Source organism: Cygnus atratus, chromosome 5, assembly GCF_013377495.2.
Source record: "Cygnus atratus isolate AKBS03 ecotype Queensland, Australia chromosome 5, CAtr_DNAZoo_HiC_assembly, whole genome shotgun sequence".
Lineage (NCBI taxonomy): Eukaryota > Metazoa > Chordata > Aves > Anseriformes > Anatidae > Cygnus > Cygnus atratus.
Window position 1 is genome coordinate 9,853,289 of NC_066366.1, and position 144,179 is coordinate 9,997,467.

General features: G+C 38.9%; 3 protein-coding genes across 7 annotated transcripts; 2 read left to right on the top strand and 1 right to left on the bottom strand.

The window, feature by feature from the left end:
• Window positions 1–7,157: 7,157 nt before the first annotated feature.
• Window positions 7,158–14,536, top strand: SVIP (small VCP interacting protein). Its single transcript, XM_035550230.2, has 5 exons — window positions 7,158–7,254; window positions 9,297–9,703; window positions 10,455–10,505; window positions 12,136–12,249; window positions 13,048–14,536. Exons 1-5 carry the CDS (start codon window positions 7,158–7,160, stop codon window positions 13,060–13,062), a joined length of 684 nt encoding a protein of 227 aa, XP_035406123.2. The 3' UTR covers window positions 13,063–14,536.
• Window positions 14,537–19,510: 4,974 nt separating this feature from the next.
• On the bottom strand, window positions 19,511–119,120 carry GAS2 (growth arrest specific 2). 5 transcript variants are annotated; one of them, XM_035550228.2, is made up of 8 exons: window positions 119,058–119,120; window positions 102,151–102,312; window positions 94,301–94,425; window positions 76,850–76,991; window positions 66,479–66,542; window positions 61,827–61,971; window positions 57,770–57,877; window positions 19,511–20,347 (listed from the first exon to the last, which is right to left on the bottom strand). In XM_035550228.2, exons 2-8 carry the CDS (start codon window positions 102,290–102,292, stop codon window positions 20,129–20,131), a joined length of 945 nt encoding a protein of 314 aa, XP_035406121.1. In that variant the 5' UTR covers window positions 102,293–102,312; window positions 119,058–119,120; the 3' UTR covers window positions 19,511–20,128. The 5 variants fall into 5 exon arrangements, with proteins under 5 accessions (XP_035406121.1, XP_035406118.1, XP_035406120.1 ...); XM_035550225.2 differs by lacking the exon at window positions 119,058–119,120 and adding an exon at window positions 111,979–112,102; XM_035550227.2 differs by lacking the exon at window positions 119,058–119,120 and adding an exon at window positions 111,484–111,593.
• A 16,541-nt stretch (window positions 119,121–135,661) lies between these two features.
• Window positions 135,662–137,007, top strand: FANCF (FA complementation group F). The gene has a single exon (XM_035550162.2). It carries the CDS (start codon window positions 135,706–135,708, stop codon window positions 136,723–136,725), a length of 1,020 nt encoding a protein of 339 aa, XP_035406055.1. The 5' UTR covers window positions 135,662–135,705; the 3' UTR covers window positions 136,726–137,007.
• The last annotated feature ends 7,172 nt before the right edge of the window (window positions 137,008–144,179 follow it).

Genomic DNA, 144,179 nt, shown 5'->3' on the forward strand with positions numbered 1-144,179 from the left:
CATGGGGCTTTGGAAGACCACAAATGACAAAAGCAGCTGCAAAATCACAAGATAGGGAGCAGCTGAGGGGAAAGAACGTGGAAGTTGAAATACTAGCTAGACACGAAACACGTGGGTGTATAAGTGCAGAGATGTCACAGGATGGAGGAATGAGGCTATTAAGCACTATTGTGTCAGCTTCCTCTGACAAGGCGTACCCAGGCCTCTTCCGTGGCCAGCATTTTAAAGCAGTGGACTCCTCGTTCAGGTAATGAACAGCTACAAGGTGTCCTTTCCAAAGCAAATTAACAGTGCTACTGTCAGCCTGCTTCAACCCAGCAAGCTTCTTATCTAGAAGACAGAGGAAATTACTAAAGCGATTCTATAGCAATGAAAAATCCCCTTGTTATTCTTTAAGCAAACTTTTTACTGTTGTGACCCTTAAATATTTCTGTGTTCACGCACGCATGCAAATTTCTGCTATGTTTGAGTTTTTCCTGTTTCCCTGGAAAGGCCTACTTGGCTCCTGGCCTGCTTGTTTGCTCTTTATCTGGTAATTAGCAAGAATGTGATTGATTCACCATGAATGCAAATCAGGGCACTGTAAAGGAATAGAATAGCCTCTTCCCACCGCCATTCTCTTCAGCATGGGATTAAAACATTAACAGTCTCAGGAATCAAATGTGTACTGAAAACTATGGCATCTATTTCCGTAAATGCCAGCGAATAATGACAAATTACTGCAATGAGATTTGTTGGTGACAATATACCCAGGTGAAATCTGGGAGTTTACCGTGACTTGTTCGTTTCCTGAATTTCACTTGGGCTATCAGGATGGCACCTCCACAGTCTGCTCAAGGACTTCTGCTCCTAAAGGCTTTATTATATGTACTCAGCCACACTGAAAGCAGAAGTTTACATAATTTTCTAAGATTTTTTATATAATATTTCCTACAAAATACACTATAGGAATGGAATATATATGGAATAAGGAAGCATTGCAGTTTAGGTGTCTGTTTGTTTTTTCCCCTCTTCAAGCGGCATACTGGAATTACATACATTTATTCTACAGTTTTAGTGAATATTCTTGTTTTTCATATGGCTCTGAGAAGTTTAGTTATTAGAACTTCCTAGAAACTTCTTAGAACTCCATTGCACTGCTGATTTCTATTTATTAGGCTATCATTCACATTACACTGTAAATGTACTAAGTCAAAAAATCATTTCTAAGGAATTTATCAGTAGATATTGTCCACATGTCTAGGTAAAGCTCAGGTATGCTCTTCTCTTGGTCCAAGGAGATCATTAAGGCAAAAAAAAAAAAAAAAAAACAAACTCCTATATTCATGGAATTGTACAAGCAGGTTGCAGAACGATTGAAAAGACCATGAAACATTAACATTGCAAATATATGCCAGAACATGCACCCATGGGTTTTGGGGGACAGAATAATTTACATATCACTACAAGTTTTATCCCTAGGAATAGTCTGATGCACTGCTCAAAAAGGAAAAAAAAAAAAAAAAGTAGCTTTCTGCCAAGTACACTGTCAGACACTCCAGCATCTGCTGACTGCAAACATCAGGTTTTAAATTTTTGTTTTGGTACATAGAAATGTGCATTGCTTTCTTCTTAATATAAAGGTGTAACTGCAGTCACATTTCCAGGATAACGGGAAATAAATAAACGAAATGCATGCCTGTGCCCTTCCCCTTTTGTTTTATTTTTAGCCCTGCAATGCTGATTTTAAATGTGTAACTGAATACAAATGTTCCCCACTGAGTGGCTGCAAGAGGTTTAAAAAACAAAAACAAAACAAAGCCAAAACATGTGTGCATGCACAAAAACAGGGCAGGTTTTGTGTAAGGCAGAACTTACACATGATATTTTACGATAACGTTTGTAGACAAGTCTGTAACATACCCGTGCTCTCAGTGTTCTGCTGCTCTTATGCCCCACACTTGGCATGGACCTATGAATGTCTCACCTCTGAGGAGATATCAGCTGTATGATGTGACCCACACTAGTGAGCAGTGAACCAGTAAAAGGTGCAAACAGGAAAGCGCTGAGAGTACCTGCACGGAGACAATTTTGAGAAGGATGGAATTTCAGTCAGAACATCCCTCTCAGTAAGATATGTTAAAGTCACACCAGTCCTCGGGAACACGGGCACTATGGCAGGGAGTAGACTGTGAGCCCCCCTCAGATCTGCAGGGGTTATTACACGTGCACAAGCCAGCTGTGTGGGAGCTGAACCTCACGCTGCACTGAAGATAAGAAACCGGTGCCTGAGGCAGCAGTGTACAGTATCAGGTGCATGCAGAAACCAAGCAGAATATACAAAAGCCAAAAATCATCTGCTCCTCTTCTTATCCAATTGCAGGAAAACAGTCTGCTTATTGTTTTAGAAGTTATTTTCTGCCCAATAACTCAATGTTTCTCTCTGATAACATGCTAGAGGGAGAAAGCATACGCAGTGCTGTATGTCATGTAAATGAGTTTATTGCATAGCGATGTTTCAAACTGTGCAGCTGTACAAAGGCAGAGTGCAAATTGACCTTAAAGAGCAGCAAAGTCTTCCTTCTCAGTTTTAATTGCCCTTGTACTCAGGCACAAGCTATTTCACGATGCAAATTTTTCATTATAAGTGGCAACTGTAAACAGAAGGTTTTTTGGCAGCCCCTAATTGCTGTCTAACAAAGGCATTCCAGACTGGTAAGTGCATCGTGCCAACGTGCTCAGCGCAGGACCTTTGTACATGTGAAGGAGATTCACCAGGATTCCACAGAAGATTTATTCCTATGTGCTGGACAGTCAATCAAGAAGGACTTCCAGGTGTTTACAGGTTTTATTCGAGAAAATGCTGCCATTGATTTTTACATCGAGTTTCCCAGAGATGTCAATGTATGGGATTTTGCTCAGAAGAAAAACGTATAGAAGGAAGTTTGTATGCAGCGTGCAAGTTTTAGTCACCCACTAGTGACATCCATACACCTCCCTTGCTTCCAGAGAGCAGATTGTGACAATCCATTAGGAAAGATGGGAAACCAATGGCAAGGGATTCACTGCTAATGAAGCAAAATCACTGAGATTAACTGAAAGTTTATGAAGTTAAACATGGCTTTGAAAAGGTCAGCTTTCCTGGACCTCAGCAGAAGTTGTACTTTCAAAATAGAGAGTTTCCAGAGCGTGGACAGCAGTCTGACATTTTCAATAATCCCTAAGCTAAAATATAAAAAGAAATTTGCAGAAAATAATGAAGTGATCACTGAGTATCTGCATCTGTATTCTATAGTCAAGCACTACACCATATTCATCCTCCTCTGGTTAGTCATAAACAATTTTTCACAAAATCTGCCTCGCCACATTCTTGAAAAAAAACTCAAATTTTTGAATGTACTAGTTCTCAATATCATTGAAACTGTCATCAAGTATTTTCATTAAAATGCTCCTTACATATGGTTCCCTATGTTTTGTGAAGACATACATACAAGTATAGTGAATACTTAAAGGTCATTACTATTTTACTGCTAATATTCTACAATACGTGTACATAAAATGTTTTGTTTCATGTTAAGCTAGTGATTTCACAGCTAGTTAGTTTTCTGAACTGTCCCAAACCAGGCGATAGCTAGAAGTTTTCCTGTCTTTGGTTTCAAGACAGGCATAAACCTAGAGTTATTATCTGAAGTAACTCTTGAGATACAGTCCTATAAAAACAGGCAAAATACTAAGTCACTGAACCATGTTCATTCTATGCAACTGTCTTTTTTCTCTTGCCCCACAGTCAAATATTATAATTAAGACTTTGGTCTGGCAACAGTAAGAACAGATCCTTATTTATTAAAACACCAAGGACTTTGGTGGAATTACCAACAGAGTTGAGAATGAAGTTGGTGTCTTAAAGTTTCATGATCTCTGTGGTTGGAATCACTGTCTACATAGAGAAGAAAAATGTTATGAGTGAAAAACCACACGATTTGCAGGCCCTGAGCACTGGTGTAATAAATTAACAAACAGTGCATCTCTGGCATGCATTGGACCATTGCACATGGCTGTCCTTGAACCAGCCGAGAATGAAAGAGACAGAACAAAGCAGCTGAGGATCTAAACCAGCACCACTGCCAACTTGAATATATCCAGTGTGCCTAAGGTATAGCGGAGCCCACCTGGTTCTTGCAGCTAGTCTGCTTACTGGCTGGATTATACGGATTTTACAGACCCATTACATAGGCCTGAACAGGGAAGAATGGCTGGGGGAATGGTCCTGTTTAGCCTCACTTGTTGCTCACTAACAGGGCTGCATAGGTTTTCCTATATTTGTAGGAATAGGTCACTCCTATATTGGGGGTGGCACTTACACAGGGAGAACTATTCTGCAACCAGAAATTCATTTCCCCCTTCCCTTTACTACTCAGAGCATGGCAGTATGCAACAATAGAGCCAGAGAAGAGACACCACAAGCACGACCAACCTGGTGGAGCTGCTGTGGAGGCCATCAGACCTGGAGCCCCACGGCCATCTGTGCAACATCATGGCCCTGGCAGGATGCTCTCAGAAATCAGGGAGAGCCTTTGTATTGATTAGCTTCAGTCCTTTCCAAGTGTCATTTAAACTGATGGCTAATTTCTACGGAGTAACGTATCATGGCCATAAAGGCTTATATAAATGTCCACAGAGGCTGCAATTACTTTTCCAGTAGACAGTGTGGCACTAAGCTGACCCATGCCTTTCCCGTAAGGGGCTATGCTTCCGTTGTTGTAAAAACATTGCATGGTGAAAGCAAGTACTGCCGATGCACCAATCAGAGTTATGATCGAGTCACAGCTACTCTTACAGCCTTTTGCATTTTTCTTGAGGAAAGATTCAAGAAGTTTAAAAAAGTCAAATAAGTATTGTTATCAGCTGGAAGAGAGGTACGATAACTAACTAGGCACTCCAGAGATTATTCCCAATAACTAGAATTTGGTCTCTAATAAGTTTTCTTTCCTTTTTTTTTTTTTTTTTTTAATAAAATGATCACAACAGCTTGTTAAACTCTCAGTCAGAAAGGGGTTCTCTCTGGATTTACACACAATAGTAACACCATTATTTCTCCATTATCAGTGAATTCCCACATTAAAAGATCAGCACTACAATTACTGTGGCAGTTAACATCTCTTCAAGAGGTGTTCTTCTGTAGAGAAAGAGGCATTTATGGGGTAGACTAACTACCCCATAATTTTCACCCTGTAAGTGTACATTATCGACCTTCAAATCATTTGGCCAGGGTTCTTAAAGCCACTTCCCTTGTATCTGCCCTATATTGCATACACAATAGTGGAGGATAAAAAATGCCTCTGGTTGTTTTTCTTCTTTTTGCATACGTTGTTGGGACTCACTCTTATTTTCCTTTTTTTTTTTTTTTTCTCTTCTCCAAAAAAAACTTTCTGACACTTCCAGAAATCTAATGGGTAGTATTGTACAGTCCTCATTCCCATTCAAAGCCACACAGCCTGCAATATCAAAGCACAACAACAAATCGAAGGTGCGCATATAGATTTGGGAAATTCAGGAAATGTTTGTGTCAATTGTACCACCTGCTGGATTTAAAGACAAAGAATTTGAGCCTTAATTGCATCTTAATCTGACTTTTATCAATGTCATTCTTGCACAAACACCATCGTAATTATTATAAATGAACACGTAACGAACTGCCAGATCTTCTAATGACCCACAAAAAGACCGGCAGAAAGGTCAAAGACATTTGTCGTACGTATTTTTTGATAAATCAAAACACTCAAAACACTACACACTATTCATCACATTAACAAAAAAAAAAAGTTCAAATTGATCAGTCTAGCAAGCCCCTGCAGGAAACATGCTACTCCTGTTAATGTCACCGTTAAAAGTATGTGGTTTGTTTGCTCGTTTGAAGGTGACTGCATAACAAATGTGTTATGCAATAACACATAGCACTACCATTTGGCAGGGTGGGGAAAGGGGACAAAAAAAATAACTAAAACAAACCAAACCCTCCCCTGTTTTCTGTTACTGTTGAGCTACCAGGCATTAATATTACTGATCTTGCACTGCCAATAAATCCTCAATGTGCAATTAATCGAAGAGCTTTGCCATCTGTAATCAAGAAGAGCACTCTTCACTCTGTCGAGCAATCCCTGCTGTGCTGTTTACAGACAATGAGCGTCACCCCTTTTCCAGGCAAGGAGCAGAGCAATGCTCTGCACTGCTCACTCCCAGCACAGGGGAAAGTTTCCCAGAGAATGAAAAGAATCTGTTTAGGCTGAAAAGACTAAAGAGAAGGATTAAGAGGGATGGGAAAGATGGCTGATCACCACTGCTTGTTTTCAGAAACGCTTCCAAAGGCAATGCAGACGAGTTCAGCCTGCTGCCAGCTCTGTGTTTCAGTCGTACCGTCGTGTTGTGCCCCTGGCTGGGGGAACCAGCTGCCCCGGTGCTTCAAGCCAGGGAGCTCTGCATCTGCCCCGTGCTGAAGCTAACTCCTCCCCTGAATAATGCCCTTATTTCCCAAAATTTCAATGTGTATGTCATTTTCAAGCATCAGTGCATCCAAACACACAAAGATCCTGTTGCTTTCATGTTAAGCTATACATACTCAGGGTTTCTTTAAGCTTATTCCAGGAAGCCTCAAGAAGAAATCAGTTCTTAAAGGACCTCAGACTAGGCAAATTCACTGAAAGGTTATTCCTTAAACTTCAGCAATTTCCTTAAATTCTTTGTTAGAGAACAAGTTGGTACTATATTTCCTACTAATTCTCAATAACCAGCACTCTGTGCCTTATGCACACAATTTTAAAGAAGTGCAGTTTAGGTTAGACCATTCACTTTTCAGTTATATATCTTATCAGTTCATACTACCAGGAAGCTGCGCTCTCTCTCTCTGCAGAGAAGTCTTATTCAATGGTGTTTATATCTTCCTCTAAACCTGGTAGGCAAGACAGACACCTTTTTGCTGTATTCAGGGGTTATCATGATACTGATGGAGTATACAGGGGACTGCAGCAACCATGAACCCCTGGGGTCTAACCTGAAGCTTGACAAGCCCTCATCACTTAATTGCTTAATCCATACGACTATAAAACCATAGCACCTTGAAAGCTCAGAAATGATAACAATAACATTACAAAGCACCAAGTTAAATCATAACACCCCAGAACATGCCACAGCTTGTGGAGCACCACAGGCTGGCCACGCTGCTGCAGCTTTGTGCCCTCCTGCAGACAGCCTCCGCCCGCAAAGGAGGGAGGGAGGCAGGTGAGCCTCCTGCTCCCTCCCTCCAGCCTGACCAGTCTCCCAGGAAAACAGCCACACTTCTGATGCTCACTTCAGAAAGCCCAGGGCCATGCTGTGACTTGCTCAGAGTATTTCATTTAGCGACACAATAATCCTCTCTGATGGCTAATTAGAGCTGCAGGGAACAGACACAAGAACTAGAATTACAGTAACACATGACATCGTGTACTCATGGAATAAATGGCAGGACAAGAACATGGACACAAAAATAAGTACTTGGTTCAATAGCACTGAGACAGGAAAGAAACTGCACAGATGTGGCATTGTTTGTGAAGAGTACTTCTAACACTCTTCACATAACCCCTGGTAAGGGATGTATAGACAAATGCAAGTTCAGGAAATGTTGTTGAACAGAGTAATGCCATAGCTACCATAAATAACTAGGACAAAAGAGAAGGTAGGAACATTTTAAGAAAAAGGAATAGAAAGAATATACAGGAAAGAGGAAAAGACTTTAGGAAAATTCAGTATCAGGAAACACAGGGAAACAAGGCCAGCACGGAAGAAAGAGGTTTGCATGGCAGTTCCTGAAGCAAAGCACAGCAAACCATTTCAAAAGGGACAAAAGGCTGAATCCAACATAAAGTGCTAATTCACCTACAACTAGGAGCTTTCTAAAGGATGTGAGCATTTAAAAATATTAAAATAGGAAAATGCACCTCAAGATGAACATAAATGATAAACAAAGAAAAGTGAATAATCTTTTCTGCAGCTCTACATGCAAGTCAAAAAGGGCTGAAAGCTGCACGATGAGATAGCCATAGATCTTGCCTCAGCACAAGAAGGGGGCTGTGAGACTCAGTACCATCCCCATCCTGCACTGCCGCTCCTGGTGTACCTTCCACATGTGTGAGTGTGCTATGTTCTTTAGCAAAACGCCACGCACGAAAGCACTTGCTGTGCTCACTGATGAGATCGCTGCAAGCTAAGATTGTGCCAGAGCATTTAAGGGTTTAGCAACAGGCATGTCACCATCAGCTTTCAACAGGACCTCTGAGACACCCCACCAACATCGTATTGGAGCATGAAGTGAAAGCAATCTTTAGACCGCACTAAATCTGGTGTAAGCTTTAGTTATTCTGACACTTCTAGAAATCTAGCAGATGCTGGCGTCTTGCTTCCATCCCATTTAGCAGTTTATGCTAATTTCTCAGAAATTACATCAGAAATCTCTCAGAAATTGCTTCACCTGGGAGTGCCAACCAAGCCAGTTGGGAGGAATAGGGAGAAGTGCTACGGACAGCAGAAACCAGAGACTTTCAAGTTCTCATTTCACAATAGCACGCGTGACAGCACCAAAGGGCTGCCAAGCATTGGAACATACAGCTGGGCCAAGCCAATATATTCAGACAGAACTGGCACTGTGCATTAGCTAAAGATCACCAAGTATTACTACTTCTCATATGCGTATGACTCCTGATAATGTGGCTCAATGCTTCAATCTGAATTTTGCTTTATCACTGACAGCTAAATACAATTTTGTCTGGTCAGAGGGAAGTTGTCTCAGGTTTGTGAATTAGGACCTCAGGAGCTTTCTACTGATCCCAGGAAGCCCCCTGCTGACATACAGTATCAATATCATCAACACCTTCTTGCCAAAAATACACGTTCCCAGTGTGGAAGCAGCCTGTCCCTGCTCAAGGCCAGTGGATGGCAGCCTAACACCAGGAAATGAAATGCTACTTCTCATTTAAGCATACTTTCAGTAAACTCCAAATCCTGTATAAGGTTTAGCAGAGCGATCTGGAAATTAATTAGACTACTGTCCCTCTTGCCCTAATACAATGAAGGTAATGTAGTTTACTTTTTGAAGGATTTATTTTTTGTGTCCTTAAGTGAATAGGGATTGACGTTAATGTCATGAACAAATTGGAACTGGAATACTCTGTTATCCTTTGAAGAGGGATGACTACAAGCCTGCCAGCACCGGTTGGACATTAGCTACACGGAGACAGTTCCTTCCTCAGGTGGTGTCACCGATTGTGATTTCAACACCTCTTCAGTTCACCCTGTCAGTGACCCAACAAAGCAGCCAGGGACCGCAGCAGCTCCGGGTGCTGCCGCTGCCCAGGACGGAGGCCCCGCAGCAGAAGCTGGTAGAGCTCGCAGGGCCGGCTCCCAGGGCCAGGGAGAGAAAGCCACGGGTAGAGGCAGCGCACGCCGGCCCCAGCCGCACCCCGGCCCCGCCGCCCGGCCATGCCCGCCCCCGGCCGCCCCGCACGGCCTCGAGGCGGGGCGGGCCCTGCCCGAGCGCGGCGTCGGGCGGAGGCCGCAGGCGGGGCCGCCGCCACCTCCTCCTCCTCTTCCTCCCTGGCCGCCGCCAGCCGTGCCGGCGGTGGGCCCCGCCATGGGGCTCTGCCTGCCCTGCCTGGGGGGCGCAGTCAAGGACGTGGTAGAGACGCCCGACCCGGTGAGTACGGCCCGGCCGCTTCCCCCCCGGCCCGGCCCGGCCGCCTGCGAGCGCGGTGAGGCCCAGCGGCCGCGGGCCTGGGCCCGCCGGGAAGCGGCCCGAGGGCTCCTCTGTAACATGGAGGCCGCGCCCGGCGCTGCCCCCGCGGGGCAGGAAGGGCCTGGGCCGCCCGGACCCGGCCCCACACTGGAGGCCGCGCCGCCTGTGTCCGCCCCCCGTGCTGGGCGGCCCCGGGGCCGCGGCTCCTTTTCCCCCGCCAAGGGAAGAAACGCAGCGGGTGCCCTGAACACAGGGCTGGGGGCTCCCCCCCAGCCTCACGGGGTCAGGGTTAGGCTGTAGTGACTGGAGCTGCTGCAGGAATGGTTACCCCTGTCCTCCCTCTTCCACTCCCCACCTGAGGCTTTTAGCCAGGAAGAGTACGACAACCCCTTCTTTACCTTCCCCAAGGACGTTTATCACTGTCTTCTCCTTACAGCCTTGTTTTTCGGGGAGTGAAAGCCCCATAGAGGTTTCTAGGGGGGGAGGGTTGGACTGCAGCTCTGTCAGCAGCTGCTCCTGTAGCCTATTAGTCACTAAAAACATTTTGTTCTCCCACATTTGCAGTGGAGGTAAGAACAATGCTAATTGACATAAGGTTGGCATTTTGTGACAGTTTGCAGTACAGATTTGAGTCATTTAAAAATTCAGACTTTTAAAAGAAGGTACAGACTGTATTGGAATAGAATTTCACTGTCTTTCACATTTTATTTAGGAAATAAAAAGAAGACAGCTAGCAGAAGCTGCTGAGAAGAGGCAGATGGAGGTAACGCCTGATTAAATGCTATTTATTCAGAATATATTTGGGTAGCTGGTTTACAGGGAAAGTAGCTAGGGCTTCTGCAGGAACACCAGATATCGTGTTGGATTGTGGGCACTGTCATGAAGTTTTCACAGTACTGATAATATTTTACCTCCATACTTAAATATATACACACACTTACACTAGATTGTGCAGCTAGGTAAGTACTCAAAGACCACTGCAAGGTAACTGAGCTTGTTTGGATGGAAAAAGTTCTTTAAGAGTTTGAAAACCATTAAGCAATTGAAGAGTAAGTTCACCGTTACTTTTTCACACATTATAAGACTTGAAAGCAAGAGACAGAAATACTGAGAACTAGAGTTGTCATACAACTGCTGCAATGGCAATTTCAAGTTACAGTACGTTTTACATCTCTTAAACAACCAAATGTATTTCTTAGCTTAAATTCTATCAGGGTAAAAGTATGTACTTAGTCTTCCATCTTTTTAAGGCTGCTAGGTTTTAACAGTTTCAATATACTTAAAGCTTCAAGAGGTAGAATGTCATTGATCTAACAGAGTGGCTAGAACCAGCTAGCCCATCTTCCTATCCTTACTTTTCAAGAAAGTTGCTAGAAGATGAACCATACAAAATTGACAGTAAGGAAAAAGTATATCCTGAAGACACAGCTGATCTATGAAGAGAGAGTCACGTGTTACTTCTGTGTTACTGAAATTATATATCAAATTAAGAATTGACTATTATTGGTGGCGACCACATTGACCTGGTCTTGAGGGAGTTTCATAAGTAATTGAAGCAACAGCAGTGACACTTCAGAGCCTTTCTGTAGAAATTGTTACTTTTCATTTTTGTCTCAGACTACGTATTAAAAGCAATCCACATGTAGTCTCAAACGCTTTCATGTGTTTTTTTTTGTTTTTGAGGATAGCTGCTTAAAATATACTTTTGAGAAGTGTATAAGAGAAGGAAGTCCTCATCTAGCTCTTAAATGGCTAAAATGGTTTCCTGGGAGGAAGGAGAAACGAAGCAACTTGGGTTGCAGATAGCTTTGAAGTTCTGTGGTAGCTATTAGGCTATTAAAGAAAATACAAGTATCACTCAGTTACTCTCTCTTTAAAAAAAAAAAAAAAAAGATAAACTTTTACCAGGGTGTTTGGTAGCATCTCCATTTGACAAGAAGATTTGAAAAACATGAATGGATGATTAAACAGCTGAAGTTCTTAGAAGTTCTACCTGTCAAAATTGTCTCTTCCCACTTAAGTCTGTTCATGAGGGCAAGAAGAGGCCCTGACACTGCAAAAAACTACAAACCAAAAGCCCAGGGCTTTTTTTTTGGGCAAGTGAAGTTCTGTCTTTGTGTCTTAAGGGATGCAAACTGGGTACACTTAATTGCATTCAAGTATGTTCACCGGGATATATTAATATCAAACTAGAACTCCCTCACATAGCTGCAAGAACAAGAGCACTTAATATAAAGAAGTACCCTAGAAAGTCTGGTTTGACATCATGGTAGCATTACTTACTGTTTCCATCTTTACATGCAGACCAGAGTTCACAAGGTACTGTTGCCAAGACTCGCAGTTTGGCTTCTATCCATAAAAATAACTGATGTTATGCAAATATTTTCTCGCAGGCTTCCTCTCGAGGTATTAAGAGCACTTATTCCTTAGAGCAAAAGAAAAAGAAACAGGAAGAAATAGAAAAAAGAATTGCAGCTTCAGGTTCTGGAGGAGAAGGAGGACTGAGAGTAAGTTTAAAGATGAAACAGTATAATGCAACTGTCTTGATATTCACTGTCGAAAATCCAATTTTGTTCTATTGTTGTCTACAAGATTGAATAATGCAAGAAAAAAAAAAGAGAAAGGGAAATGGAATAGAAATCGAAGCATGTGTCGTGTATTCTCAAGCAGATTTCATTTCTGGGATGCAAGGATGGCAGAGAGCTTTATTTTTCTGTCTTTCTCCCAGTTTCTGCACCAATGATCTGCTTCTCTTCAGTTTTATGGTACTCTCAGCATTGGGGAACCTCCTCCCTGACCTCAGTGTCCCTTTTCAGTACCTCTTGAGACTCGCTCTCTTGGCTCAGAGTTTACAGAATATCATTCAACTAAGTACAGTAATTGCTTGGGGTTTCAACTCTCTTTTTCTCTTCCTAAAAAATGTAAAATGCTGCCATATTTACTGATAAACTTGGTTGCTGCTATTGCTACCACTTTTCTAAATAAACTCTCAGAAAACCAGGTGGAAACTTAATGCAGGAGCTCTCCAGGGCAATAGGTGGATCCATTTCTTGAAACACAAGCTTTGTAAGTAATTATCTCTTCCCCCTATTGCTGGATATGAGGGCATTCATAGCAGTGAAACTGTGGGTGGGAGTTCACATATGCCACCACTGGCGAGCTTTGTGTCGACCACTCACTGGATATAAACTGCATTAGACAAGGGAGTTGGTCTTAATACAACCTTGTGGTGTGGGTATTTCCCCCCCCCCCCCCCCCCAAGCTTCATGCAAACCTGTGGTGCATTTTGTTGTTTTTTTCTTTAGTGGCAGGTTGGATAAAGAAGTATGACTTCTGGAGAGAAGATCGATGTTTACTGCCAGTAACTTGCCAGTTTCTGCAGCCGAGTGGCACTTACTCATCATGTGGCTTTTGCTGTTTGCATATGAAGACTCAGCAGTACTTTGCCATTGCAGGAGGGCAGTTGTGGAATTGTGTACTAAGAAAGTTAAGAGCTCAAGCCTCTGAACACTAGATTTTGGCCAACTTTTGTTTGTGTGCATGTTTTATTGGTTCCCTGTCAAGGGAGTGAGATGGGTTTTCTCACGTAGAAGTGATGTCTTGACCCTGTAGTCAGTCTGTGTGTATGTTGTCTGGTCAGTTGGTACATCTATGTTTATGGCCAGCTTAGGCAGAGTTCACATGCCCACGTGACGTTCAACACTTACTTTGAGCTCTACAATTAAACTTTTCTCCAACTCCTTATATAAAATGGAGTTCATAAATATGTATTTGGATATGTAGCTTACCATATTTCTTTTCAGTTTTCTAATAACTTGTGAACTGCTTAAGGATTTAGTGCCTTTAAAAACAAACAAACAAACAACTAAAGCAGACTCAATGATAGGCCCTTACAGACTGAAGCCTTTTGACACTGCATAAAATACCTTTATAAACCCTGTATACTTACAGCAAGAAAGCTGTTCTATTGTGAGTCTAATAATCGTTCTCCTCACTTTCAGATGTGAATTTCTCTTAAACATAAGTATTTATAAGGAATACTGGAACAAAAACAAAATTAAAAACAGTTAATTCATTGTTTTGTTGTTTTTTTCCTTTTAAACACAAGAGGGCAGTGCTGCACTTCAGGTGACTGAAAAAAAGCAAGAGACCCATTATGTCATCTGTTGGCTGGTTCATTTGCTGAAATTTCTGTACTATCTGGGTGGGTTTGTTACACTGCACTAACATTGGCCAAACGCCTGAAGCTCTGTTGCTTTTCTTCTGTATTCAGGAATGTCTGTAATTCTCTTCCCAAATGTGAAGCTGCCTTGGATTATTTAGAGCTACCTAAACTATGGTATAACTAGTGACCTCAAGCCCCTGTTTTCACAGACAAGGAAAGCTTGTTGCAGCATGATCAACGTTAAGAAGCTGGCTCCTCTTTTTCCTGAAAAGCATTAAGTTTGGCTCAGCATGTCATTGACCCCATTTTGACCTATGTTGGCTTTTCATCTTCCCTGAACTAGATACTTGTTTTACTTCCCAAATTGTGTCTCACATCATCTTAGGAGCTCAGTCCTGACACAGGGAATTTCCTGGCTTAACCTTCATAATTGAGTCAAGAATATAGTCCTTACAATGTTAATATGATATTGTTAGGGTTAAGAAGTTGTGTCCTTGGCAGATGATGAATACATGTATTTTCCTTTGATTGTTTGCACTTGTTCTCTTCACTGCATTTAAAAAACATTACTATGACCAATTAATTCTAATGAAAATGCATTGAGATGTAATAAAGGATATAAAAAAAGGTTTGCAATGTGAATTTCAATCCAACATCTGTCCCATTTGATGTCCTATAGAGATATATAGGTGATACTTAGCACTGGGGCTTGTCATTTGGGATATTTCTAACACATTTTACTTCTCACTCTCCATCTTATTGCTCCCCTAAAACCATAAGGGAAGATCAGCAAGCTGACCTAACAGAGAGTCTGTACTTGAATTGTGATCACGAAGATTTTCATGGAAACCAACATAATAACCTCATCAAGTAAGTTATGATTCCTGGACACCTGCTGAAGTTTCTTCTTTGTCAAAACAAGAGGTATTTGCAGTGTGAAGTTGTCATGCTAGTGTGCTGCGACGTGCTAGCCACACTTGCTATAGATAGGTCAAGGTAAGCCTATTCTGCTCCAGGTACTGTCATCTGGACCAGCAAAAGTGCTCTACATTTATTTTAAAGATAACCAAGCTGGCTGAACATCCACACCACTTGTCATTGATTCATGGTCCAGCCAAAACAACTGGCTTACTTGTGGCACTTGGCCTGGCAATGTTTCTGGAAGATGGGAATAAACAAAAATTAGATCACCTCTGATTGAGCGGACCTTGTGTTTAAAGGAGATTTTGCAACCCAGAATTACCACGGAAGCAAGTCTTGCTTCTTTGTCCATCCCTTCACTAAATAGGAGATATGTCCATGCTTCTTAAGTGACCTGGTTTTGAACATGAAATTCATTCCTACAGCAAAGAAAAACTTGAGAGGATTTGGGGCGCTGTTATTCTGTATTACAAGTCACCAAGTGATAAAACTGTTTTTAAAAAAAGCTTTCTGCACCATACTGACTTGATTGTTTGGGTGATCGCAGCCTGAACCTAAGCTGGGAAATGATTTGGGTGAATAAAAACACTTCTTGTTTTCCTAAGTTTTCTGATAACATTAATGCCAGATCAGAATGAAAGCAAGACGTACTACAGTTCAGTAGCATACAATTTATAGTTACCTACAGAGTGCTATTAAGTGGTAAAGCCAAAAGCTACACAGATTCAGGCTGCTCTCTACTTGGAGAAAACAGATACTGCCCCTCTTTGTTACCACTTTGTGCTGCACTAAGTAGCTATTAAACTCAATAGGAATTGGGTCCTTATTTCCTCCATTCCTATCAATTCACTTCCCTTCAGAAACCGTTCAAAAACATTCAGATGAGTTAGGTGGTTGATATCTTGTTTGATTTACAGCACTATGAGTACACCTCTTCCACCTACCTTCTGAAAGCATTTTTAGTTTCTTGCAAAAACACTTGGAAAAAAATAAATCCTGGCACTCAGAAAACAATGCTCCTGAACTGACATCAAAGGGCTCAAACTGAGTGATAGGATAGTCGTTGCAGCAATAGTTACAGAATGAAACCATCTGCTACTGTGTATTGTACAGATACACTGATTCCAGGCAGAGAACGTTTGGGGCAGGACTTGCTGAGGTTTGCAAGGACACGGAAGCTGTGGCTCCCCATGGGTAGGCAGGTAGCACCACTGGGAGCCCTTAGCCAAACAGATGGCTTCAGCATGTGGTTTGGGCACCCTGACAGATTCAATCATGGAGACAAAGCTCATCAGGTACGAGTGGTGCCAGCAGCTGGACTGGGATGGAAAAACCTCTCCAGCCCCATAAAAGTTTGCATGATCCTAAAGGTCTGTTTCACCTTACTTTAGACCCCAGTATACCCACAGGCTAAGAAAGTAGGAGACAAGCAAAGCAAAGGCACTTGGCTTCCTTCCCAGTCAGCAGCCAACACGGCAGTACACAATATAAGCCCCAGAAGAACCAAACCCTCGTAAGCATCTCTAGCAGATGCTGCTGTAACACCGTGCTGTGGCAAACAGCTCATCTCACTGATCTGAAATGAACACATATAATGAATTCAGTGTTGCGTCTTCAGTTATAAGAAGCTTGCTATACCTTCCCACACATATATTCACACCTCACTCTTTCACTCATCCCCACCAAGAGCCCTTGAGCTGGTTACCATAGAATTTTTATCTCTTAAGTTGCTGTTGGGAGAGGGGGAAAAAAGAAAAGTTGGTAATGCAAATGAAGGCTCAATTATCACTACAATAAGGTACTGTCCCCACTCAATTATATAAATAAATCTGCTTGGGAAAAAAAAAAGACAAATAGAATATGAACAGCAAGGTAACATAAGGTACATTCTGCAATAAACATTAACAGGTGTTACAATTAACATTTCAAAGCTATTTCTGAATTGTTCCCAGAATTATGATGTTTATTTGACATTATATGATAATAGTTTTTTAAAAGCCATCTTATGCTGATTATCATCTTGAGTTCTACCACCATTATTTATTCACAGCTAAAAAGTGTTTCCGTGTTGTCTTCTACATGACCCAACTCACACTTCAGGAAGAGGCTCTGGTCCAGCTGAGAGTAGCTCAGCTTCGTAAGACTTTCAGCCTCCCTGACATTCACACTCTGCAGAGTTACATGATGATAAGTTGAGCTAAAGTCACTACATGGTCCTCTTCCTTACTGTCAACCTCCATTGATGTGTCAACACTTCAGCTTTTTGCTACTTACTGTTGTAACAAGGAACTATTTCAGAGTCTCAACAGGCCTTGCTCAGGATACAAAAGAACGTTTGCACATCTGATACGCTGCAGGTCAGAGTATCTGGTGGTACACTGATATTCAGTTCAGTCTCCTAGGAATCTATGCAAGATACCTTACTAGCCACACACCACGCCACAGAAAGTTTAAGTATCATCCAGAATAACTAACGACCAACTTTGTTTCCCCTCTACAGATAACATTCTTCAAGAAACCTGTTCTGTTCCCATGCTAGCAAACAATAAGCGCTGTAACTCCTTCAGCAAGATGTGGGTGCTCAGCTTCAACTTTGTAACGTGAATTTCAGACTCCTAACTCCTCTGAACAAAGAAAACCACAAAAAAACTCAACAACTTCAACATTGCTTCAGAGCCTAGTACAATAATAAAACACCACTTACCTAATGAACTACACTTATCTTCTAAATAAGATACCTCCAGCCCCTCTTTCCAAAAGCAGTTACATTACTGCAGGATTTTATTGATTCTCCTGCTTTAACTTCCTTCTCCTTGCTCCACACCCATCCCAGGTGCATCAAATGACAGAAGCCCCACCTGAAAACCTTTTACTCCAGTTAGGTAGTAGCAGGCAGTACTTTAAAAAAAAATCCTTTATAGGGCTCCTATTATGCCACCAATTAGGTTGAAGTTTTAGGTCAAGTAGTGCTTTAATGTGATTTTAGGATGCTTGAGTACCCTAAATGAAAAAAGACTGGTAGCTACAGTCCAAATGCATACCTTAGTTTATTATTTATTTATTTTTTTTTAATTTAAAATCTCGGTTTGGATTTACTGGGATTATTTGTTGATGCTTAACGTTAAAATAAATCTAAGTATAGCATATATATATAAAATTGTAAATGTCTGTTCTTAATCTATTAACATGTACGTATCTTCCAATACGTTATAGAAAATATAGTAATGTAAACTTAAATATGGATGATGGAAACACAACAACTATTTATGTTTAAAAGAGTAACCATGACTACAAAGTAAACATCTGACACTTTTTCCAGTTTTTTTTTTTTTCTTCTCTGTTCATTTAAAACAGATCTCTCTGCATATATTAGGAACTTTTTTCTTTTTTTAGCTGTGCTTCCTTGTTTTCTTTTTTGAAAACAAAACAAAACAAAAATTAGTGCTGCTTATGGTCTGTTCCCTACTGCTTTTAGGGCTACATATATTGTTTCTATGAGATTTGTGTCTTCCTATGGCCTTTTGAAGGACTTACTGCTCAAGTATATGTTTACTTTTCCTAGAAAATAGCTTAAAATAAGAATAAAAGTCTACGAGTTTTCTTTCCAGCAACATGTTTAGAGTTATGTACTGCTATTTAGTACTGTGCACCAAGCAACTGTGTATTGCTAGTATTTAGCAGGTATTTATAGGTAGTAAGGTAGGATGGTTGTACTGATGTGTGATAAGAAGTGCTGGTTTTAGTAAGGCATTGAGCATGAAGGAACAAGGTCTTGAGCCTGTCTTGCTGTAGCCAATAGAAATCTTGCCTTTAATTTTTAAGACCACAGGAGCAGATTATAAAGGTATTTATTAAAATTAAAAAGTACAGAAAAATAACAGTTGATACTTAAAACAAAACAAAACAAAACAAAAACACTTCAGGAACACTTTTGATTCTGTTCTTTCCCTGCAAAGGAAAATTAATTCTAAACAAAATCCAAGTATTTTCTGTGCTATCTGTCGTAAGTAAATGTTTGCACCACCATTTGCTGTTTACCTTATTATTAGGTTAGCAAGCAGTTCTACGTTATAGGCATCTACTCAGTAGCAGCAAAGTGCAGGAATACAGGTTACAAATACCAAACAAGACTTTGAAAACATATGAGTATTTTAAAAAAGTTTATTTGTAATGAAACAACTGAGTTCTGCTCAAATTTATACAGTCAGTGAAATAATCCTATAAAATGATTTTTTGTAGGAAGTTATAAGGCACATAAATTACCAAATATAAACAAAGAAAAGTAGCCAAAATTATGAACTAAGCCCCAATATGTCTTTAGCTATTTTAGAGGTGTGTGAATGATTTCCAAGAATGTGAATCACTCTACTGACAGGATAATGAATATTTTGTATTTGGCATGACCAATAGAATGAAAAATAAGGGGAAGGAAAAGCTCACATTCAAGAAGAGGATAATGTTTTGTGATGGAGGAGGGACTAGTCTCTTCTGAAGCCCCTCCTTGGGTAGAAGGGCCATGCATCTTTTACTGCTTCCCTTCACAGCTTGCAAAACACCACCCTGCTAGTACAGCTGGCCACCTCTGTTGTCTGACAGGGGAAGGGGCAACCTCTCAGCTTCGTTCTGCTTCTACATTGGGCAACTCTGTCAGAAAGAGGAAGGATCTACGTGCGGATCTAGCACTCGGTATTGCCTTTTGTTTTAAAGAGTAGAAGGGTTGTGGGTCTTTCTTCTTGGGCTATTTTATGTTTTTTTTTAAGTAATCACTTTGGGAAATTGTTTGGCATGCAACAAGTCTCTATATTCTATTGCTTAAGAAAATCTTGCAACCCATAATAATAGTCAATTCTGATTTCATTTCAAGAGGCATTACCAAATAATTTCCACAAATACTAATTTTCCACCTGCATATATATATTTCAACTAGTCTAACAGTCACGGATTCAATGTCATAAGATTTTCATACAAATATACTGTATTATGTATTTTCTTCCTTTAACAGGATCCACTCCTTTATGTAACTCTAAGTATACATTCACGTATTAAAGAGTAATAATTTGGCTAAAAATATATGTCTATTTCTTATCTGATTGTAGTAATTAGCCTAGCAAGGGTAATTTGCTATAAAAGATACAGTACTAGAAATAAATATTTCTACAATTCAAAGATCTTCAAAATGGGTTGCCATTTCCAGTCTGAAAGTTTCTGAAGTCCTTTTAAAGCATAAACTAACTTTGCTACACTTGAGAAAATAATTTGGACCTACATAGATAGAGTCCCAATCACATGAGAAGCTTATTTCACTTAATCTCCTTCTTGGTTTTGTAATGGGCAGAAACAACCAGATAATTGTCTGGATTCATGTCCCTGAGGGTTGGAGACTTGCTCTGAATTGGAGAAGTTTTCCCATCCACTCGAGAGATCTGCAGCATTCGGCACGGGTCATGCTTCAGTAAGTAACCTGCAAAAGTCTCCCATCCTCCTCCAACACGGACCATCACATGTTTGTTGTGCAGCATCTGAAATTACATATAAAGGAAAAAAAAACCTTCAAGGTGAACCATTCACTGGGCTTTCATTCTTCCTGCTGGAAAAAGCTCTGCTTACTTTAATTAAAAGTCGCAGACATATATTAGTAATCTGCTTTACAATAAAAGGAAAAGAAACAAAACCGTAGAATGTTTTTAATTTGAATTCAATAACTATGAATATTAAAAAAAAAAACTTAATAAAATGAAATAGTATTTAAAACTAAAAAATTTCATACTTTCTGTAAACATTACTACTTTTTTTCCTAGTCTGATGCCACTGAGTGATCCTGTTCTTCACGTAGTTAGTATAACATGGTAGGGGACATGGACGATTTTTTTGAAAATACATTAGTAAAGATACCATCATATATGTTTTGAGACTGGTTTTTGTTTACATGAGAGGGAACTATATAAATGAAGTAGTGAGGGAAAAAAAAACAAACTCCTTTATCTCCTAAAATATATTAAAAAAAGTTATTTAAGAAAATGAAGAAATGAAGTACCGTTTAGTTTTGAAGTACAATTTAGTATTGCTGACATATATTGTAAATAAAATGCTATAAGGAGGGACATCAAAACTGCTATATCTGTAGCTGTTTTGAGATACCTCAATTTATGCTGAGTTGTAAAAGAAAATACAAGAAAAGTCCCTAGGGTCATCCTAGGAGAAGATCTCAGTAATGCTTATGCTTGCTGTCTTTATTCCAGCAACACTGGTGCTTGACTTACAAAGAAATTTTAGGTTGAGACAGAGGTATCCAACTGTCCAGTTAGGTACCTATCTCTGTCGTAGAGTGTGGACCTCAAGGTCCACGCTTATTTTCTGCCTAAACTCAAATAAGGCTTTTTACCAATTACAAAAGTAACTTCTCTGCACCTAGTCAAGTCATAATTCATGCATTGAAACATGCTTTGATTAAATGCGTCTCATGAATTGCAAAACATCATTTAGCCATAGCACATGAAATTAAACATTTGCTTTGTGAAAGTTCCACCTCCAGGCCACCATCCTCAGACAGCTCTACATTGTCCTACACGTCCACAACTCCCTTGAGGGCTTACAGTATTTGCACTTCTGAGAGTTATGTGGCACACAGACCTTTTGTAACATAGCCCAGTGGTGCACAATCACTACACAGAGTACAGACAGCAAAGCAAATAAATACATGAATAAAAATCCCCAACCAAACAAAATCCTGGATAATAAAAGGCAAAAATATTAGGGGAAAAAAAAAAAGAAAACAAAAAGAAAACATAAAACACCACCACACCAACAATAAAAACAAGCATAAGAACACCCCAACTTAGCCTAAAAAGATACAGTTTCACTCCTGTTACAACTGACAGATCCATTTGGAGGGGAGAAAACATGAAAATGAGTACCTGTAAAACTTTCTGAAGTTTGAAAATGGGGTAAATTTATTAGGAATCAAGCTCTTTATTTGGACAAGCAGCTGCAGATAAAATCTTGTCTGAAAGTTTTCATTTAAAACTTTTTAGTGCGAGGAAAATAATTGTTCCTGTGTCAGCATTTTGTTTTTTATGTGAAACTCGTTGGGAAGTCAATTCAGCTTTATAGACGCTGAAAAATACAGTTACTTCTGGTCTATCATAAATAAATGAGAGCAAATTGCAGTATTCCTAGTTTAATTAGGATCTCTCTGACACTGAGACTGTGTGCTGTTGGTCTGTATTGCAGGGAAGTTAGCCCCTGTGCAACAGGGAGATTTTCGCTAAATACACATGGGTATGAAAGCAGAATCAGACTCACATCTTCATCAGCCACGCTTTTTGTCTTTCCTCTCCAGCTTTGTTCAATAGTTTCAAGCCTTTGTTTTGAACTTACAATGTATGATCAGCCTTCAGTGGCATGAGATTTAAATCACGTCTTTAGTCTGGACAATGTATCATGAAAGAAACAAATGGTTTTTACATCAAATTGAAAACTGCAGTTCAGTGACAGTGCCTTACGACAACAGTATACATACTTTTATTTAGCTGCTTTCTCCTGTTTGAATGCTTTAAAAAAAAAAAAAACATTTTGAGAAATGTCCCCAGAACTTGTAAAGTAAAAGCATGTTAAACCCTCCATCAGTCCACCACAATATGTGATGCTGCTGTGGGAATGAGTTAAGTGTTGCTGAATTTCAGCTTCCACATATTGTCAGAGGGGCTTCACGTTCCAAAAGAAGTTAGTATCTGGACTTCTGATTAAGAGTTAGGAATGGAAAGTTAGTAAAAAATATATTTGGTTCAATTCCCCTTAGGGACTGCTGCACAGACAAATAAAACCTACAGCTGGTATGCTATTTCCCAATGCTCAGGTTAAATATACATCTTCTGTCTTTCTTCTCCTTTTTGAATATATTATTATTATATTATAAAATGCATTGAATGCTTGCTCTCTATAGAGATGGGGTTTTCCTGCATCCTAAATATGGTCATTGTTTATGCTGTGCTGTGCCACAAAACAACAATTTTATTCCTATGGCCATATTTTGATTTCAGGAACACCAGCACGAATCCAGAATAAATCTGCTAGCTTCAAAATTGCTCCGGACTCACAGAAGTATAAAGGATTTCTCCTGCATCTATAAATAATTGCTCTAATTTCTAACTGAAAAAGCCATTTCCACTGCAACACCCTTCAGCTGAAGATGAAACTTTTGGTTGAGATTTTATAATCCCCTCAATTCAGCTTTTCCATTGCATGAGAACTCTGAGAAAAAAGTTGGATATCACAGTAATAAATTTAATTAGTCAGTTATCAAGGTCGATAAATTCATAACATTAATGTATTTTGATGCTGCTATCCAGCCAATTAAAGCTGAGAAAACCCATCCAAATGACCAAATTACCAGACAATACCATCGCAGAATAAACTATAGATTGTTTTGGTATGCATTAAGGCTATATGAAGGGATAACAGGCAAAATAATTGATAGAAGTTCAAAGTAAGCTGTCACTATATAGGACTTTGACATCAAAGCGAAACATGGTTTAAACTGTTTTGGTTTTCGCATAAAGGAATTGAGGGAACTTTGTGGACTATTGGAGAGATATTAGGCTGTACGTGAAGATATTAAGCTCATGTAAATAAGCATAGCTCCACTGACTTGAAAAAATCCATTCGGTTTTATAGGAACTGAAAATCTGGCCCCAAACTGTTATTCTTCAGATTATATTACAACTTTCTTTAAGGATATTTCAGGGAGGGGAAGGGAAGCAGGGGGAGGAATTACACATGATGGATCTCATCCAAATCCTGCAAAAGCCAACGGAAAGAATCCTACTGACTTTAATGGCACTGGGCTGGGCTCTGGAAGCCAAACTCAGCAACCTAAAGCACATCGCAGTCTGGAGTCAGTCAGCATGATTTTAGGCCAACTTCTGAAATGATGTAGGCTACATACTGAGAGTATATTGACTATAAAATCCAAAGGTGTTTGGCAAAATAACACAGCACATCACACCAGAGGCTGCACAGAGAAAATTTTGCACTCCAAAAGTATGAAGTTAATGAGATTGGGAAAGATAAGAGCTGAATGTATTTTAATTAAATTTTCCTGAATATGAGCCATTTAGATTTATTGTCATCAGAAGATAAAACTCTTGTTTCTTGTATCTTAGCATTTAGGGGACCTTTTCTGACGGGTGTTCAGAACCACATAATTAAATGGGCTTCTAGATGAATATATTTTCACAGTGGCCCCAGAGATATTGCAGGCGACAAAAAAAAAAAAAAAAAAAAAAAAAAAAGAGGGGGGGGGGGGAGAGAGAGAGAGAGAGAGAGAGAGATCCCAGTGTTTGTAAGACTTACGCACGCTGCTTTGTCAGCACAGTACCTGCAGCAAGCTGGAACACCTCCCTGCCAGGCTTCGAGGCCAGTGCTGTCACACCAGCAGTCACAGCAGCACCAGCACACCTGTATCTTGCACTCAGTCATGGCACTTCAACCACTTTAACTTTTTTTTTTTTTTTTTCCTTCTGGAAATGCAGCTGAAGCTCTTTAGCAATCGTTTTGCTCTGCAACTTGTCTGTACCATTTACATTGGTGATCTACCCTCCTGTCTATGCCAAAAAATGGCTTTCTCAAGTCTCAATATTAGTCACTAAGCATTTTTCATGACAGGCTTGGCTGTTACCTATGTCCTCTTGAAGCTTGCCACTGAAAATTATCACATCTGTCACTTCACATGAAGCCCAGCCTGGTAGGGCCCAAAGAAAGACTCCAAGAAATACTGGCAATATACAGAGAAGCCTGTCCAGCTGTATGCCTTCATGGACGCTCCAAAAGAAACTGTGACAATATCAGTCCAACATCTCTGACGGTCACCGAGAAGTACAGAGAGCTCTATGCCAACACGTAATGCTAATACTCTGTTCAAACAGGTGATGACTGGGGGCTGGCCGAGATGACGACGTTGAGGAGAGCTGAGTGGGCACCGGCCAGTGGTCAGAGAAAGGTCTGAAAATTGAAAACAGTTTTGATAAAAAAAGAAATGGGGAGAAACTACATAGAGGTGCAGGTCATGCTGATAGTGGCCGGTTGCTATCTGCCCCAAACTGCGGATTTAGATTTAGGGATGGGGCAAGCCAGCAGCAGTTTGGGTCCAGATTCCTACTTCTTCCGTGGAGTTTTTGAGAAGTTCTGATGTAAGCCAGTCCAAGGGCACTGGACAAAAGAAAAAGAGCTGCAGTACTGCCCTGTGGCCTGTGGATTAGCAGTACTTAATGGTGATGTTTAGTAACATCGTATTTCCATGATCATTAGTATTATCACTCTGACAGCGTATTAGTTTCCAGTACATGCCTGTACAGTAAATGCAGTCACATAGGTATTTGCACCAAGTCTTCTAGATACTTTCAAATGGGGAAGTGAATTTTCAGAAATATGCAGGTAATTGTTGCTCTGTGGAGTTTTGCTACTTCCCTGAGGATTCAGTGACCTGAAAATGCCATTGAGAATATGTGATAGTCTCCTGATAAATTGCAGCAAGCCACATAATTACAGACTTGAAAATTACCTTGTTAGCAGAGATTATGAAACTTCATCTCTAGAGTTCATCATAAAATTTATAGCAAAATTCTGCAATACCATCAGATTTAAGCACCAGTCAGGTTAGATTTAGATACATTTCTATTTTTAAAAGTTTCCAGCCACTCCAACATGCATTTATATGAGGTATTATTGCTCTGCATACATAGAGTTCACCCTTATGGACAAAAGGAATCATGGGCATGATCCCCAAGAGTATATGGAAGGAAAACAGCTCCCCCGCAACTATTATTTTTCTTGGCTCTCGTTCTCCTTTTGTCATTGAATTTGTGGGTGTTAATGTCTTCTCAGAGAAAAGCAGGAGTCTGACAAAACATAAGGCTGATTTTAAATGTTTAAGAACTCATTTGTGTGCCTAAGTGTACATCTAAGGAATTCAAATTGAACCTCAGCTCTGCAAATCTGGAAAAGTGCAAATTATGTAGTCAATTCCAGATATTAATTATTCATCCCCACTGAAGTAATCTTCTTAGAGTATATTAATGTGCATTTTGGCAGACAAGAGTATATTAGTCCCTTCCAACCTGAATTATACTATGATCTGATTATATAAAGAAAAAAGATGTTTCCCCACGTGAAAAAACAGAACTCTCTGTTTTTCTTTGTCATCCCTCATTAAGTCATGTTTTGTCTAACCACCTCTTAATATAGGATTATACAAAACTGGTTTGGATTATGTTTGCTACTTTTAAAAGTTTCAAATAATGCAACTTATATCGCTCCCATCATTACATACGGATTTGTTTAGGGACCTCCTCTGAGTTTTTGTGTCATAGTTATGAAGCCCCAATAAGGGAGCTCGCGCTTCCCCTCTCTGCAGAAACCACACTAATGACATGGAAAATAGGCAGCTCACTGGATTAACATTTCCCTCTCATTTTCAGGGATTTATGTGTAGTAAATCACACTACATCAATCTCACTTAGATGGAAAAAGCATTATAAAAAAGCTCAACTTGAAAAAAAGTTGTCAAGTGCTCACGATAATTGCTTGTCTCAATATTTCTAACTGTGCTGGAGTTGGGTTTTAAAACTACCACTCCTGAATTATAAAGAATTGTATTTTCATGTTATATCGTGGGCGATATCAAACACGTTGACAGGTATTCACTCTGTTAAGTGAAGCGATCTCTTATGCTATGTTGTATACATAAAGACCGCAGTGGAACGATACTTTACAAATGAGTTAGAAGCCTCACTGGTTTAAGTCTATATTCTCTAAACAAATCAAATGCAAACATTCCTGATTTTTTTTTTTTCCTGGTGGAAAATAAACCAGCACTGAGGCATTCTTCAAAATCCTTAAGTCTCCAGTTTGGGGCAGACTAACATTTATTGTTTTACATCAAGCGATACTTCTCACTGAGCAAGGAGCTCAGTTTTCATGTAGAACCTAATAAAGTTCCCAACCACTTCAGCAACACCCACACTTCTCCATGGCTATTGACTGACATACAGGGGCAGGGAATGAAAGAAGCATTGACTTAAATAGGTGATACAAAAATTGTATCAGTGTAGTTCCAGATGGAATGATTTTCAGTGGCTGCTGATACACTGAAGCCTGATAGATTTTCCAGGTGAGGCAGCCATAGAGGCTCACACCGATGGAGCCTTCTAACCATTTAATTGCAGTACATATAGACCAGGCCTTACAATGACAGATCAGAAGCCTCCTGTAATTCACTGAGTCATTTGTACAAAGTTTGTTTCAGATCAAAAGATCAAGCAAAGTTTGTATACAGAAGGCATCTAAATAATCATTTGCATGTGCAAATACCCAAAAGTCAACCTAAAGGTGAGTAGCATGAAACAGAAAATGTTTCATAAAATGTTTCAGTAGTATAAACCAGAAAATGCACAAGCATCTGCTCTTCTTCTTCTCAAAATTTGGCTCTAACATCACTCAGCCAAAATTTATCAGAGAAGACTACAGACTTTTCTCTCTGAAGACAGGACCTTAATTCAGGAGGTCACCCAAAGTCAAGACAGTGATTTTAAGCTTATCCTTACCTCTTTAGAAGTTATAATCTACTAAGTGAATCTTTCTCCAAAACTGAGCTGAGTACTAATTTCCATACATTCTCCTAGCCAAGAACTGTTTTTATATCAGAGTGCTGAAGACAGAAGAAGGAATGCTAGCGGTTCAGTGTTAGTGAGATGTTCAGGAACATTTTTAAGACAAGCACTATCTTTCACTATATATACTGCAGGATTGTCCAGTATCACATAACAAATAAGAATTTAGGGCACAGTGACATATTTTGGTACCGTTTACTATATTTAACTCCAAACTGCTTCAGATATACATATCAGATTCACGTTAGTAGCATGTTATTTATTCTTCAGCAATAAGAATGAGATAATAGTGTTAATTAATAATGTCCTCTGTCACAGACAGCATTGCAGCTTGAAAGAATTATTATTATTTTACACTTTTTATTTACATTTAAATCTATTAACAGATTCTATGATAAAGTAGAAAAGGAAATGTTTAAATGTACAAAAAAATAAAGATCGACTCTCCACATTTTGAAAGCTGGCTCAATAACAGATATAGTCTTGTCTCCTATTCCGTCTCAAGATTAGTGCAGCTTTGTATCTTTTTCCATTTGTCATTGAAAAAATTAGCCATTTATTATTATTTTTAGAAAGGATTGAACCGGGAATTAATAAAGTGAAAATTTGTCACAGAATGCAATGAATCTGGGTGAGCAGTACTTGGAGATTTTCTTACTTACACTTCGCTTTTCCAGAACTGACCTGAAACATGTAGCTCTTCACAGGTTTCGTAAAATGGCTGATGGTGTCAATGCTAAGAGCCAATGCCTAATTGTAAATCACCTGTTTTCTTTTTGGTGCTTAGAGAAAAGATCAGAGCTTGGCTAGCCTGAACAATGATTTACGCTCACTCCTCAAAATGATCCTGCCAATTTGGCCTTTTTCAGTCTGACTGAGGAAGTTTTGGAAGGCAGAGCTCTATCAGATTTTTTCAATATTGTGTAGAAAAGGGGGGTATTAAATTATTTAACGATCTTCTTTATGTACCCTCCCTTGCTCACAGGGTTTTCTGGGATCACAGAAGTTGAATTCTTAAGATTGTTCCACCTCTACCTGAAAATGCCAATCTGCAAGTAGAAAAAGAAAAGGTGTTTGAAATATTATGCCACAAAGCCAGAAGGCTCATGAACAATACTTAAAGCATAATGCTTGCAAGCTTCAAAATACTTAAGCACTGATATTAAAATGATCCATGTGAGATACCTAAGTAAACTCCTGGTCTCCTATCAGATTAACTAACATATGCACCAAAAGGTCTCAAGGGAAACATAGCGAAGTCTAATAAAACCGAATAAGACCAGTTACACAACGTTTTCATTAAGTGACTGATCCAGTTCCTACTGAACACAATGGGAATTTAGCCAACTTCTCAAAATGTCTTTTGGGTTGTGTTCTTCTGAAATCTAAACCTGAACCTTTTGCTAATATGAGTGATTTTTTTCTTTTCTGAAAAGCCCTAAGGATAAGGGCTTTAAAACTGTATGCACTATGTCCTTCGTTAATTAAATCCACTCTCTTAAAAAGGAGCCCTCTCATTCTCCTTTTAATCTCACAGATATTTGTATGAAGAGATGCATAATAGCATCAACTTTCTTACTACACTAAATCACATTGCAGAGATTTCTCTTCTTTTAAAATACAAACTGAATCGCTTTCACCTAACTCGTCCTTACTTAATTGATCAGACAGTCATTTTGCTTTTGTGGTGATTTCTCATTTTTCTAGACTGACATTATTGTTCATTTATCAACTGTCCATTTGGCTAATGCTTCCATCTGCCAAAAAACCACCTCCTTTCTGTAAAAATAAATAAATAAAATAAATAAAAAATTTAAAAAAAAATAAGCAAAAGAAGCACAACTAAAGGTGACCTGAAACAAGAACACCTTTTCCGCAAGGGACTCAGTTCCTTTTCAAAACCTTTTTAATTTCATTTGCAAGTTCCTGCTGGAGGATCTGTGGACCTCACTTGAGATTTCCACCTCACCACTTTTCAATTGATTTTTCCAATACTTATACACCTTGTTAAACTAACTTATCAGTCAAAACTGTTTCTTTATAGGACTTATGAAACACTGTTATAAGATGTCACATTTTCAGCACAGGGCTGATGATTCAGATGGGAACTGAACACATCTGCATCCTGCTATGACAGAAACTGCTAAGACAGAAATAAGTGTCTAGTGATTCAACTCAAATCAGACTGCAGTAGCTCAAATACAAAGTCTTCGCATATTAACATAACTTGTAGGTGTGACCTATATTATCTGGTCACCTGCTCAAGAAAGTTAAAACATTCTAACACTGCTTAAGTAACACAAAATTCATACACGACTGTAAATTCTTTATCCTAGCTGCTTAAGGGGAAGGCAAATGACATATGTATAACCCTTTAAAAATTTGAGGACAGTGCTAACCACTATCTCAATTCCTTGCCTTTTGCCCTCACATAGAGCTAAATGTTGCTCCTTTGTTATAGTTTATGCAGAAGGCAAATCCTCCTCACCAAGCACCACAGCAACATGAAATGAAAACAATCATTTACATGTGGTCACAGCTCAGCAAGCTGGAGTGTAGTAGGGATAGAAACCCAATACCAAAGGGAAAGATTTAATACACTGTCTGTTTCTAGAGCTTTTCCCTAGTGGAGGTACATGTGGAAAAGTTGAAGTAGCTTCTTAGTTACAAACTGGTTTTACAATATGCATTTGCTGAAAGCGGACACTGTGTAAAGACTTTAAACAATCCAGGAAACATATATTTGAGCACAAATATGTAGGGTGTCTAAGAAGACAGAATTAATAGGATGCTACATGACTAAAGCTTCATACAGTCTGAGGGGAACAGCTAGGACTGTGACCTCCACTTAAAGAAGAGAATGGCAAATGACAGCCTCGTGACAGCACGGGAGGGCAGGAAGCCCAGGACACAAGGATGACTGAGCCAATAACAAACAGGTGACCTAGAAACACACAGTGTAACACTACAGACAGTAATATGTAAGAGCCAGGGGAAGCAAAGGTTATTTTTAAGAGGCATCTAACAGTAAGCAAGAATCCAAGAATCAAGCAGCACAATGAAGCCCTGTACTGATGTTAGATATGGAATATTAAAAGACAGAAAGAGAGACTTAGGGGTAACTAAAATTAATTATTGAAATTATTGAACAACAACGTAATGACTCGGAGGACAAACTAGAAATGTGACTGACAATGCTGTACCAATAATTACAGGATCTAGCAAAAAGATTATTTTTAGTTAACGTCATGATTTGAAAAGAAATCAGAGACTGAAACTATGGAGCAAGATCAAGGGAATTCCACATGACACCTGGCATCAGAACCTGAGGCACCCACACAGACATATATGGAAGGTGGTGTCAGAGGGACAGGGAATTTTATCGGAATGGGGTAGGGAAGAAGAAGGGTCCACTTGCATGGTGAAATGAACGGAAAGATCTCATTAGGCCTGAGGCACTGAGGAACAAACAGTTGATTATTGAAGAGGTCCAGTCTTGACAGAGTAGCATTTCCCCAGCCATTCTATTATAAAAGATACTTGGAATCCATGAAATGGCATCTCAGCTTCTGCAAAAGAAATAATCGAGTGAGAAAACTGGTATTTTTCCTCTTTCACATTGTGGAAATGCAGCCTTCCCCTTCTATTTATTCTTGGCAAGGAGTTAAGCCGATACGGTCAGTATAATGGCACAAAACACTACTGCATGTGGCTGGAAACTAATGAAGCAAATTGCTCGTTCCACTGGTTCAGCTCTGGACTGAATATACACACAGGGAGCCAGTCTTGTTTGCAAAGCTCTAGGTTGTAACAGAACAAGAGTTTAGCCAATTTTCATATACCTGAAAAGGCCAGGAATTGGTTCAGAAGTTGAAACCACAACCATGGAAATCTTGAATGGCATAGACAGCTACAGTTGCATGGCCTCCAATGAGCTCTGGAGGTTAAGGAAAAGGCAAAGTTGCATAAAACATTTTTACAAAAAAAAAAAAAAAAAAGTGGAAAATTTCGATGACTCTGGTGGAGGTCAAATTAAAGTATTGTCTGTAGAACAAACGTTGCACTTAATGAAGCATATTTCTGTTTTCAAAGTATAAGAGACTTACTCCAAGTATGCCTGACTAACTGAAACCAAGATACATTTTTGGATGTGCACTGATACAAGTAACATGAGGGTTTGGACATTTGGGATTCTCATTCTTCATTAAACTTTCCCTCAAACTTTACTTTTTATTTCTGTCTGACACAATTTTATAGAATTTGGGAATAGTATGCTTATGGTGTCTAATTAACACTAGACCTTGGCTGCTGTTTGAAAAAGTATCCTGTGTAGGCGAGCACTTTGTGTGTGAGAAATGACTCAGATGCAGATAGAAGTAAACACACTTGTTTATTCATTAAAAGACAAGTGAATTTCTGACAAGTGGAAGCTTTTCTTTCTTGGACAAGGAGCAATAACATTGTGGAGAATTAATTAGTTGCGGTAGTCATGTTCAGAATGGCATTTGGAGGTGAAGGGACTGTGCACTTCCAAGCCCCTGCACCTGCTTGATTATGAAGGCAATGATGTCAACAGTTTCTTACTGCTTCCCCTCCAGACTTTTATGTGGGGGCCAACCACAAAGCAGACCTATTTCCTATCAACTGAAATGTGGGACGTTTAAAAGAAATCTAGCTGCTTCCAGCTAAAGAACTGACTCATAACAACTATTTTATGCAATGTTCAGGAGAAGAGACGATATGGCAAACATTAAATATGGAAAAAGAAATCAGGCAGAGTTTATGAGAAGTGAAAAAAAAAAAGTACAAACTGGCAAATGCTGTCTCTGGATGGAGACATGGAAAACCAGATGCGCTAAGATCAAACAAGGGGGGAGTGGAAGACTGTCAGAAAAACATTTCAAAAACATAAGCATGATGCTGCCAAAATAAATCTATGAGTGACTGATTAAAAAGAAGAAAAAGTCTACTTTTACCTTTGAATCAAAAATACTTTTGATTCCTCTTAATTGTAGATAGTTGATGTTTCTGTTCTGTAGATGCAGATAGCTACGCATTTTGAGTCTTGCAAAGTCTCTCTTGAAAACAAATAGCTAAGGGGACAATTTGTTTTCACTTCCTCAATCTAAGTAAGTTCTTACCCCTCAAGGAATACCACTGTAATCACATATTGGAGCAGCGAGATACTACTCGGAATGAGTTTCTAATAAGAAATAAAAATATGAGCTAGGCTCATAAGCAGTGCACGAATTTAAAACAGAAACCTCTGTAAATACAAAAGGAATCAATTTTACCCAGACTATTAAGATTCTCCAATTTTACATTCCATTCAGTATATTAAGTCATTTACACAGTGTGAATACACATTCATGCACAGAGTGATTATCAGTTTAGATTTTGCCACTGAATTTAGTGAATCTAGGATTACACCATGCAAATGTGTGTGGGTAGCTTGTGAACACACTCGTGTTACAGCATTGCAGAAGTACGTGAAAATGTTCTTTTGAACCCTAAAGCGCCATCTGTTTTCTAGCTATTTTCTCAAGACTCATTTTGTCTCTCCTAATTTCTGAATAACAGCCTCAAAAAAGCCAAATAAAATAATTCCTGCAAGCTGATAATAATGACAATTAAAAAGCTTCTTCTACAGACTTCTCAATGCCTGCCCATGGAAGTGATGCGCATATGATAAGTGACACAGACACGTTACAAGTCTAGAAGATTGATTTGATTTATCATGTACATCCAACTGCAGCAACCTTTACAGTACTCTAACTCTGCTTGGAACGTTTAACATTTCAAATTGCTTCAAACAGCTACTTTGCTGTACTTTATGCAAGATTAATGCAGAAGCTGGAGGTAAAATGTTTGATTTGATTCCTTCATTGGGCATCCCTATCCTCAGAGATAACAATACAGCACACCCAGCAATAACTTTCCCGTAGCTGTGACCTTTGTAACATTTGTCATGGAAGTGACCGTAGGCTATTTTTCCCAAAGCACTGCTTTCCTCAGTGGACAAGACAAGATTCACAGTCAGAAACCCAGTCTTCTACAGTTAGTAAGCCTATAAGGATCCTTTCAGAAGCAATATTGCAGCAGGAGCACGTGCTAAGCACTGAAAAACACCCAAGTGGAAGGTGGTTTCTCGAGGTGTGGAGGAAACAGAAGGAAAATTTCATTATAAATCATTTGCTCCACAAAGGCATATGACAATCAGATTTGTTGTGGAGACTGGAAATTCCTTGAGCAGACAACATCTGAGTAAAGTATCTGAACATTTTTATTTTTGCTGAAAGAAAGCTTTCAGTATCTGTAATTCTATTTTGCCTATCACACAGAACTACTGATATAAAGTGTTCATGAACACTAACAGCTCAGAGCCAGGGGGTGAAATCTGTTATCTTAATTCAATCAATGTTAGGTTGAGTTGCATTTCAAATGGACTTCGATTTGCTAGAGACTATTTTCAACCACCAGCATCTAGAAGAAGTCCATACAACTCCCCATAACTTGGGTCCCCTAATTCCCTTCCTGTTTGAATGTCTGGATTTTCTTCCAGTTGAAACCATCCAGTGTTGAAAAATAATATGCTCATCTTTCACTTCCTCTTGAAAACAAGATGCTGCCAGCTTCCTTAGTGGTAAGAATCATGACCCATAAGTGTTAAAATTCTGTTTAAGGTATTACCCAGCATTCAATAATAATTTCAATTGAGATAGGTATGCCGATGTTCTCAAGTTGACTGTTAGTATTTCAGTTTAATGTGTTAAGCCTGAAGTCATAATATTTTGGAAGGAAAAACCCAAACCACAAACCCCAACATGAAAACAAAATCCCAGTACCTGGTGATTTTAAACATCTCTTCTCGGTGACTTTCTGAGCTGCTACAGACCTCATATGCAAACAGTTCAGTAAGCCAGTAAGGATCAAGGACTGGGTACGTGACTGGCCATTTTTCAGGTTTATATGACTGACCTTCTCCACAACCTTGAGAAATTAAGTCCATTAACACATGCTTTTTTCTCTTACTACACATCCATTTACTTCATCCAATCTGATCATCTGAAAATCTGAACAGAATCAGCTTTTAGTATGAGTTTTTATGGTGCCAGCAGTTTTTACAGTGGCTAGCATGACAGACCTGATTTTTGCCCTGCAGACTCCACTGCAGAATAAAATGAGAACACATAATGTTAATGAAATTAGGAAACAGAACTGTCCCATTTTCTTATATTGCAAACAGAAGTTTTGTAAGAATATCACCACTCCTTCCTAACATTTAAACAAGCAGATGTATAACCACAATTTATTCAGAATTCTCAAATTTTATTTCTAAGTTATATCTGAGTCTAACCTTTTTATCCTCTTTTCTTTTATAATGGAAGAGCTACTTTTCAGAGCTGTACATCCCGTGCTACAAAAATAACATGACTTATAATAGAAACTGTTGTTGTCTGGAGGAGCAAAAAGCCATGCACAAGATGAAGTCACTTTCAGGATAGCATCTTAGTCACAAGATTTAAAACCTAGTCAGCAACAGGAAGGTATGATAGCATTAGCTATCGCTTACACAAAGAAAAAACATGATGACTAACTACAGGATCACACTCATCTGTTCATTAATGAGTCTCTCAAAGGCATCACTCTTATGTGTTTCTGAGTAATAAACTAAAAATGAGATTCCTAGAGTCAATTGTTCTCAGTTGTTTAGCATGGCCTATTAAAAGAAAAATACCTACACATCAGGTTTGCAATTATAAAGAAAATCACAAGGAGGCAGACAAATACCATAATTAAGTTCAGAACCAGTGAGGATCTCACAAAGGATACTTAAAACTTCTTCACTTGCTTGCATAATGAAAGTAAAGGAAAACAAAATTTCCAGACACTTTGAAATATTCAAAGAAACTGAATGCCATGTATTTTATGTTAGCAGACCGATCTTTGGAAAGAACTTAAAAATATTTGACACAGTAGCAGTCTTCTGCACTGATCAGCATAACAGGCTCCTTGGCTTTAGATAATTTTCATCAGCCTATGAGCCCACTTGGTATTAGTAGCCTCCTTGTTTGGCATGACACTATGAAGTAAGCTAAAGGAAAGACAACAGCCAGAGGTGTTTTGATAGACTCAAGAAAGGAGGTGGTGGCAACATGCCCTCTATCTTAGCTCTGAGATAGAGACCACAAAGACTGTATACTTCCAGGATGGAAAAGAGGATAGCATTTCTGTCTCGTGACTGGAAACACAGGAAAACCTAGTCTCTGGATTTAAACCAGAATACAGACCTATTGTTTCCAGTACAGGCATCTGAAAGGATATTCATGTCCCTATTTTCAGTTTCCATTCAAGTTTACCTCGAAGAAATTTTTGAAAAAAAAAAAGAAAAAAAGATTACTTCTCTCTTCCTATATCCACAATCTGAATTCTCTCACAAGTGCCAATCACCACAGCAGAACCGTTGTACTAGAACATGAAGCAGATGCCAACAGCTCCTGCTGTGTATCTGGCTTCATCCACCATGAGAAGCTCGCTGCTGTACCAAGGGATGTTCTCACAACCTCAATGTCTGCTTCTGCCTCTAGCAACATCTCTGCATCACCTCCAGTCTTGAGGTATTGAGGTGACATTGCCTTAGAAATGTACATAGGAAGTTATTTCATTATATCATTTCCTAGGAAAGCAGCGATAACACTCAAAAACAGCCAACCAAACAAATAAAAAATCTACAAAGCACTCTGCAGTGAGGGCCCCAGAAAAAGAATACCAATAAGATACGCATTTTTTCCTGGAAATTCACAGAATATACATGGTCAGACATGGAAATTTCCTTTTTTTTTTTTTAATGAAAAATTCAATAATACTTTTATTACTCAGACTTCTTAACTCTTCATGGCATTACCTTCAGGGATGGTAGAGGCATGGGGTATCTGACACAACTCATAGCAATAAGTAATATACAACAGCTATGATACCATTTCACTTCCTCAAATTTATGTGAGAGATCTAGGTTTTATTATAAGTTCTCATACACATCTCTTGCATGACCTTTAGCAAGTAAATATACTTGAATTCTATGCTTCGAGTTCCTAGGCTGAGCGTAACAACTTATTTCTTCTGTGTACTAAATTGCAAGTGATTCAAAGATATGGCATCTGAATATATACAGATAAAATGTCTCTGTCAGAAACTGGAGTTTCTAATAACTGCTGTAAACCAGTCAACACAGGGGAGCTATAACAGAAACCAAAAACAGTTTCAACATTTGTAGGTAACACATGCATTATTATAGAATAATATAAGGGCTTGGGTTGGGAGGAACACTTAAGGATCAATTAATTCCAACCCCCTGCCATGGACAGGGACACCTCCCACCAGACCAGGTTGCTCAGAGCCCCATCCAACCTGGCCTTGAACACCTCCAGGGATGGGGCATCCACAGCTTCTCTGGGAAGCCTGTATCAGTGCCTCACCGACCTCATAGGAAAGAGTGGCTCCTTACTGATAGTTTTCAGATGAAACTGGACTGTGCTTATAGATATCTAGTTGCCCACGTCTCCAAAGATGCAGCAACTATAGAGTACGATTTCAATATTGTTGTGGTTTGATCAGCGCTCTTCTCATCCTAATCCAAAACATAGCACCCTGCCAGCTACTAGGAGGAAAATTAACTCTGTCCTACCTGAAACCAGGACAGATATACACTCAGACCCTGTCTCTCTGTGACAGCTACTTATAATTAAAAAAATCACACAAACAAAAACCCCACAAAACTGTAACAACAACAACAAAAAATAGCCTCAAAACAACAACAAAACACAATGCTTTGCAGTGATGATGGTTCTGAAGTTTACTAAAGCAAGAGGTCTAAAACGGGGGAAGCCTCAGCCATGTCACTACACTGGCCTGGGGATATCGTGTCAAAAAACAGAAGTGATTCAAGAAGAGCTGTAATATGCTTACAATCCATTTATTCCTGTGCCAAAGAACTAATGTTCATTTAAAAAGCTTTTAAAAGCAATACAATATGCCATGCAGATATAAAGCCATTTGTCCTTGGTTGCTTAGTGATCCTAGAAGAGAGATGTAAAGAAATTCATGGGGCCTTTATTCTGACTAATTCAAAAGGTTACATGTAATTGTCTGGTCCTATCATTAAATACACTTAACAATATGCTCTGTTAGAAGGATACTATTCCTTTATACTCCTCTCTATGAAAAAAGACTCATTAAAGTGTAGCTACATTGAAGATATTGCTTTCAAAATCTCTTCTAATGGCAACAAGAATTAGTAAACACCACCAGATACTTGCATCACATTTAAGAGTGGGTTACATTGCAATTATTTAACCCATCCATTTTTCCTCCATCTTTCCTCTATAGGGTGCTTTTTTTCTTCACTTTCCATAACCTATAGCTTTAGGGAATTCTGTTCTCTGCATTACAGGCAAGAAAATTTGAAAGCTGCCAAATAATGGAAGTGCAGAGGAACAAGTACAGAAATGGATAAGGGTGCAAGCCTTCTCTTTATGAGCGCCCCTGGCAATCCAGTACTCCAAAAGGACAAGGAGAAGAACACAGGGAATAGTTCTTGTCACAGTCTCTTCTCACTGTGATGCCAGAATATTCCTCATATAGGTGCAATATCATTTTATTACCAGTGCAGCAGGGACAATTGCTTAACATTTACCCTAAGGTGAAAGCCTGTGTGTGAACACTCATGGAGTAGCTGACATGCAGCTAACTCACACCCTAAAAGTACTAGGTTAAAGGTTGGACTCGATGAGCTTAGAAGTCTTTTCCAACCCAAATGATTCTATGATTTGTGCAAAAGTCTCAGTGGCACAATCTCGCTCTATAGACATGTAAATAATTCCTAATATACTGAAAAAGATCTATTCTGACACTCTTCCAAGAAGTTCTGATTCACAAAGAGAAGCCTTGGCCTCCGATTGCTTCCCCCCACGGTGTAGCGTAGCAGGAGCTGTAATCCCATCTCCTCCCACTCACGCTCTCTCTCATGGGAACATTTCCACCACCTCCTTCCTTCGATGAGTGGCAGGAACGCACCACATTGCATTAAGCACCCTACACTCAATAATTATCACAAGGAAACTTTGCATAATTACTCTGGGCTCCAGACCGATAACGTTCTTGCCTCATCCAGTCTATGTCATGCATATAAAGAAGGGTACATGAACAGAAGAACAAAGAATGGACAGAACACTTAAGAAGATGACTCTTTTCTTCAAATTTGTACAGCTCCCCCTCTACAGCTCCATTCAACCAGGCATCCTTTTCCTCTTTTGAAAACATTCCTTCCAAGATTGATAAACCTGCTAGGCAGAGTATGGTTAAATAAAGAACATGTGCTGACCAACATTTAAGATTAAAGGTCATGACAGGCAGATATCTGTATTCTGTATTTCCTCTATTATTTGTCATGTTGCAAGTGATCAGATAGTAGTTAACAACTGATATTTAACAGTACTTAATTATACTGAATATCAGGGTAATTTACGCTTATTTTAGCAGCTGTTAAATTAATTTCAGTCCTTTTTTTTTTTTTTTTTTTTTTTTTTACATATCACGGAATCACAGAATTGTGGGGGTTGGAAGGGACCTCGAGAGATCATCGGGTCCAACCCCCCTGCCAAAGCAGGTTCCTTAGAGCAGGCTGCCCAGGTAGGCGTCCAGACGGGCCTTGAATATCTCCAGAGAAGAAGACTCCACAACCTCCCTGGGCAGCCTGTTCCTGTGCTCCATCACCCTCACTGTGAAGAAGTTCTTTCATATGTTGGTGCGGAACTTCCTGTGCTCCATCTTGTGGCCATTACCCCTTGTCCTGTCCCCACAAACCACAGAAAAGAGGTTGGACAAATCCCTCTGTCTCCCACACTTCAGGTATTTATAAACATTGATGAGATCCCCTCTCAGTCTTCTTTTCTCCAGGCTGAACAGACCCAGGTCTCTCAGCCTTTCCTCGTAGGGAAGATGCTCCAGGCCCCGTATCATCTTTGTGGCCCTCCGCTGGACTCTTTCCAGGAGATTCCTGTCTTTTTTGTACCGGGGAGCCCAGAACTGGACACAGTACTGCAGGTGAGGCCTGACCAGGGCAGAGTAGAGGGGGAGGATCACCTCCCTTGACCTGCTGTCCACACTCCTTTTAATGCATGCCAGGATCCCATTGGCCCTCTTGGCCACCAGGGCACACTGCTGGCTCATGGTCAACCTGTCGTCCACCAGGACCCCCAGGTCCTTCTCCTCAGAACTCCTCTCCAGCAGGTCGCACCCCAGTCTGTACTGATACGTGCGGTTGTTCCTTCCCAGGTGCAGGACCCTACACTTGCTCTTGTTAAACCTCATTTGGTTTCTTCCTGCCCATCTCTCCAGCCTGTCCAGATCTCGCTGAATGGCAGCACGGCCTTCTGCTGTGTCAGCCATTCCTCCCAGCTTTGCGTCATCGGCGTACTTGCTGAGGGCGGATGCTATTCCCTCGTCAAGGTCGTCGATGAAGATGTTGAACAGGACCGGAACCAGCACCAACCCCTGGGGAACACCACTAGTCACAGGTGTGACTATATATGCAGCAATTATCTTAGAAAAATACACTATTTGTATTTCTTCCACTTTTTTTCCACACTATTTATGCTTCTTAGTCCTGAGTGCCAGAGGATCTCTGCACTATAATTGTCAGATGTACCTCATCCTAATGCCAATTCATAAAAATGGATCCTTATCTCATTTAGTAACACAGTGTTCTCACTGTTTTCAAATTCCAGCCCAATTTCTTTTCAGATTGCAATAGGCCTTTACTTATGTGGTACAGTCAAAATACAAACATTTTCTAGTTATATGTATGTTGGAATTAAATAACACAACAAGAGAATAACATTACCTAGAGGAGAGAAAGCTAAGATTCCCAGTGGTAAGTACACTGCCAACTCTATTCTGCCGTCTAATTGTTTACATTGACCTATCACTGGAAGTGTCACAACTATAGCTATTGTGGGAAAATTATCTCAAAGAACGATTTTTTGGTTACTGGCACCTATAACTGAGACAAGAGGCTTACAATTAAAATATGTGCAAGCTGACAATATTAAGATAACATTCCAACAATCGTCACTGGCTGATTTTATTTAGAAGAACCATCACGACTCTGTAAGATGCTCAAGAAAACCAGTGCAAGGCCCAAGGAGCCAAGATACTGGTTGGCCGCCTATAGAGTACCTCAGATTCCTTCTGTTTTATGATTTTTAGTCATGCTAGAAATCTTAGTCCATGTGCTATTAGATAAGATCCAACAGACAAAGAACACAAAAGTTTCAAGATTTCTTTTCCATCTTTATATAGAACAGTTAAGGGCAACACCAAAAGTATGCAACCAGTCACAGATGTGACCAAGTAAAATGCAGAGATGTGGAAACTGCCTCCCACTTCCATTCCTGTTTTTTAAATCAATACAACTGCATGCACAATCAAGAAAATTACATTTGGAAAGTATCTAGAAACAGATTAGTTTATCAGATCTTTCTTGAATTAAATCTAGAGATTATTCTTTTAAACGAACAGGCCTGAAATAAATTTGTTTAACTCCATGGGTTTCACTAAAGCACCTTCTAATTTACAACTGGGGCAAATGAGGGGAAAACCAGTGTATCCTAAGTTCGATAATGTTTATATTTAGGCTTAATTTCCTTTAAATAGTACAAAGCATCCTCTCAAAGTTTTCAAAATGATGTCAGTGTGAATCTATGGGGTATGATGTTACAATGTTGGAATGAAATTATGTCAGTTCAAATCTATGAAACCAACATTGTAAGTAACGAACTGAAGCTATAATAACGTGTAAAAAATTGTTAAATCAGTTTGAATGGAATACGTAACTCAGAATAAAATTAAGATATTATGGACCAGAAATTAATAATCTGGGACCGCAATCATCAGTCTTGACTGTAGACACTGAAGATTTGGTCAAGTGCAATCTGTAGTATAATATCTAAATTCAAGTCCACCATAGTTCAAGTGATTCCAGCTTGCATTGGAAGTCTTTGGTCCAAATTTAGTGGGACCATAAGTAACCCTGGAAAATTATGTACTGTGTACAACAAACTAGAGAACAGTACAAATGGTTGGAGAATGTTAGCTTGAATGTTATGTGGAAAAAATCTCCTGATACCAGGTGAAAGCAGGAAACCCACATCTAGTTACTCTCTCATCTTTAAAAAACAGTCATCCAAATGCAAGTCAGGGGTAATTTAGTTGCATTGGTGAGCACAAGTTAACATACAGCAACATGGCTGAATTATTTTTTGCTGGTACCAACTTTTCTTGCTCTTTTTTCTTTTCTTTCTAGGATCAGATTAGCACTTGCACTCATGTTGATTCCAAGTTCCAAAGCATTTGATCTGAGAATGGGTTTTCCATGCTGCAGAGAAATGAAGGATCTGCATTTCAACTTACAAAAGGTATTGATTTTACATACGGAGGCTGACTATTTCATTTCACACACAACTATTTTGTCAATCATTATGTCCATTTTTGGACCTGCTTACCACCACCCTGTACATAATGTTACACTATCACTCCAGCACTACAGAACATAAATGAACATACAAAGTACAATGATTTCAGTTTTCAGGGACCTGAACAAATCGTTCTCATGTTCTAACCTGTACAAGTCTGAATCAGAGTTTCTGTCTTTCAACCAGGCATAATTTTTCAGCTGACTGTCTAACTACAAGTCAAACTGAGCTGAAATCAGTCTCATCTAGTTTGATGTATAACATTTTTTTTAAATTGTTTTGACACAAGATAATACAGTTTATGTGGATATGAAACTGGCAAGGTTTGGTAAATTTGGGTGATAAAAGAGAAAATTCTGATGTTTCTGTTCTCTTCATGCCTGCTTTGCAAATCTGATATTAACTTTGTGCCTAACCCTCACTTTTCCATGGGAAGGATCCAGGAAAAATCATGGTAATACTATCACTTTTGTTCCGCAGAATTCCAACTTTATCTTTGGAATGCGTTCTAAGACAGTTTACTGTACAATGTTTTTGTTGCACTCGTGAGTGGCTGACTAGGGGCCAAGCCTGATATCCATTTAAGTGCTGAAAGTGCTACCAAAAAAAAAGCCACTTCCTTGGTGTAGAAGTAAAGATAAAGAACTAATGGGGTCAAGGGGAGAAGCAATCAGACAAACGGCATACACATTTTTCATGCACTATTCTTTGGAATATTTAACGATTTTAGGACTCCGATAACTCTCTTGACACAGGAATGAATTATCTAAATTTAGCATTAGTAATATAATTTAGCTTAGTTTTGATAGACGCCAGCTGTAACCTGACGGGACTTATATTTAGTCACATGGAAATCCCCTGTTGTATATATTCTAGCATGTTGGATCTCTTTGCACTCATCGGTTTTATATCTTTCCGCAAATACCAGAAGAAAGATCTTTTTAGGTTCTGGCAAAGATCTTGGAATGGGAAAATGTACTAGTTGCCAAAAAGGTACTGATTATTGTAACAGAGTAGCCTGGAGTTTCTATCCTTTTAATATATAAACTTGATTCTGATTTAGAGCTGACTCTCCTGACAGAGGTGTTTTCCTCTGTGCTAATTTGTGCACAGCTTGACTTTGAGTAACTCCATTGTCTTACAGTACATAAGGTCCTTTTCAGGTACTCAGAAGCACAAACAATTTTTTTTTTCATCATTTACTCCTGTGTTGCAGGAGATAGAGTGGGCAAACAGAGGGAGAAAGAAACAGCATTCTATTGCATGCATGCTTTTTAACCATGATTTCTCTGGGTAGCAACATATCTTCCTACCAAACAAAATAAATACCTTCAGACAAATCTAGTATGCCCTTATTTCCTTGCATACTTGATCCTGACATTCCATTTCCTTCAGGTAAGTACTTTTTGTTTAATAGATCAGCATAATTGTTTTTTTTTTTTTTTTGTTTTTTTGTTTTTTCTTCACATTATTATGTGAATTATTATTATACATTTCACAAATTATTTCACAGTCTAAACATAGGTAAGGCTAACTACAAATTGCATAACTGCAACTACTGTTCTGGAGGTCTGAAAAATCTTAGTTCAGTCTATAGGTCTGCTAAATTTCGGAAGTCTTACTGTATCTTAGTATGGCCCACTAGTCCACTCAGAAAACAAATTAGTATAAAACTGTGTATAATCTAAGCATCAAGCATGACTGTTCTTGACTTCTTGAAAGCATGTACTGAAATTCTACAAATATAACTTGTTAAAATTAAACATTGCAAGTGAATTAGTGCTTCCTTTCAAATGAAATATTATAAGCCAAAGTCTTCATGTCCAGATTCCTGAAAGAAATACATTGCAACTGCGTGACAATTTAGATGGTGACTAAGACCATTCCATGTGTACTGTGGAATTTGATGCATCCATGTAGTAGCAATGAACTCATATCATTCAAGCTCTATCTCATATCTGCTTGAAAACACATCACATTGGCATCTTACAAAAAAAAAAAAAAAAATCAGGTCATATTTCAAGGGTGCTATTTGTGAGAAGTCAGTTTCCAAACTGGCACTGGGCAGATGAATTTCTACCGAATTCTTGTGTACAGATCTTTGTTTTCACAGAGTCCCTCACACGTACTATTTTAATTGATTTTTTTCACGATAATGTATACGTTCTGCAAAACAGTTTGACTAGATTTGGAAATAGCACATAGCCAATAAGTATTTGCAATTCAGTGCCAAAACCCAGAATAATTAATCAACTTCCCTTTTTACATTTGCAACATCTAAAAGGCACAGCTATCCCTTTTAATTCTCCCTGGGCGTCTAACAAAGACTTAGATAATATACACCCCAAAATGGTATGAAAAGCAGACTGAATATCACTAACTTGAATAGTTTAAAAATATCTAAAAATATCTCCATTACCAAAGTGATAGAGAAGAATAATAATCAAAATATGAGATTTCATAGATTGCTGTTCAAGGTGGGGATTTGGCAGCGTGGGCTGCCATACTCAGATCAGTCAATATATTTAATTTATCGTTGGGGTTCAACTCCAAAGAAGATGCTAACCACCCTAGGTGGAGTAGTAAAAGCTGGACTCAACTTACTTGAAGCCACAGACATTCTGTGGACCAGTTAGGGCAGTAAGTATGCCTTTGGGATGGGTAAAGAGCATTTCTCAGAATGGAAATATCTATCAACTTGGCAGATTGGGGATTGACTAATAAATAAATAAATAAATAAATAAATAAATTTACAGTAAACATTGGAAAAGGACTGATGAATCTGAAGCATCAAGAAAAATCAGGGGAGTACTTCTAGATTTGAACTTGTCTTCTTTACCTTACAAAGTTCAAAACTGAACCTGTAGGCCTACAGACTTCGCCACCACCAAAGCACAGCATGGAATGGAAACATATGATCACCCAGCTGACACAGGAATTAAACCTGGAAGAACATATAAGCATGCACATTGTAAATGAAGCTGCAGTCTAACATGCAATTCCGGCTCAGTGTCTGCCTTATACTTTGATCTGAACTGCAGTAATTGCTCAGTTTGTTATTAGGTTAACCTTGAAAATATAAAGTAATTGTTAGGATAAGACTGTTAGTTTTAATTTCTATATGGTGATAAATAACCCCAAACAGAAAACTTAGATAGAGACTAAGTTACAGCGGTCTTTCCATTAGACTAGCACCCATAATGCTAAGCATCAGTTCTGAGAAATTCTTCCCACATCATTTGCAGCACAAAACAGCTTCCAGGCAGGTAGTATGAAGTTTTAACAGCTAAGAAACATGAATGAGCTCCTCTTATGAAAATGATAGTGTAAAAATTAAGGATTTCTATTATTTCAAACCAACATCATCTCTCATCATCAGTATAGTCTTATTTCTATATTGGATTTTTTACTTCATTACTAGCAAAATGGGGATATTATGTAACAATTCCTGAAGTATGAAATGTCAATATATTAATCTTCACTAGAATCTGCAAAAAATTACTTGATGGCTTTAAGCCAAATAGAGCCAGACTCTTGGCTTCACAGAAGAATTCACTGACAAACATCTTATGCAGATATAACTACATTGCCAGACCTGGATCAAATACTTGATCTCCACATTTCCTACAGCAAATATTTCATGCCACTGACACCCTATTACACAGTATAAAGCTTTGAGCTTGAAGGTATCTCATCTGGCTTAACCCTCAGGCCAGCTTTTTGGACAAAATTGAAACCACAGTAGAGAAAAGACAGAGTTGAAGAATCATATTCAAGCCTAGTCAGTACGTTATGGACATTTTGCAATGCTTTTCACTAACTGAAACAAGGGACATTGAATGAAAGGTCTTTCCCCTATTATTCTACACATACTCAAGTGCTCTTAACCTACCAGCAAGTTTACTCATCGTTTCTAGCCTTCCTATACTGATAAGATTTTTTCAACCTCTGAGAACCAACCTAACTCTACAGAGAGAATTTTTTTTTCAAAACACTGTTTGCAAGGGAAATACCTAAGTCATGACTAAATAATTAAATTACATCAGATCAAGAACAAAACAAAATCAAATGGACACCTAAGCCCACTTTTCTGTTACTTTTTCTTAATTGGAAAATGTGTTCTACAGTTAGGCCAGTAACACGGTATCCCTATATAAGGTATCTACACTACACCTGAATCTTTAAGGTAATAAAACACAAATATCAATACATGCAGACCAAGCTTTCATTGACTCCTTCACAAATAAGGGCTTATACTCAGAATTGTCTGATGTAGGACTTTCTACAGGATATTTTTAAAATACTATATTTGATCTAAAGAAAAACAAACAAACAAAATAAAAACCACACAAAACAAAAACACTACCACCAGGAACAGACCAAGGAGCAAAAGAAGGGAGACTCAAGAACAATGTACACTTTCACTACGAAAATGCCATGATATCATTCTTTGGCTTGCTAATATATATACTTGGAGAGACTGAGGGGGCTGGGGGGGGAGGGGGCAGGAACAGAAACAGGGTTCTTTGTGTCTTTATGAAATGCCAAATGACTCCTTCTCCCTCTTGCCCCTCAGTAAATCATAGGGAAGCAGTTAAGTAACATGAACCAAGAAATTAGCACAAACAGCGTAGTCATTTCTGAAAAACTGGCTTCACTAAAATGCCAGGCTGTCATTTTACCTGATTTATGTGACTTTGGTTAGAAGAATTCTAAACACCACTGTAATTTTAAACCTTAGACACACCAGCATATTGATGATATTTAAAATAAACACTTTTTGCAAAGAAGGCTTTTTAGGCCAGCATTCTCCTTACACTCTTTGTAATAGACTTCTGTGTTTTAACACATATACAGAGAAGAAATCATAATAGTAACTATTGCTTGACACTACAGGTGGGATTTCTGGTTTGGAGTTTATTTTCAGGCATTAATTTTACTTCCCATGTGCAGATCTTACTGGCCTCCATCTTGTCAAAAGAGAAATACCAGTTAGGTTGACTTCCAATGTCTTCCACTGAAAGCAGTATGCTACAGCAGGACAGTAACAGCATGATAAAAATGTGTGTCTAAAAAAATATATTTTAAACAGAAATTTTTACTAGGTCATCTTCTAGTACAACATGTAAAATAACGTGAATGGAAGGGGGATAAGGCAACTGCCTGTTACTAAGAGAAAAGGCCTCAGCCACACTCCGGCCTGCTTGCAGAGGCAAATGGTAGGCCTCGGTGGCACATCTGAGCCACTTGCACCACACACATCTACTTAAAAATATTGCTGCTCTAATGGAAAGTTTCCAAACCATGTCTGGGATCAAGGCTGAAATTCAGATGTGTAGAGATCAATGCCTCTGCTTGGGATCACCTCTGGTACCTCTGTTAGACCAAAAAAAAAATAAAAATCAGGGAAAGGGAAGGTTTCAGACTGGGGCCTGTTAGGGTTGAACACAGATGAGGTAGAAAATAGTTCCATTACGCAGGCAGTTGAACAAAAAAAGTTACTTCCTTTATATTTAGAAAGTCTTTGAGATTGTTAAATCTTCCTTTAAATGAGATAGCAATTTGTTATGGCTATACATTTGACAAATAGTTATAAACAAGTCTCTTTATAGGGAAATACTTGCTCTCAAGTTCACATGAATGTTTTTATATTTAAGATGATCACATGTTTAAGATTATATGAGAAAAGCCAGACTGTCAAAGGCTTTGTGTAGTAAATACATCAGAGGAAGCAGCCCCCCCCACACCTTTTTTTTCTTATACTGTAATGTGATATAATTTATAATAAGATCTGCATGCAAATTGAAAATAAATAAATAAATAAATATACACATATATAAAAGGACAATGTTTAGGACAATATCTCTGGCTCTCAACTTTCTAAGAAGTACAAATAGGGTTTCATCTAGTTGTGTACACAAAAGGCCTACTTTTGACAGCAAACGGGATCTAGACAGACTGAAGCACTGGCCAGTAGGCAAAGGCATGACATTCAACAAAGGAATCGCATGTGTTTATCTAAATGGAGTGTTCGTAAAGTCTAAGTAAAAATTTCAGCATCTGTTGCCATGACTGAATTACTAACTTGATCAAATACTACAATTTTAATGATTTTTTTTTTAATTGTAAGTTAAATCACAGAATCACTTAAGTTGGAAAACACCTTCAAGATCATAAAGTCCAACCTTCAAACTCATTTCTGGCTTATTGAAAACAAGACATGCTATCACACCTCAAAGCAGTCAATCAAACGATGCTGATTTATGACTTGACTTGAGGAACAGTCTTCAGATACAGTTGTATCTTTTTTTCTTTTTTTTTTTTATATGAGATCTACAGAGTTTACTAATCTTAGCCAAAGAAAACATTTACTGTATTTAATACAGCACCAGATGCCTCTTGTTTTGCTGCCTTTCAAAAATTAATGACAAAAAAAAAAAAAAACAAATAGAAGAGATGATCCCAAATTTCCATTAAAGAGTTAACAACCTTTTTTTTTAAAAAAAAAAAAATCTTTTAGATAATTTTTACACAGACTAGGTCTCAATGAGACCACAAAACAAGATGAAGTTGAAAAAAAAAAAAAAAGGTTATTAGTTAAAGAAATTTGTGTGTTTGCCTCTTCACCCCCCAGTCATAACATATTGGAAAACTTGTTTTCATATGCATATATAACTCAATAATATTGCTCATTTTTACAAGCCAGTCAGGAAAAAGCACTTCTGGATCTATGTAAAAAAAATATAAAAAAAAAAAGTTGTTTTCAGGAAAGGTGAAATAATGGCACTGGGTACATATTTTAATATCCAAATAATCCATATCCAAATTTAGCTCCAAATTCCACCTTTGCAGAAGTGAGAATTTTTATCCTTTGGCTTCTGTGGGCTGTGACTGACTTCAGTGTTTGTCTACCAGCTTATGTCTGTCTCCTTAAGTTGTCACTTAGTTTTGTAGCATTGGCAATAATTAATAAAGATTTCATAACGATGAAAGGGCAGTAATTATAGTATCTTTAATGTTCCATTGCTAAAAGAGTAAAGCTATTTAGAAAATAACTTCAGTGAGAATTTGTTAATTGATGTACAAAGTATACAAATGGATTTTGAGTCAAAAATGCTACTTCTAGTATCAAGAAAAAAAATATCAAAAACACAGAAAATAAAGTTAGGCTCAAATGTTGGCCATGGTTAAGCACTTCCAGTTTCTCTTGATTTGAACAGGAGCCACAGAAGCATAATTTCGGTCCCTTGTGAACTGGGGTAGCCATTTGCTGCAACTATTTCCATTTCTGGCATAAAAAGAGGTTGCACATTCAAGCAGAGAGAGTAAGACATAAGATTTAGAATCATAGAATATCCCGAGTTGGAAGGGACCCATAAGGATCATCAAGTCCAACTCCTGGCACCGCACAGGTCTGTCCAAAAGTTTAGACCATGTGACTAAGTGCACAGTCCGAACACTTCTTAAATTCAGACAGGCTTGGTGCAGTGACTACTTCACTGGGGAGCCTGTTCCAGTGTGCGACCACCCTCTCTCAGTGAAGAACCTCTTCCTGATGTCCAGCCTAAACTTCCCCTGCCTCAGCCTAACACCATTCCCACGGGTCCTGTCACTGGTGTTTACGGAGAATAGGTCTCCTGCCCCTCTACTCCCACTCGCGAGGAAGTTGTAGACTGCGATGAGGTCCCCCCTCAGCCTCCTCTTCTCCAGGCTGAACAGGCCCAGTGACCTCAGCCGCTCCTCATATGTCTTCCCCTCTAGGCCCTTCACCATCTTCGTTGCCTTTCTCTGGACACTCTCCAACAGTTTAATGTCCTTTTTGTACTGTGGTGCCCAGAACTGCACACAGTACTCGAGGTGAGGCCGCACCAGCACAGAGTAGAGCGGGACAATCACTTCCCTTGACCAACTAGCTATGCCGTGCTTGATGCACCCCAGGATACGGTTGGCCCTCTTGGCTGCCAGGGCACACTGCTGGCTCATATTCATCTTGCTGTCAACCACAACCCCCAGATCCCTCTCTGCAGGGCTGCTCTCCAGCGTCTCGTCGCCCAGTCTGTACGTATAGCCTGGGTTGTCCCATCCCAGGTGCAGGACCCGGCACTTGCTCTTATTAAACTTCATGGGGTTTGTTAAACTTCATGTGGTTAGTCCAGTGTCTGTCAGTTACCCAGGGAGAACTAAGACCTACATTTTAATATGTTAATGTATTTTGATCATAAACTTTATGCTTAGCACAAACAGCTTGAATAGGAAATTTGTCATCATATAAGAACAAATATTGTATATTTATAATCATATAATTATATTTATATTTATAATCAAATTTGCATGCATATGCCCTCAGTCTCTTTCCTTAATTTCCTTTTACTGTAAGCAAGATTTACCACAGTTTTTTGAAATATTAAATTAACTTTATTAAGTTAATTAGTAAATATTAATACTGTTCTAAACTACTAACTGCAAATTACATTTCAAATGAAAATATTAATTTTTAATGACATAAAATCTAAAAATCTGTTCTTAAGGAGAATTGTTCATTCTATGCAAACAGTATTATTACAATTGCATATATAAAATAGACATACTATATTTATCATGAGACTTTCATAGCCTTTGGCTTCTAGATAGGTTAATAAATAATTCAAGGACGTGACTATTATGGGTAAACGAACGGCACCACAAAGGTTTATTCTTGATAAATACTTTTTTTGGCTTTTGAAAAAAGAATCAATTCCTATTGATCCATGCATTTGCAGCTCAAGTTGTTTTAAGTGTTTGAACATAACATCTTCAGACAGAATCTTAGGAAACAGCATCGTTAAAAACAAAAAACTTCCCCCAAAATTTAAACTAAAAGAAAAATGTGAAATGGACAATGTATTTTTAAAAATTTTAGTCCAAGAAACATGTAATATAAAAAGCCATGTAATTCTGTAAATTGATTTACAATCCAGTTAATAAATGTAATAGAAATAGAGAAGTACTGTGTGTTCCTCACCATTAGAAAAAATGCTGTAGTCATCAAACCTAGGTGACATGAATACAGCACTCAGATTCTAAAAACAATATTCACTTTTGAAGAGGGGGAGGTAAAAAAAAAAGAAGAAAAAAAAAAGAAAACCAACACTCAGCATAGCCCCATGGTCATCATAGTCTCTTTAGTGGACATCTCACAACTTCTGCCAAAGCAAAAAAAATAATACATCCATATGGAATACTGGTAGAAAAACTAATTGGTATACAAGCCATATTCTCATTAAAATACAACATTTTATATTTCACTGTGGTGAAGAGCATTTGGACAAATATCATTTTCTACTTTTCTATTGGTCAGAATTAGAAGCAGCATAGAGGACAAATCCATTGAACACAGGGGACAAAATACTGCTGCCCATATGGTAAAAACTACTTGACATGTATCTTGCATGTTGCCACTGAGGTGTGACAGAACTTAACTTTAAACTAAAATTATAAATTTCATAAGGATTTGGCATTTATAAAACACAGTAAATACAAACCGTTTTTAGCAAGCAAGACAGGCTTTACCTACATTTGCAGTAAAATATGTGAACTCTATTTTTTCCAGTAGAATTATTAGCATTTATACTCTGGATACCTGAGTCTGTTCCCATGATCTTGATTTAAAATTCTGACATGGCTCTAGTCCTATCTGATAAGAGATAGAACAATTCAGATTGGACAGGAGCTCAGGAAGTCACGTAGTCTAACCCTCTGCTTAAAGCAGGGTCAGCTATAAGGTCAGATCAGGTAGCTTAGGGCTTTAACTAGTTGGCTTATAGAAAACACCATAGATGGTGACTGCACAACTCCTTTGGTCAACTTGTTTCCTGGCTTGACTATCCTCATGGGGGAAAAGTTTTTACTTAAATCAGAAGAAATTGATTGCAATGCAATAAGCTTTTGTAATCAATAGCATTTCCTGTGTGAGTAAAACTTTGTCATTAAATGAATAATTTAAGCTGCACACAAAGTGATACTGGATGCGACAGGAGGAAAAAACATTCATTTCACACTGATAAGAGAATGGCAAAGTGAAAGAAATAAAAGGCCTTTTAAAATACAATTTAAAATTTTCATGTTATTTCAGGAATGGAAAGGCCAAACCACGTTGTATTAAATATTTAAAAGCCTACGTAACATTTTTGTTAAACCATGGCCAGTACAATTCGATTTAAAACCATCATCCCTACTCAATATATAAAGGCTAGGTGGAAATCCCCATGAAAGCTTCAAGTTCCTTAAGAACATTACCCTAAAGCTAAAGAATACTGCAAGAGATAAAAAATGCACTTTTATGTCTGAATCCTACATGTTAAATGAGAATTTCTAATGAACTGTGCAGAAACTTTGGTTTACTGACACCACATAAGCCTCACTTATTTTCATTTCTCTAAATGGTAGCATAAGTTACGTTACAATATGCTGTAAAAGCATACTGTACACAATAGATACCTTAAAGATTCAGTTAATTTTTTAATTAGCATTGTCTACTACTTGTCTAACGCTATAGTGAAGAATATTAACTCTCACTCAGCTTGTAAATCATTGCAGCATAGTCTTATAAAAGATAGATGTGCTTGCATTGACTGCATTAAATAGTGTTCACATTACAGTAATACAAGATCCCTTTTACTTCAGCAAGGGAAGGCGAAAGGTTTATACAAGAGCATAGAAAACTCGGTGCTAACCTCGTTAAAGAGTAACGCTACAAATAGCTGCATCTCCAGTTCCAATACATCAGGATTACTAGCTTCCAGCTGTGAACACTAACTGCTGTCTCATCATTAATGTAAAATGTATTAACAGCTGTAAAGTTCAAAATGGAATCTTACAAAAAGATTAATCTATGAAGCAGAAGCACAAGAAGTAAATAACTGAACAAAAAGGAAATACTTCCCCCTATTGCTTTCAATATAAACCTATGGATCCCAACCTGTAATTCTTAACAAAGAATTATAAAGAGTTTTTCATGTTGCAAAGTAATATTTGCCTGTAAACTCAGTGGCTGAGTTGATTAGCAGTCTATCTGTGCACTCAGATATGCAGATGGTGATCCAGTACCTTTTATATAAAAGGACAGTTGAGTCAGCAGAACATCTTCCCAAAAAGGGAAGGAAAATAGGAGAGGATTTATGTAATTTGCTCTATTTTTATATACTCAGCATTCTAGGGAGGAAAAAAAAACTGAAACAATGAGATCTATAACACTTCACATATTTATCTAGCTCAGTTACCCAGCTTTATTGAAAGTATTGAGAATTTTCTTATATAATTATTTGGTAACTAATTACTAATTAACAACTGAGAAGGTTGAAAGAATTCAGTGTTCACTTGCAAGAATAAGGATGAAACACAACAAATACTCAGGGAGGCTCAAGCTGTGGCATAGGAACTGGCACATGGTTTAAAAAAAAAAAAAGTCCACCCATCCACTGCGAGAACATCTCCAAACAAAACAGAAAAACAATACAAAACAAAACACAAACAAACAAAACAACTTACACCTGGGTATAAATTAGGGCTGGATTTCAGACGTGACTTTCACAGCATCTCAAGCAGTTAACCTTGAGTTGACAATTAGTATGTTTGTCTAATAGCAGTAGAGGACTCGGATTCAAAGCTCAAAGAAGAGGTGAATGACTGTCACTGTCCTTGAAGTCCAGTGATCCTGATGAAGTCCTGATCCGCCAATGCTTTTGACATCTTAAACACCACTGAAAGTTATCTGATATGGATAAAGCTCTAGGGAAGGAATTACTGTGCTAGAAAGATAAACTGTTGTGAAGATTAGAAGTGAGAGGGCCTTGGCAAAGCAGAAAATCTATTATAATCCTTCAAATAAGCAAGACAAAAGAGCCAAGTGCTGAAGAAATACCCAAACCCAAAAAGCACAGTTAGAGCTATGAATTTGAATTACTTATTTGGTCTGGAAAAGCAGAAGGTGACTGAGTCTTGACAACTGTATAATCCATCTGCTTTCCATTTTTCCATACTTAAGTGGTGTATCATCTCTACCTGGATGTTTTGGAGTCAAGTGTGCTTACATGAGTGCGTTTTCTCACTAAAAATGGGCAGAACACTGCCATGCTGTTTGCAGCCACTGGTGATCTTATATGTATTCACACATATTGATAGTGAGTCCCAGAAGAAAGCTTCTACATCGGTGCTATAGCAGGAAAATAATGCCTTTCATTTACTGGGATTTAGATTCAGATAGAACTAGTATCAAATTAAATGTTTCATTATTATCACAAGAAAATAACTGATACTAATGATTAAAAGAACAAGGTCAAAAAGTAAAAGAGCAATCACAAGTCAGGGAACATGACAGACTTGAAAGTGAGGACCCATTATACCACCTAATCTGACTCCAGTTGCAGAGAAACAGTTTTTCATTCTGCAGAACCCAATGTTTTCAATTTTATTATGGGTGTGGATCAACAGTATACATCTTTGTGAGAGAAGCTTGCTAGTTTGCAGAAATCATACATCTTTATCCTTATACCACAAGATAGCTTGAAATACTTGCCACTGAAAGTCATAGTTAAAAAATAACCTTTTTTTATGACCTGACTGATATTTCTTAATATAAAATTATGTATTCATGTAAATAACTCCTTTGCTGCCTTCTGCAAGAAATAAACAGTTGAAAATCTGTGACTCAGTTTTCCAAGTTAAAAAACATGCCTTTGTGCAATTGAAGTTTTCATGTCTTGTTATTCTTTATTTTTACAAACAGGCTTATTAATTCAATACTACTTTGTAAGATTAAGACTTGTACCCCAAACCACTTCATGGCATAATGGTAGGATCAAAGATTGAACAGACAAATAATTGACTGTGAAGCTTAGATACCATTTCCAAAGAGATGGGTATCAACAGCAATGAATACAAGAACATAGTTACAAAGTACAGAAGTGTCCCATAAAAGGGAAAATGGACCTTTGCAACATAGATACTTAGCATCTTATTTTTGAGAACAATTACAACTTGAGCAAATTTTACACTAGTAGTTGAAACAATTGATGAAAAGCAGGATTTAGGACAAGGTTGGGCAGATAGTCATTTAAGAAATTCTTTCTGTAATTTTAGGCACCTGCAATAAGATGATCACGGTAACTACAACAGTGAGACTCAAGTCTTCATACCAGTAAAGCATATTACTTGGATTTCAGCTGCTAAAACCAAGGAAACCACGAACTTACTGTGGCTGCAGATATGGCAGTTGCTTAAAATGTGCTTGGTGATCAACCATACTAGAAAAAGGTACTTCCATACTACAAAAGCCTGGAATGAAAACCACAGGTTGAAAGTCTCCATGAAAGAAAGAGCGCTTGACTTTTCTCTGGGCTCTGTCAGATCACAGAAACTCTGAACAATCCAGCACTAGAATAAGCCTCTATAGAAACCTGCTCTGTCAAAATCATATTGGTTATAAAGAACACTGCAGTTCTGCCTGAAGCTGACTAGCTGCACCATTCAGAAGTGATCGTGTTCATCAGTTGGTACAGAATGATCTACAGAAGTTAGGAAAAACTGTCTCAGTTCAACTGTAACACTGGATTATAAACAAGTGGTGTCTATCTGTTTGTGTCACACTCTATACAGAACACAGAATGTAGGAGGTAGGAGGAACTATCTCAGCAGCACCAGAACAAGGTGCCAAATATCAACAAAATTAGAAGTCAGCTATGCATCTCTAACGTGTTTTCTCATAAGGAAATGTCCAAAGGATTCCAAAGAGATACTAATAAATCTACTCATGTACACAATAAAAATACATAGAATGAAGAGTCAAAACTTACTGCGATCCAGTGCAGCGTTCCAAAGAGAGATCCAAACTAACCAAAACCCAGGACAAATGGGTCCTTCCAAAATCTACTAATATAAGCTTGTTCCCACTGAACTTCCTGGCAAGTTTCCACTGATATCAATGTTATAGGAATGATCCTTAATACTGTATTTCAATGTCTAATCTATATTACTGTTATTTTTTGGCACAATTCTACTTTGGAATGTGGTAGCGTGATATGAAAAGGGTGTTTTGTTTGCAAACTTGGAACAAAATCTGAGTTGGACTAGATTACACAATGAAGAAGCCAGCGAAAGGGAATTTGACGCTCACCATTCTGGCAGAAAAAAAAAAATGAGTTTATCAAAACTAGAAGATTTAAAATACTTTGATATTGTTATTTGAAATGAAAATTGAAAGGGAGAAAACAGAGGTGTTAAACTCTTCCAGATTACAGATTAGTTTGTTAATGAAACTACCTTCTTCAAAGTCATGTAAAGCCAGTACCCTAAAATACTGCAGAATTAAAAAGAAGTCTCAGTGGCTATGAAACAGAAAAGCTATTAATCCTTTATGCTAGCATGTTAAATCTCAAACTATCTGTGACAAATCCTGTATTTCTTCTTCATTCTTAGCTATTACTGAATTAAATGGGAGTTTCCATTTTCAGCACAGTATTTAAACATGTTCTCAACTTTATACACATGGGACAACCTAAACCCTTATCTAATTTTGACTTCAATGTAAATTAAGCATACATTTATGACATAGCAAGCACTCTGGTGTTTTGTTGAATTGGGAACTTGACTTCTACAGATGGGAAAGAGTCCTTCTGACTTTTGTTCTCAGAAGTACTAAATCCTCAGTTTTATCAGGTTGTAGTTTCACGTCTTTAGCAAAATAGGGATAACAGTTCTTTGACAGCAAGAGGTATTATTTGAACCAGTCTTTACCAAGGACAGCACGTGTGAACAGAAAGATGGAAAGAAGCATAATATGAATCGGATTCTTTCCTCACTATCACAAAATCATATGATGAGTATTTTCACATTATTAGCGTGAGCATGCATACAGAAGATAAAGAGGATCAAAATTAAGTTTGACTAACATATTTGTGCTAAATTCAGCCAAACATTAATGCTAGGAAATATTTACATTTACAATTACATTCTGGGATTGGAGTTAATATACTACATATGAAGTCTGAAATACAACACTGGGTTTGGAAATACCTGCTCATCACATGAAGTAATATGGACATTAATGTTTTGCTCCCCCTACTTTAGCAATGTCTTAGTTGTGACTTGTTAATTCAAGGATCATGAAGTCTTTGATCCTTTTCTGGACCCATCAAATACTATCAGTCAATACAAAGTGGGGGAAAGGCTGTGATGATGAAGTAGGTGTTCTTTCAGACAGAAGTGGGAGGAAGTCATCTTCTCTGTAAGACTTCTGGTTGCCATTGATCAAAGACAGAGCAAATTCAATGACCTAGAATTAGAAGGACCTACCAAATGCTAATAATTCCATGAGTCAGTTAACCCACTGTATTTCTTTATTCAGTATCATAAAACTGAGTTGATGTTGGTTAAAAAGAAAATATTTCCAAAGGGGAAGGTAGAAGTTGCTTGTTTCACAGAATCGTCTAGGTTGGAAGAGACCTCCAAGATCATCTAGTCCAACCTCTGTCCTAACACTAACAAGACCTCCACTAAACCATATCACTAAGGACTACATCTAAACGTCTTTTAAAGACCTCCAGGGATGGCGACTCAACCACTTCCCTGGGCAGTCCATTCCAATGCCTAACAACCCTTTCAGTAAAGAAGTTCTTCCTAATATCCAACCTAAACCTCCCCTGGCGCAACTTTAGCCCATAAGAAGACACTATAACTTGCTATAAAATAAAAAAAGAAATAAAACTTTTACCCTAATGAAGAGGATCTTTTCTCCAACTCTGTATCTTCCTTGTGAAAGGCGCTCCACACAGAATTTATTAGGGCATTTACAAGGTGGATCTTCAGAAATGTGTTTAACCTGATAAAAAAAAAAAAAAAAGTTATTAACAAAACCTGTTTAAAATAGCATCTGTGGCAAAACATTCAAGAGGACATTTACCATGACATGATAGCATTAATCTAAGTCTTCATTGCTGGTATTTTCCTCATTTTTCTTCATTTCGTTTTCACCTTTTCTTTTTTTTTTTTTCTTTTTTTAATAGTTTGGTCTTGATTTTATTTATTTGTTTTTGAGAAATACTATTTCACGTACCACTTCTTTAAAGGGAGCATTGTAAACCCTTCACTCAGATCTAAATTCTATTGAAGTTATTGAGAATTTCACATGAATTATGAATGAAAAAATCCTGAATGAGAATTCAGGATTAGGCTCTTCTTGCACTGATGTGAATGCCACTGTAATATTGTTTAAAAGATTCAGAACCTAAAAAGGGTTGCTTACTTCTTTGGAAACTGAGGAAAAATATCTGTGAATACTTCCCTGTCTTTTCAGATCACTCACTGACCAAAAAGATCTAGAGTAACTTCTGAATACACTCAGCCTTAGGATGGCTATAGAAAGCGCTGCATAGATTCCTGTGCACATTTAGATTGCGCGTGTATGTCTTTCAGGAGCTGCACCAAATTTAGCCAGACTCAAGAATCAGGAATCAGTCGCACGTTAGCCTTGAAATATAAGCTATGTGAAATCAATTAAATAAAATGTTAACATTATATATACACATGCATGCACGGTTCCTTATCAGCCTTATATATTAAAACAGATCTTGAATGTTGATTTTTAAAATTATTTCCATAATCCCAGACTGTGGTGCTTCCAATGTCAAGGAGGATTTTACAGCTGTGAAGGGGTAAAAATAGAGACAAGTGTCATAGTTCAACATAAAATTTGTAGTGTTTATTTGAAGTCTACAAACACTTCGACAATTTGAGTTTAGCATCAAAATTTTGTAGATACATACTCAGTATTTTATGGTGAATCAGCTCAACTGTCAAAGTACTAGTACAGTTGACAGACAAAACAAAGGTGTCATAATAATGCATTTTGCCTTCTAAATAAATACAATAAATATAGAAGCATTTTGGCTTCTGGATAAAAGTTATCCGATACTTCCACTTTGCACTTTCAAATAGTGCACTTGTACCTTAATTAAAGGTGAGCAGAGAATATTCTGACATAGTCATGCCAAGATGCTCTTCAATATTGCTAACTACCCTTTGATGATCGCCAAGTTAGGGCATTATTGCAATCAAGGGTAATTTTAAGGGGCCTCAAAGCTGCTCTACTTCATCAATGCCAAACATGACTACATAGCCCCAGCAATAAGAGCTGAGAAAAGACAGATGAAAACAACCTTCCTGCTTTTTGTCAGCTACATCTGCTTGACTTCAGCCTCTTGTGAAAATGTGGCCCTGCATATGCTACCAGAAACATTAATATTTAGTGAAAGTTTATTTTGCACTCTTCAATGATCTGAAAGTAGCACAGTCATCAATGCTAAAAGAGATGCGGTTGAGAAACTTATTTGGCATTCCAATTGTACACAGGAACATCATTTTCATACACTGCAGTTTTCTTTGATGGAAGCTGACCTAGTATGTGGGTGTCAAACAATGCAAAATGCTGAAGGAACTTCCTAGAGGTTTTCTCCACGTCAAATAATACTACAAAGACCTTTTGAAATCCAGATTGTCTATCAAGGCCTTGTAAAAGCAGTCTGAAGACTGGGAAATAATCTGCTCAGAACAGCTAAGAAATGAACATCTTAAACTTTTTTAAGAAAAAAAAAAAAACGGGTAAAGCTATGGCAATATAAGAGGTATTTTGGTTATCTTGAATAAATTAAAAAAATACTTGTGAAGTAAAACCAAAGTTTTTCAAATATGCTTTTAAGAGAAAGTCATAGAATGTTAAACAAACTGGAAAGAAATTAAACATTAACCAAAATTATTCTTTCTATACTGGACCGGTGAACAAAAATGCTTTTGAAACCAGCCCTCATTACCAACATGAAGGCCATCTAATTATGTCTGAAGTTCTTCAGTCTTGTTATCTCAATAACTTCATTACCTTGCAGAATAGTTTTACTAAGTACTTTTTTGTTTGTTTGTTTGCCTTTAAAAATAGGGCATTATATTTTTGTGAAAAATATTGCATTTAAAAATTTCACTTAGGAAAGGGATTCTGTGTATTTGACACAAAAAGTGTTCCTTAACTATTAGATGTTTTGTCCTCAGTTTCAATGTACAATCACTGCATTATTTTAAGACCAGTTATTCCAGTGATTCTTATGAACAAATGCTGAGTGTTAGCCTCCATTTTCTAGAGAATCAAATTATTTAGATGGTCAGCTGCGATAGGAATAATATCAGTGAAGCAAGGATCCAATGACTTAAATCCAGGGTAGGTTTCTGAGGGTGCAAAAGGTGCATTCCTATATCTCTTGAAATGTAGTAGCGTCCTCTAAACACTATCCCTATCCTTTTGACAACGGCCCTCTGAATGCTGCTTGATAATCAGGGATTCCTGACATAATATCCTATCACAGTTATCACCTCTGAGGATGGTCTTGAAATTTCCATCTGAAAATGGGTAAGGTGAAATATGCCTTAATTACTACATCTACCAGGGATAATCTATGCAAGCAAAAATACAGCATAGTTGGACCTAACAGGTTCAAGGCTGTTTTGACCTGTGTAAGCAAAATAGAGCCCTATTAGAGCTGTGAAGAATGAAAGCCAACAGATTTATACCAGTAAAACAGCAGATAATGAGACCTTCGTTGCTGATCCTCCTATTGAGGCTTCCATTACCTTACAATCCCAAAGGATACAGCAGTATTATTGAGTGGAATTTGGAAATCAAATAAGGAAGCAGAGGGAAGAATTATATCCTATTTTATTTTGTGTCTGGACTCTACAAGCACTGCTGCTATTTTATGGTGCAAGTGTCTGGGGCAGTGAGGGTCAAGAATCTAGCTGGAGGAATTCCATTATGTTTCTATCCCTACTGCTTTCTAAATTAAAGGAGGTGGTTGGAGACAACCTTCATACTCTCTCTTCTGTTCCTACAAGATATGCAGTCACCACACTCCTACGCATAATTGTTCTTTCTCAATTCTGTTGAAATATACATGAGTGCTTTTGCAAAGTTGTGGAAGAAATACAAAAAAAAAAAAGTTTAATTATTTGCACTAAATAGTACAAAGTATTTCAATAAAATGAACAAACATCATATTCCATCTGCTCCTTCTAACAAAAAAGTGGCACATGGATTTTTCAAGAAGTGCTTTTTAACTCCCAGGTGGCACATCTACCTTGTAATATAACAGTTACTATAGTAACAGCTTCTTTTTATAGAATATATTTGTACTTTTCAAGTTTAACCTCTTCCTGCTCTCAAAATGTGTCCTTTTCATCTGATTCCAGTAGTTTCAAATGAACCCCTCTAGAGACTGCAACAGAGATATGAACACTACAGTATAATGCAGAGTTTAATAAAATTCAAAGCAAGATGCTTTCTAACAATGAAGAAAAAATCTTCCCCCACCACCACCATGTGAGAAACATGCAGAACAGCAGAATAAAAATTAGGCTGAGATAACTTCAAAGCGTTTGTTAACTGTCTGTACAAGTCAGTATGGGCCAAATCTCATAGTCCTGACTCAGTCCTTTCTCAGACAAAACATCAAGTGGGAGTTGATGAATAAGAAGTGAACAGAAAAACACAGAATAATAAGAAGGGAACTTGGCCTTAAACACTAAGCTAGGCTAAACTGCATATCTCCTACACAATGCTACATTTTTTCCAAACTTCTGGCAGAAATAATTGCGGTCAAAAATAAATTAACTCTATCAGTCTGCAGATCTCTAAAGTACAGTGAGATGTAAAAATGAAGCTTCTGTGTGTTTTGCAAGTAAGTGCATACAAGAATGGACCAGATGGGAAGCTTTTCCCCACAACTTACAGCATCATCCAACAGCTTCCCTGTGCTCTTTTTCCCTGGAGACTTTGTTGGTGAGGGTGAAGGAGATGGGAGGGGTGCTGAAAGCGTTTCCTCTTGTTCGATCTCTTTTTCCAACTTTATTAATCCAGGAGGCTCCACCCCAAACCTTTTAGAAACACACAAACAAATTACTTGTCCTTATGTATTTAATGTTTTACAACAAAATGGTGGAGAGTATTTATACTTCCTATATCGCACTACTGTGCAATAATAGATTGCTACATACTTTAGTAAACAAGTACAAAATATATCAATCATTGATGCCATCATTCCAAATCAATACAAAGAATGAAATTAAGCTATATCTTTCAGTTAATTAAATGTACAGCCAGTGTAGTTCTTCAGCTTCTCTGTCTGATAACGTATGATAGTGACTGAGTAATTTATGAATGACAGTAGGCCTTAAAAATTGCTCTACTGTGTAGGACTGGTTCAAGTTCAGCACATTAGCAGTTTTTGTTGCTGTTGCTTGGGGGGGGAGGAGGGAAGGGTCTGTGTTTTGTTTTTTTTTTTTTTTTTCTTCTTCAAATCACTTGACATCTTTGATTTTCTGTTAGCATTTTTCATAGAACTCCAGCTGAAAAGGAATTAAAGATTATCCTGGGTTCTAGTATTGCACTGAATTTACAGGCATATAAATGGACACACAGCCAGTATTTTCCAGAATCAGCTAGTGCTTTTCTTTTAACCTATTTTTCACAGCCAATCTTCAGACCTCTGCTTACAGTGGCAAAATACTTGCAGCTCCAACCAAAACAAATACAAGCAGCTTTGGCATGGAGCATCTCAAGCACAGAACTTGGAGAGCAAAGCTCTTTAAAACAATGCCTGCTTTTGAAAGTTTTATGGCAAATGATTAAGTCAGTATCTCACAGCAAGCAACAGAACTTGGACAGATGTCAGGAGTCCAAAGGCCCATCCTATTTTCCTAATCACTGATAATTCCCCTCTGCTTTTTTCTTTGCCAACACTGAAGAACAACAAGAAAAACAAGGAAAAAAAAAGATTTCCTTTTTTGGAGTAGGGCTTCAACTTGATAAAGTTATCATGCCATGTAGATTTCTCATAGCAAGCAAACTACTTGCATAAATGAAACCGTATTTTCTTCTGTAGAGAAGTCCGTAGACCAGATGCAGAACTATGCTGACTTATCTAGGTAAAGATCTGGACACTGAAATATTGAGTGGAAACAAACACATTATTACCATTTAATCTAAATACTCCACAATAATGTTAAATACAGAGGAAGGGCATAAACACATATACTGTCTCTTTTTTTTTTAAATAAATTTTAATTTAATCACACTACTGCCTAGTAAATTAATATAAAGAAATCTAAGAACCAAATCTGTGCTTGTATTGGCTTATAACTGGTGCAGTTTGCCTAATGAAAAGTCAGCCAACATTGAAGCAAGCACTTATATACAATCCATTTACTTCCTGTCTGTCTGCAGATGCCGACAGGCTGTAAATCATTAAATTCCCGCTGGGCCCTAAGCCTACACCTGCATGCAACCTTACTCATCAAATAAAACTCTTCCACTCTTCTAAGCAATGCTGCTTCTTAACTTCTGCTGCTTTCCATGATCTCCAATTTTTTATCATTGCAACAGACTTTTAAAGTTCCCCGTGCTTGTTGTGTTCTAAATTCCTCTGGTGCTGAGTTGAAAAACAAACAAACAAACAAAAAAACAAAAATACATGCATTTTTTTTTCCACACGTGGAATCAACCTGTATTGATACTGAATGGATCAACCTGCTGGGAAGCTGAAATGGTAAAAACACATCTTTCTGAGAGGGCTCTGTCATGCAGTAGAGGTGCAAATTCTGTTCTGGAAGGTATGCTGAGAATTTCCTTTTCTGCTCTTTTCTAGCCTGCTTTCTCATAACGACAAATGAAGCAGCGTTGGACTGTAACATGATCTCCAACAGACTTCTTAGAGGTCCACTTCCCATTTTTACCAAGGAAAAATTGAATACAATACCAGAAATCTTAAAATTGCTCAACAGTAATTTCAAGAGATCTATGGGGGTTGTCTAGCCCCCCGAGTTTAATAGTTACATAAGAACTTCATTCCTTTTGCTGCATTTCCAGTCAGAATTTCTCTTGCTGCCTCTCATCATTTCAGAGCATAGCCCTAAAGGAGTTGGCTTTACCAGACACCTCCATCACACCCCCATTGGGTAGTACAAGACAGCAACTGCATCCACCAAGTCTTCTTCTACAGTCTGAAGAAATCCATGTCCATCAGCCTTTCCTCACACAGAACATGTTCCAACTAACAAGCACTTCGCTCAAGCTGCTTGTTTTGCTCTTACTAATGCAGCCCAACACACATTTGTCATCTTCATTGCCACACGGGTATCCTGATGACTCCGGGCCACTTCTTGTCAGTCTCTCAGGCCGTTTCTTGCATTGCTGCTGCTGAGATGGTCTGTTCCTAACCTGTACATAAGCATTCTACTCCTGGTGCATGCTTTTGCACTTGCCTTTTTTTTTTTTTCCCAACTCCAGAATTTTTCTGTCATTCTATTTTTTCAACATGTCAAGGTCCCTCTGGACAACTTTGCTCTCCAGTGTGCAGACTTGTTCCCACAATATCCTGTTCATCTATTAATGTGCTGAGGCTGCCTTCCATCACACCATCTAGACCATTAATGAAAACGTTCAAGCAATTGTGTCACCAGTATAAATCGCTGATAAATGCCATTAGTAACCAGTGGGGCTGACACTCTGAGCTAAGCAGTCACTACAGTTTTCCACTTGCCTTGTAGTCCATCCGTCTAGTTCATCTCTCTCTAATTTGGTTAAAAGGACACAATGAGAGATGTGTTGTTAAAGTTGTTAAAATGCTGTTAAAGCATAGGTAAATTAGCAACCGTCTACCCTCATCCACAGAGAACCTGTTGAATGACTTCAAGTTGAGCAAAACAGAGCTCAATTCTGTCTCTACCTTGAATGATGCCCATTCTCTTTCATTTGTGCATCAAACCCAAGAAGACCCTGAAGACTAACGGTAATCTAGCTGGACATTAGTGTGCTCGAAGCTGACTCCTTGTGACGAATAGGCCGCTTTGAACATATCTTTGTGCTTTTAGAACAGAGAAAGAAGAGGAAAGTAAAAAGTTATTCAGTGTCTCATTCTTCTCATTATGTAGAAGCACACAGAGGCACCTTTTCAAAAATCCCTGTGATAACTCTTCGGGAAAGGAGACCCCAAAAGACTGTTAAAAGACCTAGTTTGCTTTACAAAGCAAGCATACAACTGGCCTCATTCCCATTTAAAGCAGCACAACGTTTTCTTTCCTATACTTAGTGGAGGGAACTGTCCATTTTCTTTTTCGATAGTAGTTTTAGTTTACCACAGATCAATCAAAATTGCCATCAAATAAGTACTTCTCCTTTATATCAACCTATCAACCATCAATTATATTCCCCTTGAAGAGTTTTTGTGCCCTTCATAAACTTAAGAGATTATAAATATTTTTACTTGCTTTCAAGGAAGAAATATTGGAGCAGAAACAAGTATAGAGACATATGTTATTTGACCTCTAAGCTGTAAATAAAAAGTGAATACAGTAACATAAATATAATCTGTAAAACATAATAATGATGTATAATAATTCCTGCCATGTAGAAGTCAGGTTGTTTTCTTACCACCATTGCTATGCCAACTTCCACTGGCAACAAAGGCTTTTTTGAAACTTCACCAAGAGACAAGTTGAGTTAAGCAGCTTCCCAAGTGAGTTGCATTCATAAAATACGAATGCCTATAATAAAATTTTGCCATGAAAATACTAGTTCTTTTACTAGGAATAAGTGGAGGCCTCCTTCATACTGATTGTAAACACACACAAAAAAAGGCATTTTACTGAAATTAATGAAACTATTTAAATAAGGCAATCCACTGCAATAGACAGGGCTTCGTATAATTGCCGTTACATGTATGACTGGGCAGCACTACTGCTGTTCAGATATTTTGTTGAAAATCTTATGCACTGCTCTGGTTATTTCTGCATCTGCAAAAACAGAAAAATTGCATTCTAATTACCGTCATTTTGATTGTCTAGAAAAAGTCACTGGTGTCTTGCAGGCAAAAATAATGCTAAAGGGTATTGAGGGTCCCGCCTGACTAGGAGCATCTGACAGAGATGGAACGCAGACTGTTAATTCTTGTCTTGATTCTGTTGGTGAGAATCAGAGCTAAGTTTATTTAAATAAATGAGGTAAGAGTCAGTGTCGTTTAGATCAGATTTAAGATATTTGAAGACTGATTTATTATCAGCAAAGCTAATGAAATCTCAATTGTTTATAGACAGACATGACTATTAGAAAAAGAAACAGATCAAAGTTTTATTTAGAAATAATTCTCAACCGTTTCCCCTCCTAATATAAGGACAGCCAAGAAATACGCTCACTGAGGTGAAGGTATAGATATTTTATTGTATGTGTTTATAACTGCCTAAAAGATATTCCTGAGTGACATCAGGTTCTCCTTGAACCTAATGAGCATAAAAGTTAGCTTGGGATGTGCTGATTTAGTAAGTCTCTCAATAGTCAGTGCTGTCAAGAATGTAAATATTTCTTCATTCTTTAAATATTTCCACCTACCTTGCTGCAATCCTTCCAAGTTCCAGCAAACAAAGGCACACTTCTCTTGGCTGCTTGTGGAGAACTGGAAAAGAAAAATGAAGATGGAAAACATATAAATAAGAGCTATTTTAGAGATCTTTGTGATGAACAGAACTGAATCATCAACATCTATAACTCTCAATGCAGATAAAACTTGCTTTTTTCTTTAGCTAACTGGAATTTTACTTACTGGAACAAAAAGGATGGGATCAAGGACTGTTTCTCAGAGTGCAGATGATTTAGGAAGTTCCCATTTAGTTATCATTTAATTCTTTTGAACATAAAATTCTAAATCATTGGAAAATTATTTGGTAACCTACAATCAGTTTGTAAAATCCTAAAAATAATAAAGAGCTCTGGCAGAACACTAAGAGTAGAAGAAGATCAAAAATAAATGAGCAACATTTAAATGAAGTTTGTTTGTTGTTTTCTTTAACCCTATAAACTAAAAGAATTCATATCCTTTACATCACTGTTTTTCTTAGCCAACTTAAATCAGAAAAACTACAAGACTTCATTAATATACCTCACTGTTAGTTTGGTCCTGAATTTCTCATACATTTCTTCTCAAAGGAAATAAAAATGTGAGTAATTTAGGAATTAAGCTCATCATAAGAAAACTGAACCAAAAACTTGCTTCCTGTAATATATATATACACACACACGTGCAAATATGCAAGTTTTTATGCTTGAATTCCTCATGACCTGCAATTTTTAAGCTTCAGAAGAAGCTGTAACACACTATGAATCTATGTACTTCTCATTCAGAAATATCACCATTATCTGAGAAGATTCTCTCTCTTTTTTTTTTTTTTAAACCTCAGATAGGTTGTTTTGCTGAGAAGTCCAGTAAAATATATAAACAAAAAACAAAATCAGGATATAAGGAAAGCCCATGACTCCTTGGAGAATCAACTCCCACAAAATCCTCAAAGAAATACAAGAAAAGAGAAGAAAAACAAAACAAAATAAACAAACAAAAAAAACAACAACAACAAAAACAAACAAAAAACCCAGATGAACCATGAGAATTATGAGTACGTTGTCATCATTTCTCCAGTAGTACCTCTTGCAGCATTACCCTCACATTTTGGATAAACTTCAGCTTTTAGAAATTCCCATGCTAACTGAAAGATATGTACCTTATACTTCCAATTGAACTGACACCAAAAAAATAATTGTGTGAATATCTGTACCAATCAGAAGGAAAAAAAAAGAAAAGGGCAACAAAGTTTATGTGTTTTCAATGAGTTCAAGCTGAGACATCTGTGGTATAAATGTTTTGGTTGTCTAATGACTCACCTAACTGAAATGCATGAGGAAAAAAATAATATATATATATATATGTACACACACACATATACACCTGAAAAACATATTTCAATGTCTAGTTAAAACTCAAAGTCGTTGCTTTGTCCTATAACGTATGCATGAGACCCGGACTTGGAATCCAGAGTTAAACACCTCTAAATAACTAATGCCTACTGGGGCCAATCTTCAATTTCTGCAACTTCAACTTCTCGCTCCACTGACTTGAATAAATCTGTGGTAAATTACATGAATTGAATGCTCGCCCTTAAGTCTTTTACTAGCGTATATGTAGCAATTCAAGATGTATGCATTCTTCCCCTCTAATCTCATCCAAATATATTTCCAGAAGTAAAACTGCAGAGCATGAAAACTAAAATGGCAATATACTAGGAAAAGTATTTTTATCCTTCAGACATCTGTTATTAAGAATATAAAAGACGCAGACTTGGACATCCAGCTATTCTCAATATTCTTCCTTGCCACAACACAGTAATTTTATGAAATATTTAACCTTCACTAGCAATCAATATTTTTCAAGTGTTATATTCATGGCTCTCAAAAGATATTCTGCTGCTTTCATTCTAAAAGCAGTTAGGACTACTCCAAAATAAAACTTGATTTTAAAGAACTAAGACATCTCAGACTACGAGTAGAATAAACCATTTTTGGAATAGTCAAAGGGAGTTTCTGAATTGCAATTCACACATATACACATCTGAATAACTTTTGGAAGGGAGAAGGAAAAGAGTGCCTCAAGTAATATTACTTCCAAAAGGATTCATAGATATTACTCAACAAAGACTTGAATAAGAAAAGTATAATATTTTTATGTCAATGCTTAAAGCTCTTCTACCCAAACGAAACCCAAAGTTCTTTCACAAATCTGACTCAAAATAGTCTAGACACATTTCATGCATTTCACACTGAGCAATGTGAAACAGTGAAATCATTGTTAGAGGATGAAAAGCTGTGCAGGCAATAACCAAGCATAAAAACAAACATCTGGTCACGCGATAAGAACAGGGTGACACAGTGCTTCTCACAAGGCAATGTTAGCATTCCTGAGGACTATACCAGCATATGTATTTGAGTACTTGAGAGACAAACAAGTGTTTCTTTGTATACTGCAATACACACTGGAAATAATTTAAGATTCTCAAAACAAAATTTTTGGTATTTTCCAAAAGCACAGCTGTATAATGGGCTACCACCTCACTAGTGAATGTTCAGGAGTTAGAGCGAATGCCACAGATATAAAAGACTGCATTTCTATACCTATCCTGGTCGTGATGTTCAGTAACTTTGACAAAGCAAACAAGACGACTGCCTTTTGGAACAAGTAGCACTTCCAAGTGTCTCAATTTCTGAGTATACTCATCTTGAGTATAACTCACGTCTTGAGCTATTCCACAGTAACTGAAAACTTGATATTTAAAGTCACTTTCTAAAGGCTGCCTCCTCAGCTTTATGTGGAAAAAGCTACCTTTACATTTTTTTTCCATCTACAGAATGCAACGAGCAACATTTCTTTCTCTTGCTGTTTTAGTTTTACATATGGAAGTTGCAAATTCGTTGATATTTTTAAAGCAGTCTGAGACATCTGATAGAAGAGGTGGCAAAAACTATTTCAAAGACACTACACAGCATGGAATTCACTTTTTGTATTATTTGGAATCAGTATGGCACTAACAATAAAATCTGTAAGATTCCTTGTACTTCATATTAAGTTCTTACAGTAATTGTACTGCAGTTCATGGACAACTGTATACTCACATGTACACAGTTGTCTTAACATATATTCGTACAGACATATATATTGCCAATATCATTTGTGGACAACAGGCAATTCTTTCCGAGGTGATTAGTTACAAGCACAGGTTGAAATGCAACAACTGTGCATATGGTTTTCTGTTATATATCCTGTGGGAAAGGCATCCATCTTTTTCTGAATTACTTGAACCTACATTAGTATTTGCTTTTTGGAAATGGGCACCACATCTACTTTTGAGCATGACCAGTTACTCAATCCCAGATATTTTACATGGCAAACATACATTTACTATGTTTTTTTTTTGTTGTTTTTTTGTGTTTTTTTTTTTTTTGAAACTGAAGCAATTTATATGCAGTTAGACATGGTAAGCACTGAAAGCTGAAAATGATGTTTTGAAACCATCTGCATTGTACGTATAGCCACATACATCATTCACTGCACATCATTTGAAGTCTACAGCATGACTCATTTCCACACCAGTGCTACTGTATGGTGTGAAGAACTGAAGAAAAAAACAACTGTGGAGATCTCTCTAACATTCCTGTGAGGCAAGTATAATTATCTCCATCTGATACACGGAATTAATGTACATGCATTAGAAATAAAAATGCACACTAATTTAAGTGTTATTTAAAGAGACATACTGCCTGATCTACAGGGTACTTTCATGTTTCCTAGCATTACATTTTTTATGAAAGCAAAGCCAACACATCACAGTGATCCCATTACAAGGTCTGGTATGGTTCATACCGCTGCCATAGTCACTTGTCAAATGCTATTCAGTAGCAACATCCAAAAGCTGTCTTTCAACATCTTATATTATTCTCCAAACATCAGCATCTTCAGATTTTTGCAACAAGTGAGGCATGTGAGGAGAAGAACTACTAGTAACAGTTTCCTTCACTTCCTGAACCAATCACTACCAATACATGGCCGGAGCAAGGTCCATTCCAAAGGGAGCACAGCTCTTGTAGGGAAAAGATAGACCATGACCACATGAAGAGTTGATAGATATATCAAACAGTTAAAATAATTAAAGTGGTAGAGCCAGCCTTAATTATAGCTTAAGTACTTCACTTTGCATCAACACAATTTTTGTATGCCATTTTGTATGCCATACATTTTGTATGCCTGCAAATAGGAAATGTAAATGTAGAGGCCACACATGCTACATAGATCTACTGCAGAAGAAGGGAAATAGCTGCCTTGCCAGAGAATCTTCCTGTTATTTGCTTGACAAGAAAGCAGTGTGAAGATTTACCAATAGTGCATTAAGTCCACCTTATTTTAGATGTCCTGACAATTACAAGGCCTTTTGCTTTCCATCTCATTTATTTCAAATCCTTATCTGTTGTCATTGCCTGCATCTTTTCCAGCTATTGCCAGCCATTTTTTTGCTCAACAATGCTTTCTTTTCAGCTCCTAACAAACTTCTATCCCTGCCACTCTCTAGTTCTATCTTCTTTCTCCACACTGCCCCCATTTTTTTGCTGCCCATGTCTCCTATTACAGGCTCTCCTCTTCCATTCACTCACTCCTTTTTCTCTTTCCTTATGTTTCATTTCCTTCCTACCTGCTTTTCACCACATTTCTACATCTCCCACCTCTCCCTTCCCCAGTGCCCAGACCCTAGCAGGAAAAGCCAGAGAGCAGAGGAGGAACAGCCACTGCTTTGAAGTGCTGGTCACCCCTGGGGCTGTGAGATGACAGCATGCACCCTACACATGGACAGCACATGGCTGCTGAGCACACTTAAACTAAGAGTGTTCAGAATAAGAAACATGAGATATGATTACTTATTTTTAATTAAAATTTGCAGAATGTACATCCATGATACAGGAACAAAGCCTTGGCTCCTAACATTTTAAAAGCCATTTTTAGCAGAGTCAGGGTGGTGTTATTTTTTTTTTTTTCATATATAATATATATGCACATATATATAGCTATATATTTTATATCTCAGACAGCTGAATAAAAAAAAAAAAAAAAAGTATGTGATTTATTCTTCTAAAGCATTTCCTAGCTCACTAGACATGAAGAGATAGAGGTTTAATATTAGTCATCATACCCTTCCAATTACCATCATAATTCACACAAGCCTAGGGAAGATTTTTGAGAAGGTTCATCCTTCTTTGTATTGTCTTCCACTTCTTCCTTAAACACTTTTTTTTCCTTCAGATTCTACAGTAGTTTGTTTTGTGTTTTAATGTTGCTTAGACAACACCTCATCTGTTGAACTGATCCCAATATATCCTTTCTTGTGCATCAAAAAGAAGTACGCTATGACATACTTAATCAAGGATTTGGGTTCTCTGAATGGAACTATATAGCAGAAGTATAGAATAGCTTGCATTGGAAGGGACTTAAAAGATCATCTAGTCCCAAACCCGTGGATGCCACCCACTAGATCAGGTTGCCCAGGGCCTCATCCAGCCTGGCCTTGAACACCTCCAAGGACAGGGTATCCACAGCTTCTCTGGGCAACCTGTTCCAGGGTCTCACCACCCTGAGTGAACAATTTCCTCTTAACATTACATCTAAATCTCTCCTCTTTTAGCTTAAAACCATTCCCCCTTGTCCTATCATTACCTGCCCGAGTAAAAATTTCCTCTTCATCTTTTTTATAAGCCTCCTTTAAAGTTCTGAAAGGCTACAATGAGGTCTGCCTGAAGCCTTCCATCCTTCTTTCAGTTACAGAAGTCTCAAAACAATTAAAGTTGCACACAATAGATCTATAAATAGTACAGAACTAATCTAGAATCAATCTAGATATCATCTAAACTGTAACAATTTACTAGAATTATGATGATAATCCAATGGTAATAACACTGCCTGGATGCTTCTATAGTCCTCAAAACAGAACATATTCAACAATAGAATGAGTTGTTTAGTAAAATGCTGTGAAAGATGGGACGTAGCCTTATTCTGATGCAACTACACATAAAATTCCATGTGCTACTGTAAGATGGCAATATGTCACTCAAAGAATGGTCAAAATATGCTTCCCTTTTTCAATAGAAAGATTAAATTAGAGTAAATCAATCAAAAAAAGGAAACCATTTGCCACTACGCATTAAATATTTTTAAGCAGTTATTTCAGTATTATGTGTTTCTGTTTTTTGTTTTGTTTTTAATTGGAAAAGCAGTATTAGAATAGAGGTCAGAGGTGTTTGTGTCTCTGTCTATTATTTCCACTAAAGCACTATATGCTTTTGTTTATGGAACCTGTTAAGTAAACTCTAATCAATAAATTGCATCAAAACAAGTCCATGTCACACACTGTGTACACACACACACACACAGAGTAACAGAATATACAAGCATAAAACATTACTACAACAATATCCAACAATTCCCAAAATGAACAACACACAGCATGCTGGCACACTCAGTAGCAAACCGTTTTCTTGCTGGGTAGACTCTTTATCACAGAAGAGACGCAGAATATTCATTGGTTCCAAATCCTATAATCATCCAACAACACTACATTACCAACGATGAGTTCATAACTTCATCTTTAAGTTCAGTTAACTGAAGCAATCGTAGAAAATCTTACCATTCTTACTATTTGGCCAAGAGTTTTTCTTCGAGTATTACACTCTTCAGGCTTGAGCACCATAATTACAAGAATCTCCATCAAGAATGCTTCCATAAACTGAAATATCATAGCTGTGTGGATCTGCTGCCCTAAAAACCTACAAAGGGGAACTTACAAAATATACATGACACATGGAAACAGAGGAGTTACAGACGGTATTACATTTCTTAGACTGCAAAGAGTGCATTGTGTTCCAAGTTCTAGATAAAGGATAAATTTTGACCTGTGATATAACTGAGAACCCCATTCGAAGACGATCATCATCTGATCAAATTGTGAGATGCAAAGTTTGACTTCAGATAATCATTTGCCCTACCAATAAAGCTAATTCCTTCTTTAAATACACTAACAACAACAACAACAAAATAATAATTGTTAAAAACAGTTTTAATTAATCAACGAATGCAGGGAGCATGCAAAATTTCCCTCTATCTTGCAGCATTTAAGAATATCCCTACATACAGTGTTGCTACATTTGTTAAAGATGATAATTTTTTGAGTGGCTCATAGAAGCAGGCACACCATCCATGTTTTCTTGTCAGAGCCATCAACTCTGGTACTTTTCTGCCATGTCTCTCCATGAAGTGCAAAGGGCAAAACATGTATAGATTGCTACCATTCAGCTCTGGTAGCATTATAAGTAATTACAGAAAAGCTACATTTTGAATTTGATGTTTGTTTTTATCTATCATATTACTGACTACTAACTTAGTATGAACTTTGTAAAAACAAACCATTATAAAAGCAGGATATGTTTAAGGCCTCATTTTTGGGAGTTAATTATTTTCCTGACAGGGTATTTATCAGAATTGATCTATTTATCACCACTTATTATTAGAATCCTATCACAAAGATTTTGAATACCAAAATCCTAACTTCAATGCAAACACAGAAAAATGTAATTAAGTAAATCACCATTATCTACCAGAGATATCCATGTATCCATGTATATCAGAGTATACCTACAAAATCCAAACTACCACCAATTTATTCTTATCTGAATAAGACACCATTTTCTACTGGCTTCCAAAGTCAGCGCTGGTAGTGCCCAGGCAGAAGGGAAATCTGTGCACTTGTCCACAAATAATGGACAAAGACACAAAGTGACACGGGTAGGTTTACTCACCTGCTTGTCTGGATCCACCCTAGAATTTTAAAACATTGCAGAGCCTAGACTCTAGGAACACTCAAGATTCCCATCAACATCTCTTGCCTGCAAGCTTTAGAGGTATGGGCTGCACCTATTTGCTATACCACCTGTTTCCCACTGTTCTAACTCCATATGAAGGAACACCTTTGTATAACCTTCATCTAAGCACCAAAAACATGGCAGTGTTGGATGCATGCGTGTGTGGTTAGTCTTGCGTGATTTCAAAGATCTTGGGAATATTTTCTGTGATACATAAAGAAAAAAACATTATGTGCATCTAGAAGCATTTGCATACCATAAGGCAGGCCGAACAGAGTGAAAAAGGAGAATAAAAATCAAGGCAAGCAAGAACATTAAAACAGTAAGGTTCCTCAATATAGGCAGAAAATATTTGCTTTATTACACAGGCTTTCATGTTTCAGTACAGTTTATTAGCCATGGGGGGGAGGGAGAAAACAAAAATTAGTTACCTTTGTAAACACCATTTCACCAGGGTTATTTATTTTCAGGAACATAGCAAACTTTTGTGAGGCAATGCGAACACTTACACATCAATCTCACACATTCCTCACCGCTTTGAATAGAACCTTTTATGCTACTTACCTGTGCTGAATTTTTATTTTCTGTGCAAGAGAAAATGTGATTTGAGTGACAGAGAAACATAAATCCTTTCGATTGGTAACTGTTATGAATCATCATTATTTCTAATGTAGTAGTACTGAAAGACCTCAAACAAAATCAAAACTTTTCCTAGTTCCACCTCAAGCTGAGGGACAATAGTAGCTTCTATTTTTATCTTGTTTGGAAACAGCACGGTCACCATTACCCTGTCAATTTTAGAAAAATAGGTCAAGTTCTTATTATCAAGTTCTAAACCTATTTACAGCACTATAAGTCTTTTCAACATATACTTTGCATACACAGTAACACTCAGAGAACAGAACCTGATTTTCAATCAGTGAGTGAAGTCAGCCAGTAATCAAACAAACCTAATAGAGCCACATCTGGCTTATGTATTTGAGTACAGTTCACTTCAGTTTTCTGAAAGCAGAAGTCATCTTTAACACCAAATTTCCAGCTGTGTTTGCACTCCATATTATACTGTGGCTAGCAAAGCACTGTATATGTCTAAAAGTATATGTAAGAATTAATTTATACAGGGAATGATGTTATCTCAGCTATGCTGATTTCACCTCTAAATAAGATCTCATTTCTTAACAAGGCAGGAGGAAACTGTAGACACACTTTCAACTACACAGTTAACCTGTTATTGGAACAATGTCAGACTGCTGAGTTCATCATCGCAGAAGAAAGTCTATATTCATTTAGGTATTGGCTTAACCAGAGGCGGCTCTGCTAATCTCAAGCCATTGAAGGTCTGTGTTTCCTTTCTTCTGGAGTTTGCAATTTTCTTTGTTCTAGGAAATGTCCAACTTCTCCACCATTTCAAAACTTTGAAAATATGGTTATTGTTCATCTTATACTCGATTTACTGTGTGCAAGAAAAAATTCATCCTGAGGATTTATCTAACAAAATAGAGACAATATATATATCTTAGTACTGTTTGTCAACTTTATGATACTAATTTCTTCTCTACCAAGCAACTTCATTTCATTTAATAACTCTCACATGATAAAAGGACGAATGAAAAAAAATGTTTCAGAAATAGTTGTGCTAGAAGACCAAGACTGTAAAAGAAGGGGAATAGATCAATTGCAACACAGGTAAGAACTCCAGACAAAGCTTCTTGTTACAGTAAAGTGTGTTCATTTATCCTCCACAGAAATTGAGTTGTCTATCATCACAACTGCTTTATAATTTTATCTGAGTTCAGACAATAAGCACAGATTTGACTCTCTATTTCATGATACGTGTCTGAAACAAAACATTGAGGTAACTATGCCCTGAGTTTCCCTTTGAAGAGAGGAGTTAAAATCATGAAGAATATATAAAGAATATATACTGATACAACAGTGGTTTTCTAAATGGTCCAATTCTTTTGATAGAGCACCCTGAAGCACTGATAATTCTTTTCCAGAGCTGCCCAAGTGAATCAGGTGAAAAAAGATCCAGTATAGGACATGAAGAACAAAATCATATTTTCTTGCATCCTGAACAACACGCTGAATCTGCACTAACAGGTAAATATCAGAAACAAAAACTGAGAATGCACTCATATCCTACTCTCCCAGAACAGAACAGGACTATCCTATTCGCTGAACTAAGCAACAACATTCCACGAACAGAAAAGCAAGTGTGTATCATGAAAAATCATTTGCGTGCAAGAAATCATTTTAAGATTTTTGTCTTATACAAGCTCCTCTCAAAATTGACTTAAATGAATTTTAAGTTATGTGTACTTCATTTGTTTATGCTTCAGATAAGGGGCAGAATCTACGCAGATAGAGGTCAGTTTCAGAGTCAGGATCTATTAAAAGAGCCATTCTCTCAAGGCAAAAAAAAAAAAAAAAAAAAAGAGTGCTTTATAGTTACCAACTATTATGTAAATAAATACATACCCAAACCTTCCGATTCAAACAGGCAGGTATCATCCACCCCTACATCTCTGCACCAGGATAAGAAATTTGCTGTGTTGTCTCGTGCAAAAAAAGACCCTGAAGCAGCATTGGCTTTGCATGGAATCTTCCGTACTGGTAAGGTCTGAAAAACACAAGTTCTCCATTTAGATAATTAATACCTGCCACCTAATATAATACCCAAATATTCTGAAATCAATATGCCACCAACATTTTCCTCTGTCCATTTCATTCTTTGTTGGGAATTTAATAGCACAAAGTGGTCAACCACAGAGACTCTTCAAAAGCATAGTAATTGGACATGTGACGTGAAGTTCAGATCAGAATCAGTATTAACAACTTCTTTCAAAAAAAAAAGTTATTATTAGCAACTACAGCTTTGAGATTTAATGTTTGGTCCAGTTCACTCAATTAAAAAAGAAGAAAACCAAAATTTTGTAAAGAGAGATTTTATACTGAGAACTTTCCCAACTTTCCCAAAATTAAGGGCAACTTTAGGTCTAGTTTCAAATCTCCATGTTAGAAGAGTTTTTAAGATTTCCCCATAGCTTGGTAATGAGCGTAAAATTGTAGGTCTTGAGGACTGAAGACTGCAAATAAGTAAGAAATGCTACTGTTCCCAACACCACGCTAGCCCCCTGTGCGCAACCCAGAAATCTAGCCTAGCAGTTACAAGATTAAGGTCTAACAGGGCCAGACTCTCATTGTACCAGAGCAGGTCTATCTACATAACTTTGCAGCAGAGGAGCCACTACTGGTATAGCATATCAATACCTGAACCCAACAGTAATTATTACAGCAAACTTCTTGCTCACGTTGGTAATTTTACTGAGATGCATACAAAGAATACTTCAGCATTTAGTTCTCATTTAAGGTTTCTTTTCCAAAAAATGAAAAATAGATGTCATCCACAGGGAAACAAAGAAAGAATGATATATTAATACTACATAGCTTTAGAAATCATCAAACCATGGAGCAATTCAGACTCCATGCTGATTTTAATGTGCTGCTTTTCTATTACGCTGATTTATGAAATACTTTCTTCTGTTCTGGAGTCAGTAGTTACAAAATGGCAAGCGAGCAAAGAGGTAACAAACTGAAAATGGTTTATCTGCTAGTTCCTGTATCTATATCCAAATCTTAGTTTGAATGGTCCCAAGTAATTCTTGGAAACGTAGAGAGGGAAGACGGACACGGGAGCAGGCTACCTTTGTCAAGAGCTGCTGGTAGCATACTTATGTCAGTATCTAAAGAGTATTTAGAACGAATTGATACATGATTTTCAGTTTGAGGTCTGATTGCAGCAGTGTAATTACAGAATACATACGCAGACACAGAACTAGTCATCTCCATGTACGTGATAACCAAGTAAAGTACAAATAGAATGGCTACCAGAATAAACAGCATTCCAATTAACTTATCATTATGTCAGTGTGAGCTTAGAAGTTGCCCTAAACATATACACATGCTTTATAAATATTTAGGCCTATTGCTTAGTTAGCTCTGCATCTAGCCCTCAGCTCCTGAAGATTCTTATTCCAACTGCATCTTTTTACGTTTATCTACTTGCTCCACAACAATGATTATGTTTCAAAATATTTATAAAGAGATATTAATACCTTTCTACATGGTATTATCAAAACCACTGACCAGTTTTACACAAAATTTTAAAGAAAAACCCAAGCTACACCATTAATATCAAACAATTAAACTCTTTTACCACAATACCTCCACTTGGACCACAGCATCTTTATGATGCAATACACAGACATTAAATCAACTGAGCGAACAGGTCAATGTAAAGATACCAAGCAGATTATATCCAACAAATCTATGTTGGTCGGACTTTTTGAATGACTACATCCAACTTAAAGCACAAATCCTGGATGACCTTGTAACAGATTCATAGCACTGTAACAGGAACAAGATGACAGAAGCCAGTTCCAGTGTTCCTGGCACTTGCAGACTTAGGTATAAGCTACTCGAAGAGAGCATGGAAAGGAGATAAAGCTACACCTAATTTTCCTCTGAAAATATCCTTGCATTGTGAAACCCTGTCATTTCTCAGTTCACACCTCAGTTCTCATGGCTGGCTTTTCCACAGAACATCTAAGTTACTTTGTTCTCTGACTCTCCTTTGCAGCTAGTCTAGCTAGTCTTCAAGTCAAAAACTGCTCATAAGCCCTGGAACAGCTCTGAACAATGTTAGGGGTGAAATCATAAAGGGTTTCCTTCCACTCAGTTCTCCATCACCAACCCAACCAATTCCTTGCCTTTAGTGCCTTCACCCTCTCACATCCCCTAAAAAGTAACCTATATTCTTTTATGTCATGCTAACAGTATTAAATACTGTTCTGCAAGCCTGTCTTAAAGCCCTCATATTATTTCTGGAAATTTCAACTAGGAAGAAGAGAAAAAAACAAAACTATTGTGCTATATAGCTGGTGGGTGCCAGCTGGCAATCAGAGGACACCTGGGCCCTACCAACTCACTCTGCTCAGCCCAGAGCACACAGGACATGAGTCCACCTGCAGCATTGGCCCCAGAGACCAGGCTGCTCCCTGGGACAGATGCCCTCAGCAGAACAAAAGCAGCTGGAGCCAAGGAGACTGCCAGGAGAGCTGACACTGCTGCTCTTATAAGGGGCTTTTGGGGAAGGCATTGCTATACCTGACATGAGAGACAAAAAAACAGAGTTTTCTCCAGGTCTGCTGCTGCTCCCCAGTATTAACAGCATATTAAGAAATTTGCTTCTAAATGTTTTGTATCTGTTGATTTAGATAGATGACAAGACTATCTAAAGAAATGCTTTCAAGAAAAGCACTTCAGAACAGATGGTTTATGCATCAGAAATCTATGCAGTTATAGTCAGTAAATAAACCACCTAAAACCTCATTTACATAATGGGCTAACCATCAATAACACATCCATACCTTGACAACTAGGACAGACCTTTAAGTATATCAATCAACCTAACTTCACTGTGAAACATAGACATTCCTGGAACTAACAACACTCACTTTATAATTATCAAGGTTCCAGTGTCTTCTAGACACTACTTTGTTGTAGTTATTGCTACTGACAGTGAATAATAAGGGTCCAGGCACAGATCTATCATACCTAACAAAATCGGGATATTCTTTAGTTTCATAGTAACAGATAAATGTCTGATTAACAGGTGCTCTAAACAGCTCAGAAGTGAAAAATGCCCAAATGCAAAAACAAAACATGTACTGGTACTGACTACAGAAGGGAAAAACCTACATTATTGAAGGGGAAAAATGCACAAACAAACAAAAAAACACACGCACACAACTAGCAGTCATTTCTGGAATAAATACTACACAGACAAATATCCCTGGCATTGCATGATCTCACTACCATATAGCATTCTATATTTCATCCCTTTTCCCACAGCATTAGGGTCCTGATGAATAGAACAGCAAAAACCTCCTCTGTATTCAACAACAGCACAATCAGGTTGATCATAGAAATCATAGGGAAATACTCATATTTTCTTATCACCTAATAAATTTGCCTACCACCTTTTAAATAGAAGTCTACTTTTTCAATATTTCCAAAACTCTCACTGTAACATTCAACCTATAGCATGTGAAAGCTCTTATTTAGGAAAGGTTTCATGCACAAGTATTCTTTGCCGATTTGTATAAATGGCCTGAATATCTCAGAAGTGCTTTCTAGCAGATCATTCTGAAGTAATTAGCTTTCCATATGGCAAAAGTGACTTTTGTTGACATAGTATAGTATAACCACAGTTGCTTTGAAACAGCAGTGGCTGCAATTACTCCTATCGAATATCATGAAAACAGTTCCCCAGTTACACTCCTTTTACAATCTTGTCTTGTTGATGTGCATGCATGTGGTTTAATGCAGGATGTGAAAGTGTGAGTGAAACATATGACGCAATCCTGGAAAAATGCTGTCAGGTTCACTTCTAAACCCAAAAGGGACTCTGTACACTGATGCTCTGGAACCACATGGAAAAAAATATATTTTTAAACTGTTTTTCCAAAATGAGAGTCCACAAATACATGTTAAAAAACAACAACAACATTTTTAATAGCAGATTTGTGTCACATTTTGAAGACTCAAAATCATACCTCCTCTTTGAATAAGGGATTTCACAACTTTTTGAAGTGTCACTCTCCCTTGGGTACAAGGAAGAAGATAAGCAATTTTGTTTGTTATGGAAGACAGTTACAGTTAGCGAGGCACTCACAGGAAAAAATTACTGTTATCACCTGGTGAACCATAGTAACCAAAATGGGGGGAATACACTATGGAGAATGCAGTACCTGACTGTAGCGGCGTATCTCAGGTAACCATATAGTGTTACACACGAATAAATTCCTAGAGAAATTCTAGTATATCTCAACACAGATCTGTTTCATAACTTTTTACAAATTTGCCTTTAACCCTGCTACTGGCCACAGAGATATTCTTTTCCTTTTTAAATTCTTCCTTAATTCTGCTTTGTTAGTCTTAGAAATGCCCATCTGCCCCTTAAACTCTGAAATAGCTCTTAGACTAGGGAATACAAAAACAGAAGTTTTGCCACAGCCTGCTTTGTTAATATGATTTGCTTTTCCCCTTGTCCTTTATTAAATTGTTGAACATAAGTGAACTAAAGCTCATGCTACAAGAACTTACTCTTGTTGAGCTACTACAATTCACCTCATTATAATATATCTAGCTGCCTGTCATTTATTCAGTTGCTATTCTTAGTTCTTCAGAAACTCGAACCTAAAAGATTTCAGATCCCATTATAATTCACAATATTGGCATCCCAGACTTTCACTTCAGAAATGAAAGTTTACCTTAGACTGCTTTACAGTGCCAAGATTCAGATCTAGTGAATAGCAATGAAGTATACGCAAGTATGAACTGAATGATGAATAAACTAAAGTAATTCCTGCAACCTTAAGTAACTTTTCAGCTGGACCCTTTGTGTGTATTTTTTTCTTCCCCTTCTTACTTCATTTACTCTGGTAGAAACCATCTTCAAAGTATAACTATTGGAACAACAAATGAAAATAACTTACTAAATCCACAAATTGGATACAAATAACTCTGAATATGGAAATACATACCTGAAATTAGAAAATGAAACCTCTCCCATGTCAAAAACAAAGAAAAAAAAATTTACAACATCCTCCAGCCCTTCCAAATATACAAGATAAAGTCAAAATACAGGAAAATTTTACAAATAAAAACTTAACATAGAAATTTTCAAGACTTAGGAGTTTAAAGAGTTGACAGTTTAAATATTATATGTTAACCAGATCCTTACCCTATGTAAGCAATGTAGAGGTCATCAAATTCCAAAAAACACACCTTATCCACATCCTAGATTTTAAGAAAACATTTGGGATTGCTTTGGAATACCCAACCAATTTATGATACGACAACAGAAATAATTAACATTACTAGGGCTTTATATAAAGGTACAGAGTACAGCATTAAAATAAATTCAAACCTAAGTTTAGCCATGGTGTTAGTCAAACATATTCTCTCATTTCTTCCATGTAGCATTAGCTTTAACTTCTTAAGAAGAAAGTGTAGATGAAGAATAAACATTCTAACAACAATATAGTTTTAAAAGCTAAGACTTTGTTTATGGCTTTGTTATTCCAAGAGCTCTGTCCAAGATACAGCTCACTGTTCATGTAGCAAGAGATGAGAACACTGATTCACATCCAAAAAAGATGGGGTTAAAAAAAAAGTTATGAAAATCTAATCTAACAAATGCACAGCAACTCCTACTTCTAGCAGTGCCTTAGAAAACCAAAGAATAAAAGAGATTACTAAACCCACACATAACGCACCAGTTAACTCGGATACCCAGATGTAAATAATATCAAAAAGTAGTATGACAGAAGCTTCATTCACCAGTTAAAGTTAGTTAAATAATTAGATGTGATTAAAGTTTAGTCAAGGGGTATTTCCTTTTTAACATATGGAGGCAAAATCATGACGTGCCAGAAAAAGCACTATCTAATTGAAAGCAAAAGCCTCAGTAAAATATGACATGGAATTAAGTGTCTGTTAAAATTCAAGAGCTATTCAGCAACTGAATTATCTGGGAAAAAAAAATGGAAACAGAAACCAAAGGAGGAAATAAGTAGCCTTCTCCCAGCATGTCCCGTACACGGCATGGTTATTGGGTGGCTGGATAACACACTGCGACCAACAGCCTGAACCCTTCCCTTGAAGAGCAGGTGAGACCACCCTTATGAAAACCAACAACAAAAAGCCCACATAAACAGATGTCAGACCCTGCTCCTGCCTGCTCAATTTGTGTAATTGAGGCAGGGATTAAGTCACCGGAGTCCAATGGCTTGGGGAGGTCTATAAATTGTCTTTCAAAGTTTCCTGACATCTAACCGTATAATGTACCTAAGCCTACTGACAAGTTCACTTTTCTCAATTATCTCTCAGAGATCATTTAGAATTAACTGACAAACTTCAAAGATACACACACCACAAATTAAAAAACGTGACTTCTATTTATGCTCTGAAAATGCCAACAGGCCAGAAGCAAAAACCGAAGGGGAGGTATTGTTTGGTTTTATTATGCTATAAAATAATTCCTAAGAAACTGCAACCTAAATAGGAAAAAAAAAAAATTAGTAACATTTTATAAAAAAATTAAGACAGAGACTAAGGTATGTCATGGCAAAGCCTTGGCTTTATGAGTTCATCGCCATTCAATAAGTATTGTGAAAACTGCCTTTAGACCTTAGGTTTCCAGAATTCATGTTTTGACTGGCGTTTTTTCAAATTGGCATTTCATAATAGGCTTCTTAGGTATCTGATGAGAACAAAAAGGGGCAATTCTCACACTCGCCCTTCCAGAAGATATCTACAGCTAATGTTTGATAGACTATTTGAAACTTTTTTCCCCACTGCAATTGCGAAAGCCAGAGCTGAATTAACATACAGTTAGTTGACCAAGTTAAACTATCCCAGCTTCTAAATTTCCCTCATTTATATGTAATTTAATGGGAACCATAGGAGGACTACATTTGTGTAAGCTGTTTGTGGTTATTTCATTATCATGCAACAGGGCCTGTGAATGAACTGCAACTGCATGTATAAGCTGATTTTTTTCCGTGGAATATAACTTGCTCAAATATGAATGCACTTTGACAGCACACATTTTAAAAGACATCTTATTAACCCATGACCATCCCTTATCAAATATCACATTCTTGAAGCGTAGATGATTCTCTTGAATATGAAAAATATTAAATTTTGGCAAAAACAACATATTTTAGTCTCAGAAATTTCAAAGTCACTTTTTCCCCTTAATCATTGTAGAAGAATCCAAGCCAAGGTCAGGACAATGCTTAGAAAATTTGAGTCTGGATAGCTCAAGTCCATCAGAACACATTATAGGTTTAAAATTTTCATATTGAAGGATGTTTCCATATTTTCACTTAGAGTGTGGTGTAATGCAGTTCAAACAACCAACATATTTCTTCGACCTATGGAATTATAGGGGATAACATCTCACTGGCAACCTGAATAACCAGTAACCAGTCATTCAAATCCCTAGATGTAATTATTACTGTGCTGGGTATACTGTTGTGTCATGCCTCTTCTTCCTTTTCTCTCCACAATCAATCTCACGCTTTGTGATCCTTTGAAGTGCAAGGTGGGGATGGGGCATGGGGAGCTTTCCCAGCCCTTTCTGTAAGATTAGTTCCAAATGGTGCTTTACCTAACACGAGCCAAGTGTCAAGGAAGACCATGATAAAGATCACCCAGTCTAAAGGAAGACAGATTTATTTTTTTCAGATGCTTTATCTGTTCACTTTCTGGATTTCCAGATGCATAACAAAAATACAATTTTTATGCAAATGCTGAAAACATTGAGAAATAATTTTACACATAGCTCACTGCAGGTAAGTCTGACTCTCCAAAGTCCTTCATGATCATTTTAAAGAAAAATTAGGTCTTTGCCTTTATGATAAAGACTGATTTTCTGCAAGTTCTCCAATTAGAAACCACAAGGAAACTGCTAGAGCCCTGGGAATTCTACACTGGCGTAGAATTTAAAAGTGTCCGTGATTTGAAAAACATGTTGGAATGTTAATCTACACAGCCAAATTTCCAAACCAGCCTTAACTCACTCTCTAAGGTTGTGAACAAAGCTTTACTTTATACTTGAAGCATTTGGGGCCAATTTACATACACGTGCCCAAGTGGGAATACATGCTTATAAAAATAAACAAATTCAACATAATTATGATATCTATAAATTGGAGTCTAAACTTGAAAATGACTAATGTTTTTCCCCTTCTGCATTGCAGTCTTAACATGTGGCACTATATTCACAAGTACCATTTCAGAAATGTTTGCTCCTTTTATAAGTACAAGACTCACTATTGGTATCAAATCCTGTAGTTCTTACTCATTTATTACTTCCTTCAAGCTGCTAACACTAAATCTGACTTAAGAAATGGACAATTGAGCCAAAGATAGTTTGTCTAAGTTATATTTTCTCAAAAAAAATAATAATAATAATAATGCTAAGGTGTATGCAAGTGCCTAATCTTATGCTCCTGTTCCAGACATTTCCCTAACAGTCTATACAGAAAGCCCCATAAAATATCTGTTGGAAAGTTGCAAAAATTTTTATAGGTTACCTTAGAGACTTAAAATAAATAATAATAATAATAACAGAATACATTTCACATAAGAAGCAAAATCCAGCAAATCTAAAAATGGCTGTTTATACTTTCCTTTCAAAAACTATGTCCTTCAATACTGAGGCTGGAGTAACGGTAAAATTTTAAGAAGAAAATCCAGTCTGAGCAGAGGTTTTGCGAAGAATCTAAGTATTGGTATTTCATTTAAAAACTGTGTTAACTAAATATCCCGGGGGGGGGGGGGGGGGGATTGGGAGGGGTGATAGGGGGCGGGGAGAGAGAGACATGATTTCTAGCTAAATGGTATTATTAGAAGTCAAAATTCCGTTCTCTTCTTTACCCTATTTGCAGTCTGAATCATTAGCATCTTTTCCAAAGCAGGAGCTAACAAGCCATTAGTTGCTTAAATATGCACTACTTTTTCCGTCATAGTTACAAGATGCAAATTTTGAGTATTTCTGCAAGTTCAGGAAGGGGCAGAGAGAGAGGTATGCAAGAGAATCCCTGTCTCAGGTTCACTTTCAAGAAGAGCAAGGACGGTTCAGGTGGTGATTAAATGTCCACATCTACTCCAGCTAAAAGAGAGAAGAAACCATTCTTTCCCCAGGACAGAGCATCAGCAGGAAGAATGACCTTGAAGAGACAGGATGCTTCAGAGCTCTTTCCAGTGCTGCGTAGCACTGTCCTCAACATGGTGCGTGAAGTGCACTTAAAAGCCACTATGCTGTTCAACACATTCACCTGGAAAGTGCCAGGCAGACAATCACAGAATATCCTAGGTTTGTTGAAAAATCTCCTGTTACCATGTGGTAAGAAACAGAACCCTGTGCTACCATGCAATCCTCCTGCAGGCAGGAAAACTTGAGTTGTAAGAATTATTTGCTCAAGCACATAGGGTTTGTCCACATAACCATTTGCAGGCAAATCTTCCAGTATCTGCAAGAAATCTGGTAGCAATCCAGTTGTGCATATGACCACAAGCTCAGCAAGCTATTGACATGTCTGAGAAAGGTACAAGGAATTCGCTAACAAACAGCTTTACGGTCTTGTGGAAATGATTCCTTCCAGATGGATTAGGACTCATGAGTCATTTCACAAGATTATTCTTTTCCTCTTCTAGCCACATCAGGGTGTCACTATAAAGACTAATACACAAAAAGACAATGCTGTACTTGATTTTTGTCCCTCCCGCGTAACTAAGAGCCATATCTATACTGTGTATGATTAGAAATTGGCTCCACAAGCTTTAGCTGAAAACAAATGTCTCCAGAAAGTACAAGTGTGCAGACAAGCAAATTGCTGCCACAGACCACAGAGAATCTGTTCATAGCCTGACCACATCCATGCAATTCTTGGCTCGAGCGTCAGGTTTACAGCTCGCGGAGAGCACCTGAACAGGGGCTATGAGACCACCAGACCTGCCAAGGCCGTGCAATGCTTTCCTGTGCCATGCAGCGCATACGTAGTTGCCTAAGTGGTAGCTGGGGAGGCTTTCCTGTGGACTGACAGGCTTGAGGCATCAAGCTTACAGAATACCATATTTGCTGCAAGTTCATTCCTTCTACTTGACACAGGTAACCTTGAGAAAATGAAGCCTGCAGTAAAAATATGTGTGCCACGTTGATCAGATCACGCTTTCAGTTTTGGCCATCCAGGGTATAAGAGGAGCAAGATCCATGCGCTTCAGAGGAAGATACTTCAAGGCAAAGATAGAGAGAAAAAACTGCCCAAAGAAAGTATTTATTCTTAGCCCTTTCCCTTTGAACTTGAATTACACCTTCAGGCATGGAAAAACTTAGAACCCTTCCAAATTTAAAAAAAATCAATGCAATTCTCTCTGCTGTACCTATGGATGTTCTCATAGCAAGCACGCAAATCTGATTCTGTTTAGGAATCTGGTAGCCATATTCTTAATTTAAAATACCTTGTTGTTTAATGTTCAAAAAGCGTTACTATAATTCAGAAAGACCTAATGAAAGAAAGCTATAAATGTACTGATTTTCATTGCATAACACCTAAATCATTTGAGGAAAGACTTTATTAAGGCAGGATCTTTTCTTCTTCAAGAAGAAAAATAAAGTTATCTGGTTTCACTTTATTCTTCCCCTTTCCTTTTTTGTTTCCTCCTTTGCTTTTTTTTTCTTTCCTCATTTCAGTGTGTTCCTTGGAGATTCAAATGTCATTTGCTACTTCTCAAGAGCTTCCAGGATTCTGATAATTTCTCCATTCACTTAATTCCCTTGATGCAAAAGCATAATTGAAAAGATAGAACAAGAATAAATGTATCTTTTGTTCTTGTAAATTGTTAGGGCAACCTAAAGCTGTTACTTGATTCTGACTCTCAATGGACTGGGAGATCAGTCAAATCCTAAACCAGATTCTCCTCTCCAGGAATATGACATTTACTAGATATTCTTGTGGCCTTGTTGCAGAGCAGAAAGCAAGCTCTTTGAGGCAGTAGATTTGCAAGCTAAGGTCTGTCTCCTATCAATGTTTACAGAACCATAGCTTTCCATGTTCCCTATGAATGAGCCGAGTCAAATAACATTTTTTGTTTTCATAATGGAAACTACCTAATACTGATCACAGCTCAGCAAGTGGGATAGTAATACAGTTTGGCACAAGATGAGCTCAAAGCACTTTACAGTGTTCACAAATCAAAGCAATAATGTACAGTGAATAGTATTCCCAGGTAACAGATGTGGAAAATGAAAGCACAGAATGTATTCTCCCAAGAGCAAACAACAAGCTTACAGCTGAAATTGAAAGTGAATATGGTCTCCAGTTTATAATCTTGTTCTTTTGCCATTAGTCTCTTCTTTCAATATTGACAGAATTTAAGTCATTTCCCTGCCTTCTAGAGTCCTTTGCTTTACAGAATTCTGTCTCTACTTCCACAGATACACAATTCTCTTTAGAAGCACAAACATGTGGAAAACTTCAAACAAACTCTAAGTTTTTGGTTGTGTAATTGAATAACGGTTTCTTAGTTGAGATCCAACTTCAATATTAGATATTAAGGGCAAGAAATCTTCACCCAAAATCTCAGTCCAGATCTCCTAATTATAACTCTCAAAACACATACAGTGCACTCCCTTGGTCAAAATTTCACCATAGGCAAATCTGCATGACTCCAGAGAAGCCAACGCTGTAACAGTGATCTGCACCCTCCAAGTATCAGATTCACTAAGTATATTTCCTGGCACAAGGGAAAGCTTTGGATGTGGAACCACTGCAAAATACACTTCAGTTACTAGGACTATGGGTAAGAGGTGGGCACAATTTCTTAACGTTAGGAAATACATGAACGTGTGCATGAATAAACTGCTGCTTTCCCAGACAGTTTCAATGGCAATACACATGCACCTATGAGGGCAAGATTTAGTGTTTTATACACAACAGCTTTTTTTCAGTGTACATTCAGTTTAATGACATTAAACCAGGATAATCTCAGCTCCCATTGGAAGAATGAAATTAAATGAATAATTGAATTAAATAGTTTAAGACTTCAGAAATATTTGCATCTGGATTTATTTTGTACTTGTACCTCTTTTATATGCCAAATTACATCTAGATTGTGACTTCTTGAAAATGAGGTTGAATTTTAGATTTAGATTTGTTTTTCCAAATTATTTCTAGAGGAGATTTGAGTTGAAATTTATCTGATTAACCTCTGAGAACTCTGAAACAAGGAATGATTCAGCTTCAAACTGTTTTAATTCATTTGCCATGAAACCATTGTTTGCAGCGGAATATTCATAAATACATGTATGCTTCAAGGATAGTGGGCAGACTATTACACCCTGCCTATTAAAACGGTGATAACTATTAACACAATTTATCCATGTTTACTTTAAAATCTTAATTAATGGGCTTACTAAACTAAGCCCAAGCAAACGCGGGCTCTATGCAGAGTGCACATGCCTTGATGCTTTAAATTTGTTTGTACAGCTGTGAGATTCTCAAATTAATTATCTGTCAGGAAAACTAAAAGACTGCCAGGAGAGCATAGAGATGAAATCCAAGCCAATGGGAGAAAATTAAAAAATGGCATCCTGTGACATGAATCACTTTTACAGAATAACCTCTGCTATAATAGTAAGTCTGTAGTTTCTAGACACAAATCATTAGCAGCAATACACGTAGTTGCATCAACTTACTACCATTTAAGTGTCCAGCATTTATTAAGATGGATATCAGTCATCTCCATGTCATTTTGTAAATGTACATAAGACATTATTATTAGTAGTAGTAATTATTATCATATTATATATATTATTAGTAATTAGTAGTAGTAGTAGTAGTAAGATCTCCAAAGAACTGAAAAAAAATATTTCTCTAAGCAGATATTACATAGTCACACTACTCAAACACCACACTCCCCATTCAAAACTCAAAGTTGTCTGAAGCAAAGGATCAGATACAACATCAACATTTTCTGAACCACTAGGTTTTGAAGCATGGTTTAGCTGCTGAACAAGGAAGAACATTATCTTCTGGGACTTGCAAAAGAATCTAGCACCTAACATCCTTTGAAATGAACAATTGTTACCTTTCTCATCATTAGAAATGGAAGTGTTTTTAATAGCCCGTTACTGTATGATTAACTAATCTAATGCCAGAGGTCAGGGAGTTAGACTCGTGACAGAAACACTCAGTATCTATTCCGACATCCCAAAGTACCTGTTAAGACATTAAGCTCAGGAGGGCGCTGAGCAGAAACTGCGTAAAAAGCACCAGAGGCTGCCAAACTCCAGTGCTCTCAATCTCATATAACTGTTCTGGATAATAGATACCAAGCAGAGTCTGACTCAGGTGCTATTTTTAGCTGTAAGGCTTCAGTCCTAAAGGCAAAATGGTATTCCATGTGTATATAGAACTACAAGTACAATTTAATTTAAATTGATTTCTGTGAAGCGTGATCCTTGTGTAAGGATCCCTGCACAACCAGCAAGGTGTTCAGCCCCCAAAAGTGATAACCCACAAAACATAAGAGCAACCCTACTGGATCAGCCAAAGGTCCACCTAGACTAGACCAGCCTTAAGTAGGTACCTTCCAACCTAGGAAAGACTAAGACAACAGCAGACACATGATACCTCTCAATACTTTCTCAGGCTCCAACTACTTGATGATATGGGGACTTCCTGGGTTTGATGGGTTTTCTGCGTATTCAGACTTCTAAGGTCTTTCTTATTTGGTGTTTTCCTGAACCCAGGTCAACATTATGAGTGGGTAACATTCATTGGCAAGACACTTCCAACCACTTCATAAACAAGAATCCCCTTTTGTTTGTTCGGCTTCTACCAGCTTCATTAGATGTCAGTTTTGTATAGGAAAAACTGGGAACATCTGCCACACCCTTCATGATTTTGCAGGTTCCATCAAGTGTACCCATTCTGCTTCTTTCCACACTGAAGAATCCTAACCTACATAGACACTCTGCACAAAAAGCTACTCACTTGATCTTTGTTGCCTTCCTATGACTCTTAAGGAAGACTTCACTCATCTGTTCTACACTTCTTAATCTCCTTTTCAGTTTCTTAAAGCTGTATTCCCAAGTGACATTACCAGCAGTTTCCTAACTCTGGAAAATGTTTCCAATATCCTGAAGCTTCTCCACATGATACAAAAAGGAAGGGTTTATATCAATACCAGCCTCTTCCTTCCAGATTTGGAAGACCTGATATTATGGGAGACACAGCCTTTTTGGTTTATGCTTTCCCAATTTATTTCACGCTCCAAAAGGCTAATGCTGACCTCTGGGGGCCCTGAAAGATGAAGAGCATTCAGTCCTCCCTCATGAGAGGAAGTCATGCAGTTACATTAAGAAACCAACTGCAATACTGACAGTGAATGGCAACTTACTGCACAAGTAATTAATTCAGAGGCAATAACCTCTGTCAGTCTATAGACTGAACTTAAGAAATTATGGCAAACAACTGGCCAGTCAGTGTATGCAGAATTAGTTTTGTATTGTATCCTTACACATGTTGCTGTAGCTGCTCAACTAGCCAGACAGCTCCAAAAAGCTGCGAAAGCAAATTCCTGATCAGCAGTATATATCAAACAGGACAGGATATGTCATCTTCCTCTAAGACGAAACTAAAACCAAAGTATTTTATGGAGCTCTGCCATCTAGGAAGTAGCTTATAAATGAGGAAAAACTTGACTTATGAAAACAAACCAAATCTTTAAGCTTGTGGAGGGACTTAGTAAGATTCCCCCATCCCCATTATCTTTATCTTCAGCCTTATCCTGTCTCCTTCACTCAGTTGCAACCTGGTGCTTCCTGCAAACTGATCCTTCTGGCAGCCACTCATTTACTATCAGTCTACTTCTATCTTAAAATAAATAAACAAACAAACAAACAATTCCAGGTTACATATATGAATAAAAAAGCATGATATCTATTTTGATAGAGGCTGCCTCTATAGAACTTCCAGCCAGTGAAGTCAACTGCTGCAAAGCACCTGGTTGAAAGACCATAATGGTTATGTTTTCCTGTGCACAGAGAAATGACCAAATGGTTCCAAAATTCTGTATGTATTGTTAATGGAGAGCATAATAACAATAATTCAGAGGATGATTGTGGAATTTTTACTATGCTAAATTTCATACAGTATAATCTTCTTATAAATTTCCTTGGCACCACGAGTCAGCTTTTCCAACGTGTATACAAGTCGTATTGCCTGGGACTGCTACACAGGGAATTACAATCTGAAAGGATAAGTAGTTCCCTAATAACCTACAATGACACAAAGCTATTATGCTGACATTTCTTTCAATTCTTACTAGACTAAATATGAAATAATATACATTGAGCAAATAGCAGTGGAGCATGTTTTCCATTTCGTTGTATTGCCTGTTATACCAGTTTGATGAATAATGAAGACCAAAAATCTTAGTAATTACAAATGTTGAAACAGCTTCTAATATAACTTCAGTTCAAAAAAAGGGGATCAGCTATTTGATATAAAGAAGGCCATATTGTCCACTGAAGAAGTTAATCTAAGAGTGGGGCACTACCTCTTTCCAGTGGCAGAACACAGAAGTACCAAACACTGATATATTTCTGGGTTATCTTTCCAAATGGCAGCTCTATCAAAATGATCCAGCATCAGATAAAGGTCTGATGATAGAAAACAAAACAAAACAAAAAAAATATCTTTAAAATGAATATTTTGAGTTTCTGAATATCCACTGGAATTTTATAGTTTTTGGTTAATTTACATATATTATTTTCCTGACAGTTTTATATTAAAAGTACATGGCTTTCAGAGATGTCAATCTTAAAAAAGAAAGTAAAATGGCTTGCCATTCAGGATTTAATTGACTTTCTAGCATGCCAACTGGGCAAGATATGAAAGGGATTATTTCAGAATTCTGTAGCCAAGTTTACCTTTGGGTTATTCACTGAAGCTTTTAGTAGCTTTTGTTATCAACAATACCTTTTCATTTGCTTATTTTTAAGAAAAAAGAAAAAAAAAAAGTAATAGCTCTTTCTGCCTAGATAGCTCCCAACCTCAACCAAAAATACTGCCTTATTTGTTTCCTTAATTTGGGAATTATTGTGAAGCTAACAGACCACTCCTTAGGTGAAGACAAGCTGGATCATATTATAAAGAGCAATTCAGAAGTCATCCAGTATTTCTACTAGCCAAATCTTGACTGCCAGGTCAAATATGAAATATGAGTTCCAGCTGTATTTTCGTCCTTGTGGGAGAAATTTTCCTTCCATCTCTGATTTACTTCTTATCACTTCTCCTCACATTTATCTCCTCCTTTTTCTTTAGAGGAAGGAAATAAAATACAAAAATGAAAAAGCCTGCCTTAGTGTAGACATTTTTTTCTACAACAATTCTAAGCTTGGAAACTAGAAAAAAAAAAAAACAACTTGAGCAGCTGCTGTTGACAACACTGTCAATTCTCAAAACTGCTGATAAAACTTAACGGTGTGCCTGGATTTCTCCTCCAGACAAGTTATGAGAACATCAAGAAGAGAAGATGCATTTTTTGCTTTCTGTTCTTGGGTGGTTTTGTTTGTTTGTTTGTTTGTTTTAAACCTCCTGTGTATTTGCCTTTTTAGGTTTAAAGAAAGATGTATCTGTTTCCAAAAAAAGAAATAAAAACACTTTCAGAGCAAATGAATTAATGTAAATGTCAACCATCTCATCTAACTTCTCTCAAAAAGACACTTGCTGCACTCTTTAATTTCTTCCAATAAAGTCAGCCTATGGTTGTGACCAAGCGAGATCTTAACCTGATCTTTGCACAGCTCTTCAGTGTCTTCTGAAGGTTTATGTTTTCCACATTATCTCTGCAGCTCTTGACTGAACTCCTTCCAGTACACCACAAGACCTTTAAATTCTAGACACCAAAAGTAACTATAGAATTTTATTATCAGCCTCCCTAGAGCTGTTTATGGAGGAAATGGCACCTCCCTTGGCTACTTAATATACCTTTCACAAATACATACAAGGATCACGTTTTCTCTATTAGCTACCATATCACACTGCTAGATGCCATTCAATGTCTTATTCTCCACATGTTAAAAGTCATTTTTGAGTACCCTCCTCTTGTAATTACTTTAGTAATTACCAAAGAAACATTCATTTCCCACAGTTTTACATTACTCTCTGCCCATTTGCAGAAACTCCATAAATAAAAACTCTTAACTGCACAGAAAAGTTCAGTACCAAAACAGTCGAGATATCTCAGATAATGATAATACATGCTAGAACATTTAATGACACTTACTTTACCAGGCTTGTTTGCCTCAAAGCTGTTTTCTTTAAATTTCTCCTGCAGGGTCTCAGCTAACCGACAAAGTAAGGCACCATTATCCAATTTCTCCATAAAGGTTTCTGCTGTTATTTCTCTACCTGAACAGCAAGCAGAAAGTTAGCATAGCAAAAAGTGTGCAACAGTATCGACTGCACTTATTAAAAAAAAAAAAAGAAAAAAAAGACATTTTAAATACATCGACGACAACTTGAAAAAACATGCTTTAACTGAATAACTTGCATTACATTCAACACTTAGTGAATAATCTCACTACTATCTCACCAATACATATACAGCAAATTATTCAAAAATAACATGCTTTTGGGGGGAAGGTATGTTACCAAAAAAACCAATTCCAGCCTATAAGAAAACACATACCTCATTTTACGTAAGAAATTCCAGTGCTTTTAGCTGTCTTTTTACCTGTGCAGCAGGTAGATGGTTTACACCAGTACATGTGGGTAGCTATGGCATAAGAGTTGCTAACACTATTACTGCAGCTTATTTTGCAACAGAAGGAGCAAACTGTGCAAAGAAGGAAATGACACTTTATCGAGACTTCAAGACTTGATCCTGCAAAAATGTGACCAAATACTAATGACTGAAAAGCCCCTTCAAAAAACATTTTTCAGAAGAAATGTTAGATTCATTAAAAAAAAGAGAGAGAGAGAATCACAAAAATTTCATGTCATGTATCTACTTGCCACACAAATTAAAACTTTCACCCAAAAGAACAGAACCAATAGTTTGATTTGATATTACCATTCTGGCTTATAATATCAAATTATGCTGGCTGGAGCAAAGCCAACTGCCTTCCATGACTCCGCCACTGCATCCTCCTGCAGGAGGAGATCCCGAGTGTCCCACAGAGAGACCTGCCTTCTGACGAGGCTGGACAGGCCAGTTGAGAAGAGAATCATTTGCCACCTCAAACTGAACTCCCAGCATCATGACATCATTTTCAAATTAAATTATTTATAATTCTTGTTGAAGCTTTTCAAATTTTTACTGGAAAAATTTGCCTTCTCTTTGGAGACTCTTTGGACCAGCAGCTGACTTGTTCAGCATTCTTAACTTCTACTAATACCAAGAAAGAAACAAGACTAATTCTTGCTTTTCCCATTAAGACAGAACTTAGTTATTCGTTTTTTTGTTTGTTTGTTTTGGTGCTGTTTTTGTTTGTTTGTTTTTGTTTGTTTGTTTTTCTTTTTTTTTTTTTGGGGGGGGGGGTGATATTTTCCTATGTCATTTGGAAACTGGAACACTATCAACTCATTTTTTCATAGGCTATTACACAGCAATCCCAAATAACTAGTTGTGAGATTGGTTCCCTATCCCATTCACATCCACTCCTGCTACTCAAAACTGATTTAAAAAAAAAAAAAAGTAGGTAGAAGTCTGCCCACTGCTGGCTGATTTTTTTTTGCCACAGGTTTTTGACCAACAAGCAGCTGCCTGACCAAATCAGTTTTCTACTTTTCCAGTCAGTGTGGGAAAATTTATTTTCCATGAGATGTCTGGAAACTGAAAGCATTAGTGTGCTTAGAGCTGGTCCACAATGTTTTTGCCAAAAAAAAAAAAGGAAAAAATAGGAAAATTATGAAAAGATTAAAAAGAACTAAAGCTTTTTCATTGAGAAGGGAAAACAAATATTCAAAAATAAAAATGAAATACATAATCAGAAAATAATATTATATTCTAACATTGCGATTACATTGTAATCTGATAATCAGTGTTCACTTACAACATTGAAGATAGCAGTATTATAAGGCAATATCAGTAAAAATGCTAAAGGAAAGGTTATTTGTCTAGGCTTTTGCCTGAAAATTGTTAGATACTTCAGCATCCTTTGGACAAAAAAAATGCCTAGTCTTTTCAGTTTGGTCAGTAACAGAATAAAGATTAAGACAAAGATCTTTTTAGCAATTCATTTTCAGATACAACAGACTTACATTTCTGGTTGAAGTTAAATCTTCTTTTTCAAATGCATTCCCCAGAAATATCTGTTTAATGTCAAGTTGGTTCTGTTTGTTTGTTTGTTTTTCCTCTCCCCTCCCTTAATTCTCTCTGCCCTACAGCCCACTTTATAGCTCCCATACACGGAAATTACTTCTCCAGGCAGAAGAGCAGTAGCAGCACTGCAGACATTGATCACCGTGGTAGCTTATGCATAACTGACATGATTTTAGCAGTGCCTCTAATTCAGCCAAAGCCGTGTCTCAAAATGTAACAGGCCACAGACACAAAATTTGAGCATTTCAGCACCTCAGAAAACTCCATCACCATTCTAGCCTCTGTTTTTTACCCATTTGCGCCATCAGCATTTATGGCAAAAGGTATAAACCAACAGAAATCTGAAATTGAATATTACCATGTTATAGGAACTGCTTCATTTTTAATGAAGTATTGGAATTTCTTAATAGACTCATTTTCTCTTTTAAAAATCTATTTCAAACATTTCTAACCTCTGCAAGGTTTTAGTTTTGTTCTGGAATGTGCAATTACCTCTTGCATGGGTAAAAGAGAAATCATATCGTACCAATCTATTCTGTCCTATAATTTATAGATGCGATTTATAGATTTTACTGGTCAAGCCTTAAAAAAAAAACAAAACAAAACATAACAAAAACCACAACACTTAAACCTGTTTAAAGCTATCTTCTCTTTAAACAGACATGGAAAAGATCTTCTATCTTCTGCTGATATTTAACAATATGTTTACACTATTTTTAATGCTGAACTGCATTAGCAGTTTGGTCACTGCATATTGTATGCTAAGCTGGAGTATTTTGTTTCTGTTCCCTTTTATGAAAGCTGAAAGAATGAGTTTTGGATTGAACATCTGTATCCAATGAAAAATATATTAGGTGTCAGCTTTCAATTCACTGTATTTTATGGCTCCAAGAGGTGGCATTTCTTTGCTAAAACAGACACTCTGACATATTTAACAGTTTGAAATGTATTGATTCAAATGAGAGTAATGTTCATAGCCTGAGGAAAAAAACAGCTCTGTGTATTTGTATGGAAAAAACATTAAACTCCATTAAAAAATGTATAACTCCCCCTATAATTACAAGAAAGCAGTTGCAATGTTTTTATAGAATGGTAATAACATTAAATATAATAAAAAACAACACTAAAAGTATGAAGAAAAAAAAAAAAACAGGAATATGAAGTCTTTCTTAAACCTTACAAGCATTGCTTACCCTCTCTTACACTACAGTGACCAGATACCCCTTAAAAAAGAAGCTCTTTTTCCCGAATGCCTATTGCTTGGGAACTGTGGGCAGCTATCTGCAAGGCCACCCAGCCCTGGGGTCCTCATGCAAGCAGACTGGGAGGTCTGTGAAAGAATGACTGCAAAGAGCCCGTATCCTCAGCCTCTTGGGCACACGCCCTGGGTAAAGCATTCCCTGTTGCCCCCCTTCTTCCCCACACAACCAGAACCTTCAGAAAAAGGTGGAGGGACTCGAATACTAAAACAGAGGTATCAAAGTCTAGTTGGTTCCTCTATTCTATCCCTGACTTGTTCCACACTCAGTTTAACCCTTACAATGCAAGACACTGGCTCCAGCCCAATAACTAGCTGATAAACTATTTGAAGTGAAGATTGGAATGGTAAGACAAAAGTAATAGTTTAGAAGCAGAAACATCTCTGAAACATATCAGCAGGAGGATGATCTTGTACTGCACTGAGGCAGCAGTGGAAGTATTCCTCTTGACCCTCCACTTGTGTGGCATTCATACCAGAGACAACAAAAATTTGAGGAAAACAATGGCCAATGATTTTATGCACATAAACAACCTGCCTCTTTTCTGACAAGAAGGCTGTTGTGTATCCTAGAATAGCAGAGAGCAAGAGGAATAGTGTTGATAGCCTTGACAGTATTGTTTACTTGAAATGGAATACATAAACAACCCCAGTGGCATGCTGATGCTAAAGAAAATTATCGTCTCTCAGCTAAATAATTTACTCAGTGCCAGCAAAAACACTACGAGTATCAGTACCATCAATATCTCAATGTTCAGAGATATTCATTATTTCCCTGTATTTCCCACTGGCTTGAGCTGAACACACAGATGTTGAAAATAGAGGTACTGTTACAAAATCCTCTTAGATGGTAATATAACTGAGCTGAAGGAGGTTTTGCTTAAAACTCAGAATCTAAGAAATACCATTTTCTTACAGAAGACTTCCAAACCTTCATCCCCCAGACTTTATGCCTCCTTCCACACAGCTTTAAATTCCAAACCTGGTCTCAACTCAATGCCTCTCCGACCTTCCTCACCTCACTATTGCTTTTCTCGAGGTCTACTACATTTCTTCATCCAGGCAAGCAACTTTTACATGCCTCGTACAACATGCAACTTCTACAAGTCCAATTCCTCATTATCTTACAATCTCCAGCTCCTTACCTACAAGTTTCTGAAGCCCAGAAGTTCTGATAGCAAGAGGTCTCAGCACCGAAGCCCAGACATGTTCCCATAACCAGGGAACATCTTAAAGGCCTATTTTGTAGTTCCATGTTCTAAATGAAGCGGGATGGAATAAGCTATGGTATTGGAATCTCCTGCATCTGGTAAACAGGCCCCAGGAACAGGAATTTTTTCACAATAGCCAAAGGGGAAATGGGGAAATTTGCACTTTGTATCTGTCCTAAACTATCAACTCATCACGAGGCCTGCTCCTTCTGATGGCAAACCTTTTACCTCTCCAGACACCTAAGATAAATGAGACAGTATTGGAGAGTACAGAGGGCAGCAAACCCCTGTTGCCTTCAAACTGTCATTTTGCCTCCACTAGAAGATTAGTGTGGCCCAACAGCTGTAGTTCCCATGCAAAACTCGCTCAAGATGAAACAGGTTTCAGTGTCAGCAAGCGGATTCGACTAAACTTGCATTATTTATCCAATTCAGAGTGCATCAGCAGTGAAAACATTGTGCTTACTGTGCTTCATTGGCTCTATATACAATAAGTACAAGGCTAAGGAGATGATCACGCCTTGCAAGACAATACATCTCCTCAACTTTGCCACTGCAAAATCTCTCAGCTGAGCCAGCAGAGCTCAGCAGAGAGAAGTGAGGCTATAAAACAGAACATCCATAGAACATCCAGCATGTAATCCCATGCCTGCCGCAACCCTGAGGCGCCCCATTTTGCAAAGGCTATGACATAAAACATCACGAGTCAATCCCATCAGAAATATGGATTTCATCTGAGATGTCCCTCTTCTAGTCCCTGGAATGCAGGCAGCTAAAATCTATTCAGCAATGTAGCTGTAATGACAAACTGTTCTCTCAAAAGCTTTGAGTTTCTCCGACGTGAATCCAAAAATAAATAGCAAGATGTGTGCAAATGTACTAGATACTACCCGAAAACAACCTCCATGCTAAACTACAGTAAAATGTCTAATGTCTCAGGGTTAAAATTCTTAGAAAGCTATTTTTCAGATTCATCATGTATCCCAGTCTTCCCATTTGTCCCTCATATAAGGTCAAATTCTAGTTGTGATGTCTAATTTATATCTAATATCAAAAGCTGTAATTCGTATTATAAAGGTCAATATTCTTTTCATCTTTTCCAGTTTGCAATTTTGAACCCACACAAGGCTTTGCTAGTGCAAAATTAACTGCCACTAACACTGCGTAGGACATATTTGCTGCTCCACAGAATGCCAAAAATGCCGTCAGTTGATCAAACTATATCTAAGAGGTTCAGCCCTGTTCTTTACTAAATTACTTTGTACTATTTTTGAAAAATTCTACATTTATTTGAAAAGATTATTTGTCCTTCTTGATCCATAGTACAAATGAATGAACAAAATATTATGAAAAAAAACAACACGTGAACAAACATGACAAAAATTAATTTAAGTACATCCTAGTTTTTACTATAGTGTAAACTGGGCAGTCATATTGTGCTGATGTTTAAATAATAAAGTGACATAAAGATACTTAAAAGTAGACGACAAGTTAAAGCATATAGCAAACTAGGGTATGGATATACAGAACATTTTATCCTACAGCAATATGTGCATTTGTCCTTCCTCTCATGAAAGTTAACCACAATTATATAGTAATTAAACCAAATTTGAATTCTGGGTGAATATATTTACATGAATATAATTCAGTTACACTTAATTTATTTTCAGTGTGAATTTTAACTTAATTATTAATTTGAATAACAATGTCTACATAGGAATTCAAAGCACTTGAACAAATCACTGTAACTTAGTTCTTCACAATAAACTCTAAGAAAAAAAAAGCTTGGATGTGAGAAGGTGTGGGGGAATGCATTAAGCAAATGAACTGTGTATGCTGCTTAATTAAAAGAAGGCTGAGCCCATTTCGTTATACAGTGCAGAGTTCAGTATCCATATGAAAAATCAGATTGTTAATTACAGTTGGCATTTCAGAGCCTCCTGCTGGTTGCTACTTTCCTACTAAAAAAAAAGTGACCTCATTCCTAAACTTGTCACTGGGAAAGCTCTGTTAGGAACTGCTAACAAACTTCTATTTGTTTTCACGTGGCTCACTAAAACTTCATTGTTTAAAACATTTCAACAATACATTAAATCCTTGATGGAACGTGCTTCTTCTGATTCAAAAAGCAGTCTTCTGGATCGCTGTCATGTGGTAATTGCAATGAAAAGGCAGGATTTCTCGATTTTGCGCTGGCATTGCCTAGATAACTTAATATTTGAAACTCATTAATTTAAATGGAAGTACCAAAATAAGATGTAATTTAAGGTGCCAGTTTTAAAGTTTTGAGTTCATAACTATTCCAACTCTAAAATGGGTATCACCTATCTACAAAATATTGTGGTCCTGAGTACATTCTACTGACACCTAATTTTTCTACTACACTTCTCAGAGCATAGCAGTATTGACCTTCCTCTCAGAAAAGATGAACTGCAGCAATGTAGAACATGCAGAGAAAAGGCACTTCGTTATTGTAGGATATCACTGAAAGGGTACAACTACAGCAGCTGCCAAGACAATACATTGCCTATATTCTCACCAGAGGAGACTTGCACAAAAAATCCCAAATTTTAAAATGCTCATCCAAATTTTCCTCCAAAATAAGATAAGCAAGATTTTCAGGTAAACACCTCATCTAAAATAGCATCGCCTGTTTTTTGAACAAGAGGGGGAACCGTTGCTGTGTTTCTCTTAGTGTCATCTTGAGGATGAGGAATTTATTACAAAAATCAGCTATTTCCCTGATGTATTCCCTGTATATTCATGAGCAATATGCTTCTGCTTCACACAGCAGGAGGTAGAGCCAGAACCAGTAACTCCCCAGGTCCCAGCCATAACCTGGGGTCAGGCCCCTCTACACACAAGCTTCTGGAAGACTTCGCACACATTGCACTGGGCAGCAATTATCAATCACTAGACTGCTTGGTCACCAAAGAACTATTTAACAGGTTCTTCCATTCAAGACATCCATTACACCCATAGTTTGTAGGAGGTCTCCCCTAAAATTATAAGACACACTTGATGGCAATAAGTAGCACCATCCAGCTTAATAGTATTAATGCAGAAAGCACATGCAAAAGAAAATTGAAAGGGAAATTTGAGGAAGAACAAACATGGAGGGAATAAGAGTTCAATCATGCTACCGTCCGAAACACTGTGGAGGCAAACTACTTATTAGCTTTTCTGACCATGCTAACAATTGTACTAGGTGAAGGTAGCTAGCTAATCAAAACCACCTTTATTTCTGAAATGCAAAGATGTCTGAAGATCTGCATTTTCAGCTGAAAGTGCATAGAGTTCTCTTACTGTCCAGTGATTACATTACTCCTATTGTATCTTACCCAGTAGGTTTGTGAGCCACAGGGCCAAATCCTCTTTCATCGGCAACAAGTTGGCCTCATGTCTACTGGCAAGCCACTGACTGTATTGATGCATATCAGAGAGGCCAGGCCCACGTGCCTTCGGGCTCAGAGCAGTGCACATTGCTTATCCACTTGTTGTACCTGTTTGATAATCAAGAAGAAAAAAAAATACACTCCATTACGCCAAATAAAATTTGACAGGTTCTCTTTTTAGAATTGTAGTAGACAACAATGTTAACTATGAATGTAAGAAATCAAATGTCAGACAAACAAATGGGGATCTAACACATGAACACTTCAACTGAAGTCTTGTTTTGTTAATGGCTCACATTGCCACTGATTAAATCACATAGATAAACGTCTACTTCATTTGTACTCATCAAGCTACACATGTTGCCATCACAAAACCAAATATTCTGCAAGGAATTATTAAAATCAAATGAAAATAAACATTTCACACAAAGCTAGCAACTCACTACAGTGCCTGATCCAATATCCATTCAAAACAAATGGAAAGCTTCAAAGATTGTTGGACCAGACCCAAGCAAAACATGTGAACAACTGAGTTACGCTACTGCAGCAAACTTACTAACAATTAACAAATGCAGTTACCAGGTGGGATCCATGTATTCCGCAGCTTTAGAATAACTAAAGGAAAAATACCATGTGGATTTACTGAATAACATTATTTCTTCAGAAAGCAGCACAACAGCCAGCGCTGATCACCCACATTTCCCACTTCCACCTTTTACACAAAGACTCCTCTGCTTCAGTGACAACTTCTGGAAACTTTCATTTCAGGTAAGACAATACGTCATGTGTTAAATATTACTCAAGTGTTCAGACTCCTGCAGCGGCCAGGGACGTTAGGCCCATTGGACCTATATCCCTGTTCCTGAAAGACTAATTCTCCCATCTGTGGCATTCATGTGCTAAGAAAGAAGGTTATTTTTTTTCTGAAAAGAAAATCAGACCTGAACCCTAATGCTTGCAGCAATGACTGGGATGCTTTCTTGCCTGGCAGGCAGTAGCCGCCTACTGAAAACCCGGTTGCACCAACAAGGCCGTATGAAGGTCGAATGAGAGAGAAAGATTATTAATGGGCTAGGGGGTAAAAGTCCTAAGGATTTGTTCTTTGCCTATTGTCCCAGGTGACCCATGCTAACTGTGGTTATATGTGGCAGCTGGCTTCAGCTTATGAAGCATTGCAAACACTGTTTCTTTCTGGCCGTTGCATACCTTTCAAGTCAGGTAAGAGGTAATAGTGACTTAAAAAAAAAAAGTCCAATTTGTTATACTATTCCACTGTGGTCTGGAATAGCAAGACTTAAAATAAATTCTTTGCCAAAAGGAAAATGTTTACTGAATGTAAAAGTAATTGCATTTCCATAAAACTGTGCTGTAACCTGCATTTCCAAACACATAAAAAGCTATTTGGGATATCTTAATATTTACACTAAAATACTCCAGCCTTTTTTAAACCATATCCTGAGTAACTAAACTTCTTGTTCACAAAAGCATCTGCTTAGCTCTTCTTGAGAGTACCTCGATTCCCACCCTAAACCCTGAAACTTTAGTTGTCCTTGAAATAGTTGGACACAGCTTTCACTATGACTCTACCTCTTACTGAAATCAGATGGTTTTCAGTTGGGAGGTGGGGAGGGGGGGTGGGAAAGAGGTAGCAAAAAAGGTTTTATTCCTTAATGCAAATACATGTTTCTGAATTATCATTATATTTGATATTTTTCTAACAAGAAAAATCCTTAAGTATCAAAATTCCTTTGGAAGCCAAGCATTTTAAGATAGACTAAAATATGTAAATGAAGCACAGCTCGGTTCTGTAAACTGACTTGTTACAAACATCAGCTTGGATTCGTGTTTTTCTGGTTGATTATATTCAAGTTATACCTGTTCATTTTGTTCAAGGGGGGAAAAAAAAAATAGGCTGTTGGCTGTGCAAAAAGTTATCAGGAATGTCACTCACAAAATGGATTCCTTCTGACTAAATGATGCGAACAGCTTCAGAGTTATAATGACAGTGTATTTAAAGCTGTTTGAAGTCACTTGGAACCACACAACTGATGCTTCAAATCACTGCTTCTCTTTGGACAGATGGAAACAGAAGCAACACAGAAAACTAACACCACCTTGTCTTCAAAGACTACGTGGGAAAAATCAGGGATAAATACTTGTTACTTTCTTTGCAGAAAAAAGTAATTTTAAAATAATTTGTGTGTGATTTCTGGAGTCTATCAACTCCACTGATGAGGCAAGAAGCAGAATTGAAACTAGTTTATTCTCATTAAATGTCTTGGAAATTGTACCAGTTAAAATAATAATAATAATAAAAAAGTTTGTTTCATATACAATACACAAATAAAGCACGGGAAAAATGCATCGTTTTCATCAATTTCCCAGTTAAACACCAACTATGTAGCTGAATATTTAGGAAACAAAGTCCTGCAATTTGTTTCTTTTGATAAATATATTGAAAACCATATATCCAGGAATAAGAAGTACCACTGTTCTAAAGGAAACAACTACACATTGCACCTCTTCACTGGAAATAATTTAAAGATTCATACAGGCTTTGAGGAGAGGGTTGGAGTCGATGACCCTTGGAAGTCCCTTCCAACCTACACTATGCTGTTTCAAGGAGGCCCACAGACATTTCATGGGACCCTAAGGGATGGCACACACCCTGAGCTGGGCTGTGCTAACAGGAAAACCAGGGAGACAAAATCCTGTCCTTTCACCTCAGGAAAGCTGCACCTACATTTTCACTCCTAAGACCTTGTATGTGGAATGTGGAGTTAACTGATAACCACCATTAAAATATGCCTGACAGACAGCCTCAACACTGCAGTTGGCTTCCACCAATGGGGTGGGACTAACTCAAAAGTGAAAAAACTACCTTTTTTTTTTTTGTAATTGTTGTTATTGTTTGTTTGTTTAAAGAACAGAGAAAAGGGAGCGAAGTCTCCTGGTCCAGCTACGCGGAGACGATTTGGGTTTCCCTGTCAGGCTGTGAAACAAGCGCTGCAGTCTGTTTATGCTTCAAATTGTTCTCTGTGGAAATGCAGAACAGAGAATTGACAGATCTGAGATGTTATTTGAGTTCAGGTCTAAAATACAGAGTTATCTTGAAATATGCTTCATACTGACCTGTCTCTTGTCTTACAAAACTCAGCAACCAAGCTGAATGACATTCAGGAAACTTGGGCCTCAGTGCAGGGAGGAAAATGGGAGGATAAAGAGCTCTGACTTTGGAGGGTACATAGATGTTTGAGTTTGGTAATAACTTGGCTAGTAAGAAGAGCTAAGATCCAGCACAAGAACAGTGGTCTGAGTTTGAGGTGGTTTTCACAAGACACAGGTTCTCAGAATGGGACAAGTTGGAACGATGAGGAAAGACAAAAAGGGCTATAAACTGAATGATTCGGGCATCTCTACACTGGGATTAGGTCTGCTTGAAACAGGAGCCCTGAATTAACAATAATTACTGAAACTGCATGATTTGCAGCTCTGCTAATTTGCAGAGCTGACAAAGTTAGGACAGTAGAAGGAGAAAGTCAATACTGATGAAAAGTCTCCGCTGAAAAGAACCCTGAATAATTGCAGATGAACCATGTAGAATCCAACTTTATCTCTTTGTAAGTTTAATTTCGTGTCTGAGAGGAAGAAATTTTCTTCTTCTTCCCCACTACTTCCCCACTGCTGCTGCTGCTCTGCAAGCCTGCACTACACCTCAGTAAAATACTTCCTTGTTAGAATCAAAGCAAGAAAGTCCTACCTTGGATTTTTAAAATAAAAATAAGCCTTCAAGGAACAGAGCATAACTACTCCTGTACCACCTGTAGCTCCTGTCACAAATTCTACAAGAGATAGCTGTGGTACAGCTATCAAATTGTGACAGAAGCTATAAACTCCTAAATATTCTTTATGCAAACACTGACTGCTACTGAACCTCTAAGTTTAACTCAAGCCTCCACAATATTTCAGTACTGAAGCACCTACACTCCATCAGTGAAGTACCTACACCTCAGCCTAGAGAAGAAAACGCTCTGGGGAGACCTTAGAGCAACCTTCCAGTACCTAAAAGGGGGACTACAAGAAAGATGGGAGAGACTCTTTATCAGGAAGCTTAGCAATAGGACAAGGGAGAATGGCTTTAAACTAAAGAGGGTAGGTTTAGTTTAGATGTTACGAAAAAATTCTTCACTCTCAGGGCAGTGAGGCACTGGCACAGGCTGCCCAGAGAAGCTGTGGCTGCCCCATCCCTGGAGGTGTTCAAGGCCAGGCTGGATGGGGCTTTGGGCAACCTGGGCTGGTGGGAGGTGTCCCTGCCCATGGCAGGGGGTTGGAACCAGGTGGTCTTTTAGGTCCCTTGCAACCCAAAGCATTCTATGATTCTATACCATCATCTCACTACCTTAAGACGTATTAAGATATTTACTTTTTGGTGAGGCAGTGAAAACTGTCATGACAATATAGCATTGGCAATATCGGTAAGAGAGATTACCTAACTTGCCACAAAGGTAAACCGTAGCATTCAAGGATACACGGCTACAGCTGAGGAGGCAATCTGCTTTGGCTCCAACAACTATTTCATCCTTTCCTTTTGGCAGACACAAGGTATGAACAAAGTAGCCAAAAAAATATTGTTTTTCTTAATCTCACTACTTTCTAACAGCAACATCGAATCATCATATATAGAGCTCTTTAAAACTAGCCAACACAAACATGTCAAATATCTCATTTTATATGTTACACCTCTCTGTGAACTGTTGAAGCTGACATGAGATATGCCTAAGTATCTTTAAAACTTACCTCTAAATGCTTTGTTCCTCAAAAAGCAATTTCTTCCCCCTATTCTGAAGGCAAAGTAGGAAAGGTCTTAAACTACTTTTCATTCTGTTTTGTTACAGGTCACATTTATGCAGCACAGCCTTTTTCTTTCTTTTTCCTTTTTTTTTTTCCAACCTCTGTCACTAAGAGAAAAACATCTCAAATTCTCAGACCTATTGTCTAGCTGAAGAATTCAATGTAGGATAGTTTACAGTACACCCAGTGTCTTGTAACAGATTCAACACACTAAAAGGTTATATTTCTCTCTGCTTGCTTCTACCAAATAGTGAAGTTTTTATTTTGCTTTACAGTAGTACATTTAGTTTTCTGTGTATTGTAGCTGTCTGCTTGTGTTTTGCCAGCAGTGTAACTTACACTATCTGCTGATTGTTGTTAGTGATCATCAGATGAAAGCAAAGAGAATCAAACAAGTAATCTTCTGTAATTCCACTGGCTTTTGTTGGGGTTAACCGGCAGAACAAAAAGATTCGAGAATAATGCACTCTGTATTTAAAACACACAGGAGTCAAAAACTGTGTGGCCAGTCTTATTTTCTGGATTAAACAATTAAGCGCCCACAGTTGCATATCCCTGGATTCAATTCCATTCCTGATTCCAACCACCTTCCTTTATGAGAAAGTTTTCATGACACTACTCTTCCAACAAATTGGAGCATTATTAGAATGAAAAGATTGTTTACTCTATATTGTAAGAAGTGTGTACGAGTGTAGGTGTATGCATATATATGCACATACAAAGAAAATACATGTGCCCCAGCCTGTGAATTCATCAGGCAAATCAGAAACTTGTTACTCCCAACTACCCACCTAGCACATATACATAATGGTTTATACAGAGAACCTGCTGGCTCTGCAGTGCTCTCTGTTAGATGAGTTTCATTGTTGCTTCAGCCTTGTTCCTAATTATGGCACGTGCATTTAGGTCTCAATAAACAAAAGGAGGATTTAACTTTTTACTTGCTGCATGATACAGTCCTGCCGGGTCAGGGATAAAGACTTTCTGAGTCACTTCCTCTTTACAATTTGTTTTAAGAACTAGTATAGAAATGAAATATCTAGCAAAACAAGCATTTTTCTTTGTATTCAGTTAGAAAAGAATAAAAAGATGTTAAAATTGTATAGGAAGGAAAAAAGCATAAAGCAAATACAGAACTGTGTTGAGATCTATCAGATCATCTCTTATGCAAAGGTCCTGTATGATGTCCCCTTTGTACCACACCAGCTTGATCTAAGTTGCATCACAGACCCGTTGCCTGACAGTACAACAGAGATGTGTTTAGGCCTTCCTGCCTAGCAGGCAGGGCAATGGACTGGTTCCTTTCAGCTGGCAGCCAGAGCAGAGTTACCCAGGACTGAAAATCTGTGCACATGCCAGTTCAGTGGCCTACTCACTCTACAGAGCTGGAACAGAAGATGGCATAACTCAGTCTTGGAACCCAGTGTCCAAGGCAATTTCCTCAACCTTTCACAGAAGTAAATACTGAGGCTTTAAGCTTGTGAAATGATGTTTCCCCCGCTATGGTAGGAGAAAGCATGTTAGCTATCTAGTTGTAGAAGAGAAGATACCATGCACACACACAACTGTGCAATAGCTTCACTGTCAGTGGTAGAGATAGCAGACAGCAGCTTAGATGAGAGCAGCAATAGTTTTCTCTGAAGGAACTGGAACTTGAACACTAGACTGCGCATTGGCTTTGACGGAGGGGTATCGGCTATAACTGCAGACAATCTCCTGCTGTCTTAGAGAGAAGGTAATGCTATTGGAAAGCAGCCATCCTGGAAAGAGAGGAGACAGAGGATCAAAAGCCAGCACAGAGCTCATGAGTATCTGGCAAGGGTCTCTGCTGGATCTCCCTGCTAGTCCTAATCACCTCAAGCAGATGGAAAAGAACAGAACTTTTGAAACTGTACTAGAGTTTAAGTGGACTGTGTAAAGCATTCACTTACTGTAAGCTGGGTGCAAAAAGAAGCTTAAATAAAAGATCCCATGTTCATAAATAAAGTTGCAGTAACAAAACACACTTTTCTGCGAGCAGAAGTGATGCTACCCACAAAGTGGGATTTGTACTTGCAATCACCCCTGTCACAGCAGCAAGTGCCACTTGCACACACAGCATGCCTAAGCATAAGCACACTCACTGATTTTTGTCTTGCTACCTTGGTGTTAACATGTTTTTCAGATGTGGAAAGAATAATATAAATCCACAAACTAAAGACTGCTTTTTATTTTTTCCACATCCTCAACCATATACATATGTGTGCACACACACTCATGTATGTAGAAGCTGGGGGTGTGGGGGGGAAGATGAGAATGCCTTCCTTAGAAAGCCACAGGGTAACTAACAACTTCTGTAATTGATGTCTTTGGTGTCAGGAAACTTCTTAATGGTGAGATCTGCTAGACGGGTATAACTTGAAGTCAAGTTGTGAAAGCTCCCCTACTTGAAATACTTCAAATGGACTAAAAGAAGCCATAGGAATACAAGCAGAGACCCATCACTCACTGGTCAATGTGAGACAGGCAATTTTTGTCACCTGCAGTTTTCAGCTTAGCACAGAACAGTCATCTCTTTCCTTCTGCCATTCTACATGTGTAAAAACAAACACAGTCACTTGTAAAGTTATGATTCTACCTCTCACAGCTCCTCTTCAAAAGCTAGTACAGAGCTTTCCCTTCTGTAAGGCACGACAGGTCGTTCTTATCTGCATCATCTTAAATGTGTGTATATGTAATCTCGGTTTTCTCAGTACCATAAACAAGAAGATAAAACATAGACTCACAGATGCAGCAAGCGTATTTTTAAAAGGAAATTCAATTTTTCTAGTTATTTTATTATCCTTATAAACTATACCACAACCAATTTAGCCCAAGGTTTCTGGAGCTTTCCCAGATTGACTTGGAGCATACTGTACGTATTTGGGGGGAGGGGCACCAGAGGGGAACCACCATCTGAAACTCATTAATCAATTAGAATTTTTAAGGGCTTACATCAAAATGTGATCTACACTGATAAAGTAAACTTTAATCACAAGAAGCCTTTGTCCTTTCCTTTATGAATATACTCGCTACAAACGCGCGCGGCGCTCGGAGCGGAGGATGCAGAACCTGGCAGAAGCAGCGCACTGATACTTTAGACCTGTAAGGCCCTTGGTCTGAGGCCAGACCAAAATGAAGTTAACCACACAAAAATCTGAGCTAATCATTGAAAGCCTAGACATTTCCAGGACTATGCCTGGTAGAAACAATTTTGTTGCCTTGATAACGTCTCCTCTTCCAAAAGGAAAGCAACGAGTCCTTCTCGCACAGACCAAAACAAAACCTGAGGAATGTTCAATATCTCCCTGCTCATAAAATTACAACTTCTGGAAACCGAGCTGGTTCCTAACACAGTCCAAAAACTTTCAAGTTGACTTCTCTTTGCCTGGCTCTTACCACATGTTTTTCTGCTTATCTAAGCAAAATAGCCATTAAAAATTAGTACAAAAGAAGTTTCCATCTCCATCTGAGATCTCAGCTAGAAAAGGAAATATTTCCAGACAGGCACATACACACGCACCTGGCATAAGCACATCTCACAAGGGGTGGAAGTGCACCTCTTGCTGCAGGCACACTATGCAGACAGTGTTACAAACTGACCCTCATCTGCATTGCATTTAGTTATGAAGTTCCATTTCCCTGTTCCATCCTGAAATTAGTGTGAGGCTTCCACCGAGAGGTTTCCAGCGGAGCCAGAAAGGTACTTCAGGCAGTAAGCGTGCCACATGAAATAAGACCGTGGACAAAAAGAAAAATAAAGGGACCAAGTGAGCCAGTGAGAGCTGCAAGCTTGGGGACAGCACTGAGTCTTCCTCACCTTACTTCCTTCAAGGTTTGGGTTGGCTGTGGTTCCAACCAGGGTACTGCACTCCAGTGGCGATCAGGTGGCCTATCGAACCCCACGATATCAATTCTGGAGTGCCGGCTCCTTTCCTATTAAATCGCAACGCACACCACAAAACCGTCACCAACCCACAACACCTGGCACGGCACCTACCCCGCGGGGAAGCAACCGTTCGGGAGTTAACACGCGGCAGCGCAGGACAGACAGTGGGTTGGTTGTTTTTCATTTCCAAGTCACGTCAGAGGCGTGTAGGAGCTGCACGGGGAGCCCGCGGCGCATCCTCCCCGGTGCCCCGGGAGCCGGCCCTTGTGCCCCCGCGGCACACAGCCCGGAGAGCCGGGGCTCAGCGGGGCGCACCGCTGCCGCAGCATCCTCCCGGCAAGGCTTTGAGGTCGCCCTGAGAGCTGACCCCGGAGCCCGAGGGCACCGGCAGGCGCAGCCGGCTCCCGCAGCCCTTCCCATGCGCTTCCCCCCAGCTCCGCCACAGTGCCGGACGCGTCCCTCCGTCCCCTCCCCTGCGGCCCCAGAGCCCGGGGGGGGACCCGACCCGCGCCCCCGCTCACCCGCCGCGGAGCCCGGCTCGGCGCTGGGCTACGATCGTTCCTCGGCGGGGCCCCTCGGCGGCGCGGCTGAGCTAATGCCTTGGCCATCGGCGCCGCTCCCGGCTCTGCCCCTCGGGGGCAGGACCAAGCGCGGCCGCCGCGGGGTGCCCGGGGGCGGCCCCGGCAGCGAGCCCCGGCCGCGGGGCTTCGGGCGGACCCCGCCGCGCCCCCGAGCCGCTTGCCAAGCCCGGGAGCCCCGAGAGCGGGAGGGGAAGACCCCAAAAGCCCCAGCTGGCCGCGAGGAAGGCGGCTGCAACAGCAGCAGCCGCTGCTGTCCTTCCCTCCTTCCCTCTCGCAGCTCACCTTCCCGCGGCGCTCCCCTTTCTCTAACCGCGGAGGCAGGGGCCAAGCGCCCGGAGCGGCCCCGGGCTACCGGCGCCGGGGCAGAGACCCCAAGGGGCGGGCACGGCTCCCCCCAGCCCCCGGAGCCCCCCGGAGCCCTCCCCGTGCCCCGACCTGCGCAGCCCGGCAGCAGCCGCCCGCCGCTCCTCATGCTCCTGTCCGCTCCGCCCGGGCTTCTCTCTCGGGGAAAGCCGCCTTTTTGGTTTCTTTTTTCTTTTTTTTTTTTTTTTCCTTCCCTCCTCAGAACCCGATTTCCTATATTTCAGCAGTCCGCGCAGCCTGAACGGAAGTTAAATACTTACTTTTTTTCAGAGGGACGGCAAAGGCAGTTGACACTGATTTACCCTTGAAATGCTGAGATATTGTATTACAGCCCTTGGCAGCGAGTCACTGCCGGGGTCCATTTCTCTTTTCTTATTATTACTCCCTTTCCAAGACTCTTGATTGTGGAAAAGAAAACAAGAGAGAGAGAGAGAGAAAGGAAGTCTTCCTACCTAAGTAAAAACTCTCTTTTTCATTAAGTCAGATAGTTGTTGCTGGAACTTTTAAGCACTTAAGAGCACCTCTTTTGATTGTCACGTTTCGATTTTTTTTTTCCTTCTTCCCCTCTGGCTAAAGGAGCAGGATTTCAGCTTTGTGTCTTGGGAACTCTGCTTTGTTCCATATGTCTCCAAAACGATTTTGTGCCACCTTGCAGTCCATTTTGAACAAATACTGTATGCTGTTCCTCAATTAATCATTCTTATATTACGCTTTTAGAAGAGTGATGGATAGAGGTTTTGCTTGTCCATGTATGTCTGGGCTTCGTCTGCCCAGCTGAATCCCAGCTAACTCTTAGCACACCTTCAGTGCAGTCATTATTTCCTTCTCACCTTATTTCATTTTCGTGACATTTCAACGTTTTGTTAAACGTCAGAGATAACCTTCTCCAACTGTTGTTTATTCACTTATTCCCTGCACAGAGAAGCCCCTTTTGTGAATTCAATAGCGGGAAACAGATGTTCAGACTTCTGCTTCTCTTAATGCATGGATGTAGATTGTCTTGTTGAGTTTCCTAATGGTATCATGTTATCACTTTCCGTAAGAGTGCTCCAGTCAACCAGCATGCTTATTTTTTTCTTTCACAGCGTAGATCCACTTAATTAAATTGTTCTAGCCAGAGCACATTACGTATAATTATACTGAAAGAATTGTCTTAACCCGATTGCTGAAAAGTACATCAAGCTGACCCTTATTTTTCATTTGCATTCATTTCTTTGTACTCTGATCTGCTGGGAAAATTTGATTTGCACAATTAATGCCGGGCTATTCCTCAATAATTGCACTGTAAGCAAATTCCTCTTCTCTGAGCAGCAGATGTTCATGTGGCCAATCAGAATGGCCACATCTTTCGTTATTTGTTGTATTCCTATGCTCGTATTATGCTGGTCTGATGGACTATTAACTGCTGCGATGAGTGCTACTTAAATGAGAGCATTTCATCAGCATGCTGATGTATTTAAGTATGAAGAGCTCTAGCCATGTACTAGATGGGTAACAGAATTGCACAGAATCCTAGTTTTGTTCTGGGTAGTAAAATGTGGATGGCCCTGAGCATGACAGATTCCTTTGGTTGGTCCAATTTCTCAGTCAGGAAAAAAAAAAAAAAGAGAGAGAGAAGAAAGCCCTCAGATTTCCCAAAAATATGCCAGAGAAGGGGAGAAAGACAGGATAGAGTGAGAATCGAACTGATGAGCAAACTTCTGTACGCACTTTATTATCTTGCAGAAGTTTTATCTGACCTTGAGAAACTCTTTTTTTTTTTTTTTATAGTAATGAGCAACAGCTTAAATACAATTTATATGTCACCCTAATAGGAAGAGCAGCTTGAGATAAAACCAACTTTGTTACACCGTTCTGCATAGTTAGAAGTCCTGCGACTTCATAGCAAACTTGGAAAGCATTTCACGAAGAAGCAGTTATGTCTCCAGTAAAAGCTTTAAGATTCATGTGTTCTCTGGAATTACAGGACTCCAAACAAGTTTAGGAGTTTCACATAAGGAGTTTAGGTGAGTTAAGTTAATTACACGTAGGGAGTTAAGGTGAGGCTTTTCCAGACCTCATGAAATAAATCTTGTACACACGTTTGCATGTGAAGCAGTGAAAAGGACTGAAAGGGCAGTTGTAAGATCTCAAAGCCCAGGTTGGTTGTGCACTCCTTGATGTGTTAGCTTGTCCCAAAGAATAACCTAACAGATGCTGATAGTAGAAGAGCAAACATTCCCAGATGAATTATCTATGTGAATCGTTTTCTCCTTATTATCATTTTGCTCATATTTCTCTCTTACTATCATTCCATAAAGAATCAATAGCAGACTAGCCAATGCAACACCATTACCAGTGTTAAGAAGAACAAAAACTTGTGACTTAGATCAAATCTTATGCACGCAAGACTGAGTGGAACACAGTGCCAAGTATACATCTGAAATGTACATTAAATGAATGCTACGGATGTTTCACCAGTGACACCACAGTTACGAGTGCACTGAGCTTCACACTTGAAGCAGGAATACAACTTTTCTGTTTCATGCTTTACGATTTGAATTTGGCTTTCAAATTTGATACAACTCCCCACAGCACAAATACATTTTTTTACATAAAGTTATTTCAATAACATTCTTGCTAACCTTTGTAGAGGAAATACACAAACATTTCCTTGTGAAATGTTAGCACTTTGTTCACTTTTTTTCCACATATACTAACTTCTCTCTCCACACCTTCAACTTCCAACGTCCATACATTCTGATCATATTTCTGACACTCCATACGTTTGATATGATATGAGTGGGCACATGAAGACAATGACTTGAAGAGAGACTTGGAAAGAAGAAAGAGAAGGATGACTTACAGAGACTGAGGAAGGTAGAGCTTGTTTGGAAATCATATGGTCACACAGAAAACCTGAGCAAAATCGTTACCATGACTAGGATAAAATGGTTCCACACATATAATTTTGACTGTAGAGATAGACATAGAGGTGTCTAATCTGCTTACATGCAGCAAATTCAATCCAAAGATGTGAAAAACTTTGTATGTTTTGGGACCACAAGTCAGGATTCAAAAATTCCAGAAATTTTACTCCACCTTGGTTGCACACTATAAACCTAGACATGCGGATAACTAGACGTGAAATTCTGGAGCACGAGGTCAACAAGGACGATTACAATGGCCTATTTTCCTCCATGAAATTCATCAGCCCTGGTCTAGAAATGTCTTAAAATCAACACACCTGGTGGCCAGCAGATGCTATATCATTCTTGCAGGTCAGCTACCGGTGGGAAGAGAAAATTAACTGGAGCAAGGGGTTATCAGTACACAGCCAGCTCAAGCAGCAGTCACTAAATAGGAGGAAGAGAAGGGAGCAGGAAGAGGGAGAACGTGGAGAGGCATTTGGAGTTCTCGGTGGGCAGAGAAGAGTCACAGGCATCATGTTTGCCATATCCCTAGACTTTGAACCTTCCTGGTTCAACAAGAAGTCAGAGTCCTGCAGCTTGGCATTGGAGCAGGCTCACACTTATCTATTAATATTTCAAGAGGATTCTAACCCCCAAGTACTCCTCCTTCACTATGTAACTGTGGTCACGATTGACTAGTCTAATATCAATTATATATAATGGATATAACGTAATTTATGACAGACATCCCAATTCTATATAGACTCTTAAAGCACGTAGCTATACAGCCATTAAATGGGACATTTTGGTTAGCTAAGAGAATAGAGAGAGCAACTGACGCACAGTGGCAGAAATGATGAATAAAGTGTATATTTAGTACAGAATGTCATACCTGTTGACTTTCATGCTTTTTACCACTTAAGGGACCATGGGTAAAGCTGAAATGAATTCAGCCATGAGTGATTTTCCATTTTAATTATCATGGAAATAAGGCCTGCTCTAAGTTAATTCTATCCTCCAATAATTCAGTTCAATGCACACAGTGATTTTAATAATCAATTGTACTTTGATCAAATCTGCAGTGGAATACCCATTTTAAAGCTCTATTAAAACTCTGCAAACAATTCCTTCAGTACAAGAGTAAAATGCTTTGTTCTTCCATCTTGCAAACTTACTATGCTAGAAATGTAATTTAATCAACGTACAGTTATGTTACCTTCGACAATTACAACTGTCATGAAATTCTTTGCTTTCTATTTTATATGTGAAACCAACAGCTATAATCTGAGAACAACAAGTTTTTGTCATGGTAAGCTTAAATAAAAGTTAACTGCTTACTCTGCATCATGTTTATTAAAACATACCTATTGTTAATCTTTCGGTCAGTGTCAGGGTAGGCATCTAGATTAAATTAGACCCAGGAACAGTTTTCCATCATTATGGAATACACATACCTGAATTGATGTACCATGCACCAGCATATATAAACTGCTTAGAAGCTCAAGGTGCATAGTACAAGCCTTTCGGGGACCCATCTTACGGATATGCACCGCTGGCAAGAAGCTGTCACAATTCTGATTTTTACAGAGAAGTATTTTTTGACTGAGGTCATAATAGTTTACTCATGGATACAGAGCTTACAGCTGTCATTCCAAGAAAACTACTGGAGTTGACACAATGATTAGAAGGAGAAATTCCATGTTCTGTTTGACAATTAGATTATAACAGTATACTCTGTCTCCAAACAAACCAGTACCTTAAATATTAACAAGAATGACAGATTATTTTATTTTCTTAAATAGGAGGATCTCAGATATCACATTGATAAGGATTATTTAAATGACAACGGAGATTACATAGGCCTCATGGCACTTTTATTCCTTCCTGAAGTAACTGAAACTGAAGAAGAAAACTCCAAGCCATGTATGTAACTGCACTCCTGTCTCCATGAGACAGTATAGCAATTTCAAGTGACTCAAAAGACTATACAACTGAAATCAACTCAAATACCTCTCAGCCCAAATGTAAACAGTGATGGGAAAATGCATATTTGATTCTCAGATTTTGCCTACTGCTTAGTCAGACAAATTAATCATACTTAATTCAGTGCACCATCTTTTCTTTTCTCACACACCTGTCAGAAAGTAAATTTATCTGTAAGGAGAGTTCTGCCACAGGGTGATATGAACTTATTGATATTATCAATTTCATTCTGTTCTCTATATTCTGTCAGTGTAACTATGGACTAAAACAGCTTGAATTTGAAACCAGTTTTATCAACATTTTCTGTTTGCATGTTCACTATCAGAATAATTTAAAGAAATAACAATTATATCCACTTTGCTTAGTATATACAATGCTACTGAGCACAAATAAACATAAATAATCTCTTCTACTTTCCATACATATTATGGAACAGGACTTTGTAGTTGGTTTCTTCCTGTGATGGACAAATCATTAAAATAAGATGCTGTTTCAAGTCAAATTAAAGCATCAGAATTTAGCTACTAAGAGCACCAGTGAGAAAAAGAGGATTCAAGAATGCCAACAACTACCAAAACAACATTGCTTTGTTGTATCAAAAATGTTCTGGGGTTTATATATATATATATATATATATATATATATATATATATATAAAATCAGATTCTTGTATAGTGACTCAAAAAACACAAAATAATCTTCATAGGATTTAACTGACAGATGCTGTGCTTTGGAAAGCAATTTACAAACAAAAAGCAAACATTCCAGATGCACACAACAGTTTTTTCAAAGTAACAAATTTTCCAGACCAAGAATATCAGAAGACCAATTCATTACTTAAGAATTCAAAACATTTTTAAAACAGAAAATGTTCTAAAAGACTAATAACACCTGCTCCCTCCTGGCTGGTCAAAACCCTGCCTTCCCTCATTTTCTCTTCACCTTTCAATGTCTTGCTTCTCATAACACATACCTAGGTTTCCTCTTATAATCATTAGTATTTCTTGCCTCAATTTCCCCTCCCAGTAACTTATTCCCTATGTTTATTGGACTGCGTATGAAATTATTTTGGTCACTGGAGCAACTTTAAGAGTCCAATTCAGGATCTTATTTCCATATGAAAACCCCCATAAAGCAGCAGATTTTTTGGCTATCTTCCAAGTTCAAATCAACATTTTGCAGATTGCTCTGTTCATGAAGTAAAAAGTAACAGACAATTCTACCCCATTTGAAGTGATGCATGCTCACAACATGCGTAACTCTAGTAAACCTGCCTTTGTAACAATAGAATTCAAAAGCTTTATTGCCTGTCCAACAATCTGGAGGAAAGAGAGGCAGAGCGGTCCTTACAGGAGAAAATTTGGCGCTCTTCAAGTCTGATTTTCTTTACATACTACCTTCAAAGCTTTTCCAGCCCTTCTCCTGGTGTTTCTGACACTACTTTTCAGCAATTCTTCCTCAACCTTATACTTTCTCCACCAACATTGCAAATTCATTCTCCTCAGAAGCTATTGTTTTTCTTCCCCTCTTTGAGATACTATTGCTATTCTTTTCCAGTTCCCTTTTCCTCTAACTGCTCAGTTCACTCGATCTTATACCTTAGGGAATGCTTTGATTCCAGCACTCCTTTTCATTCTTCTATGGAAGAAGCATCATGGAAGCATTCCTAATGGAAAGAACATTATTCCCTATGTCACATTGCAAAATGAGACAAGATGAATGCAGGCTCATTTAATAAGTTATTCCTGTCTCGTGGGAGGTTAGGAGACTTGGTTTCTTTTGCCAGCCCTGCAAACTAATCTGCTGTACAAGTTTCATCAAATTACTTTTTATTTCAGTTTTCCCATCTGTAAAATAGGCGTATGCATAAAAACTTCCCCTTGTAAAGTAGTCCAACATTAACAAATGGAGAGAATTCTATAAAGATGGGCCCGACATATTAATTTAATTTATTGAAGAGTCCTGCACATATTTTCTTTCTCTGTCTTTCCTCCTTCTTTACACTGCAAACTGTGTATCTGGTAATATGCTATTAGAGAAGGGAAGTTAGGAGGTTTGGGAATAGCCTTGGCTCTGATACTCGTTTGCTATCATAAGAAAACAAGAAATCTGTGATCTTGGAAAAGTTACTTAACCTTCCAGATACTTCAGATTTCTGATCTATAAGATGTAATATAAATATGTCATGGCAGTTGTGAGGTAAGAGACTCAAACATTTTGATGCCACAGACTGAGAATTCAACAGAAATGAGAATATTACTTCTTTAAATGTATTACCTCTTTTGCAAGCATTCTTCTTGCTGTGTAGAAGTTGCTCAATTCCAGCATTGGCCCTGCCTGTGACATTATTCTTCATGTTGGGACATGTTGTGGAATGACAGTTTCCTTCAGCAGAATCCTCCCAGATCCCAGCATTGCTATCTGAAATGTGATAAGATAATATCTAATTGCTGTCAAATGACTAGCATTTATATTTTCAGTCTGTTTGTTTCAGACAACAGTAGGCTTATACAACTCTGGAAATTTCATATTTAGGAGGACATTATTTTGCATAGATGTTACTTCAGCATCTGCAATCCACAGATCATCCTCCTCCAGTTTCTCTCTCTTCATTTGGAATGCCTTTTTATCCTTGCTGTTAGCCAGACCAATATCAAAATAACTTTGTTTTGTTCAACAGGTTTCTTGTTCAGCCCAAAAGCAAAGAAAGCATCAAATCCCAGTGTACTCTTTGGTTTCCTTTTAGGGAGGAGCCTGACATATCTCTGTTTATACTATAGCCTGGGCCTTGGGCATGTTTTCCTAATTGGAGCTGGCTGAAGCTTTTCTGCTTTCCTGCTGCCTGTCATAGGCTGAATTACAAACGATGGTGAGACCAGTTACTCAACTCCCTTCATTAATGACATATGTTGCTGAAACACATTGAGAGAATTTCAGAAAGATCAAATTTCAGACCAACCTTGAAACCAGATGCCTAAATCCAATAATGAGGCAAAAAAGCTATAGATAGAAAGCTAGTGTTTTACCTTGTGAACACTACAGTCATGCTTGCAAACGAGACCAGGGTCAGAATTCCAATATTAAGAATCATCCTCTGTCATCTTTTAATTTAGCATGTTGGCTCAAGTCCAAATAAACAGCGCACAGAATAATTAAATCAAGAAATAATTCGACAAATGTGAAAAAACACTCGTGCAAAATATCACAAGCTTGGTGAGTGAGAAGAATTAGGAACAAAAGAGACCAAACAACTATGACTGAACATTCAGATCAGGTATCCGATAGTATGAGGTATGTGAATGCTGGTAACTCTGTATGGAATCTGCTATCAAGTGCTGCGCTACTTATCTGTGGCCCTCAGGCTTTATTCAACCAAAGAGCAATGAAGCTGGTGAGGGGTCTGGAGAACAAGTCTTACAAGGAGCGGCTGAGAGAAATGGGGTTGTTTAGCCTGGAAAAGAGAAGGCTCAGGGGCGACCTTATCGCACTCTACAGGTACCTTAAATGAGGCTGTAGGGAGGTGGGGGTTGGTCTATTCTCCCACGTGCCTGGTGACAGGACGAGGGAGAATGGGCTAAAGTTGCGCCAGGGGAAGTTTAGGTTGGATATTAGGAAGAACTTCTTTACTGAAAGGGTTGTTAGGCATTGGAACAGGCTGCCCAGGGAAGTGGTTGAGTCACCATCCCTGGAGGTCTTTAAAAGACATTTAGATTTAGAGCTTAGTGATATGGTTTAGTGGAGGACTTGTTACTGTTAGGTCAGAGGTTGGACTAGCTGATCTTGGAGGTCTCTTCCAACCTAGCTGCTTCTGTGATTCTGTGAAAAAGATGGTAAAGACAGTACTTTGACGTACTTCAGTCTTAGTTTACACAAATGGTAGGGTCTAAATCTGTCATAAGGACTATGTTATTTCCATACCAGCAGTTAATCATGTGAAATTTTGATCAGAAAAAAAAAAATATATATATATATATATATGAGAGGGAGAGAGAGAGAGAGAGAATTATCTACTAAGACATATCCAGTGATCCACATCTTCTGCTTTATCAAACACTAAGTCTTACTGGACATAGACAGAAATCACAACTTCCCTAGGGTAGCTTTAATTTTCATTATTCTAATAATAAAAATTAGATTACAAACACAATAAATGTGGTAGTCTAAATGGAGCAGATAATCATATTTCACATTCTACATATAGTCTGAATTCATGGGATACTTCATTAAATGCTATAAGATACAGAAATAAAGAGAAAAGTTAAAGAAGCCAAAAGATTTACACTACTTTGAAAACAAAATCAAATACAAAGAATGCCAGACACACAATGTGTAAATTTTGGAAAAAGGATTCCAGAATCTCTCTCCTTGAAAAGATAGTGAAAAATTCTCAAATCTCACAAAGACACCCAGTTTTACAAAGTTCAACAACTCTCCCCTGGGGCTTGGAACAATGAACTAGGTTTTGTTGAAGATGGCAGCCATTTGCATGAAGACCAGTTACAACTGAGGTGCTCTGTGAGCTGTTAAGAACTGAAGCACTGAATCTGTTTTGAGACAAATTTAAGAAGAAATTCATGACCAAATCTGACCAAATAAACTTCTGTTAGTATTACAACTGGAGAAATATTCAGAACACGACTGAAGTCACTGTTTGCAATTTGCTAATTAAACCAACACGTAATAAAACTAACAAAACTGAAATCACATCTGTGTAGTTGTGGGGTTTTTGTTTTGTTTTGTTTTTAAACCAACACCTTTGTCAGTACTTCCCAACAGACTAGTTAATTCAAACGATCTGAGATAGCGGTGCATTAGCCAAAGTAGCAGGTTAGGCAGACAAAACACGTTTATCTGCACACTGTATATCTGTAGTACAATTTACTTTGAACCAATGTAGCGTGTATAACTTGAGCCTTATGTGTTTAGTATGAAGCCTAAGTACACATCTTGAATTCATTCCCCTGTGAAAATTTTGTCAAGACTGTAAAAGAAAAGGACTTGGAAACCAGGAAAAACAAAATACTGTTAGAAAAGATGATATCTTCCACCAGAGGAACAAACAACGAAATAATAAACAACGGTCTCCTTAAGCAAAAGGAGAAAAACATCTTTTGGTTCTAAGCCTACTGTCTGAGAAACCATTGCATCCTACCAGGCCGTCTCTACACTTCCAATTCTTCCTCTTTTGTAGTTCTTCCCACACCAGCCACAGAAAATAATTTTCAACCAGGCCATTTATTGCAACCCTCTCAACAGGAGAGAGACAAGACCTTTTCTTCTTTTCTGAGCCCTTTGAATTGATCAGGTTAGCAAAGAGCAGTTCAAACCAGTGAACAATCACTAAAAGTATAAAGGGAGGTTAATTTTTTTCCAACAGAAGGCTGGAAAGTGTCTTACTTGAAGTCGAACCTCCCAAACAAATGCTTTGCTTAGAACAAAAATTTTTGGGGGGTAAAGGTAACCATACATCCTCAATGGTACTATACAATTAGAATGCTTTTAGAAAATATTTCAGTTTTTAAATGTTATAAATAATTTCATTTTAAATCGTCATTTAAAAACTAGGTAAGAAAATTAAACAAGATTGTTTTCCTTTTGAAACTAATATTTTTATTTATCCCAAGTCATTTCATTTAATAACTTAATTCAGTAAAAAAATTTAACCCCTCAAATTACTGTTTAACTACCCAAGTAAACAGAAGCAAATTTAATTTTGAGATTAAAAATCTACTTAGATTTCTCCCACAGAAATGTTCTGGGCTATTCTTTCAGATGAATCATTTCTATACTACAGCTTGTAGCATCTGTCCATTAGGAATGAAGTATTTAGGTGAGTTACACACAGAGTATACACCATAAATATAATTCCTGTCTAAAGCTTCAATCCTGAATATCTTCTGGGTGCACGGGATGCTTTTGTTAGACGAATGAGGATCCCTAGGCTAGACACAAGAATTTCTATTTACACACAAATTTTTGAGAGATTTAAAGACCCCTAGGCATCTGGTTCCCATTGACTTGCTATTGCATCCAGGTACGTGACTCCCTTAGGTGTTTTTGAACCGTCAATCGTAGGCAAGTTAGGTCTAGAAGACTAGCTCTGAACTGTCCCTTTTCTAAATACTGCTAAATCCATAGATCCAACTTTTCCTAAAAATAAAAAGGAACTGATTCCAGCCCTTAAGGGTCATAAGTTGTTAGTTAACAGAACTTCTTTTCTGAACAATTGATGAGCATCATCTTTTCACAGAAATAGAGACACAAATAATAATACTCCATTGTGTTATTTTCTCTGTGCAGGGTGCACAACTCCAATAGATTTATTAGAGAGTAATTATTGGAGGAGTTTCAAATGTATTTCTCTAAAACAAAGGAGGCTATTGTAACATTAAGAAATATGAAGACGCTTGCAGCAGTGGTTTCAACTGAAAATAGTGTTTCCATTAGAAGTAATTGAACTAATATGAATTTGATTATTTCCAGGTTTAATACGGTTACATTTTTTTATTTAAAAAAAAAGGGGGGGGGGGGGGAAGGGGGGATCTTTAATGAAGCAGACCTTTCATTTAGACCTTTATCTTAATTCCATGAATTCAACTTCACCCATCACCTTCATGCCATCCACAGCTGTGAACCACAATGATTTTTTTTCTGATGGCTTTTAGATTTATGCAAATATCCTATCTGCTACCATCTCAACTCTGTGCTTTTTTGTTTGTTTGTTTGTTCATTTTTCCCATTGCTCTTATTTTCTGTAAGTATAATTCATTGTTTTAACACTGATAATTTCCTGTCTTATTCAGGTAGCCAGCAGCAATATTTCAGGTTCAGCTATGAACTAGCATATTCTAATAAATATATTATGTGTATTGTGATGCTTTTTGGTTATCTAGCCCTTAACTTTGGTTTAGCATCGGACTAGGAACAAACTCATAACCAAAAGAATATGAAATTAATATAAAAAATACAAGTCATCACTGTTGTGGAGTACTGTAACACCAGATGAAAATATTTGGGTTTCCTGGCATTTCTACTAGTTAAGTACCAGTATTTTCACAGAATCATAGAATGGACTGGGTTGAAAAGGACCTTAAAGACCATCTAGTTTCAACCCGCCTGCTCTGGGTAAGGTTGCCAACCACTAGAGCAGGCTGCCCAGAGCCGCATCCAGCCTGGCCTTGAATGCCTCCAGGGATGGTGCATCCACAACATCTCTGGACAACCTCTGCCAGTGGTGCCTCACCACCCTCACAGTGAAAAACTTTCTCCTCATTTCCAACCTAAATGTTCCGTCTTAGTTTAAAGTCATTCCCCCTTGTCCTATCGCTACCAACACAAGTAAACGGGCGTTCCCCCTCCTGTTTATAGGCTCCCTTCAAGTACTGGAATGCCGCAATGAGGTCTCCCTGGAGCCTTCTCTTCTGCAAGCTAAACAAGCCCAGTTCCCTCCACCTTTCTGCATACGAGAGGTGCTCCAGCCCTCTGATCATCTTAGTGGCCCTCCTCCGGACCCGTTCCATGAGCTCCACATCCTTCTTGTGCTGGGGGCCTCAGGCCTGCATGCAGTACTCGAAGTGGGGTCTCACGAGGGCAGAGCAGAGGGGTACAATCACCTCCCTCTCCCTGCTGGCCACCCCTTTTTTAATGCAGCCCAGGACATAGTTGGCCTTCCAAGCTGCAAGCGCTCACTGTCGGCTCATGTCCAGTTTCTCGTCCATCAGGACCCCCCAAGTTCTTCTCTGCATGGCTGCTCTAAACTTCTTCTTCTCCCATTCTATATAAATACCCGGGATTGCTCCAGCCCAAGTGCAACACCTTGCACTTGGCCTTGTTGAACCTCATTAGGTTCTCATGGGCCCACTTCTCCAGCCTGTCCAGGTCCCTCTGGATGGTGTCCCTTCTCTCTCTTGTATCGACTACACTGCTCAGCTTGGTGTCATCTGCAAACTTGCTGAGGGTGCACTCAATTCCATTGTCTGTGTCGTTGATAAAGATGTTAAAGAGCACCAGACCCAAGACAGACCCCTGAGGGACGCCACTTGTGACCAGCCTCCAGCCAGACATAGAACCGTTGACCACAACCCTTTGGCTGCCACCAGCCAACCAGTTCTTTATCCACCTAACAGTCCATCCTTCAAATCCATACCTCTCCAATTTAGAGAGAAGAATGTGGTGAGGGACCATATCAAAGGCTTTGCTCAAATCCAGGTAGATGATATCCATCGCCCTTCCTTTGTCCACCGATGCTTTCACTCCATCACAGAAGGCCACCAGATTGGTTAGGCAAGATCTGCCTTTGGTGAAGCCGTGCTGGCTGTCTCAAATCACCTCTCTATCTCGTGCAAGCCTTAACATGTCTTCCAGGAGGATCTGCTCCATGATCTTCCCAGGCACAAACGTGAGGCTCACCGGCCTGTAGTTCCCCGGGTCTTCCTTTCTCCCTTTCTTAAAAATGGGAGTAATGTTTCCCTTTTTCCAGTCACCGGGGACTTCACCCGACAGCCATGATTTTTCAAACATGATGGAGAGTGGGTCAGCAACCACATCAGCCATCTCTCTCAGCACCCTGGTATGTATACCATCTGGCCCCATGGACTTCTAGACATCCAATTTCATCAGGCTATCCCAGACTTGTTCCACTGTCACAGTGGGATGGAATCCACTCCTCTCACCCTCTCCTTGAGGTTCAGGGTCCTGACAGACATAGAAAACTTGACCAACAGGGTAGACTAAGGCAAGCACTTATTGAGTACCTCAGCTTTTTCCATGTCTGAGGAAGCCAGTTCTCCCGTCTTGTTTATCAGATGGAGAACACTCTCCTTGGCCTGTCTTCTCCTGCCTATGTATCTGTAGAACCCCTTCTTGTTATTCTTCACATCCTTGGCCAAGTTCAGCTCCATCTGTGCCTTGGCTTTCCTGATCCCGTTTCTGCACATCCATTTTCTGCAACGTGTGGGAAAAACTTGGTCTTACAAGAAGACCTTTAGGTTAAAAACTCTGGAGCCAGGAACGAAGTTCAAGTCTGCCCTTTCTGCAGAAGATATCGACATCAGGACAATAGGGCATTTATGGTAGTGGTTTCTGTGATCCTACAGGCTTACCATCAGGAAGGTCTGGACTAAACCAGTCAGAAGCATTTCACAGAGAGGTACATAACTCATTATTAACAAGTGGCCCTCAAGAGAAACTGGAATTGTTTTACTGTATAAATGAACCTATAAGAAGCTGTATTGGTTTTAATGATTTGCGTTCGGAGTATGCTAGATATAAAGATAACAGAAACCAGTATTCCATTCTATTTCTTCAAATAAACAACCAACCTTTATACTTTTCTTAAATAGAAAGAAAAGGCCTGTCAAAGTTTTGGATTAACACCTGATTTTTTTTTTTTTTTTTTTTTTGTCATGGTATGTTCTTCTTGACATACTGAAATGGAGAAAAGTAAAATCTTTGAATCATTAAAGAGATTAACATATAGCCCCCCCCAACCCAGAACATTCGCTTAAATAATGCTTCTTACTATCCCACTCTCCCACATTTGCTTAACAGTGAAAAGGATGTTAATATGGAAAATTGAATTTCTCTGTAAATATTAACCAACGAACTTAGCAAAGACTGAAAAAAATGTATATGTTCTGTGGTTTCCATTTCCTTGGCTTTATTGTTTTTATGTAAATTCTCCCAGGACATTTCAGGTTATATGTCTGGAAACCCCAGCCATCCAGCAGAGGAAAGGTTGAGAGAATAATGAGAAATGTGCTGGAAGAATTCACATAAAAGCTTTGGAGACATGAAAATGGAAAGAACAGATACTTAAAAGCCATACTGCTCAAAAAAAAGAAATGTCTATCCAGCACGTGCATGTGTGTGTGTTAATGTATCTACCTCCGTGTACACAGCGGCAGGTACTATTCTTAAAGATACTGTACAGAGCTATGAAGGAGCAATATTAGTGCATCTGGTTATTTACAATGTTCTCAGGATATTAGGCAATGCAAGTGAAAAAATCAAAGTGACATGTTATTAGAACCTAGGTATACATAAAAAAATAGCTCTACACATAGTTGTCTTGCACTGAATTTTATATATATATATATATCTAAGAGAAAAATATAACCAATTCCAACGTGAAAGTGTGTTTATAAGATCTCCCTGTACTCTTGTGAATGACAGCAATTTAACTGTCATGGAAACACACAATATACGGATAGGAAAGAATTTCTTTTACATCCTATTCTTAAGTGCATGGACTTCTGTTCCAACACTATTAAAGACATTTCATTGTTAAATGTGAAGCCTAGTAATACACTAGACTTAGCTTAGCCCTCATATGCTTGACTTCATACAAGCACCACAGTATTTTATATCCAAGTTACAAACCCTTAGCTATAGACAGTGACGTTTGCCACAAGCTTTATAGAGCTATTATTTTCAAGGGATTCCAGTAAGATGCCCTCTGAAACAGATACCTCCTTAAGATACTTCTTAGCACATACCCTAAAAGATACTGGGGGGAAGTGGTGGGTACCATGAAGGAAGGGGCTCAGACTGCCTCAAAGGCTGAGTATGTACAACTGATCCTATAAGAAAAGTAGTTAACATAAGTAATTAAGATCTTTCATAGCTTCAAGGAAAAGAAGCCTGGAAAAAGGCAAGTAGAGAAACATTCTAATCAATACACATCAAATCCCCGGCCACAACACACAGCAAATGAAAGTACTCTTTAAGTTTTCACAAACAATGGCAAATGATCAAAGCACATGGCTTAACACCTTAACATTCATTAGCTAATCAATGTTAAATGACTGCATGCATGCTCTCATTCCACTGCAAATGCAAGTTAAAATGCTTTAGCTCAAACAACCTTAGGCAAAACCAGTCATAACTAATACACACTTTGGGCATTTGGTTTAGGATTACACAAGTGGTTACTTAATGTGGCTCCTCTGGTGAGAGGGAGCTTCTTAAGTCTGCAACTGCTTCACCACTTCTGATTATTCACAATTAAAAAACCGTGGCACAGCTTGCCATGTAATTCTACTTTTTTTTTTCTTTATTTTTTTTTCTCCAGAATACTTAAGAGCAATACACAAGCTTATTAGCCTGTTCAGGTCCCTCTGGATGGCATCTGTTCCCTCTCTTGTATCGACTACACTGCTCAGCTTGGTGTCATCTGCAAACTTGCTGAGGGTGCACTCAATTCCGTCGTCTATGTCGTTGATAAAGATGTTAAAGAGCACCGGACCCAAGACAGACCCCTGAGGGACGCCACTTGTGACCAGCCTCCACCCAGACATAGAACTGTTGACCACAACCCTTTGGCTGCCACCAGCCAACCAGTTCTTTATCCACCTAACAGTCCATCCTTCAAATCCATACCTCTCCAATTTAGAGAGAAGAATGTGGTGAGGGACCATATCAAAGGCTTTGCTCAAATCCAGGTAGATGATATCCACTGCCCTTCCTTTGTCCACCGACGCCATCACTCCATCATAGAAGGCCAGCAGATTGGTTAGGCAAGATCTGCCTTTGGTGAAGCCGTGCTGGCTGTCTCAAATCACCTCTCTATCTTGTGCATGTCTTAACATAGTCCTTCCAAAGCTTCTGAGGCTCACACTGATCTATAAATTCGTAGGTTCAATACTTTTCTGATGTGATTTAATCACACACTCATTCTGTTCTCATTTCAAAAGCACATCACGGCTTTGCTATTTTTTGGGATTGGAGAGATGACATTTTGACATAACATTTCAAAGGATTTCACCAGAAGTTGGGAAAGGGGTGACATGTTCTGCCAGGTACAGGCTTAACTAAAACCTCAATTTTACATAAAATGTGTAGTACAAATAGTAAGATATTTTACAAGAATGGTCTGTGAGTTCACAATCATCAGCATACACAAGTCACTATGTAATGACTGGTGGCTACTATGCAATTTGATGCAGGTAAATTGCCCTCCCCACAGTTTTTTTTTTTTTTTTTTTGGTTCTTGGTTTGTTTTCTTTTCTTTCCTTTTTTTTTTTTTTTAAGAAAAAAATGTTAATACAAGAAACATATTACATGATCATACATCTTGCTCAATTTACTCAATGACTTTTGTATTATGAAATAATATATGTAAGGAAAAACCATTTTGGAGTTTTCTATTGCTAAGCATACTGAGTAAACAGAATGCCTTTCCCTTTTATTTTTAGGAGGGACAGTATAATCTTGTTATAGCCAATACGACTTCTGAGAGGAAGGTAAATAGAACAATGGACTGCAGACCTCTGGCTTGCTTGACCAATTTTGCTTCAAAACTGGTATTTCCTGCCAGAATGCATTTTGTTGGCTCCTTAACCAGAATAAAGAAACTCACTAGTTTCACAAAAATTTCATACAAATCTTTTACTTGACTTCTCAGCTTCAACAAAACAGTACAGTAATTCATACAAAATACAGGGCTTGTGAAACTGTTTTGCAGTGTTTCATGGAAAAGTGGGTTTGTGTTCAAGGAGCTGTGGAAATGACTACCCTGATTCTGCATCAGGCATTTTTCATACTTGCTCAACCACCGTTTTGGCTGTGCATCTTATCAATCAAAAGCTGTAACACAGATACATTTACCACAGCCTAACACAACAGTAGATAAAAATTCTCAAAGATGCTATTCTTATTTTAACACTAATTTTACACATTAAAGTGAAGAATAGACATTATAAAAAAAAAAAAAAAAGAAAAAAAAAAGCCCAACCTATCCCCTGTTCACACTATCATAGCTACCTGGGAGAAGCATCTACCAGAAGAGTTAAACAGTCTGATGTGCTGCAATTTTAAGTCTGTCCTCTGGCCTACCATACAAAATATGCTTTTTTTCCACCAGTTTCTCTCTCTTTTTTTTTTTAATCAGAAAAAACAGCCACATGACTTTTCAGCCTGAGAAATGAAGTGGTAATTTTTCAGATGAGGTGACAAATGCTGGTTACATGCTTCCCCAGTCTCCTTAAAAGAAAGCCTCATGTACTCACATGTGTAGTCTGTACAGTCTCCCTTAAAATATCCACATGGCTTTCATTTGTCAGACAAAATAAGGAGACCATACAGTTTATCCTACGTGAAACACACAGCTAAACACATCCTAAAACAATGTAAGAGATTTCTACAATCATCAATGGCCGAAGCAAACTGATCTTACGTGATCACAAACACTTGTATGAAGCCCAGAAGCAGACCTTCAATTTTTCTTCAAAAAGAAATCAAGCTAAGCAGGAATACACCACACAAAGCTCTCTGAAAATCCACTCAAGACTCTATCCCCACATTTATGTGCTCCTACTACATCCCCTGACATCCTAACCCAGTATTTCTCATTCCTTTCATAGAATCATTATGGTTGGAAAAGACCTCCAAGCTCACCTGGTCCAACCATCACCCTACCACCAATGTCACCCACTAAACCCTGTCCCTAAGCACCACATCCAACCTTTCCTTAAACACCCCGAGGGATGGTGACTCCACCACCTTCCTGGGCAACCTGTCCCAATGCCTGACTGCTCTTTTTGAGAAGAAATGTCTCCTAATTTCCAACCGGAACCTCCCCTGGCGCAACTTGAGGCTGTTCCCTCTAGTCCTATCACTAGTTAGAATCACAGAATCTCCCGAGTTGGAAGGGACCCAAAAGGATCATCGAGTCAACTCCTGGCACCGCACAGGTCTGTCCAAAAGTTTAGACCATGTGACTAAGTGCACAGTCCAAACACTTCTTAAACTCCAACAGGTTTGGTGCAGTGACTGCTTCACTGGGGAGCCTGTTCCAGTGTGTGACAACCCTCTCAGTGAAGAACCTCTTCCTGATGTCCAGCCTAAACCTTCCCTGCCTCAGCCTAACACCATTCCCACGGGTCCTGTCACTGGTGACTAAAGAGAATAGGTCAGCGCCTTCCCCTCCACTCCCCCTCGTGAGGAAGCTGTAGGCCGCGATGAGGTCCCCCCTCAGCCTCCTCTTCTCCAGGCTGAACAGGCCCAGTGACCTCAGCCGCTCCTCACACGTCTTCCCCTCTAGGCCCTTCACCATCTTCGTCGCCCTTCTCTGGACACTCTCCAACAGTTTAATGTCCTTTTTGTACTGTGGTGCCCAGAACTGCACACAGTACTCGAGGTGAGGCCGCACCAGCACAGAGTAGAGCCGGACAACCACTTCCCTCGACCGACTAGCTATGCCATGCTTGATGCACCCCAGGATACGGTTGGTCCTCCTGGCTGCCAGGGCACACTGCTGGCTCATGTTCAACTTGCTGTCAACCACAACCCCCAGATCCCTCTCTGTGGGGCTGCTCTCCAGCGTCTCGTCACCCAGTCTGTACGTATAGCCAGGGTTGCCCCATCCCAGGTGCAGGACCCAGCACTTGCTCTTATTAAACTTCATGTGGTTGGTGATTGCTCAGCTCTCCAATCTGTCCAGATCTCTCTGCAAGGCCTTTCCACCCTCATCCGAGTCCACAACTCCCCCAAGTTTAGTGTCATCAACAAGTCTGCTCAAAGTCTTCTAGTCCTACATCCAAATCATTTATAAAAACATTGAAGAGGACTGGCCCTAAAATGGAGCCTTGAGGGATCCCACTAGAGACCATCCGCCAGCCAGATGCGGCCCCATTTACCACAACCCTTTGAGCCCTGCCCGTCAGCCAATTGCTCACCCATCGCATGATGTTTTTGTTTAGCTGTATGCTGGACATTTTGTCCAGTAGGATCCTATGGGAAACCGTGTCAAAAGCTTTGCTGAAGTCCAAAAAGATCACATCAGCTGGTTTCCCTTGATCGACTAGATAGGTGATCTTATCGGGAGGAAAAAAAAAAAAATCAAGTTAGTCAAACAGGACCTACCCATTGTGAACCCATGTTGGCTGGGACCAATGACTGCATTGTCCCCCAGGTACGCTTCAATAACTTCAAGGATAATCTTCTCCATAATTTTACCAGGCACTGACATGAGACTGACAGGCCTGTAATTGCCAGGGTCAGCTATCTGTGAGAAGAGGCCGACCCCCAGCTCCCCACAACTTCCTTTCAGGTAGCTGTAGAGAGCAAGGTCTCCCCTGAGCCTCCTCTTCTCCAGACTAAACAACGCCAGTTCCCTCAGCCATTCCTCACAGGACTTGTGCTCCAGGCCCTTCACCAGCTTCGCTGCCCTTCTCTGGGCACGCTCCAGAGCCTCCATGTCCTTCTTGTACTGAGGGGTCCAAAACTGAACACAGTACTCGAGGTGCGGCCACACCAGAGCAGAGTGCAGGGGGGCAATCACCTCCCTGGTCCTGTTGGCTATGCTATTCCTGACAAAAGCCAGGATGCCGTTGGCCTTCTTAGCCACTTGAGCACGCTGTCAGCTCACGTTCAGGCAAGCATTGACCAGCACCCCAAGATCTTTTTCCTCTGCACAGCTTTTGAGCCACTCTACCCCAAGCCTGTAGCGTTGCATAGGGTTATTGTGACCAAAGTCACAATAACTTTACTGATATCATCTCTTTGCCTTACACTGCACATCCTGTCTTACACTGCTTACTTTTGTAAGTGCCTCCTTGCTCTTCCACTCCTCTTCCTCTTATAGGAACCCAACTCAGCACTACTGTATAAACAATTCAAAGTAATACCTGCAAAACTGCTCAGCAATACTATTGAGTTACAACAGACAACATAAATTGATAGAAAATAACTACAGAAGTAACAAGAGCTGATACTGAATAATTCTGCTGGTACAATGAAAAGCCCTAAGACTACTCAAGCTATTACTCTACTAGAGCTAAAACAGAAAAGTGAAGGTACTAGCACTTAAAAATACAAGGAAATAATTAACCTGTGAGAAAGAAACCAAGTTTATTCAATTTAATTTGATTACTAGATGGCAACAGCATCAGCAGATCAATAGGCTCCATGCTTGCAGTGGAACAACTCAAAACACACTCTGTGAGTGGCCAGGCATTCTCTCTCTCCCTCCCTCCCCCTTGTTCCCCCTCTTCCTCCCTCTCCCTCTCTTCCCCCCCCCCCCCCCCCCGTTCTTTCTTCCCTTCCCTTCCTTTTTCTTTTTTTTCAAAAAAAGAAAGTAGCAGAAAGGGATTTCCTTCAACAGTAAGTGTAGAACAAGAATGACTATTTTAGAGACTACTGTTGTGTTGTCATGTAACCATTTACCATACGAATCATAACTGTCTCAGCATTACCTCGTTCATTTTGTTTGTTCCTTAAATTCATCTTCTAATGTTATCTTATGCACAATGCTGTTACTTCTTTGGATTAGTCTTTATATTTTTTATTATATACATTAACTGTGCCCCATCGTGACTCAAGACTCCAAATGCAGCTGCAATACCTAGAAATACATAAACATCTTTTTTCACAACCTTTTTATTATAGAGATGTCAGTCTGTATCCCACTGTTGAAAAAAATACTGATATTTAGACTTTTTATCCTAATTTGAGACAGAACCAAGAGTTGAAATATTTAGAGTTTTTCATACAGCAGCAATTCTATTTTTCAGGCAGCTCTACAGAGACCTACTTACTGTATGTAACTAGAGCTTGTGTGCTCCATCCTTCCTTTTATTTTCATTAGCTTCTAATATGCTTTGGAATAGACAGACATGGTAGATGACAGGAAAGTATAAACTAACTAACAACAGAAGCAATAATTCTATTGTCAATGCAACACCTTAGCATATCTTATGTTTATTACTCTAGAAATAATCAACAGAAAGCTTAAAAGATTTTTCAGTAGGAAAACATCTCATTTAGAAAGAGAAGAGATACAGTTAATTATAGTGTATTCATAGATACTGAGAGATACCATTCTCCTTCAACAACAATAGCCATAAGATTTCACTCAGTAATTCTTGTACTAGGCCCTTAACTTACAGGTGAACTCCGTCCTTTCCTAAATAGACAACTGAAATAATAGGATAAGGGCACTCAGGTGTGAAAGGGTACGTGTTTTCATGAGAGTACTTAAGATAGAAGGTTCCTAAACCGCTATCCTTGAACAGTCTAGGAAAAGGTTTCAGTAGCAAAGGGTAGTACCCATGCTTCTGTTTAGATTGTTTCTATTTTTCGGTTGATTTATTTTGGAAGCATTATGTTATTAAAGCTGGTTTTCAATGACTAGAAGTTGTCTTTAGGATTGGGGTTTGTAACCAGGGAACAATTGATTTGTGTTAGAAAACCCAAAGAAAGCTATAGAATGGCTTAGATTCTAAGGGATCTTTGAGATCATTTAGCTCTAACTTTTCTGACAGAGGTGGGGATGCTACACACTAGATCAGGTTGACCAAGGCCCTATCTATTTTGGCCTTGAATGTTTTCAGGGATAAGGCATCCACAACTTTTCTTGGTAACCTCTTCCATTGCCTTACTACCCTTACAGTGAAGAATTTCTGCCTAAATGTCTAGACTAAATATATTCTCTTTTAATTTAAAACCATTCCTCCTTGTCCTATCATTATCTACCCTAGCAAATAGTCCTTCTCCACCTTCTTGATAAGCCCCCTTTGAGTAATGAAAGGCCGCAGTGGGGCCTTTACAGGGCCTTCTCTTCTCCGGGCTGAACAGCCCCAGTTCTCTCGGCCTTTCTCCATAGGAGAGGTGTTCCAGCCTTCTGGTCACCTTTGTGGCCCTCCTCTGGACTTGCTCTCGCAGGTCCTCATCTTTCTTGTGCTGGGGGCCCCAAACCTGGTTGTAGTACTCTAGGCAGGGCCTCACAAGGGCAGAGTAGAGGGGGAATATATTCAGCACTAGGGTGTAGGGAAGAACAGAAAATCAAACAGGGCATCTACTTAAGAAGAGCATTATTCTTTGTCCTTGAGGTTTGGGTTCTGCTACTGTTTCCAGACAAATTCCATGTGCCCATGAGGAGCGCCCCAAACTGTAGGCCTGCAGCCTCCCCAGCCCTCAGGAGCTGCCAGGGCCCCACGGAAGGTGCTGGAAGCAGGCCAGGCCTGGTCCTGCTGCGCTGTGAGGCAGTGCTGTGTGTACAGCCCTCAAAGGCACGAAGACGGAGGGAAACGTGCTGTTCTCCGTGAGGTGCTCTTCAGGACACGGGCACGAAGGAAGTCCCTCTGAGCTGCTGATCCCACAAGTATGCCAGTTTGCGCTGTTTTTTTTTTTTTTGTGCGCTGTGGAAAAATGGCCTTCAGCTCCTGCTGGCACAGGAGGGAAGGGAAGGGATGGGAAGGAGGGCCTTTCTCCTATCGCTGAGTGTGGGGAGCGGTTATGGCATGTTTACGCCATGGTTTGTGTGAGGTGTTGGTCAGGTTGCCCCCAGGGGAGATGCCTGTGAGGGAACCTTCCCGAATTTTTGGGGGTTGAGAGGATGGGATGGCAGCTCATGGCTCCCTCAGCACCAAGAGGACTCTGTCTGAGACACAGACATGGTGCTTTGGGAAGGGTGGCCAGTTGGGGCATGACTGACAGGACGTAGGCTGTAAGTGGTGAGGCACCGTGGGGTGCAGGTGAGCTGGGTTCGGCTGTGGGCTGCCTTCAGAGCAGGGCTGGGAGCCAGCCCCAACAGGGACAACATGCCTGCCCTCTGGCCACATGGCCACCCTTCGGGCATGCGGCCGCTCCAAGAGATGCCAAATACCCCCACACAGGGTGCCTGTGAATAGCTTTAGTTTCTTTACATTGTGTATAGGAGCTACGAGTGCGTTTTATTTATTTTTTAACGTCTAAATTGACTCGTCGTGGACTGTGGTAAAGCCCCCCACTCGCCCCGTGCTGAGGGTTTTCCTCCCGTAATGGCCGCGGTGCCCGCCCCGTTCCTCTTTAAGGGGAAGGCAGCGGATTGACGCCCGACTCGGCCAATGGCGTCCCTAACCCCCCTCCCTCGCCGCCTTGGATCGGCTCCGGTCTCCGGCGGGAGGCGGGGCTGGGGCGCGGCGGCGGGCTCGGCGGCAGCGGGGGTATGGAGGCGGTGCTGGGGCAGGTGGCGCAGCTACCGGCGCTGCTGGCCGTGTGCAGCTCCGCGCTGGTGCGTGCCTGGGACCCGCCGACCCTGGAGCGGGCCCTGGACTGGGGCCGCTACTTCCAGCATCTCCACGACCGCCTCCGCGCCCGGCCCCGGCTCCGCCACGCCGTGGGGCAGCGGCTGCGGCGGGCCCAGCCGGGCGCTCCGCTCGCCTTCGGGCAGCTGGGGCGCTGCGCAGAGCTGCTGGGCCTGGCGCTGCTGGAGAACCGTGCCCTGCCGCCCGCCGCCTGTCGCCGCCTCCTCCAGCGCCTGCTGCAGCCCCCCGCCGCCCGGCCCAGCCGCCTGGCGCTGCTGGCCCGCAGGAAGGCCGCCTCCCGCCTGCTGGAGCCGCTCCGCAGCTCCCCGCCGCCGCCGTCCTTCGGGGGCCCGGAGCCGCGGCTGGCCGCCGAAGCGGGGCTGCTGCTGGGCCGCCTGCGGGACGAGCCCCCGGGGGAGCCCCGCTGGCTCGGAGGGGTCCTGCAGCAGCTGCCCCAGCCCAGAGCCTTCCGGGTGGTGGCGGCAGCGCTGTTGCTGTTGCGGCAGGGGGGAGGCCCCCGGCAGGAGGAGGAAGCAGGGGCTGACCCTCTGCTTTCCTGGCTGCTGGAGGACGCGGAGAGGTTTGCTGCCTTCTGTCAGCAGCTCCCGGGCTCTCTTCTTGCTTCGTTAGCTGCTCACTATTCGCAAATAAGCAAACGTTATTTGGACCTCTTGAGTGACTGGGGAAGCTGCTTGCTGTATGACCCCTTGCAGGGACAGTGGGTTAAAAGCTGCCCCGATGAGGGTGAACTGTCCTGGGAGGAGCTGAGGGAGCGCTTCAGCTGCCTGTGTAAGGGACCTGTGCCGCTCAGGGGACAGACCCAAGCTGCTCTCAAACTCCTGAAGGGACGGGATGGAGACTTTCAAGTCCGTGGCCTAAGTGTGTGGACTGACTTACTGTTGGAAGTACAGGAAGATTTGAGGAAACGAGCAGAGCACTGATGCGTGAACACAAAAGCAACACAAAAAACTTTTGAAATTCGGCAATTCTGATTAACTCTGTATTTGATACGAAAGGCAGGAGCACTATATGTTGATCTGGGTTGGAAACAAATATTGATGGGACTAATGATAACACTGTTTATGATTGTATGTTAAGCCTGCCAGGAAGGCCTGGTGCTTCTTCGTAATTGCACTGCTGATTCTCCTGCTCACCAGCAGGAAATGGTTTTCTTTTCAGTGCTTACTTCTCAGCTAATAAAATGTATGTTTGCCAACAAAAAACTGAGTTACTTTTTTTTCAAGTATTACAGTTCAAATGTGTTTTGGTCATGGTAGTCCTGTTTCTTTTCTTGCTGGAGGCTCACCAGATGTTAAAAGGGGAAGGTGGAGTTTAAAACCTGAAAACCACAAACTCATGGTTAATTCAGTAGTAGTGGACTTCGTGAGGCTGTCCTGGTGGCTTTTTTTTTTTTTGTGCTTCTAGGTCCTGCGTATGACAGCCTCTGGGTGTAAGTGAAGGTGAGAGAAAGCTAACTGGAAAGCTCGTTGAAGCGTCCTCAAACTAGCAAGCTTTATTAGCTACCATACTATGTGCTAATATGCAAATCATGTCCAAGGAAAACCTCAGTAAAATATAGGATGCTCTGTTCCTGTGTTGTTCTTCCCTTTTCCATAGTCTGTTACATTAAATGTTTTTTGGTTTCCTTTTGCACAGTAAAAATGAGTGGGACAACAAACTTTGTTAATTAGATGAAAAAAAATCTTATGTTTAATCACATTCTGTGGACAGAACTTGGTTACGTAATGAAGAAATGACCAGATCACCATTGTTTAAACCAAGTATTGCAGAAGTAACGAAATCTTGCGCACTAAGGTCTATAAGCTAGTGTTATCAGCGCAAACAATGCGAAATGAGAATGCTCCATGAAGATGGGGAAGGGAACGCAAATACCACAAAAAGAGGTCTTTGCTAGTCTTCTGTGTGGAGTACCTGACAAAGAGTTGGTGTAGCCAGTGTTCCTATAGGTCCAGGATGAGTTGCAACACCTGTCTGTCTTCTGTTGCTGAAGTCCCTTTAGGAAGAGTTAGGTGCTTTACTTCTGCTTAAAAGATTTAAAAAGAAAAATAAACTAATTGATTGAAACTAATTAGTGTAATATTCTGTGCTAGAGTGTACAAATAATATGTAAAACTATGGCAGGTATTTCTGTGCCACAAGGCAAAACAGGAGCAAGGAGGGATCTCGTGATTTTGGAATGGAAGCACACAGCACCAGGAGATGAATGTGGTTGAGTTGGGAAGAGGGAGTAAGTAATGCCTCTTGTAACTTGTATGGAAATAAAGAAATACATAACAAGTCCTTATCCTTCCCCCTCCCTCAAAGCATGAGTGCTACTCAATGGTAACACTTCAAGAAGTTAGAAGGACACACCGGTCTTCTATCAGATGTATGACTGTTTTCTTTGGCTTCCTTGCTACAGCATGTCAGAGAGGCAGCAAGGTTGTGGAGATCTGCAGATGAACGTACAGCAGCTGCGGCAGTCACCGTTTGGCTCTTAATTGGGGCTGTTCTGGTGCTTGTGGTGGTGGTCAGTCTCAAAAGAGCGTGGTGTCAGGGGATCTCAGGGCTGAGTCAGTGTTTCTGTGGTTGTGAAAGGAATATGAACGCTGTCTATAAGCATTTAAAACTGCTTAGAGTATAAAGTATGAAGTTTGAACTTAGGTTGTCTAGCCACAGGTCCCTGTGTTATATAGTTCTGGCATTTGGTGTGGAAACTCTGCACTTGAGCATACTCTTAACGCTTTTAACAGGCATAGGGTATTTTGTCTGTTAAAATACTTCTTGCTATCAGAGGTTCCTGATGAATGATATACCGGAAGATGCTAGTCAGTTGTTCCCTCCTGCCCTGCTACATGTGAAGTATGAATATCAAATGTTGCGGTAACATAACAAATGTAACATTACAGCGACAAACCTTACCAGTGCTCCTTTTGGCTTGGCGATCTAATGGGAAACGTTGGGTATAAGCTCCTGGAATTCCCTCTTTTATTGAAGGATAGATGGTCCTACCCATTGCAAGATAGATTGTTCCCAGGTACCTGAGCCTCTGACAGATTTCAATGAGACTGACATCTTGCTTTTGCTCATCAAGATAGATGTTTCTTAATCTCTTCAGCATGTTGGCAATGAGTTAAGACAGCTTTTAACTATTAAGCAGCTTTTAACTACTAGGATAAATCTGATGCTTGTAGGGAGTTTGTACTTGCACTATTTCAGCTCTTGCTCTTGGAACAACTTAAGCTTTCTTTTGCAAAATGCAATTGGTAAAGGCAGATGTCTTCCAAGTAATTCAGCGTTGCACCTCTTCCTAGCTAAGCGCACCTACTGCAGTAGCTAGGAAGTAGTGGTAATGGGTGCTTCAGTGTGATCCTATTGAGAAAATAACTAACCGGGGAGGGGAAGGCAAGGGAATTGAGAAATAAAAACACGGAAACTGGCAGTATCGCTTTGATTTGTGTCTCTGTGGGCCGTTGTAGATCATAGCTTATTTCTACTCCTGTCCTTTCAGGAAACATGAACAGTAAAAGGTAGGCTAGCCAGAGGCAGGCAGAAGCACCTGGTTGTAGTAATCTCAGAAAAATGTTCCAATCTGTCCCAAATACATTATAAAGAGGTGCCAGATCCACGATTACCGAATTCCAAAATACATATGGCACTTATTGAAATAAATGCACCAGTTCACATCCCCTATTGTTTCAGCATGCTTGTTGCATTTGCCAGGTAGCCATGCGGCAAATGACCAAATGTTTTGGAGCTCCTTTTTTAATAAAAGTATAAACAGGAGAGGAAAAAAACATGATGTTTGTAATCTTCCCCTTCCATATATTTGCAGCTCGTTTTGGCCTGCTGAGGCTTGCAGCCCAAAACTTGTAAACTCTTCACCTAAACAATGTGAACTGTCATGGGAGGTAAGATATTAGAAATGACAGACAACAACCTTTTCCCCAACATGTCCTTTCCATTATCTACTAAAAGACAAACCTCTCTAGTATATTCTATATTAAAATGAGAAGAAACTGTTGAAGAAAATGAGCTAGGTATCAGGAGTTCTTTCTCTTATATTCCTGTTTTAGAAGATGGGTAAGAATTGTGACACCTTGCTTTTTATCACGGTTCAGGAGGATTTTAAGAGCAAGACAGATACTTTGCTACAGCAGATATATTTTTTAAATGTATTTAAGGAGAAGCTTTACCCTTGGTCAGACAGTACCATAACTCTCCAGGAGTGAGGTAATAGGATGCAACTGGTTACTAAACTGCTTTTTTTCTTAATTGTGAAATGGATTTTATCTGGTAATAACCATCTTAAGCAAACTCAAGGAAAAACAAATTACGTGTTTTTTCTAGTAATTCGTTGTATACAGCTGGTTACGGGAATATAGATTAATGGTGTAGAATAAATTGTTCACTTAGGAAAATATACAGGAAGACTGGTACCATTCACGTCAATATGAGCTTCATTGACTCAATAAGGTGTTAAATTCCAAATCTGTGGTTCTAATGTGAAGTGCAATTATACAGTAAAATGAATTTGTTTTGCATGTGAGGCCTCTTTGCACATCCCCGACTATGAGAATAACAATCTAATGTTGCTGTTCATCAGCAACAAGGAAAATGGATTTCTTCCCTGTAAGGGAACATTTTGGGGGTCAGGGTGCATTAGAAATACTGTAGTAACTTGGTTATATGGTAATAGTCATTTTAGATATTAACTAGAAAGCTGAAGTTAATGTATGGCAAACTTTAGTTTTGCTCTTTCTGAGAAATGGGAAATGTAAAGTTAAATTCTATCTTTTATTAACGGTTTGACCCATTGCAGATTGTGACTAAGTATGTAAAATACAGTGGAGAGGCACCACTAGGATGGCAGTCATACACTTCAGTATCTTATTTAGTTTGGGCAAAGCAAGAGAAAAAATAAATTTAAAACATTTTAAGAAGCTGAGGAGGAAAGGCAGAAAACTGTTCCGTTGTGAAGCCCCTGGAGCAATGGTGAATTTCCCCTTGACCAAAATGGAGTGGCTTTGCCTCCACTGGGTACAGCATGGAGTCTGAACATCATGATAAAAAAAAATGCAGTCACAAGGCACTTGATTTGCTGTTGGCTGCTCTGCTAAAGCACTCAGCATCTGCCTTCCCTAATGACTGCTGCGGATCGTTTAACAGGCACGAGTATTATGGTAGAGAAGGAGGAAAAAGCGCGTGCACGTGCAGGGTTGGAGGCAGCATTTATTTAAACGGGGTTTGCTCTTTCAGAAATGGGAGCAAAAGAGCAGTATCCTATCTGCTCTGGTATAAAATAGACTTGAATAATGACACGTGTGGTCTGAAAAAATAGCTTATCAGTGAGATGATATAAATCGTTTGCGCTAGCTGTTTGTTCTTGGTGTTGTATCCCTCTCATGAGGAATTAAACCGTATTTTGACTAAACGCATCAGTTTCAATTAGTTCTGTGCCTGCGTCGAAGTTAATCTTCAGAGATAATCAACAACCTAGAGACAATTGCATGTTGTTCTCCCTTACCTATATATCTTAAAACCTGTCAGCAAAAACATTAGTAGCGATGAGCTAGAGCAGAGGTGACTGCCTGGTTGAGATGTGTTCTATCGCTTTCAAGTGTAGCAGCACAGGATTTGAAGCTCGTTAATATATGTACCGCAATACTGAAGTCAGTCATGTGCCTACACGCTTTGAATTCCTTGTGTGCCGTTACTTAGAGTTACTGAGGTGGCTTTCCAGGTTTAATTGTATTCCAACGGCTTTTTGTTGTCAGCTTTTCTCTTTCACAGCCAGAGATCTCGGTCCATAGGTCTTCAGAGTGGACGGCATTTTGCTTAGTATTTTGAATCCTGTCAGATACCACGGAGGGGGGCAGCAGAGCCTCTCTGCACAGATGGGCTTGTACTTGTGATCCAAAAGGAGATGCAAAGCGTGTGGGCCACTTGTAGTGGCAGAAAATATGCAGGGAGCAAATCCCCACCCTTGCACTGCCCAGGCAGAAGTTTCCAGTTGGAAAAAAATGATTGCGAGTCTATTTTGACTTTGCAAGTCTGATTTTACCAACTCTAATTGAATGTAGGATCAGGTAATGATATAAGCTGTATCCCTTAACTGTCTCTGTTCACAGACCTGTTTTATTAATAATATCAGGTATTCAGCTCTTAAATTCCTTTTCTATTACATGATAAATTCCTTTAGTATTATGTGATCAATTTACTGTAACCCTTAACTAGGACACTTTACCAGAAATGATAGCAGTATGTGCTGAACAGAATAATGCAATCAAGTTCTGAATTTAGTCTTGAAATACCTTCCTATTATATTTCTCCCTCGAGAAGGAAGTCCAGAATGAATGCTCAGACGTGTACTATTCATAGTGTGTAGCTCGCAAAGAGGCTAATCCCAGCGTCTGATAAAGCATTATTTAAGTTTCTGGCAGTCGTTATGAGTTTTAAATCCCACCACAAAGATTCAATCTGAATGCTTTTCTGAGGATGGTTTCTGGGAATGAAATGGTATGAACTGCTTTTACCTGCATATATATATCACCGTTCTTCTTACGGTGTGTTGGACTTTCTGGCTATCTGAACAGGAAATGGTGACCGTGGTCACATTTCTGTACGTAGTGCTTTGCTCAACGTAAAGCTAGCAATGGAAGCAAATGGTTATGTGCTTTCTATTGTGTATGATAAAAATTCCACCCATGGAAATAAGGCAGTAATCCAAGACTAATTGGCATATGATCCCATTGTCAGTAACGTGCACAGAGAAATACTTGATTTTTAATGCTGAATAACCAGAAAAATTGCGTGGTTTTATTTGTTCTCTCCTAGGAGATGGTGAATTGTCTTGAAATACCATCAAGCTGAAACATAAATGTGACCTCTACTTCCAATATGTATGAGCAGTAAAGTCATTAATATTTTCTTATTAATGTAAATGAGCTAGGTAAGAACAATTGATTTCTTCTAGGAATTAATTGGACATGATCAGTCCCCAAAACAAGCGCGGCAACATGGTCATTCATCTGCTGCTTGATGTTGCAATACGCTAAGCTTGCCATTTCAGCTAGCAAAAGATGCTGTGCCGTGGGGAAAAGGCTTTGAATCATTATGCTATTGACAGTAAATTGTGTACTGCCTTCTCTCAGCCTCATCACTCTTCATGTGGAAGTTGCTGAGTTCGATTGTTTGTTTCAGTATTTGCCTTGTAAAGAGTATCTCTCTTCAAGCTTGCATTTCTTCTTTGTAATAAAAATAAGGTGTAAGGAAAGATGAATTTGATGGTAAGAGGGAGTCAGCCGCCAAGTCTGGCCCAAGCTTTCAAAAAGAAGAAAGCAGGTGAAGTTTTTTTTCCTACCTACAGAATACAGCAGCAGTGCTCGTGTCCTTCCTACCAAAGCAGTTGTTCTGTCCTAGATGGGTTGATGTGCTCGTGAGAACAGGCATAGTGTTGATTTGATTTGGAAACTTCGGTGGGGTTGGAGAAAATGCTTTCTTCTTCAAACTAGGAGTCTCAAAACCTACACAGGAAACTTTAGGTCTTGGAAGTAAGAAAATGCTATGAGTTCATCAATGTGTAGATCTTAGGCTTGCTCTTGAGTAAGATGCTTTTGCTGAATGCTACCACTGAAACAATCTGACCTATCGTGTCTGTTTCATGTTGGTGTGAATGCTGAATTTGTCTCTTGCTGTCTTAGGAACTATGTTTTCTTGTTTACAATTTTGCTTTCCCTGAAATGCAAAAAGCACCTTAGACTTCATAAATGTGCACAACAACCTGCTCAGGTTGAAAGATAATACACACTAAGGAAAAGACCATAGTGAAGAAAATGGTTTCTAAAATGTGAGGCTAGAATTTCTTACTGTTACTGGAGTAGTCAAGTAAAATACTCTTGTTTTTTAAATTCATTTATAGTATTTACTGCATGAACCAAAATGTGACAAGAAAAAAAAAATCAAATGATACACTAAACTTTCAGTAACCTAACAAAGCACAGATGAGATCTAGCAGCAGGAAGTGAAAGTTTGAAACAGTGAAGTTCAGTTTTCTGTAATGGTAAGATTCTCAATTTATTGGCATATTTTATCAACACCTTGTGTCTTTCATTGCTTGCCTACGATCTTTTGCAGAGTCAGTTTCTTCCTCAAGTATGGTGGTTTTCTATTTGAACCAACAGTTTCTAAACTAAAAGTAGGACAGAGTGAAACCCTGTCGCCTTTGTTGGGGGGGAAAATGTAAGGATTACAAAAACTGCATGAGAGGCCAAGAAAAGCCTCAGCTGAGTATATTGGTTGTTGGTGTAACTCTGGGTCCTCTGCATCTTCCTGAAGTAGGGTTTGCAAAGATGGGGCTGTTCACACGTGTTAAATCACTGAGTTTTGTATTGAA

Bases quoted from the DNA above. Each gene is read 5' to 3' on its own strand.
- SVIP (XM_035550230.2), top strand. From the start codon at position 7,158: ATGCCACAGCTTGTGGAGCACCACAGGCTGGCCACGCTGCTGCAGCTT. The intron at 9,704-10,454 runs GTGAGTACGGCC...CATTTTATTTAG, and splicing joins TGGTAGAGACGCCCGACCCG to GAAATAAAAAGAAGACAGCT. The intron at 10,506-12,135 runs GTAACGCCTGAT...ATTTTCTCGCAG, and splicing joins CTGAGAAGAGGCAGATGGAG to GCTTCCTCTCGAGGTATTAA.
- GAS2 (XM_035550228.2), bottom strand. From the start codon at position 102,292: ATGTGCACTGCTCTGAGCCCGAAGGCACGTGGGCCTGGCCTCTCTGAT. The intron at 66,543-76,849 runs GTATGTATTTAT...TTTCTTTTCCAG, and splicing joins GTTTGAATCGGAAGGTTTGG to TTCTCCACAAGCAGCCAAGA. The intron at 61,972-66,478 runs GTAGGTGGAAAT...TGTTTCTAAAAG, and splicing joins CTTGGAAGGATTGCAGCAAG to GTTTGGGGTGGAGCCTCCTG.
- FANCF (XM_035550162.2), top strand. From the start codon at position 135,706: ATGGAGGCGGTGCTGGGGCAGGTGGCGCAGCTACCGGCGCTGCTGGCC.